Here is a 121896-nt window from a genome sequence, read left to right on the forward strand (position 1 = left end):
TTTTTTTACCTAGATACCTCTGGATAGGAATAGGATCCACAACTAGAAAATCTGTAAGAGTTAAAACCAGTTTTATTTGTAACCCATGCTTCCAGTCTTTTAGACAGAGGCCATAAACCATCTTGTGCTGTGGAAGTAAACAGGCTGGGTAAAAGCGACATACTGAGCGTTACTAGCTCTATGGACATAAGGACCTGAGTGAAACACCATGTCCAGACAACCATGCTAGAGGTTTAGCCTAAGGCAGAGATGGAAATCCAGAGTGAGAAATCTTTGCCTGCAAAGGCAATGGAGAACATAGCTGTGGATGAGATTGGGCATATTTTCTCTGCACAAAAATGCAAAGCTGTGTTCCTTCCAGAAAGAAAAGGTATCTGGGAAGCACTTTGTGTCTCGATAATGCTTAAGTGCAACTTAAGACACATTACCTGGCTTGCTTAAGCATTCACAGCAATTAGCAGCTTAATTTTAAAACACTTAATTTTAAAACACTTAAGATTAGAAAACACTTCAGCGTTTGTTCTGCATGGCCCCTAGTTAGCGTCTTATATACCTGTACAGGTTATATCCCTATGAGTTAGAAACTGTAGATAACCAGCTTGTTTTCCTTTTACTAGGTACCATGCAAGACTTTCCTTGCCTGTGACCTTGGCTTGGGAAATCCCTTATGTTTATACTTGGAGTTGGAACTCTACTCCTGAACTCTGTTCCTGAACTCACACTTCTCAACACTGTTCGTCGACCGTGTCTTCTTGCAAAGTGAAGAGCAGAGCTAATTTCCTTAATTTCTTAATTTCTTTACATATTACTCTTTGCAAAACCAAGACCCAAGGTGGCAGCCCAAATATTAACCCAATTAAACAGAGTTGTATAAAAAAGCAAACACAGAGAAACTAAAATATTCATTTGTATGTACTCGTTTTATAGCATGAGTAAGTGCTATTCATTGTCAGCTGAGCCAGCAATAAAACCCTCCACCTGATCATTATTTTATTCTCTGAATAATAACAAAGGGTGCTTTCATATGATAAAAAATTATGTCAGCCTTAAAAAAGTTGTAAAACAAGTACAGACAAAAAGATTCACTTCCAGAAAGATGAAACAGCATCTTAGAATGGGTAATTCCAAAAGAGTCCAAATTGTGCCTGCTTTTTGGGGGCAGAAATGTCTGGAAAAAGGAATTTGTCCCTACAGCACTAAACTGCAGTATCACCTTATTTTTATAACTGGTATTTTATACGAAAATGGCCCCATAATAAATTTAGTAAATAAAGATAAAGCAGTTCATTTTTCAAAATTAACTACGCTGGTAAATATTCTTTTCATTCTCTTATTCTCTCTGCAGTTTTATGTGCTGAAACCTTTTTTTATAGACTAGAATATATTTAAGAGTGAAGTAATCTCATTTAAAGGGAAGGTAACTTTCCATGGCTGTGATTATCGCCACTGAAAACCTCATCAGAGTCACATAGAGAGGGGCAGGCAAAAACAGCTGTTACATGTGCCCCTCTGGCTTACGGCCTTGCTTCTGGGAAGACTACAGGAACAACAACGCTTCTTTTTAGCAAACTGTAACATTAGCTTGGCCAACAGCATCGGTCCTTCTGTTCACAAGCAAGGTACTATAAAAAATGGCTCTCTGTGGCAGTGGATAACTGAAATAACCTCAAATCGATGCCCAAGCTGTTTGTAAGGTTTGAACCCCCCCTATGTTCCCCTTTGCCCAGAATGACAGCCTTTTCCAGAAACCCAGCAGTTGCCACACAGCATCAAGAAAGGCATGGTGACTTTTGTTCAACACCAAACTTGCATCTGGTGATTGCTGGTTTTGCACTGAGTGTTGCTTTGGCTTAGAGCGACAGCAGCCTTGTAAATTCATGAGTACCACTTGTGTCATGTCTTAGGCTTAAAAGGCATCCTGTTTTCACTAGTCTGTCTACAACTCCTGTTTATTTTCCAAATATTTTTTTTCTTTAACAAGCCACAACAGAACCCAGTGCATATTACCTGCCTCAGACAACTGCGGATGGAGAACATCTATATCCTAGAGAGACCCAAGGCCACCTGCCTTGGGCAGAAGATAATTTCTGACACGGATAACACGTTAACAGATTTAGTCTCCCATAAGCCCTGCCTATATCACTGCAGGTACCTACACTCAGGTAACTGCAGGTACCATCTGAACAGAGCAGTGGAGCAGGCTGCCCAGAGAGGTTGTGGAGTCTCCTTCTTTGGAGATATCCAAAACCCACTGGGATGCGATCCTGTGTAACATGCTCTAGGTGACCCTGCTTAAGCAGGGGGAGTTGGACTAGATGATCTCTGGAGGTCCCTTCCAGCCTCAACCATTCTGTGGTTCTGTGATACCACTCAGGTTAACAGCACAGCACAGAGCACTGGAGCTACTTCTCCAAAGCACTCCTGAGGCTTGACGTGTTGGCGTGCCCAGGTGAGGATGGCGTGAGCATGGCTGTGTGTGTTTGATGTCCAAATCTCCACCCCACGTTGTAGCATGGCTGTGTGTGTCTTCTTCCAAATCACCACCCCATGTTGTAGCATGGCTGTGTGTGTCTTCTTCCAAATCACCACACCATGTTGTAGCATGGCTGTGTCTATCCTCTTTCTAAATCACCACCCCATGTTGTAGCACGGCGGTGTCTTCCTTCCAGATCACCGCCTTATGCTGCACAGAGAGTGAGGAGCTCGCTATGCAGCCCCTGAACCCAACAGACTGATGCTTCATACTCTGTGGCAACAAGCAGTGCTTAAAAACATGAAACCGGAGTTTATTGACGAGGGGGTGTCACGCCCGCAAGGCTTCGCCCTCACGGGGCACACCGGGGGCCTCAGGACCCGGCCACCCAGGCTGGGCGCTCGGTGCGAGGCCTGCGGGGAGCGGGGCCGGGGCCTCAGCGGGTCATGGCGGGCCTGGGCCCGGCGCTGAGGGGCAGGAGGAGCCGGGGGGAGCCGAGCCCGGCTCCGGTTCCAGCTCCCCGCCTCCGGCCCTGCCTCGTCGGCAGCGGGACGGGGAAGGGGGGGGGGTTGGAAATCGCTCCCCGCCGTCTCTTATAAAAGCGGCCGCAATGGCTCTGTCGCCACAGCTTCGCGGGGAGGCGGCGATCGGGAGCATGGTGCCGGGCGGCGGGCAGGGCTTGGCCGCCCTGCTGCTGCCGCTCCTCCTCCGGCTGTGCGAGGCAAGTGCGGGGCTGCCGGCGGGGCTCGGGGAAGCGGCGGCGGCTGGGAGGGGGGAGCCGCCGCCGTGACCCGATTTCCATCCCCCCCCCCCCCGGGTTTTGTTCCCCGTTAGGTGAGCGGCCGGGAGGCGGCGTGTCCCCGGCCGTGCAGCGGGGGGTGCCCGGAGGAGCCTCCGCGCTGCGCCCCGGGGGTGCCGGCGGTGCTGGACGGCTGCTCCTGCTGCCCGGTGTGCGCCCGGCAGCGAGGCGAGAGCTGCTCCCCGCTGCTGCCCTGCGACGAGAGCGGCGGCCTCTACTGCGACCGCGGCCCCGACGACAGCGGGGACACCGGCATCTGCATGGGTAAGGTGGGCGGGGGGCCGCGGGCCGTGCCCCCAGCCTGCGGCTCCCCGCCTGAAAGGGGGGTTCCTGGGGGGAAAGAGAGACCCCCGGGGCCGGCGGTGGGGTGAGGGAGCCGGTTCCGTGCAGCGAGAGGGAAACCGCTGTGCGTTGGAGGGGTGGGGAGGGTGCTGAGCCTGCCGTCTCGGTGAAATTCATTCGTTTTCCTCGCCAGTGCTGGAAGGGGACAACTGCGTGTTCGACGGGATGATCTACCGCAACGGGGAGACCTTCCAGCCCAGCTGCAAGTACCAGTGCACCTGCCGGGACGGGCAGATCGGCTGCCTGCCCCGCTGCAACCTCGACCTGCTGCTCCCCGGCCCCGACTGCCCCTTCCCGAGGAAGGTCGAAGTGCCCGGAGAGTGCTGCGAGAAGTGGATCTGCGACCCAAAGGACGAAGTGATTTTGGGAGGTTTTGCTATGGCTGGTGAGGAAACTAAAGCTAATAAGCATAGTCTGAGGAGAAGGTGATATACTGGGAATATCCACGGGCTTGCAAAATCTAAGACACGTTGCTTTGTGCTCCTTCTTTTTTGTTTTTCCTCCTCTAGAGTGACCAGTAAGTATAACACAGGTTATGAATAAAGGCCATGAGTTTAAAGGTTATGAATGAATAGGTAAAAGAAAAGATACTCAGAGGATGAATGTGCACCACAGTTTTAAAATGTAGTTAACCTGAGTGAGTTTCCAGTTCTGGAATTTCTGTTTGTCTGCTACAGGGTAGTTCTATGAGTGGAATAAAATAGGGACAAACTCATAATCCTCCAAATATTATTTTGCCCCCGCAATCAAAAGTGCAGTCTTGCTGTTTGCCCTGCAAGAATATGTTACATCATAAATACCACTCTAACAGCTTAGTCTACAAAAGACTCCCCCCACCCCCCCCGAAATTCCCCAGCTATTACAAGTGGTCAGCCTGGTAGCTAAAATGCCAACAAATTCCTGTCTGTCTGTGCTAGAGCTCTCATCATTATTGTTGGCATTAAAAGCATTACAAAATACTTGGAGAAGCAGTAGTTATAAATACAGCAAGTGGATCTGAAAACAAAAAAATCCAAAACACAACTCAAAGTGCTTTTATAACCGAAAAAAAAATTAGACTACATAATATTTTTACCTGTTTTCTTACTGAATTATGTGTCCCTCCCCTTTAAATCAAACTATCAGTTCAACATGGATTTTCTCAAGCTACTTTTACTGAGAGTAGAGGGCTCTGCATTCTCTTCCAGTCACTGTTCTTTGTGGTGTTAAGCAGTTACTTATGCTGAAACTCAGTTAATCCATTTGAAAAACAGTTAAAGAATGGTCCAGGATGAAAAGCTGTAATAACTTTTTAGAATGCTCTGAAGTGTCAGATGTAAGACACATAAGATGTAAATGAAAAGCTTGCTGCCTTTCTACTATCTTTTCTTTGATTTTTTTTAAATTATTAATATTTTTTTGACAGTGACAGGCTAATCCTTAAAATACCTACAGATTGATTATCTGGATTCTTTCTAGCAGTGGCCATCTGTCTTGGAAAGCCACCTTTTTGTATCTTTATCTTTCAAAAGACAAAAATGTATTTCTAGAGAAGCTTAACAGCCAAAGCTGTAGGAGTGATGCAGGAGAATTCATGTGACTGGCTCAGTCATGTTGCCTCATTCTGTTTGCTCATATGATAACTGCTGAACCAAACTATACAGTTAGCAATATTTGCATAATACAGCTTAACACATCCGTGAGGGCAGAACGGGGATCAGGGTTGGTGGTGGCTTTGAGCAACTAAAAACAGCTGGAAATTCCTTCCTTCCTTCCTCCCCACCATCACCTGTCTATAATCTGTCAATAGTTGACAAGGTTGGGTGACTATCACTGTGGGAATAAAGCAGTTTACTTCCCTGCTGTTTATTAGTTTAGATGAATCATCCAACCTCTCTTAAGTCATATCTAATATAAATATTTTTTGTGACAGCTTTAGAACAGATTTGTAATATGTTCCCATTGGAAAGAATGACGATTAAAGACTAGTTGAAGCACTGTTCTGATGACATGCACCTTTCTATTGGCTTTTAGATGTAGGAAGTAGCCATCCAGGGCTCCTAAACAAGCAGATGTTAAAATTCCTAAAGCATGAATTTTGGACCTTTTTTTTGGTCTCTTGTTTCGTCCTACACGTGGTAGAGGTCAATTAGTTACTGGGCTTTCACATAAGTTTTACCTGTAACGAAGTTCTTTGGGGTTTTGTCTCCAGCATACAGACAGGAGGCCACACTTGGGATCGATGTGTCTGATTCAAGCGCCAATTGTATTGAACAGACAACAGAATGGAGCGCTTGTTCCAAAAGCTGTGGAATGGGCTTTTCCACCCGTGTCACCAACAGAAATCAACAGTGTGAGATGGTGAAGCAGACACGCCTTTGCATGATGAGACCTTGCGAAAATGAAGAGCTATCTGATAAGGTATGCTGCAAGCAGTGACAGGGAGCAGGATCTCTTCAGCTGGAATGTTACAGTTGCAATATTACAGTCTAGAATGCTCGAGGTACAAGTGTATGCAAATACACCTTTTAGCATATGCGCAGCAAACCCAGTATTTTTAAAAATCATTAGATTTGCCACATATGCTCAGCAGCTTTGTGCTGCACATCTTTTGAGCCATCCCAAACAGATCAGATTTCTAGTTCAGTGAGCATCTTAGAACTGCAGAGAAGTGTGTGAAATGGGTAAACTAAACCTTTTCTTAGTCCTTATGATACATTGCCAAAAGCGAACCCAACCCTGACACTTAAGGGGCAATAAATGTGTTTCTAAGGGAGCTGAGATTTTTGCTGCTACTACACCTTACGCAAGTGTTGGCTGTCAGAGCGAATAACATGTAGTTAGGGAAAAGACCATAAGTTTTGTAATGTTCTGGTGTTGGAAAGCATTGCTAAGGCCTTTGCTGAATACTCTATGCAGTTTTGAATGCTGTGTTTAAGAAGGACGTGAAACATTCAGAAAGAGTCAGGGAGATTAACAAGAATGGTCAGAGGTCTAGAAAGATTGATTAAACTGCACTTTTTCTGAAAACAAGGGAACAAACATGAGTTCCCATAACTGTGCTGACTCCGTGGTGGACATGACAAGAAGTGGTGAGCTTAGACTGCAAGAAAATTAAGGCAAGAGTGAAAACTTTCCTGGCAGTAAGAATAGTGAACCTGGATTGTACAGTGCAGTTGTGGCGTCTCTGTCACTGAAGACTTCCAAGGACAAGTTAGACAAGCATCTGTTAAGAATAACTTGGATAAAGTTGGTTCTGCCTTGGGTCACAAGACTGGGGCAAGTCTTTAGAGGTTTGTTTTAGCCTTCTTTTTTCTTCCTGAATCGAGTCCTGTAACTTGGTTGTTTGGCTTCCTCATTTTCTGATGGAACTACAGTTACCTGAGAATTTTTTTCCATTTTCATAATGAATGTTGGCTTGTCTTGTCTCAGATGACAACAGTGGGCTTTAATTATTTGTCATTTATTACTCTGCCAATCACGTACTGACATCAAGGTGAGAACTTGCAGGGATGAGAACCAGTAACTACTGAAATAACTGCAAAGTTCTACTGATGTAGAACTAGCAAAGACAACAAATTTCAGTTTTCAGAGTAGACCTATATCCTTGCATGTCAATTTTTAACTGCTTTCTGTTTTATGCAATATTATGTCTAATATCTTTTCATATTTCTCTTAGAAAGGGAAAAAATGTATCCGAACGAAGAAGTCCCTGAAAGCTGTTCGCTTTGAATACAAGAACTGCACTAGTGTGCAGATGTACAAACCTCGTTACTGTGGCCTCTGCAGTGATGGGCGATGCTGTACTCCACACAACACCAAAACGATTCAAGTTGAGTTCCGCTGTCCTCAGGGCAAATTCCTAAAAAAGCCGATGATGTTGATCAACACCTGTGTCTGTCATAGTAACTGTCCTCAGAGTAACAACGCTTTCTTCCAGCAGTTAGATTCCACATCTAGCGAAGCAAAAATATGAAATTATGAAATGCGTAATTTGGGTTGCCCAAAAGGTATGTAGTTTATACAAAACTTGACCCACGATCAGGTGAATGTAATAATTGCATATGTAAAATATCTAAGATTTTTTCAAAACTAAGTGCTTTCGTTTTTTCCTGTAGTTAATTAAATACCTCATTTGACATTTCCCCCTCTCCAAATGTCTTTTATTCACTTGAAGGAAACTGTACCTTGGACAGAGCCTTCTTTTTTTCTTAACAGTGGCATGGAGATTACAAAGAGAACAGCTAGTCTTTCCCCTTGAGTTTAGGGGATCATGCCACAAACTTTGGTAGGAATAAGACTGGGCTTTTTAATAATAAATGGATTCCTTGGGGAATTCATGATAGTATGCCATATAAGCTTCCGGGTTCTTAACTTCACTTTGCATAATGTGCATAAACATTTACACACTGTTCTTTCTTCCATTCTAATGAAATTATTTCTGATAACCATAAAAATATTTCTGACGAGAGTGTTGAATTCTTGTGGCTTATAATATATCTTCTTTCTGTACCTCTTGACTTTCTCTGAGGTTACTTTTGCACATATCCTCAGAAATGACATGGCTGAGATCTCTTATTCTGAAGCATAGGAGATTGATAGCTGACAGCAATTAAATTTCTCTTTGGTAGCTTCATTAGCAGCCTAATCCAAAACCCACTGAAGTCAGTGTCTTGAATGAACTTGGTTCTAAGCAATGTGTGTCTGTAGATAGAAGTATTTGGATGCAAAAATAAAATTGTTGTAAATTCCTCTAAAACACTAACTGTATCATACGGTGCTTCATTTATTAGAAAGGTGTATATGTAAATAGTAACTGTATATATTGTAATATAACTTTTCTCTACTAAGTAAATAAACTTTATGTGATCCAAAATATTTTTCTAAAGTTGTGTTGGTTTTTGTCTTCTTTTAACTAATGGTTAACTTCTTCTTTTTTAACTAATGGTTAACTTCTTTTAACTAATGGAATTATAATAGGTAAAGCCAATGGGAACATAAAGAGTCTGCAGACTCCTAAAATCAAAAGGCCCAGTCTTGTGAGTAAGTTAACCTGGGAGCCAGGATGATGTAAAAAATGTTTGGAAGCAACCTGCCCTGAAACATAGCGGTGGAGAGGAAGAAAAGTTATGCAGTTTGGAATTCGGGTTTGTGTCTGAAGTGCTGACGAAGTATTTAATTGCATCTTGCAGTATTTCTGCCTCACAAATCAGCCTATGACCCTGATTGTGCCATACATCGTATACCCAGGGAACATGGAGCCTGAGGGTGGCAGTTTCACGTATGTCAAATCACGTATTTAACAGGAGTGTGCAAACAGGTTCGAAGTACAATTAGGCAAACATTCAGCTGCTTAGACTGTGGGGTCAGGCTTAGCTTGGTGTGTCTCTCTGTTAGAGATAGCAGAGTAGTATTTATGCCATGACCATGGTCTTGGTTCTATAATTACATGGTAGGAAACAGCTTTCTTGGGGAAAAAAACAAACAAACAACAAGAACAAAAAAAACACTGAGTGTTCTTTGAAGGAGCTGGCAAGCTCCAGTTGGGATTCAAATTCCTGTGACACACAGTGGGATTCAGCTCCAAATTAAGACACCTGAATTTGGTGTCTACATGTAGACATTTAAATGCCCATTCTAGCCAGTGGAGCCCATGTAAAGTTAGCCATGAGCAAGCATCAACAGCTCAAGTATTTTTAGTAACATTTAAGTCATCCTTAAAAGGATGAGGCCCTAGTGTTAAAACCCATACTATTTCAGTTAAGGTTAGATATGTCTTTGGTACTTACCTGGACTCTTGCATGCTTCTCCTCTGTAACTGTACCAATGATAAACTTGTTTGTAGTCATTGCTATTGTTATCAAAACATCCCTGACTGCTTTATGTGGTTCAAACAGAACAAGATGAGTCTTGCCCCTCATTAGGAACACGTCACTGCATGCGCACTGTCCTTGCACTGGTTAATTCCTAATGCAGAGAATTTGTAAAGATCTTCCTAGTTTTGCACCCCAGTAACCTTATGTGCTAGGAAATGCTGAGTGCTGGAGGGCATGAGGCCAGGACTCCTCTAAGTGTCTAAGGAACAGGTTAGAATCTGGGAAAGGGAGAAAAAGTATTATATCAGCTACTTTCACCCCAGATCTCTGTCTGCCTCCCTGAGGTTCAGGCTGGTTTCTGCAACGCTTTTGATATAGCACAAGCTATCTAGTATTTCTCAGGATCATCTTATAAATTACGTGCATCTTACTTCGCAAGAGATATCAACTGCCATGCAATGCAGCATTTGACTGTCTGGCCAAATTTAAAGCATCTGGATGAATAAAACCCAGCTAATCCTGAGCCAGGAGTAATTAGAGAAGAACGTAGTCAACTACTGATTTCCTAAGAAGCAAAATGGCTCACTCAATCACTACTCTGACAGCTCCTCTAATCCCTTCACACCCAAGGTCATGTATGCTTGAGCACCAGTTTATCGTTGTTGCATTGCTTCTCCTTTATCCCTCTGCTTTCACTTTATCTTATCTTGATTTTCACATAATTCCTTATGTTTTCCTTCTATTGGATCTTACAAGCAAAGTGCAGGCACCAGAGAGAAGCTTTTCAATGGGCAGCTTTCTCTTTGCAGGCAAGTTGAAGAGCTCATCTGGGATATGAACCCATGACTCCTTGTACCTTGAGATCATCCACTCTTAAGTTTGCTTTTTTTTTTTCCCCCTTCCAAAGACAAAACATTAATTTCTGATATTTTAGAAGAAAAGTAAACCCTACTCTCTGCTGAGACACTTATTGTGAATCATCCATCACTTCCTTTGAAAAGGGGCTGTATGTGCGATGGTATGAGCCTAATTCTGGCTTGAGTAATTCCTTTTGCCAACAAAAATTTCCTCACCACTTTAAACTATGGTCTTCAATTCAGCACATCCAGTGCCAAAATACTCTCTAAAATGTACCTTAGTGCTTCTGTACATAATCTCCGGGTGTTCAACCCATTTTAGAAGGAAGGAGTTGCATTCTCCTACACTACATTCTCCTACACTGCATTCTCCTGCACTACAACCTTCACAACAGGAAAGTGCTACAGTGTTCATATTAGCTATCTTTATTAGCACCAGAACTCTTACAATCTGCTTGTCTTCTTACAATGCTGTAGCATTTCAGCAGGAAAATATCTTCTGGAAAGGAACACAAATGTTTCATCTAGAAAAAAAGGATCCAAAGATCTGACCTAGTTCTCTACAGTCTTTCAGACTATATTCATAATAACAATTCAGTGGCTATTTTTAGTTTGCCATAGTTGATACAGCTTTTCATCTGGTATCACTTTTGTTATACTCATTTAGCTTTGTTTTACTTTAATATGGACAGTTACTAGCTCAGACTGAGCGAATTTCAGCGTGTTCCTGCAAGAGGCCATGATGATAATTTAACTAAAACACAACAGTAATGTGTCAAACCTGAGACATTTTTATGAGTAAACACCAATAGTAAAATCCTGAACTTTTGTGTCTCGGGGCTATGATTTTCCCACACAAGCAAAGTTAAATTATTCAGGTTGATCAAAATTAAATTATTGAAATATCAAAAATATTTTTTCATAACTTCCCAAGTTCCCATCTCAGCATTTCAAAGAATATCACTGTCATGTTTTTGGCAGGGATAGAGTTAATTTTCATCATAGAGGTTTGTATGATGCTGTGCTTTGGATTTAGGATGAGAAAAATGCTGATAACACACTGATGTTTCGGTTGTTGCAGAGCAGCGCTCCCCCAGAGCCAAGGACTCCCCAGCTCCTCCTGCTGCCCTGCCAGCGAGGGGCTGGGGGTGCCCCAGGAGCTGGAGGGGACACAGCCAGGACAGCTGGCCCCGAATGACCAAAGGGACATCCCACACCACGGGGATGCTCAGCAATGGCAGCTGGGGGAAAAAAAGAGGCAGGGGGTGCTGGGAGCAGTATCGTTTGTCTTCCCAAGGCACCGCTACGTGGTGAGCCCTGCTGTCCTGGGGGTGGCTGGCACCTGCCTGCCGGTGGGACGGGGCGAAGGGATTCCTTGCTTTGCTTTGCTTTGCCTGTGCGTGTGGCTTTTGCTTTGCCTGTTAAACTGTCTTTGTCTCATCCCATGAGTCCTCGCACTTTTACCTCTCTGATTCTCTCTCCCATCCCACCTGGGGAGAGTGAGCAAGTGGCTGGGTGGCGCCCAGCTGCACGCCAGGTTAAAGCACAACAATCACCCAACATTCAGTGTATGGGTCTGTACAGTGGCATGTGCTGGCTGACCTCTTGATGAAACAAGCACAGAACACGCTGGTTGACCCATTCATCCCATACTCTCTGAACAAATGTAATACCTTTCCTTTGCCAGTACTAGTAAAGGATTATTCCAAACCATTTGTTTATTTATTTAATTTAATGGTTTTCAGTGTTAGCAAATGGTAGTGCAACTTCAATAAGTGATGTTGGTGTTAGACAACGATACATCCTACAGCACATATACCTAGCAGAGATGTTTGTATCTACTTTCAGGACTGTTTCAACTATAGGGCTTCATTCAAGCGACATGCTCCCTGCATTTAGTCTGATACAAATTTGTCTAATGTGGTAGCTAAACATCCAAAGACATTCTAAAGAGAGATGCTATTAAATTTGTTTTCACGCAATCACAGATTGGTTGAGGTTGGAAAGGACCTCTGGAGGCCATCTGATCCACCTCCCCTGCTGAAACGGGGCCACCTACAGTTGGTTTCCCAGGTCCATGTCCAGGTGGCAAAATCTTTGAAAAATCTCTAGAGAGCCAACAGCACCTCCCAATTTAGTTAGTGAATTTGCTGCGGATGCATTCCACTCCTGCATCCAGATAAAAATGGTTAAAATTGATATTATTGATAAAAATGTTGAACAGAATTGGCCCTAGAATTGAGCCCTGGGGAACACTGCTGGTGACTGTCCACCAGCCAGAGGTAGCCCCATTCACACTTTGAGCTCTATGGTTAAGCCAGTTCATCATCCTGTGTAGCATGAGCCTGTTCAGCTCACAGTTGGAAAAATTGTGCAGAAGGGTATTGTGAGGGCCTTACTTACAGCCAGAAAGACTGCATCCACCATTCTCTTCATCCACTAAGTGGGTGACCTTATCATAGAAAGAGATCAGATTATTAAGACAGGGTTCTGTGCTGTTCTGTTCTGTTCTATTCTATTCTATTCTTCCAAAAAGTCAGGATGTAATCTATATACCTGATTTGCAAGGGACACTTCAAAGCATGTATTTCCTGGCTAAAGTTCAAAATATAATTGCCTGCTTTGTCTTGGCTTCATAGCAGGAGTTTTTATAAGTGCAAATCTAAAGAAGAACAAATACACTAACAGCTTTTTGAGTTTTGTCAGTGAAACAGAGACATAATACCAGCTCTTTCCCATACTCTCCTAAATAATTTGTTTCTATTTTGGGTACATTTAGCTATATCTTTAGCTATAAAACCCACTATCCAGAATTCAAACCACTTTTTTTTTTTTTCCTGTGCTTATACGATCCTCAAAGAATAATGAAAAATAAATATAAGTATTGCAAATATCTTTTTTTTTTTTTTTTTCCCCACTCTGTAAGGAGACCAACTGTCAGCCTCCTTAACTAGATACACAAAATTAGAGTGAAAATCACAGAATCACAGAATCACAGAATCATCTAGGTTGGAGGAGACCTCCAAGATCACTGAGTCCAACCTCTGACCTAACACTGACAAGTCCTCCACTAAACCATATCGCTAAGCTCTACATCTAAACGTCATTTAAAGACCTCCAGGGATGGTGACTCAACCACTTCCCTGGGAAGCCCATTCCAATGCCTAACAACCCTTTCGGTAAAGAAGTTCTTCCTAACATCCAACCTAAACCTCCCCTGGCACAACTTTAGCCCAATCCCCCTCGTCGATTGTAGTAAAATCTACAATCAATTTCAGTAGAATCATGGTTTTACCCTTTCTGCTTTCCAATATGATTTCAAGAGTAGTAAAAAAATGCAGGAAATAATAAAATTACCCTGTTTTTTATTTCTAGTCCAAGTCATAGTTTATTTTCACTCTGTTTTTGTTAAATTTATAAGCATGTTGGGAGATGGACAGAGAAGGAATTCAGTTACTAGCCCTAATATTTTTATCTTATTACAAATCTGAACTTTATGAATTAGGATTGTATTTCTCTCCTCTGACAATTTATTACATTGGAATTTATATCCCTTCTTAATTTTTGAAGCAATGGTAGCATAATTCTTTGGTATGAAAGCCTTTTGTATTAACACTTGTTTCAAAAAGCCATGCTAGCTATTTCTACCATGCTAAATTTTGTAATATGACTCTTTAGTATAGGCATAACATTTAGTGGGACCTGCAGGAAAATTATGCCCTGTTTTTTCCATTACCAATCCCAGTTTATATATACCAATATGAACAACTATTCTCTGACCAGAAGATATTAAGCTGATATCAAAGAAACCTACCAAGCAGCTGTGAGAGGAACAGTTTATCTGCCAATATTTACTAAATACTCATTATATCAGTTTAAATCACTGGAGTTAACACTGTTATTCCTATAATTAAGCCAAGTTAGAGCTAGCAGCCGGTAGCTGTATGATTAAGCACATCTTTAAAATCTCATGTTCTCTTCGTGGACTGTAGAGGGAACCCAGAAGATTGACTGCCTGCCGGTGAGCTTGCTAAGATAATATAAAATTAAACTCATGCTAGGTCTCTCCACTCAGTGAAACGGTAGGAATAGCCATTGCTGATCAATTGATTTGATCAATTGATTTGCAGATGGTGTAACTGAAAAAAAATACCAATTTATATCCCAGGAAGTGTATTTGTCTGTCTTGGACATTTAAGAGGTCATGTTAAAATAATGAAAAACAATACCCCGCTGATATAAAATGCTTCAGTATTCATGAGTGTTATTTGTTGTTATTCTCAGAGGTATAGTTAAATATTGCAAAAATATGTACATTGTGTTTCAGTTCATAGAGGGAGACACATACGCCTGGTCTGTTACGTTGCCTCACCTCGTCTTCGGCCTCCCATTATTTCTGTATGTGTTGAGGCTGTTTCTCTCTTTCGTATTTTTTTCCATGCTTTCCTCGACAAAATGCTCTTTTTATCCCAATTCTCAAAGCCCATATTTATTATTCACTTCTACAGTGCCCTCAAGTGGCAAATTAAACATGGATACCCCATGACCAGAGGCCTTTTTTATGCACCCCATGCTTCTTGTCTTCTCCATTTTTCTGTGAGTCTTGCAGCCCTCAGGGTCTATGTTATGTCCTTTGTTTTTGCAAAAACATTGCTTGGAGCTACTCACAGCTTTTTCAGACAAATCCAAATTAAATTTTGCTGAAAGCAAACCATTTATAAAGCTACTCTAAAGAGAAAAAGATGTGTTCAGGGAAATTCGCTCTGCTACATCACTGGGCCTGGCTCATTAGAAACCCAGCTCAGCACCCCATCTCACCTCAGTCAGAGTAATCCAGAAAAAAAAAATAATGTGCATTAAGCAAGAGATTTGAGCTTCCACATAACCCAAGACTGTGCTCTAACAATCAGGACAGAAAAATATGCATGTTAGCCCCTGAGGGAGGATCGCTGGTTTGTTATTTTTTCCCCCCTGTTTTTAATTATATAATTACATTTCAATAGAAAGCTGGCGGTTTTATTTTGTGCAAATAAAAACAAATCCCAGAAATCCTTGCATGGATTGAGGCATAACTAAATCCTCTGAATTGCCTTTGTAAACAACAGCAATCATTGAATTGCTTGAAGATGCGTACCCTTGCCACTTTCCAGAATCTTCAGACCGTAACAGGCTGCTCGATTCAGAAACTAACTGCACATCTTTGGGGAGAAGAATTGGACTTGTTACATCTGTATATACCTTTAACATTCTGCAGGTTATGTGGTTTGTGACTTTCTTACTCTGTGAGATAATCGGTTTGTGACTGAGCATTAAAATTCTGCCATTCTTATACCAGGACTCCGGCCTGCCTCCAGCCCCCAGGACCGGGGAGGTGATTGCCGCCTCCACCACCACAGCAGGGCTTGGAGGGGGAATGAAGGAGCCCATAATATGGGGCCAGAATAGCGAGCCTCGTTTCATTTCAAATTTGCAATGAAATACTTATTTCAGTGAAATGGTCCAGTTCTTTTCCAAACCATGGAGAAGAGGGACACCTGGTGGCTACGGGCCATTTCACCTTGCAAATAGGCTTTGGGCCTGCTCCTGAAAGTTACAGTGCCTCTGGAAGGATGAGGCCAACAGATAGAACAACTGCCACTGTTCATGGGGACATTAACAACAAGGGAGGGCAGAAGCCTGTCCCATTTTTAGACGTCTTCAAATTATTATGAGAGTTACAGAAGTGCCTGCAGGCCTCTGCCACGCCAGGGGCCTGGTTTGGGTTGGAGTAGATAACACAGTGCAAAGGAAAAGTTTCTGATCCAGTTAAGTGAGAAAGACACAAAGGATGAGGGAAAGGAGAGGCCCTTTTCTCTGGTTAGCACACTAGGCACTAAAAGCTCAGAATACATGATCAGTGTCCTCCATACCACACACAATTTGTGGTAAAACCAGGAAATGAGCCCATTTCTCTTAAGTCACAATCTCCTGCCTTAACCACAGAGGCTGTCCTCCTCTTAGTGTTATCCTTTCAAGTCGACCCTGAACTTCAGAGGATCATGTTGCAGAGGAAATGAAGCAATATGATTTCTCTTTAGAGAACCAGAGGGGTCTCAGGCATTACTTAATATCTTTACAGACTAGAAGGACAATGAGATCAGAGAAATTTATGGTCCCTGGAATTGCGACTGTGTGCTCCATGGTGGAGAGGCTACATTTTGTGTACAATACACAAATACTTGTGACAATCTTGCTGCGATTGATTGCAAATTATTGCAATACCGCATTTCATTTTTTATTGCATTTCTGGTTGCATATTGCCTGGTGGATATGACTTTGCATCTCTCTTCATCAGGAAGCCTTTGGATGGAATGCTTATCTCTCACTTGCACTGACCATTAGCCAAAATGTTGAATTTTTCCCCTTTCAGGCTGTAGTGAACATTTTAGCTTCTGTACCAGTGCAGGGGAAAATAATAATAATAATAATAATAATAATAATAATAATAATAATAATAATAATAATAATTAATAATAATAACAACAACAACAACTAGAGATCAACCAAATATTTGCAGCCCATGTGTGGAAGCAGAACCATGACTCAAGTGAGCAATGAAGAACCCCATGAGACAGGAGGCTGCAGAGCAAGTCACTGCCCTGCTCTCAGGCATTTGGCATGAAGAAGGGAAAAGAGAAAAAGGTTCTGCTGTAACATTTGGGCCTGTCTGAAGCGGGAGAGGAGAGAAAAAGGCAAGAGCATAGTTTTGAGAGAGACAGAGTCTCAACCCAGCTGCAGTTGCAGATCAAGTTCTTTGTGGTATCTTCACTCTCATTTAAGCTTATTTGGAGTTTTTGTTCCTGGAAAGAACCGATATGTTCTTGACTTAATTCACATTTGTTCAGTGTTTGAAATTCTCCTTCTAAAAAGACTCAACTCAAATGCCAGGGCTGAGCTTTACCCAGTTTTTCAAGATTTCCAGATGTTTTCCATATTGACCACGAGGGGGAGGCAGTTGAAAAACTATTACACACACATTCTTAGAACTCTGTTTTTAGTGAAAAAAGGGATATCTGCAAAAAGAGTGTAGGCAATTTGTCTTCGAGCTTAGAGGAAATATTAATCTTTTCACAGTTGTTATCGACTCATATCCTTTTAAGTAAGATTTCTTGTTTAATGTTAATAATTGCAGTTAGAATGAAAGTCAACATTTTCCAGAGGAAGGAAATCTGCTAAATGAAACAATGCTCTTGCTTCTGTATAAGGAGTGAAATAACAAAAACAGTTCCTCCAAAATTTAAATCAACCAACAAACTTTTACTGCTTGCTTAACATGAAGTAGATCAAAAGAAAAATCTTTCTAAATTTCGGGTGTGCTTTGATGCACAGTGAACCCCAAAATACATACTTGTACTAAAAAACAAAACAAAACAAACAAACAAAAAAGCTATTCTTTGTAATAGAATATTCAACACACTACAGAACTTCTCCCAACACAATTTTTTTGTATGTCTGAAAGAATTTTTTAAAGGGCATGACTACCAAAACCTAAGAAAAGTGTCAGAGCAGTAACTAAGGTTGCCAAAAGCCTTCCATTGCCCACAGCACTGGCAAACAAGACAGGAAAAGGCCAGATGAGACAAAAGGGTCAACTGCCTTCCCCATGGTCATCAGCAGATCAGTGGCAGAGCCAAAAGTACAAGGTACTAGCGAGGTATCTCTTGGAAGAGTTCTTTTTTTTTTCTTTCTTTAAGTGATGAAAATAGAAGGAGATTTCTCTCTTAGCCTGCCTCTCCAGTGACTGTGCTTCAAGAAGCCCTGGAGCATTCAAAGTTCAAGGTCAATGTGGATGTGGAGCTATGAAAAGCAGCTAGGGAACCCTCGGGAACACTAATTATGAGCATATGAGAAACAGTCTTCTCCCCTCTGTGAGACACCAGTCTGTCAAAGATTGTCATTCAATAGCAAGCCTGCAGAATAGGCCACCTTTGAAAGCTATAATGAATAACCTCGAAAGAAACCTTTATAAAATCTTAAACATGCACAAGATACTAGCCAAGGGCTTAATAAAATACACAAGCCCCACACGCAAAAAAACAGACAAAACAAACAGAAACCTATGGCAACTCCAAACATAACAAGATGGACCTCATACGGAGGAATTAACAGTAAATCTCTCAATAACGTGTCTTTCGTGGCCAGAGGTCTGCTATCTCCCCAGGGTATGGAGCACAGAGAAACCAAATTAAACTGTGGTTATCTGATGTCTCTGGTGAGATTCACTTCGTCCCACGTCAGAGTTCAGTGGGTAGCTCCAGCCCAGGACCGGGAGTCAGAAAGTCTGCGTTCAGTTCCCAGTTCTGCCACAGGCTTGCTCTGTAGCACTGGTCGACTTACTCAGCCTTTGTTTGCCTCAGTTTCCATGGCTTAAAAAAAAAGTGAGGGATTGCAACAGGGCTGCAATGCAGGACGATGCTGCAGAGCCAAGAGCAGGGCTGCTTGCACACCCGCCAGGTCACGGGGGGTAACCACTGTCCAATGTGGTAGCTTCTAGATGTTCACCGTCACATATTTTTGAGTTCTTGGGATTCCTGGCAGGGAAGAATGGCTTACAGATCATCCGCACTCTACGGCTAGCAGATTAAGTGATCGCTGGAAGATGTGGCACTTCTTAATTGCAGGAGGTTCGCATGCCTGCGTGCTGAGCGGTGTGGTGAAGGGAGGCCACAGCACCCCGCCCCTGAAGCTCAGGGCTGCACTGCACAGCACGGTGCTAACAGTGTCGGGCAAATTGGGCTGTGCTCCCTCAGTACCCCGCAGAGCTGCCTGCCCGTGTTTTCCACCTATTAGCGACCCTGAGCTGCTCAAGCCGCAGCTGTAGTAGCAGCCTGCTGAGCCACAGGGAACCAGAACCATATCGTATGGCAGCTGGGAAGGGGAACAACTGTGCAACCTTTGTAACGTGCTACCACTGGAAAGGTATCTTCACCCCCGCAGTTATGTGACACCGCGTGCAGCAGAGCCAACACCAGACAATGTGCATTTTATGCCCCCTGCGATCCGTGCAGTTTACAGATGGTGTCTCGTGGCCTGGGGTAAACTCAATTTCATAGAAAAGAACTCTTGGAATAAATTCTTAGACCTTAGTGCAAGCCTATTAATGTCACTTGGCAGGGCCTCGTGCCATTAGGCACCGTAGCTTCCCGTATTTCCATGAAATGAAAATCCCTCGCCCAGCCGGATTTCTGATGGAGAGGTACATGTAACCACACGGAAAGGAATGTGCAGGAAGCCTGTGGGGAAGGGAGAGCTTCAGCCAAGGGCAGAGGGCATGCGCATGGCACGTAAGAACAAGGGACAACAGTGAGCTAGACCCTGGCACAATGCAGGGTCTTATCCTGATTGAACTTTACTTCAAAACACATTGTGGAAAGTCAGTAGAGCCTCTCTAATGCACAGGAGGTCAGGGAATCAGCCTGAAAAATTGACTGGCACAAAAGGAAACACCTATAGTAAAAATGAAATCCATTTTAAAAGACAAGTAACATTTCAAATTCAAGCCTCCCCAAACTAGGAATGGCACAGATAATGCTGTATGGGTGAGATGTGATCCTAACAGGCTCCCTCATCAGTCTCACTTCTTATTTGCTTTGAGCTGAATCTTAATGTTACAATCCCCATGGGAGAAAGCAACCAGGAACTTGCATCGTACCTGCAACCTGTGGTCAAAACAACTACTGTGAACCCCAAGAAACCCTCTTGGAGGATATTGGGTATACTGGGTATAACAGAGGTGATCCAAAATAGCAGCTGGAAGAGGCTCCATGGCAACAAGCCAAGATGACAGGGGCCAAGGCATTAGGAGTTGGTTTTCCCTTGCAGACAGACAGGGAAGCAAGCTGTATGAGCCAATCCATATTATCTCTGAAATAAAACCAGATCAGCCAGGCGGAAGATGGAATGGCTGTAGTGGAGATGTGCTTCTTGACTATAGACCAAATACAAGAGAGGTCAGTGCACACCACGGCCACTTTGAGTGACCATAGAAAAAGGTGGAGCAATGCTAACTCCCAGTTTTATAACTCCAAGGCCTTCACTTGCTACAAACCACCAGCAGAGTAGAGTTAAAGGAAATTAACAGCCAGCTCATTTACAAGGTTCTCCTTGTCATTCTCAACGCAGGACCCATACGTGGATCCTACCTCACATCAGGTCTGTCAGTTCAAAGCACCTCTAGTTTCTACAACTTCAGGACATGTATTCTCTTACAGAAGTATGAAGTAAGACTTGAATTTGTGCCTCTGGAAAAATGAATCACATAAAACAACCTCAGACAGTTTTACTGCATTTAGATAAAGAGTATTACTTGATATGATCGACAGTCATTAACATAGGCAGTGTATGGAGTGCAATCTGACAGCTTTTACTATGGGGAGTGCTTTCTTTTACTTGTAACTTCGGCCACATCTTAGCCCTTATGTTCCTGCATAGCCTCTTTTTACCTTCTTGCCTTTTTTTTCCTTTTTTCTTTTTTTGGCATGAGCTCTTCATGGGGCCTGCCTGGGGCCTCTACCTTTACACGGTCGTTTTAAGATGCCTCTGTGTTTTAGATGAAGATGTTTTCTATATTTCACTTCTAGGAATGGAATAGGACAAGAATAGGAGCCTGGGAAGCTAGAAGCAATGGAAATATGTTAATAAAATATCTGGGTCGTCACCCAGTAGACAGGATTCCAAGGACCGTAGAAATCTTCACAAACTGCCCTGTAAGCATCGAGGGGATGCTTCACATAAATTACTTTGGCAGCTGAGCCACAAGTGGCGAGGACCAGTCCTCCAGCCTTCAGGGCTCGCTCTGTTGTGTGTCATTTGCAGGTCTGTTTTCCACTGTGTGATTTCATGTTATTGAAGTTGTCTGATATTCGCATCCAGAAAATCACCACAAGAAATTGTATCAAGATGTGTTTTAATACACTGTTTTTCCAGGCGGCCCTTCTATCCACCTCCCAAGTCCCAGAATCATCCTGCATGCATAAATAAGAAATAGGGTTGTGAAATCACCTTCAACATCATGTAGCCGAGGTCCAGCATCTAAGGGCTGTGCCGTTCAGACTGACCTACATCAAAAAGCCATGCAAAACCTGATTCCCAATGCCCACGCAGTGCTGTGGGTAGTGAGCCAGCCTGCATGCAATGCTGTCACTTTGCGTTATGTTCTCGCTGCAGAGCAGTACTCTTTTCATCTGGTTTCTGTAGTTCTCAGGAAATCTCAATAAAAGCTAATTGCACAGGAAATAATTTCTTTTTCTCATAGAACAAGACTATTTTAATTTTAGTATATAAAAAAGCATGAAAAAGCACCAAAATTCTGAATTACCTTAAAATATAACTGTAAGATGTAGCTGAAAGATCCACAATATCACACAGAAATTGATGAAGTTGTCACCAAAAGAATATTGCACCAAACATGACCATTTTGTAGACTTTTCCAAACTTTGTACTATACTGACTTTGAGTTTTTCTGTTTCAGTTTTCAGTTTTAATGTTTCTGTTCTGAGTTTTACTCTTTTAGCCCTCTCTCTCAAGAATCAGTATCAGACAACACACACAAAGCTGGTTTCATCTTACCTGAAACGAAGGTTGTAAGAGTGATGGAAAACATTTTCTGAATAAAAGATGTATGAAAATCTCAGCATAAACTTTTTCCAGCTGTTTTTTCGAATATCTATATCACAGTATTGGCTTGGAATTTGGCTTGGAAATAAGCTTAATTATCTGTGCCTAGCAGGATGGTGTTTGTACTTCCAGCTCTGATGCAATGCAGGTCATGACAAATTACAACAACATTAGATCAAATGTGGAATTAACCTCCACACAAACACCTGGAGCTCCTATAACTGGGATAGCACTTGTGCCTAACCAACAGCTGAAACCACCAACAACAATATGACCTCTTGGTATTTGAAAGCTGCAAAGCCTTTTAGATCCGGTGAGAAAATCACTGCATTTTGGCCAACCCTTCATCTTCTTGGCTAACCAAAGAGCATTCTGGCTTGGGCCAAATTAAAGCAGGATGTCGGTCTGCACGGAGAGTCCATACGAAGTGATTTCATACTGCCTTGTTTTGCAATCCCAAAATACTAATATTTAATGTCACTTATTATCACGGCAAGGTTTAACAGCATAGGGAGGGTGCCAGCGAGCCCGGCTGATGGCTTGGAGGTAGCTGCCCCAATCTACCTGCAGGAAGAGCAACACAGGACCAAGGGAGACCTGAATGAACCTGGAGGATGGAGGAGCAGAAACCGGATGCAACTTTATGGTATATAATGCAAAGCTGGGCATTTCTTGAGTTCTTCTTGCGAACAAGAAGATTATTTGATAGAAAACAAAATAATGTGATTTGAGAATGTCAGAGTAGGAGAAAGACTGACATGTATCTTGGCTGCTGCCGCGAGGCAGCCAGGGATGTGTCACAGGATGTAGAAGGAGAGATATTTCTATGACTGCAGAATATATCTAATATTCCAGGATTAACCTGGAACAATGTAAAATTCAGCAAAGTTTTTGTTTCTTTTTTTGTTTTGTAAAGTGAAGATGAACTTGAGCTAGAGTAGCTATGAAGAAAACAGGGGAGTGGAAGGGTTGCTTTAGAAGAGACTATTAGAAGAATCTGAATTAACCTAAAACACCCATGGAGAAAAACTCTGATTACTCTCTATTAGCACAGAAAAGCAGACTTGTAACAGAAAATGAAAAGACCTAATAAACTGGATAAGCTTGTCCAAGGGTATACGGGCACAGATTGGCAATGAACAAATTTAGGCTGGAATTCTTTAAAAGGGCTCCATGATGATGAGATCAGCAACATATTCCAGGACTTATTTCTAGGGCCGTGCATGTTAAAATCATTTGAACCATCTGTTTTAGTGCAGTAGCAAGGGGCTTGAGTTTGAGGTTGGATTACTTTACAGACTGAGACACTGGGCAATCTTGGCTATGAGCAGTCTTACCAAAAGAAAATCAGCTGAGCACCTGATTGACATCTGAACTTGACTGGGATGCAGAAATTGGTATTTTACTCCTCCTAAACCCATTCAGAAGTTCAGCCCAAGGCGTCAGCTTTGCTCCAGGCCCACCAGCTAGCATTTTCAAACACACCCACATAATTGTGATTCTGCTTTCAGTGAGGAGACAATGGCAGGGCTGCCGCTCTCCCCTTGTTATATCCTAGCAGAAAAAACATTTGCCCAGGAAGCGGGATACTGGGACCTGGTGGGAACTCACGAACTCGTGTTCAGTGTGGGATGAGGACCACATGGCTCAGTGAGGCGGAGGAGGCAAGAGGGGGTCAAATGTCTGTGACCAGAAGGGAAATGTAGGTCTTATCCCTGCTCCCAGGAGTCTTTCTGTAATTTTACCAGACATTGGTTAAAGACACGAAAACAGCTCTGGGAGCAGAGATGAGAAGCCAGGCCACTTCCTTCCCAGCTAAATGCCCTGTGCCCTGAACTGAAAGGTCATGTTTGTGCTCTTCCTCTCCTCCAAGGCATCCTGAATCCCGGGCACGGGAGGGGAACTGGCCTTTCCTGGAGGTACAGCCTCAGGCTGCTCCGACTTGTTAGCTGGCAAATCTGTAAGGAGCTTGCTTTAAAAGCTGTAGGTCTCCATCCAGTTTATAAAGATCAAACAAACCTTTTGAACAAATGCTTTCCTTTGCCTAATCTTAAAAATCCACCCTAAATTGTGCTACTTTCCCTTTTAGAGAATTTCCCAGTTTTTAACCTAAGGAAGCAATAAAAGGATGAACAGAACTTCCCAAAGAAAATAGTGTTTATCTCCTTATTTACTCATCTCAGCTTAGCCTTCCCCAACGGGCTACAATGACTGTCTCTCAGAAGTCTCTCTGCTGCTTAGCTCTATCCCCACATCTGCCCAACTCCCTCCAAATCCAAATCCAAAATCCTCCCTCCAAAAATCCAGATCCAAATCCTCCCGTTCCCAAATGAAACTTTAACACCCCGTTTCCCTCCTGAAATACTGCAGGTTTTTTTGAGAAAATATTTCTGATACGTGACTACAGTAATACATATGAAATGACAAGCTTCATAAATCATAAACTGGGAAGAGCAGACCGCTAAGCAGTATTTGTCACTACCTCATGATATCTTTATTTTTAAAACTGACAAGCAGAGCAGGCAATTCAGCTCCTAACACATGGAAGGAAAGGGCATGCTGTAACATTTAACTTCAAACAACGTAACACAAATAGGCTGTCGGTCTACATGATTATCTAAGCCAGTGGTCTCCAAACTTTCGGGTAATGGGACCACCATTAATGCTAAGACCACCACGTACCCTATGTCATCAAACTTCTAATTGAAAACATGACTGAAAGCTCTTCAGCATGGCTCTGCAGGCCAGCTGTGGACCACTCGCCATAACCTCTTGGACCACCAGTGGTCTGAGGACCACAGTTTGGTAACCATTGGTCCAAAGGACTGAAGGCTAGAAACGTGCCAGAAAAAGCAGTGACGGAGTACTAATGTCATTACAAAGACAGCACACATAACTGTACGGATACCACCCGCAGCTTTCCATGTGGGAACACAGTTCCAGCTCCTGATTGTCTTCTTACTAATGCCTCCCATACAGTGTATTTTTGCAGCACATCCTGGGACTTGTTTATATGCATGAGCTTTGTGCCACAGCCAGTAGCTACAATTAAGGCATAATTATATGTGGTAGGGCCGGGAGGAAAACTTGGCTACCAGTAAATTTCACAACCAGTGGTTCGTCCCCATCTAATAAAATAGTTTAATTGGGCTCCTTCTTGTTTGCCTTATTTTTTAACTAGTTATGGGCCTGAGCTGCCTTTTCAAAGTCCCCGAGTCTTGTGGGTCTGTATTTTAAGGCCTGGTTCTCCTCCTCACACAGAGGAGGTGGAGCAGGGAAAACCAGAGATCTCTAGCCACAAATGACTACTTCAAGTCTTGCCCAAATACAGTTTTCTTATGTGTTTTGGGCATTCTTGAATTCTTGGTTTATGTTTTTAGGTTCATCCAAACTCTAAACACACATTGATCTTGGAATAGCAGATACTTGTTTAATCTGCTGCAATATACATGTATACACACATACATACACACACACAGAGGGTTTATCTACAGGACACAGTGGGGTGCTGTGCAGAAATGCCTTAACTATCTCTAAATGACCTTGCTGAGGACTGTACAGCTCTGCACAGAGCCATGCTCAGAAACCTGTAGGACCTTAAGGGCCAACCTTTTCACTTCTGGTGTCAGCATGTACGCCACAAGGCAGAGAAGCCCGAGTTGTCTCTAACCAAGCTTGCTCAAATACCACAAATAGTGTCGCCATGACCCCATGGAGCAGCGTAGGTAATATTGTGACTTATTCTCTACAGCTAATGCTTACAGGCTTCCTTGATGCCTTTGGAAAGAAAAACTTGCCTTCAGTCCTCACTCTGTCATGGAGAGGTAAATAACCGCTGAAGCATCAAAGTCCCTGGGCAGCAACAGGTTTGTAACAAAATGTGAAGTGCAAGGAAGCATGACAGGAGGATATCAAGCTGCCAGAAGGGGTGAGTGGGCCTCCTTGGATCTCCTAAGCTCCACCATTACTAAGGTGAAGGCTTGCAAATGCATTTAAAGGCTGAGAAGACATTTTATGTAAAATTCATCTTTGGCACTTTCTGATCTGGATTCGGTAAGTCTCTTTGGATAGTGTTTCCTGCCATTTGGGAAGCAAACGACAGGCTATCATTTGGATTCAGAAAGGTTCAGTCAGCTGCTCTAAATCGCACAGCAAATCACTGGCAGGGCCAAAGACCAAGCTGGGGAGTGCTGATTACATGTTCTGCGCTCCTGACCCCATGCCTGCATCCCAGTGCTGCAAAAGGCATCTTTCCCTTAGCCAGACGCAGAAGAGGGAGGAAGCAAGAGTAAAGTAAGATTAAAAAATCTGGAAAAAAGATTGCAGAGAGGAAGACATTGCATACCGTCCCTGAAAGGCTGTTTGTCACACAGAAACAGCAGCAGTTCTCCCAGGCCAAGCCTGCAGAGACAAATTTCTCTCTTGTGCAACATCAGTGAAGGAAAGAGGCAAAGTTACTTCAGGATTGGACTTGACCCAGTAAACCAACTCATCTTTGTTTGATTGTAACAGAAACTTGCCTTATTATTCTTTATCCCTGACCTTTTCTAGAAAAATAAAAAATAAAAATAAAGAGAATAATAATATTAAATTAAACAAAAAAAAAGTAGAATTGGGCAAAGCTCTGTTCTGGGGGAAAAAAAAAAAAGTCAGCAGCACATGGCTTCTCAAGATGGATGAGCTGTGGAGATTTTTTTTATGCAAAGATCATGTAGATGTACTCAGTTTATACAACCACAATGCTGATGCTAGTGCTTGCCATTGCCCATGGCACCCTGCTATGATGTGCTGTTCCAACACTACTTGGTCTTCTTGACAGAGAAATGAATATAACATCACATGAAACAATCCTAAGACCCTTTGGGGAAGACCAAAAAAAATAAAATTAGGGAGAGAGTTTGTTATCTTCTGCTTCCAGTGCTCAGAGCCTGTTGCAAGCCGTCCATGGGGCCATGGAGCTGTCTTAGCAGCCACCAGCTCCTGCACCACTGGCAGCACACCTCCATCTCCATGTGGTCCTGGGGCCACCACAGCTCTGTGTCCTTCTGCAGATCTGCAGCTCTCCAGGAGGAGACAGACAGCTCCTGTAGTAAGGATTATATGTGTGAACTAGCATTTATACATGTATTTGTTCATGTTTTTCAGAGTGTTTTTGGAAGTGCTCAGAGGCAATGGGTCTGAAAATAACATGAGGTCTGTTTTTCTCATGATACCTCAGATCCTGCTTGGAGGAAGTAGAGCAAGAAGACCAGACCTAATCTCATCTCATTCCATCCTGGATGCTCCTTGTGGAATTCAAAAAGCCTGTGGAAAGAAAAGAAAAAGAAAAAGAAAAAGAAAAAGAAAAAGAAAAAGAAAAAGAAAAAGAAAAAGAAAAAGAAAAAGAAAAAGAAAAAGAAAAAGAAAAAGAAAAAGAAAAAGAAAAAGAAAAAGAAAAAGAAAAAGAAAAAGAAAAAGAAAAAGAAAAAGAAAAAGAAAAAGAAAAAGAAAGAAAAGAAAAAAAAGAAAAGAAAAGAAAAGAAAAGAAAAGAAAAGAAAAGAAAAGAAAAGAAAAGAAAAGAAAAGAAAAGAAAAGAAAAGAAAAGAAAAGAAAAGAAAAGAAAAGAAAAGAAAAGAAAAGAAAAGAAAAGAAAAGAAAAGAAAAGAAAAGAAAAGAAAAGAAAAGAAAAGAAAAGAAAAGAAAAGAAAAGAAAAGAAAAGAAAAGAAAAGAAGAAAGAAAAAGAAAAAGAAAAAGAAAAAAAGAAAAAGAAAAAGAAAAAGAAAAAGAAAAAGAAAAAGAAAAAGAAAAAGAAAAAGAAAAAGAAAAAGAAAAAGAAAAAGAAAAAGAAAAAGAAAAAGAAAAAGAAAAAGAAAAAGAAAAAGAAAAAGAAAAAGAAAAAGAAAAAGAAAAAGAAAAAGAAAAAGAAAAAGAAAAAGAAAAAGAAAAAGAAAAAGAAAAAGAAAAAGAAAAAGAAAAGAAGAAAAAGAAAAGAAACCCACAGACAAAGAAATCCAGCTTTATTTGGGTTTCCCCTAAACACGTTTCTCAACTGCACAGTGCTGCTCACTGAGTTGATATTTCCTCAGATGTCTCATGACTCATAGAACAACATAAATGATGTTTGCTATTCGTTAGGGCACTAAGTGGTGCATATTTAGCTCGTCTCTATGCCTTGGCATTCTTCTCCCTATTTATTTTTCCCAACTGCCTGACCAGTAACTTCTTCCATCTCTGACTATGCCCGCTGTGACCTTTCAGGATAAGCAGACTTACAGACTAGGTTTTTGCTCTGTGAATTTATCTCCTAGTTTCAGAGCAATTTTTGGATGCAACTGTTTGCTCTGTTTTCCAAAAGGAAAGTTTGCCTAATTTTCCATTCCCTTATATTTCAAGTGACCGAAGTCAAATAACAGGTACTGGTATTGTTCTTGACAATGAAAAGCAAATGATACCACTGCTGTGTTCATTCTTCCACTAAGCTTGTTATCACTCTTCACTTTCTAATGCACACTTTTCATGTTCTAGTGCATTTAATGAGCTTATCTGAACCTGTGTTATTAGTGCATTAGAAAGCCATTTGCCCATAAGATAGCAGTGGCATCATCCATTAACATCACACCTGGAGGTTCGGCTGCTGAAAAAAGGACTATTTAGTCAGATTAAGAAGTGGTCTGCAAATGCAGATATTTTCACAGGAAAATATAAGCATTTTCCTCCTACTCATCAGCAGTGTCATCAGGCAGCTCTGGCAGCACCAGGAGCTGATGGAGTTGTTCAGTAGTGTCTCCCCACGCTCGCTCCTCCACAAACAGTGTTTCAGGAGCCTGCCTCAATTTTTCACAGCATTTTTCTTTTGAATTTGTTCTAAGAAACAAGCAAACAGAATCCTTCAATTTCAGAGGACAAAAGGGGAATTCCCTAGGTGCAGTTATTTTTCACTCCAATGGGGAGCTAACAAGGAACTCATCAGTTTCAGTTCCTCTGGAATCGATCTCCATCGGTGTAGACAGGGATCTTCAGATACACCTCCTGTCCCTAAAACCAGGATAATACCAAGGAGACTTTCATATGAGGGGCAGTATAACATCCCAAGGCCACATTTCTCTTTGCTTCGTGAGGCACAGGTAGGGAAATACCTATCCCCACTCCACAGGACAACTGAAAAGCAAAGGCTGTCTGTAAGACTTCTCATAGAGATCTCTCTTCTAGCCTGAGAGACTTCTGATCCTTAGGACCAAAATCCTAATTTGAGTAACTTCTTGAGCCAGCAGCTGTCCTGTTGGGTGAGGGAGCTGCCCAGGCCCTGCCTTATGGCTTCTCAGAGCTCTACTTGCTCAACACCAAGTCACCAAACTCCTACAAAAAGCCTGCTGGAGTCAGACCTCGGCCCGCATCAGGCCCAGCAGCGTGCTCTGCTTTTCAAGGACTGGCTCCAGGCTGCTCCTCACCCCACACATTGTCTGCATTGTGCTCTTGAGGTAGTTTGTTCTCTGCCTCTGCTGGCAAGGGAGCTTGAATACCCACCCACGTTTTCCTTGTCGGTCATGGACAAGTTGCCACGGCTCACTGTGACCTCAGTGGAAGTACCGAGGATTGCACATGAGCTCTGTGGAGAAGCAGGAAGCTGATGATAGGGTGCAACATGGTCTTCTTCATCACTTAACTGTCCTAATCCTCCTGAGCCATGCCAGAAGCCCTCACACCAACTGTCCTGTGAAATACGATGGCACCCAGATATACAAATGCCCGTAATTCAAGACAAAAGCAGAACATGCTATTGTATGGTACGATGTATGGGCTGGCTGTGATATAATATTTGGGCCAGGCACCTGGCTCAGATAAGAGAGGCATCATGAGTGTTCATTTAACTTGCTGGGAGCTGAGGGCAGTCTGTTGTTTGCAGGATCTGAACCAGTGACCTAAAAGTGAAAGGCTCTTTTTCCCATGCTAAAACTACTACTTTTCCCATCCATGAGTTTCATATTGGCTTCAAATCAACTGCTGCTTAAAAAAAAATAAAAAATAAAAAAAAAAGAGAGAGTTGAATATTTTGATGTTTTGATGTTTAGCTTTTGCTAAATGTGCTAAAAAATAAAAACCTAAAACAATTAATTGCTGAGAAATAGCATCACTCTTCAGCTGATTTTTTTTTCCTAACAAAAAAGGAAAGAATCATGAGGAGGATGGAATCAAAAGAACACATTACCATCTTGCCATTTCTGTTATGAAAGCAATTTATAGTAAATATGAAAAGACAGTCTGATATTACAATTAGAGAGAATTGGTGTAATCTGCAATGTATGGCCATGTAAAGACAAGAAGAAGAGTCTAGTGCAAGGAATATTTTGACATCTGGAAATCGGTTTTCCTTCCAAATTATTTCGAAAAATACCAATATTTACATGAAACAACATTTTTTAAAAGTCATTCTGGATCCATTAGAGATTTCTGTTGATTTATAATGGACTAGCACATTTTAAAAACCTGGTATTAACGTTAAAGCAGTATTTTTTAAACTAAAGAAGTGAAACATTCTCTTTCAACAAGGTCAAGAAATAACCCATTTCAAGTTTTAACTAAATGACTTAACTCATGCTTCCCCAAAGCATAATGTTTTCAAAACAGTCATATTCTTGGGGAACATTTTTGGTTTTGATATTTTTAAAAATGGAAGACTGGAAAAAAGTCTTTCACTGGAAAAGTTTCAACCCATTTACTGCTGATTTACATACGGCAAGCTGAGGCAGAGCACGAGAGCCAAACAGCCAAGCAAAACTACTGAGATCAAAACACCTCACTGCATGCACTGCAGAGGCTGTGCTTACCCTTACTCCCTCCTCTGTATTAAATCACACGTGTACCCATCAACCATGTGCCCAGGAGAGGCTCTGCAGCTGAACGACCTCCTCTTGGGAACTGACGTCCCCCAGGCTGTGCCCACCAAGCAAAGCCCCGGGGCAGGTGCACACTCCCCAGGGGGAAGCCCTGCTGCTCATCCCCATCACCTTGCATTTATCCTCATCTTGAGTCTCACCTGGGGTCTGTGGTTGACCAGCAGGAGCTGGAACCGCCCATCCTTCCGTGCCTTCTCCAGAAACAGCAGCGGTGGCCTGCCTCTCCCAGGCTGGGCAGAAGAGTCCAGCGGCTCCTGCTACTGCAAGGGTGGCTTGGTGGCCAGTCAGAGACTCAAAAGCCAAGATTCAGCCCCTGCAGCTGCTGTGGTTAAGCCATCTTCTTAATTACATAAGAAAATGTGCTAGAAACCACAATTTACATTGGTTCAGCTCACCCCTGCCTGAAACCAGAGTAAACTGCGCAAGAGGAAATCACAGCTAATAGCAGATTTTGCCTATCTGCACCCGCGTTATCAGTACCCAGGGACGCTGGTGACTGGAACTAAAGGCTTTGTCTGAAACTGAGGCAGTCATAACTGAGACCTTCCTTAAACCACACGATTTTGGGTGTTTTGTTTGTAGTTCCCTTTATCATGATTCATATTAACTGTTGCTTATTTAATCCAATCTCTAAGAAGCTACTGGTGTTTAGCAAGCACTGAAGGTTTCCCTAGCATATGCTGTAATGAGTATTTATATATTTTTACTTGTCATGGGCAGCCCTGTCCAGAAAACTGAAACCAGGAACAAGTTCTGAGACCGATCAACTTGCAACTATGACGACAGCTGCCCTTGCTGTGTAATGATGTTTAAACCATACAAATCCCTCTTCGCAAATGTAGGATAGATTGCTTCAGCAGCTGTGCTTTTAAAGACATTGTGGACTTCTTACTTCGAGCAGACTGAAAATTACTTTCATCATACGGTTAGGAAAAAAATAGCCAAACCTCAAGGATTACTAATGATGGGTAAATAAACCAAAGTTAGCATTCTGGGGACGGAGTAAACAGTAGCAGCGCTTGAGATCTGACGTGGTGACCCAGGCAATGATACTGATCAATGCCTTCCCGGAGGAGGAAAAATTAGAGAGTGTGGAATTAGAGACACCATTCAGTTTAAAATGAATAGAGCCTTAAGCAAAACAGAAGGGAACAACCTTATAATGTTGTAAAAGGGCTTTTTGTTTGCCCTGTACCATACCTCCTTTCATTGTGCAAGGCTGTTATCATCTTTCATTAGTGGCCCTTTTGGCATAGAGTTTTTCTCCCATGAAACACGCAGATTTTTATGGACCAAATCAAGGCCATTAAATTAAAATCCTGGATGTTTGGCAATGAAATATGGCTGAGGAAAGAAGTTTAAAAGCACGCGAGAAACAACTGAATCACTCTGCAAAAAGAATAAGCAAATAAATACTTTGTGGCTGGGTAAATGTTGTGTTGTGTGAGCCTTCAGAAGCATCCTGGGAAATAAGCCCTTGGTGGGCGCAGGAGACCCAGTTTAAATTCCCTCCTAACCCAGTGGCAACAGTATGTTGAATACCTAGACCTAGAATGGGGTCTCATCTTTTCTTTAAAAATAGAAATTTATTTTAGTGAACTATTCAGTGCAGCTGGAATTGAAGCAAGCAAAGCTGCTAAGGTGAGGAGTAGCTATCGCTTCCTCTTGCTCCAGGGATGCTGTAGGGCTACCTGCCGCGGGAGCCACCATCAGCAGATCCTGCTCTACTGTAGCAAAAGGCTGTGCAAAACTTTTACCAAAAGCAGCAAGACAGAAATTCACAATTCCACTTTCAACGTGGTAAGGCAAGGGGAAACATTAATTTGCATTTTCACAGGTCATCCACTCCTCTTTCTTACCACTTCTCCACCTGTTACCAGCAATGGAAAAACGATGGAAGAAGGGGTATTTCTTACCCACTTGATCTTGTTAAAGCGCATCAAGAAACACCTTCAGCTTGAAAAGGAAGCAGGGGGATTCCCAAGTGTAAGCAGGAGAACACGATGTGAAGGGCTAGAGACCACACAGCTCTGACATGTAATGGGCATGTAATGACACCTACAGACACTCTTATATAAAAAAAGTAGCAGCCAACTTGAGGTAACACTAGGATTAGACTTGTCTTGACAATTACAAAGGAAGGGATTGGAAGGACTGGTTTACATTAATTGCATGCAACCCAAATGAGATCCAAACCAGCAATTCTATACACTTAGTGCTTTCAGGACGTCCAATTACACAAAGCTGAAAACAATTATGAGCCAAATTGTTTCTGAGACAGAATTTAAACGGGGAAAATGTGAGTGATAATTGGGAACTATTTAAACACAATTTTCTAAATGCCCCAAAAGGCACATTCTCACATTGCACAAAAGAGGTCAAGTGGAGTTAAAAACAAAAGCAAAACAAAACAAAAGCACAAGCTGGCTTAGAGAGGAAATTAAATCAGCTTTTGTGAAAACCTCCACAAACAATCCCCCTCCACCATTCTCCCAGCAACAGAATATTAAACAAACCAAAAACACATATATCACAGTGAATAAGGAAGGAACTGCTGAAAACAACTGTGCATCACACACCAGCAAAGGTACATGACTAGGATGGGAAGCAACGGGACACAAAGGGGACTCTGTGGCCATTGGAATGACAGTGGGAAGTGACTTTTTTCCTAAGAATATGAGGGGAAAAAAGCCCCCTAAGAGTAGTAGTTATTCACAGTCAGATAGTAAAAGTAGAAGAACTACGAATCGTAATAGAAGATATTAGCAATGTTCCTCCCTCTCTTTTATTTTTATTATATTTTTGTGTGTGTGTGTCTGGAGGAAAACAGGAGTCTGAGTCCTGTACTGTGCTGACTGGGGTGCTGGTGAAATGCACTAATGAAAAATGTAGGAAAAGTAGACCTAAATATAGTGGCAGGCCCATATCATCTTCAATCAAGTGTCTCATCCAGGAGACAGGTTTTTAATAGTGAGTTCCAGTTTCTCAGAGCATTGATAAACATACAGAATTGTTAAAAACATTGAAGTCTGGCCAGTTTCCAGAAGGGGCGACCAGGACAACGTAAGGAATTACAGACTTACCTGCCTGGCACTGAGTGCAGGCGAAACAACACAATAGCCGTGATGGGACTGAGAAAGCAAAGAACTGGAAGTGAAGGGGTGGCAGGAAATGCAGTTAAATGCAGCAGATAGTTGAGAAATAGATCTTGTCAAACAAACACACATCATCTTTCTGTTGAAGTTACAAATGTTGTTGAGAAAGCTTGTAGCATTGTCACCGGGTACTCAAATCTCCATAAGGAGCTTTCAGGTTGGAACTGAAGAAGAGGGAAAAAGTAACAGAACAGCAGAAATTCAGTTTAGTGGGCAATAAATATGTTCAAAATGCCTACCAAGGTAGCACTGTTCTCTGCCTCTGCAGCAGGACCAGGGGACGGCACATGGCAGGAAAGGTATGAAGATGGACTTGTCCTGGCTACGTGCACAGCCCTGTCCCACCACATTTCCCAAGTTTGCCATACCCTGAGGCCTGGAGGGTGAAAGTTAGGAGAAAAAGACCACCTCGCTCAGCTGGGCAGGCTGACAGAGATGTTCTGCAGGAGGTCACTCTCCCAGGTTTGAGCACCTCACACTTTCCTGCAGAGCTGGGATGTTGTGCTGCAGTTTTGTCCACCTGTAGGCACCACGTCCGTAGCAGCACAGACTGTGCACTTGGTTACAGGTTGGTCTCTGAGGAGCCCAGAAGCAAGCTGTGTGGCCTACCCAAGGCTGACACTGGGCCCAGGTTTCCAAAATACATGCTGATAACTGGTCTCTGGAGCCAGCAGCAGTGACTGGGGTGGAGGTGGGCAGCTCATAGCGTCCGTCACCCTCCACGTCCAGCTCCCACAGTCTTCAACATGGCAGGGCCCGGGACCTTGCACAGACACACAACCTCTTGGGCTTTGTAGGCTTTCTGCCAGTTCATTTAGCCTCTAACACAGCCTGACACCCCAACCTTGAAAGATCATTGACGTCAGTGCTTGTTCTCGCTGGAAGCGCACTCGTCTGCCCCGAGAAGAGGCATCTCTAAAGTAACTGCAAAGCCCAGACTCCTATGCTAGCTTGATCCATGGCATTTACAATGACTTCCAAGAAGTCAGGCCATGAGAACAGTGGTTTTAAATTGCTGTGACAGATGGTATGCGTTTTGCTCACAGCTGGTTGTATGTTAATACGTTACGTTCTTCTGAAAGGACTTGGCCGAGCCACAGAGGAAATGCCACCAGCTTGCCTTGTCCTGGCCGCCGCGCTCTGGGTCAGGCGGAGTCGTCTGTGGGGAAGGGAGATGGCGTCTTCCCCAAAAATCCTGGGAAGGGGAGAAAAGTGTCAGAGGGGAGGATGCAGGGAGCAGAGGGAACGTCCCTCCTTTGGCCAAGGGGGAGCAGAAAGCTGGAGGAGATGCTCAGAGGGGAAGGGGATGCTGGCAGCTACTGGAGATGCTGCTTAGAGGTGGCTGGGCCAAGCTTTACAGACCTGTCTGTAAGGACACCATGAACAGGAGAGAGTTTGTTTACAAACCCTCTTAATTTAATCCCGAGTTTCCTTTAAACTTTCGTCTGGTAATTTCTCTTCCAGTAATGTCTGGCTCTGCAGTTGCAAGCTCCTCCCGTGTCTGGACCTGCTCGCTCTCAGGAAGAGGCACAGACCTCCCGGAGCTGGGTATCTCCTGCTCGTCTCACAGTCAACATCGACTGGAGCCAAGGCTCAAACCTGGACAAGAAACTCAGGGCTCTTAGTCCAATGCTGTGATTCCACCTCTCCAGACAGGCTTTGGCATTTAATGTTACTCAGAAGAGAAAAAGAAAAACCCCAAACCAAAAAACAAGTACTGCCCCCTTCCACGAGGCTTAACGGAAACCATAAAACAATATTTTTGTGGCCCATTCTCCCCAGGAACAAAAAAGAAAACGAAATAAAAGAAAAATAAAAGAGATGAACAACCAAAGGGGTATTCAGAAAAGGAAGAAATTCAACCACAGACAAGTTTCTGCCAAACAGGGCTTTGCTACCTGATTCTGCCACATTTAGAGGAGCTGCAGCTCCTGTCCTGCCTCTTGGTCACCAAAATGCCCTCGGGCAATCCCAGCTGGCAGCTGGGGATTTCAAACAAGTCAGGTTCAAGACCTCTTTTTTTTTTTTTTTGGTATATGAGATGGGATTCCCAAAGTGTGGTAGAATTACCCATCGAAATTAACTGCAAATATCTATGCGAGGAAAAGAAATAGAGAAAGTTCACCAAGCTTTTATTTGTAACCTCTGCGTTGCTTCAAGGAGCAATCCTGCTGGAAGGGACCACCACAGGGGCTTCCCTCATTTCTTGGGATTTTTTTTTCTCTATCTCAGGTTATTTGATGACCAGCCTCATCTGTGAGTGCTCTCATCTCACCCTCTTCCTTTGCTGATCTGACTGTAATGGCACTTCCCTGCAAAATGCAAGGAGATGGGGGAGCAAAATGGTTGGGGATCCCATTGGATACTCTGCAGACATGCTCCCAGATTTAAGTCCTATTGCAATTATCCCTCACTCTGGCAGCTATTTCAAGGAGCACTGCTCAATGCAAATTGAACACCTTAAATTATGTCTTGCATTGCTTAAGAAAATTTAAGATGGGAAACTTGCTTTATTAAGAGTTTTTTAAAAAAAAAAGTTTATGGATTTTGGTTCTGATTTCATCTTTTAACCCCAGAAAATATTGAACTTGATTTGAGCCTCCCTGCCAAGAAAAATAAAAATTAAAAATAAAAATAAAAAATAAAAAATAAAAAATAAAAATAAAAGAAAATAAAGAGCTGCTACTTGATTTTTCATGTTTTGACTTCATCTCTTCATCTTGTTCTTTTTAAACATTATCTTTACTGATGTGTTTGAACAGATTTAACACGAGTCAAAAAATAAAAAAAAGACTGTGCTTGTATGTGTAAAAAAAAAAGGTAAGGGATCTGTGAAGAGGTACTAGTGTGACATTGATATCTTTTGCCTGGATACTACTTGGCATTCTGCACGTTTAATTTTTTTCAGTCCTTCTGCCTGTTACACATGTATCTTACCCCTTATTTCACTGTAAGAAGTTATTTTAATTCAACATTTAAAGATCATTGACATCAATTGACATGTGTGTACTACATAAAAATACAAAGAAAAAAAAGCACTGAATTTGAAAGGAATTTGCATGTTAAGTGTTTGTTTTTAGGATAGTTAATCAGATACTTTATTAAGTCTTTAAGTTTGTAAGCTAAAACCAGCACCAGCACAAACAGTACAGAGTAGTCACCAGCTCATGTTAAGATAGTAGCCAAAATGTCAAAACCTACTTTCCCTTTTCTCTCTTCCTCCAAAACTTTCCAGAAACACATTTCTCAACTTCCCGGACAACCTCAGGCCAAGGAATTTTATCTAACCAAAATAAAAGGTATTTTTTACATTGTTTGATAATTTATAATACCAAATATCTCATAAGCAGACAGAGATTGCTTTGTTTGTTTTCTTACTGAAAGCTCACTACCTGGTAGGACGTGAAATACTAAGCCCTTATATAACGGCTTTTAATCACTGCTATTTTGCAGACAAACTTCGAGATATGGGATTGTTTTCTTTTATAAGCTTTTTTTTTTTTTTTTTTTGTAAACAATGAATATAAGAATTTACCACAGTTCATAATACTTAAAAACAAGAAAATAACAAACAAGAAACTCCCCAGACCATAAATTTTGGAATAAACTCAAGCTAATGGAGCAAACAATTACTATTCCAGCATGCAGAAGTAATACAGAAATGCAATGGACAAGTAAATTTATACATGTAATTTGCAGATGACACACATAATACTTTCTTATAAAGCTCAAGGTTGTTTGCAACCATACGTTACCATTTCTGGAAAATCAATCTGCATTATTTTTAGTACAGGTTAGGAACTAGGAGTAATGATTGAGTGATGTGCCAAGGACATGGTTAGACAGACATGGAAAACTGGAAACTGTGATTTCTTTCCAAAGGGAACATGTATCATAGTCACAGCTGGTGTCACTGCGTAGAAAAGTTCGATCCTGTAATTCATGGTGTAAGAGACCAAACGTGTTTTAACACAAAGCCCCCTGTTACCAAGATAACGACAATTACCCTTAAGTGGAGGTTCGTCAAATCTGGTATCAGCACTGGGACTGCACCAGGACACAGCATATTACACTTAGAAAGTGCAGTGTAACACTGTCTTATCCTCACAACACTAGCAAAAAAAAGTACGTGAGAGGATTACTCTGCTTTACAGAAGGGGAGGCAGACAAGCCAAAAGATATGAAAGGATTTGCAGTTCATAAATATTTTTTCCAACACCCCAATGCACTTCTCCCCCAGAGCAAAACCTGTCGTAGAAAAACACTTTACATGCTCAAGTGCCCTCAAAAATTAAACCAATTTAAGTATATGACTGTGATATGAGCACACACTGATGTATCCTGATGGATTACACCCTGACGTAGATTTGATGTGGCTGATCAAACCCACAGTCCAATAACAGGCATGTTTTGAAAGCCATGACATTCTCATGGTAACACCTATCCACTGTACCCAGGTACAATTGCTCAGTATTTCACCCAGGAGTTGTGCTGCAAAGGGGTAAGTGTCTCTACAAAAGAGGTAGAAAAGAGTGGAGACACTGAGAAGAGTTTTCTTCTTTGCTGGCATCCTACTTTATCTAGAAAAACACAGCTTTTTAATTTTCATTTGACTTGAGCTACCCTGAGGCCATGTTTCCTGCAGTGCCTCTTCTTTTTCCAGCTGGGGAGTTTGTCTGGGCAGCTTCCACACCAAAGACATGGTCGCTGCTCCGAGCCCTGGCTTTGAGATGCTCTGCATCTAGCTGTGGTCCCAGGAGACAGCAGATGTGCTGTGCTCATCCATGCATCTGCTCTGGGACCCTGGGATGGCCAGGGGTGCTGTGCCGGCGGCTCTGGCACGCTCAGAACAGATGGGACTCCCAGAAATTGAATTATTTTGGGTGCACCATTGGCAGTGTTTCCCATTGTACCACCCCTCCCAAACCCCTCACTAAGTTGTAGAAGACTTCCCCGGAAATAAGCAGTATCAGAGGAGCAACAATACCAGTTCTCCTTTTCTTAGCCAGCCTTCGAGACTCCAGGGTGTTGGATAACAAGCCAGGCCAAAGAGAAGTAACTGTTATTTAATGTAATTCAATTTACTTTGCTGTAACAGTTCGTATTCATCTATTCTAGCAATAAAATATGTTGTGCAGGACGAAACATTCGTCTTTCCTAGAAAGGTCTGGCACACTGAAATTCCTCTTGGTTGGGAAGGAACTTCTTGGAACTGTTTTACACCTATAAATTTACTAATTTGTGCAGATTGGGTAACCAGGAGAATCCCAGGTTTTGACCACATATAGGACACAATGTAAAACTAATCCTCTTGCTCCCTCAATAAATGTGGTTAGTCAATGGCTTGGCAGTGCTCCACCTGGTCAGGGAGGACGAAAAATAATTCACAGCGTAGAGTTGGGATCTGAAGATAATTCAGTATAAAGCCAGGGCGAGAGACTGGAAGATATTAAGCACCTTTCAGAGGGAAATGCTGCTTTCCATATAGCAAATAGAGGGTATCAAAGGAAGCACGGATGAATCTCATAATAATAGGAGTTTTTTCATTCAAATGTTAAGCACAGCTTGCAGAAGAAGATCCTACATACACTGATGCTTGCAGTGAGGTACTGCAGAAACTATTCCTCTTGTTCTTGCAGCCCTGCAAAAATGCTGAATACTGAAAGGTAAGACAGTCAACAGAGAGAAATAACTAAAATGGGCTTGGGACAGTGCAGCGAGAGGCTCTTCAGCTGGAAACAAGCTGTGAAACGGTGAGGATAACGGTGCAGGAAAAAATCCCACAAGGAGCCCTGTGGGGAAGAGGAACAGACTGCCAGTGAGTGGTTAAACACCAGCCCTGGGATTGCTCAAAGTGCAGCAAGAACACACTGCAGGGAACATTTGTGCAGGCAAGAATAAGGTGCTGTAATAGGGATTTTCCATGAATGCTGTCTGGTACAGTGGAACTGGCTGAAACTTCATCTCGTCAGCCCCACCTCTCCCCATGGGTGGTGGCTTCCCTTCAGAACAGTGGTACGTACAGGACACACGAGCATGTAGAAGCCAAAACATACCCACAGCGTTTGCATCTCCTGGCAAATAGGTCAGTGATCCACCAGTTTATGCATGCCAATTTGCAGCGATCCTCTCCTCAAGGAGATCTCTGGGTGGCCTGTCTCTCATATTTATAACACTTGTTGAACCCTGATTTTTCAGGCCTTCACCCAGCAGTAATATTGGTTGAAATAGGGCTACAGACACAAAGGCTGTGGAAGGGAGGAGCTCACACAAACGGCCTGATCTCGTTACCAGGCCAGAAATACCTTGGCACTCTGAAAAGGAATATGTTTTTCACTCACAGAGCATTCCCAGCAGCTGCTTCAAACACTGACACGTACCTGGACCTAGACAGTTCCTGAAATGCTTTGCTGGACAGGGAGCTCAACAAAGCCAGAGCCCTATTTCCAGGGCTTGTGAACAAGGAGTGAATCCCCCTGGAGTCAATGGAAACTGCCAGCAACATTAGAAGTCAAGTAGTGTGTCCACTTGAGCAAACAGGTAGTAGGGCAACTACCTTAAAACTCTGCCAGATAATGACTTCTCAAAAGTCCTCATGCTTTCACCTGAAACTCTCGAAGGACAGTGTTCGAAGAAAGAATAGCAAGAAAAAGTGGGAACTGCTCAACTCTGCCCCACTGCAGCTGAGGAGATGGTTTGATATCTGGATATACTCTACAGACATACTCATTTTCACTTGTCATGAACGGCAACAGAAGTTTACTTCGTTAGCAGGTGACAGCCCTCATGGTTGAGCCCCCAGTTACTGCTTTTGGGAGCAGCCCCAGTACGAAGTGCCAGGAGATGGGCTGAGCTGAGAGCTTGCAGAAGACAATGTCTGTCCCCAGCCTCCTCAGTGAGATGCACCACACCAGCCCTCTGAACTGGCAAGAAGATCACTTAGTCTAAAGCAAACTTAATTTTCATCATGTTTAATGATCTGGATTGAGCAAGGCTCAATAAAATGAGGACTGGAACCAGCACAAGGCCACTGGAAGATGAGGTGGAACAGCCACAAAACCTTTGGGTAGTAATGACTTGTTTTGCAGGCTCAGCTGCCTCATAGTGCTGCAGAACAAGCCCACATCAACATGGGTAACCGGATTAGTTTGACCCATTAGTAAAGGTGATTTAAAATAATCAGGCTGCTTTGTGTTGGAAACAGACAAGGGCTGTGAAGGAATAAGGAATTTCTCCTATTTCCAGTTGTTCAAGATGAAAGTATCTATAGTCCCTCAGCCCCTCCATCGCTAATTACCGCTCTTTTTGATTATCTAACTAGGCATTTTCTGTGTTGCTTCATAACCTATTTCCAAGTAAAACGAGTCCCATGAACAGGTCTCTCTCCAGTTTTTAAACTGCTCAGTGAAATCATCTGTAACTCCAACTGGAGTGGGTTAGTGGGAAGCAATTCTGCAGGCACGGAGGAAAGACTAACCCTTGCAGGGAGAGGAGGCAGTGATTTCTTCACCCAACTCAGTGCAGCTGAAAGAGTCCATGTCCAGAGCCCAGGAACATCACACAGTCCACTTCTGCAATGCCAGGAAATTTAACCTTCTGCTGGAGGTGGTGACTTGTTAAGCCGTTCCATAAAGTCCCACAGGAATATACCCTCAGGCAAATAACAGCACTAAGTTATGTGGGGATGGACTAAGTGGCTGCTGGAGAAGGATTATTTGTGCAAGCTTTATTTACTGGTGTACATTTAATTAAGAGAAAGGAAATATAATCTTTTCTATGACTAAAACTAGAATTAAGCAAAGGTACCCAAGGCATAAAATACAGGCATGTGACCTCATAAATCCAAATCCATAAAATAAATACAAAAATTAAACAAGCCTCATTTCCAGGAATCAATTGCAACATTTTCATGTTTTATTCAGAAGAGGTGTGCTTGCAGCTTAAAAAAACACATTTTGGTAGGGAGTGGGCGGGTTATTTAAATACCAGAAAGGAAGGAGAGCTTGTTAAGATAAGAATGATGTTGACACAAAAGGGATAAGAAGATAAAATCTGATCATGAACACATTTAGGCTTGTCATTTTTTATTTTTTATCATTACTGTTCTGGATCTAGCTTCTAGTTGAGGGCAATGAAGTCAACAGCTTAACACCACTGGAGCTCCAGCTTGTTGCAGTTCTTACTAGCAGTTTCCTAGACCAGTTGCCTTCAATGTTGAGTTGGAGTGCAGTGGTCTGAAAGAGCCTTACCTCTAGAAGTACCTGTGCACCCTTTGGGGTGAAATTCAGAAGTGCAGACTAAGGCTGTTGAGTTTCGGATACTTCTTTCTTTATCAGATAACGCTTATGGTACAAACAAAGCTCCAAACTCCACCCTGTCCTAGGCTAGCCTTGCAAAACCTACTCAGGTCCTACTTGGTGCTGAAATTTTGAGTGAGATTTTTCATTCTCCCCAATACCGTCAAATGCTGTAACTGTACTACAGGCTAGAAGCTTCAAACCTTCATGGTAGGTGCTGTAATATAACATTACAAATGACAATCCTTGAAGTATTTACTCATAAATACCCATCTGCCTTTCACTGTTACAGGGCAGGGAGAGTACTGGGAAGAGATGAGGTTCTAGGCCTTTCTCTGCAAGTCGCTCTGTGTAGTGACTCCAGCATCTCCATGGGACCATCCTAGGATCTAGGATGCAGAGCACAAACAGCCGTGATGTTGTGGGTGTCAGCCCACCTGTATAGCTGTTACCCTCTTTGGCTATACATCAGGGAAGAACATACAGCATCAGAGCTGCTAAAGGGAAAATCAAAGGGGCTATTGCTCCTCTCTCCCTTCCCCACTATCACCTCACCTTTTCCTCCTCCCTTGTAAACCTGCTCCAGGTAGCTGACACTTTTGCTTATCTTGTACTATGAAACACTTTTTAAAAACATGCAATTTCCCATGAAGGAAAACTCTTCCCGGGGGACTGGACAAAAACAACAAAATAATTCCCCAAGGAATCACAGAACATTTTCTCCAACTTCAGAGCAACATGAAAACTAAGCACACCAAAGCTTTCTGAATCACATACATTTCCAATTTGGAAGACAATGAGACAATAAGCATGGAATATACGTCAACTACATTATTCAGTGCACAACTGGAACATCGTCAGACAGATTTTTGATGAGAAGCTGGCTAGATGTCCTATGCAGGACAGCATACGGGGGGGGGGGGGGAGAAGCATGTAGGGAAGAAAGACAAAATAACAGGCAATCTCCCAGTCTTGGGAAAAAGATGCAGACAGCGTCAAATAAGGACCAAGAGGAGTGAGGTGTAACAAGGTCATCTCCAAAGAACCAGGAAACCATCCAGACTTCTATTTTTTCAACTGATTGAATCTTTTCTCAATGATTACTCCAAGAATTAAGTTTAAAACTGGATTAAGAACTACATCAGATTTGGGGTAACCACCAGAATAGCTCATGATTTTGACCACCGGGGGGCTCCCAGGTTTCATGAATGCATATGGAAACCTTCTGAGAAAAGCTAGAAATAAGATCATGAAGCATGGAAGAGGAAAGCCATGGAGTTGCATCCTTAGTTCAGACTGGATGCCTGCTAGGCCAGCTGAGCATGCTACACATAATGGTTTTCTTCTTCAACAAAATAAATGAACAAAAGGAACTATTTTTCTACAGACTTCTTTATTGCCATAAAAGAAACACTAAAAAAATGTCAGGCCTTATATCTCTAAGGCAGCAAAAATTTCTTCTGGTGTTACCATTAAGGAGAAACTTTGAAATCAAAGGTTTTATGCTAGTGGACAATCTCTGGAAAAGAGAAAGGGGAAAGTGGGAAAGGACTAACATCTGACCAGCCTGCAGCCCACGCAGATTAGATACAGCATGCCAGAAGACAGAACACCATCTGTGACCTGTTTCATAAAATTATTTACATAGGAAAAGATTCTTAAGATAATCACGTCCAACCATCAGCCTGACACTACCAAATCCACCACTAAACCACGTTGCTAACCATCACAACCCCATGTCTTTTATATGCTTCCAGGGACAGTGACTCCACCACTTTCCAGGGCAGCCTGTTCCAGCACCTAGCCACCCTTTCCACGAAGTTGTTCTTCCTGATACCCAACCTAAACCTCTTTTGGTGCAACGTGAGGCCATTTCCTCGTGTCCCCATTTATGCTCTCCTTTTCTCTAGATCTTTCAAGTGCAGCCAGAGAGTGCACTACAGACCATGAATTCACCCGGAGATCCTTGGACGTGGGGAGTCATTCGTGGTCAAGGCAGTGGAGCATCTGATAAAGTGAGAGGGGCAGTGGAGCATCTGACAAAGTGAGAGGGGCAGGAAGAACTGTTCGTGTGGTTGCATGATAGAGGAGAAGAGAACAGTGCAGTTGCTGTTGACTCTGAAATTCCCCACAACACCACACCCACGCACCCCAAAACACATCCCAACAGCCAGCTATCAATACAGAAAGGACCAAAAGCACAAATGACAATATGTATCAGGAAGAGGGCATGTGAAACTACAGCCATCACACCATCCTAGGGAATTTGTCAGACGAAAAGGGGTGGATGAGTGGAGGAGATGGTCTGACAATTCCCACTGAAGTCAATGCTGAGACAGTTCCCAGCCTCTGACTTAGCTGGACTGAACTCAAAATTCACATTCCCAGAGGAGAAAATATTTACATTATTCATAGAAAATCAGTCTTTTCTCAGTTGTTAGTAACTGACTAGTTGGTTAAGGCCTGTGTGGAGAACTTCTGGTTGATGTCCTACCCTCAATGACATTAAATGCCTCTTTGCAAAGCTACATACACAGGCAGAAGTCACTTCCAAAAACACTCTGAAGAGGGTTTTCACCTGCAAAAGCTGGTCCTGTGGGTTTAATTGTACTATAGGAGAAACTGGAGATATATCCACATCATTTCCTCTTGCAGGAGTGTGCAAGACCTGACAGAATTAGAAGCTACAAGATGGCAACAACCCCATTCAGCAGAGAGATGCATATGCACAGAAATTGCACTGGCTAGGCTAATACCAGAGCTGTTTGGAGACAGTGAACAGATCAAAACTGGAAGAAAACAGGAAGGCCAGGAAAAAAAAATAGTAGTGATAAATAAAGAGATAAGATAGGAAGTTGCACACTTCAGGAGACAGAAGATGCAGAACATTTTGAAGGTCCAGGAGATGCTGAAGGGAACAGGGACTGGAGAAGATTTATTTGGCAGATCTATAAAACCTTTGTTCCCCCTGCATCTTCTCATAGATCAATTCTTCACATACAACAGATGAAATAGTCCCCTACTTTCGGCAGAGGAAACAGAAAACTTCTCAGGAAAACATCCCCTGCAAAGGATTTCCTCCTCTTCTATTGAGGGTTTATGATAACAAATAATCCCACCTCTTTTCTAGTAAATTCCAGTTTTAGGGTCAATCAGTTACAGCTGTGCTAATCCACGATTACTGACTTCTTTGCCTGTTGATCTCCTCTCCATGGTGAAACCTGCAGATGAAACCAGGGTGACCTCCGCCTGCCTTTCCCTACTGCATTTATTAAACAGTGGGACAAAGTAAGGCTCCAGAACAACAATGCACATTCTGTAGATGCTAGTAGCAGGGTAGAGATCTTAATTTGTGAAGGCCGGTCTGAGGAGGTTACATCCCAAACTTTTGATTTGTAAAAGCAAAAGAAAGCTGTGGTTTCATTTACTGCAGTTGACTGCAGCAATGCTGCTTTTTGTGTCAACATACATTTTAGTAAATGTTAGTTTGTACTCTGTAGTGATGGGCTGTTTGCGGTAACCTTGGGAATAGTGCTCTTATCTTATATTTACACAACAAGTGTAAAGAAACGAGATTAGGTATTTTTCCACAATGTTTAAAGTGTCTTTTTTTTTTTTCTCCTGTCTTGAACAAGGGATGAACTTTAAACATTTCAGACGCGTATGGCCCCACTTGGAAGATGTACAGTTAACTTGGTACTAATCATTTGCTGGCAGGTCTGTCCTGACCAGAGAATACTCTTATTAGCATTGAATGTACTGTGTGGCTCGGGTCAAGTGCAACGGCTGTGTGGGACTGCAGCAAGGGACGTGGAAACTAGAGTCACAAAAAGGACTTTTCTCATGCTGCTTAACACCATGAGCAGTGTCTCCTCCATCTCCCCCACAGAGCAGCTGAGCTAAGCAGAACTGCCCTGCAATGCAAATGTAAAGTTAAAGACATTTGGGGTGGATGTGAGACTTAAATGAAGGATCACTGCAACATCAGCTTCAGCTGCTACAAATTTGTGTCTTTTAGGCCAGATCTTGCACTCTGTCCTCACTGCATAGGCCCCAACCCTGCCAGAATTCACGTGCTGCTCCTGCAACCAGCGACAACTTCAGAGGGGAACTCCTTCAACTTTCCTGAAAAGCTTTCTGTTTTCTGGCTCTGTGCAGAAAAAGTAGGGAACTATTTCATCTGTTGTACATGAAGAACTGGTCTATCAGAAGAGGCTGGATGCAGAGGGAAGGAACAGGGACTTTGGAGACCTTCCAAATAAATCTTCTCCAGCCCCCATTCCCTTCTGCCAGCATCTCCTGGACCTTCTGCATCTTCTGTCTCCTGAAATGGGCAACTTCCTATCTTTAGGAAGATCTCTATCGCTGCTGATGTTTTTCTGGCCTTCCTTCATTTGTTAAAATCTTCACTACCTGCAGTGGACCAACTGTTTGCACATAAAGCACTGAGAAGCTGGGAACAGGCTTGCTTTGTAGCAGCCCCCAGGGACACAGTGACACTGGCCAATTAAACACGGGTGTTTAACTTTACTCGTACAATATCCCTGTGAATACTGGCAAATCTTCACAAGATGACACAGACCTAATAGTTTTATTTTTACATTTTTCTCATTCCTTGAGCTGAAAGTGCTTTATAACGTTGTACAAACAGATCTTCCATTACCAAAACTGTCAACATCCAAGCGAGTGCAGAAATGGTTTAACGCTGCACCTAACACCACAAAAGGACTAAAGGCTGGGAATGAAGAACAGAGAAGTAGCAGTAACCAATGAGTATATACCTAATCAAACTGTTAGCTGACCAGGACAGAATAATAATTAATAATCATCAGTGGTAATTATGTCAGCTCTGCGAGTACAGGATAGTGTCCTTTCCTACAGTTTTGCCATCTTAACCATACCTTACCTTTGGTCAGGTTACTTGACCTGCTTTCAGTGCTTATCTACTATTGATTTTAATTCCGTTCTGGTATGTGATTGTGAAAAAGGGGTTAAAAAAAGTAACAGTTTCCCTTAGCAGGGATATTCCAGTTGCATAACTACCTCCGGAGGATTTTTCCCAGAGCAAAAGAACTTTGTTAGGTGTGCAGAACACCTACGGCTTTTGTTGCCTTGACAATTGCTCAACTGAACTGCCTCTAACTCATTAAACAAGCCCCACATTTACATCACCAATTGCAAACAGTAATTACCCAAACCCTCAAAACTGGTGTTTGCCTGACAGACAAATTCAGTGCTTGTTCTCCTCAGCGGACCTCTTCCAGAAACCAAAGTAATATCAAGAAAGGAAATATGCAACAGAAGCAAACACTATTTCAGATTTTCAGAATGCTCAAACATGAACGGAAAGCAGAGGGGTTCCTTCCTACACGCTGCCCTCAGCTAACATTCGCCCCGATGAATACGAAAGGGAAATTACAAGTTTGCTTTAAAAAGTCTGTTGTTCCTACAGAGCCTGTATTGCTTAGGGGGATTTACAAGGCCTTAGCTTTGCACTGGAGCTTTTTTGTTGATAAGACATCTTTCAACAAGAAAAAAAGAACATGCAATTCACAGAGGTCACCACAAACATACCCCAGAACAGCTACTTCTGCCAGCATGGTAAAAGAAAACAGCAATACCATACAGCAGCATGGGGCCAAGGGCTGAAGAGAAGTAAGTAGAGCAGAAATTCCCAGTATTTATTCTCACAGCAAGCAACTGAGAAAAAAAAAAAATCACACTTGCCTACACACTAATCATTCTTTAGTGAAACTAAGATAAAGTTAAACCATCTCCCCCAACAAACATCAGTAACTGTATTTCAAAAGCAAATTTGTCTAAACACATGAAGAAAATATCTTTCAGAGCTTAAATGTTCTGTTGATATAAATATCATCTTATTCTGAGAGAAAATAAAGGAACTACTCCTTGAAACTGTACTAAGAAAAACAAATTAAAAAAAAAGCAACTGATGAATGTCAAAGCAACACAGTAGTGGTGGTCTTGGGTTTAGTTTATGAACAATCGCATTGCTAAAGTCAGTGTTGGAGAAGTTAAGACTTAACTGAAGACTTTTAAATCCAGAGGAAATACCCTTTGTAGCAGATGTAAGAATGTAAAGTTTATCATGGCAGGAAGCCCTGCCAAAAGCTTACAGAAAAATATTTCTGTGCTACCAGACAACCACAAGAGACAATTTTTAAGTTGCAAGAATAGGATGTTTCCCAAAGCTCTGCGTAGTTTTCAGAATTTCCATCCTAACATTTTGGGGGGATTTTAAAGCACTCGTATTTTGTGCTCTTCTAATTTAAACAGAATTTGGCACCTAGAATAATAAGACTTCATCCTACTGGTCAGAAGAACTAAAATATTGTGATGATAAATCATCTGTGTTAACATGACTAATTCTGGTTTACTACTTTCTATTAGATGGATGCAACAAGGATATAAATTGCTAAAATTGTGACAGATTAATTTTACTTAAGAGACCTGACTACTCATTTGTGTACATGACTGAGATGTTTTCCACCCCTTCACACTTTCCTCCTACATTTGCAGCCAGCCCTCAAAGAGAAAACAGATTCAAACCACTTTGGGATAGAGAGATAACTCTGCAAACCCAAATGATGGCTTTGTAATAAAGTCACCAGTTGGTTCAGCCTTCATTGTTTTTCCAAATTCCTCAACAAGCATTCTAAACAATAATTTACCTTTTACATCTTCTAACTACACAACCATACACATACCATACGCTTTGTATAAAAACTGTCCAAGCCCAATCAGGCCTTATCTAAAATATCAGTAAAAAACAGCACCTTTTCCATTAGCTTGGGATTGTGCCATCAGTGACGTGTTATGGGCTTGCCATGATTATGAGACTGCATCTGCACAGAAGTAACCAACAAAGACTTGGCCTGCTTGACCAGTAGATGGATGTAAATCACATGCACTGTATAGGGGACACATTACCAGAAGTTACATGTGTGCAATCAGGCCAAGAAGGTTCCTTTGGGAATGGGGGTTGGCAGTAGGACTTGGAATCAGTCTCAGATTAGGGGAAAACTCTGCACATTCTGACCATTAGAATTAGACACAGAAAATCAGACTTTCTTCTCCTAGTTAACAGCCCATTGCTGGGCTTTTGGCAACGTCACCTCCTTCCACACTGAACTTATCTCAGCTTCCTTTGAAGCAAAAACAGCGAACTACAGAGAAGGGATTCCCAGGAACCAGCCCCAGCCAGCAGTGGGGGAGGAGGGATGTGACACAGCCCGATGGATAACAGCGGATGGATGTTGTTAGCTCATGCCCTCCCCACAGCCCCAGAGCACGGCCAAGTGGCCCCAAGTGTGGGGTACTCCTGGTGAGCTTGTGACACCAACCTACCTCCTCTTCCAGCTCTGCCCCTACAGCAAAACCTAACCAGTAATTACTACTGCAGATGTCTGCTTTATGTTCTCACTGCTGACTACTGGGGCAGGGCACCTGGGCTCCTGTCATTACTCTTACCAGAAAACCTAAGCTCTTGAGAAGGGTGAATGTGAAAGATCTGGCAGCACTCAGCTGTTAACAAGTCCCTCTGAATGTCCCTGTGAAAGGAAATCAAAAGACATTAAAAAAACTGAATGTGTGGTTTTATTATATTTAAGATGCTATTTGTCTATAGGGTTTAAATATGTCTGACACATAGTCAACAGTAAATGAATGTAATTTTACATGTTCAGTATTTTGATACAAAGTACAGGACTACAAGTGTGGTAAAGGAGCATGGGAAATTAATATTTCCTTGATTCACGTATCAAATTCTGCAGCACCACTTAAAAGCTTGGAGTAAGGACTTAAGCTGCAGTATTACAAGCGCTACTAAATAAACCAAGAGACATACCTATATTAAACATTAGAGAAACAAAACAAATGACACAAGGGTTTAATATTTAAGATTTGATACAGGATTAAAATACTAATATTTTTAATGTCCTGGTTTCAAATTAATAAATATAAAAACAATATAAAAATATACACCAGTTGATAAAAGGATGCACTGAGTAAGGTTAGAAAGCTAAATTTCACTTTCAAACGTATGCAGGTATGTCTTTAGGGAGAGGATTTCTGTGTAGCTGCGACTGGTCTTTCGGAAGAAGTCCAAACTTGTGAGCTGCTCGATGTCACGCACACGTGCAGTGTGCATCTTAAGAAGATCTTCAACCCACTTTGATTCATCCTCCATGCTCTGAGATGGAAAAAAAAAAAAAAAAAAAAGAGTTTATAACATGCTATGTCACAAATCAACTCTGAAAGGAAAGGTAAATTTTCTAAACATCAGGTCCATTTGAACAATCTCTGCAACCTATTCAAGAACAACTCAGGTAAATGAGTTCAAAGAAAACATTTGAAACTTCACATGAAAGATGAAGTTTTATTCTGGGAACCATTTAGGACAGAGGGAGACAAGGACCACAGTAATCTGGGAAAAGCTGCTCCCGTGTTGCAGGTGTTTCAGAAGAACAGCCGTATTCTTTAAGAAAGTCGCCCCATAATTTTTTATATCACAGAAGGAGCTCCATATCGATCAGTTGTTCTGCATCACCAAAGCCCAAACTCTAGGCTGCTTACCTTTGAACCCTCCCCCTAAATATATTCTCATCTGACCATCATCTAACGCAGTACTATTTTAATCCTTCCACCTTACTGTTAGTACACCTTTATGATTTATTACATAGTTAGGACTTTGGCTTACGTTGGAAGCTGTAAATTCCTGTTATTAAAACATACATATTATTCATGATAGGAAAAAACAAACAAACAAAAACTTTCACTAATCATTTCCCAATATGAAAAACAATCAGGAAGGTATTGCTGCCAGAGTGACGGGGTTGGGTTGCGTGGGTGTAATCTCCCTTAGGGAACTGCTCCAAGAGACGCAGGGAGCCACCGCACCAGCTCCCTACTGCACACCTTGTGCCAGCTCCAGCATGTGTTGGAGCCATCCACAACCTAATTTAGCTCACTAAAAAAAAAAAAAAAAAAAAAAATCAGAAAAACCAGCCCTGCAAAACCCTGCAGTTATAGGCTGTTTGAGTTGAACCAGCTCCGTGACATGTCCCAGCCAACCCTGGGGACTGCTTGGTGGTGAGCAGACATGGGAAAAGCACTGAGCAAACAGGACTTTTCCCCCTCTGGCCTCGCAGGCTGGTGCGTCTGTACCACAGCTGGGGACACACACTAGAAATGGAGAGGTTGTACCATGGGGTATTTGGACCCTGTGTACCTGGAAATCTTGCTGATAAAATTCTTCTTTCTGGGCTTGTTCCTGAAATAAGTCTCTGACTGTCTCAGAGGAGGTTCTCCTTCAAAACAATCCTCCCGCCAATAAAGACTAAGCCAGTCATGCCAGAACCTACCCAAAGCAGTAGATGTACCACAGACCAGGCTGTGGGTCACTCTGTAAAGGCCAGGCGGGTAAGCCTGATCATTTGCACAGAGAGAACATGAAGTACCAGTTAAGTCACAACCAGCTGCTCTTAAGCAAACATCCATGACCCAGTCAACACTCGTCTATTTTGAAGCTTTTCAGCTCCAAAACCACTTTCCTCTACATGCTGGTAGCAATCTGAGGCCCCAAACCATGTCTGGAGCATGAAAACAGAGATGCAGATTAAAAGGGAAAGAAGGGAACATTCTCCACAGCCTGTGACACCATGCTCCAGGAACACTGTGTGGCATCATGTGGCCACAGGAAATCCCCAGTTAAACCGATCACATTGCTGGTCTGTAAATTGGCCTCAGCGAAGTCAAATGCAATCACTGTGACGTTTCTCTTGTCATCAAACCTTCCTCCTGCACAGGAAACCTGCATTTGACAGAGCTCAGAGGAAAATCCCATTGCGTCAAAGGTCAGTCTTTCATATATGAGGACAAGTCCTAAGAGTTCACAAAAGAAATGCAATATGAATAAATCACAGGATTGTGAGAATGGTTTTAAACCAAGTCCAGGAACACAGCATTTGCATGAGCTTAGAAGATCAGTCAACTGGTCTGATTTTATGTCAAAAACTGGTCAATTTTTATTTCTTGCATTTCATAACTGGCCCATGAAATGACAGGTCCAACAGCAAGGATTCTAAGCACAGTGATCAGCTAACATGGTATTGTATTACTGTAGAACAACAAATGAAGTGTGCACATTGAAAAGGATACAGTTTTCTCCACCTGTGCTTGTTAGTCTCACCTCAGTACTACAGTAGGTCTTAGAAGGAAAAAAAAACTATTAAGAACATGGAGATAAGTAGAGACATACAATAAAATATAAAGCTAACCTGAAATCCATTTGAAAAGATGCCAGATGTTCTAGATAAAAGAACTGCTGTGATATGCATCTCTCTGAATATCAAGTTGTTAGCTGGAAAGCTAAAGATGCCCAGAGTGTGGACAGGTGGTTGAGGAACTTGCTCATTGAAAGAGGAATTTAAAGGTTCTGCTGAAAAGGAAATAGGGGCCTGTAGGAAGCTTCCAGCAGTTCCTCCAGCTTTGATCTTGGAAGATTTTATTTAATATTTTCATACAGGTTTTTTGTGCCAAGATCATTAGCGTGCTACTAAAAAACAATTGGAAGCTCTTGTCAATGCAGAGGAAGACTGGAATGCCATACTGCAGGATGCAGATGGGGGAATGCCTGGTATGGTGTGAAACTGGGTTATCCACATTGGTGGCAAGAATTTCTGTTACCCCGGGAGTTTTTCATGTGAAACAACAGATAGAAGAATTGGTTCTGGATGTGCTGGTTTATTACAGGATATTGTGAACCATCATCATAATACATCTATGGAAAAATAAAATCTTAGATAGTATCAGAGGAGTTGTGCAAAGTAGAAAGAAAAACATTTCCATTTCGAGATCTCAGCTGGAATACTTTATCTCATTCATGTTCCAAAAAAAAAAATCAGACTGGAACATATACACAGGAAGGCTACTGAAATGATCATTCTCTCTTACAAGAAGAGCAAAAAAGATCCTGAGTCACCCATGAATAGAGAAGAGTATATGCCTTGAGAATCGTCATAAATCATCAGCAGGGGTAAATCCCAAAGAAGACCAGTGAAGGGCTATTTAAGCCATAGAAAAATGTTGACACAAGAAGAAATGGGTATAACCTCACCATGAATAAACATAGTTTGGAGATGGAACAAATTCTAATGAGAGGAGTAGTGGTGTTCTCCAACGGCCATGTGAAGAAAGTGTGTGCAACAAGAGCAGAGCAGGGGAAAGCTAATATTTCTTCACATCTTAAGAGAAAGCTGTGGAGAGGTTAAGGGAAAATTCTTATATTATCCCATGCACTTCATCCATGAACTACGTGAGGTTTTACACAGTGACTTCTTTGAATAAATCAGATGGAATACCATGTGCAAAAGTAAGACTGAAACTCTATTAGAATGACAAAATTTTGCCTAACCAAATTTTCACTCAAGAGCTAAATTTAAATATTTTTGGAGTGCTTCTTTACTATGTCAAGCACAGAGCAATATCCGCTAATGACCTTTTAGAAGCGCTGCCATTGCACCCAGAACAGTAAATACAAATACAATAGGTAGCATGACCTATGGAGAAAAGAAGCCTGAGTTGGAATACAGGAAATCAAAGAGTAAAAAAGGCCATTATTCTACGCATTTCATAAAAAAAAAAAAAAAAAAAAAAGATTCTAGCAGCTTAAAAGCACAATGACACACAATATAGGGAAGAAAAAATATCACATATGGGCATAAATACAAGGACTGATAACTGCCAGACAGTAACTTCTAGATCACCAACTAGACCTTGATTCAGATGAAGGCAATCCAGAAAAAAAAAAAAAAAAAAAAAGGCACAATGAAATATATGTAGGACTTTCTGAGCCTTCTGGTAGAAGACATCTCTGCCCAAAGCAGCTAAGAGTCTAAACAGAAGGAAGCCAGAACTGCTCAAGAGAGAGGGGTACTGCTCCAAAAGCGTGGTTTTGAAAAGAGTGACCTGAAAGCAGGCGATGTTTGATGAATGAGAAAGAAACAGTGTTCCAGGTGAATTGTGTACAGAGTTGGAATGACTATTTCTGCTTGTAGCTGGAATAGGAGTCTTAACTTTTTGTGCCAATACAAAATTCATAACATTAATGCGTTCATTCAGGAAACAGACTCCTGGCAGCCTATAGTGAGGCGTCTGTGTGCAGGAATCCGCACAGCTGTGTAATGGGAGAACAAGTTCAGGCGGAAGGACAAGTCTAAATACAGCTGCCTGGGAGCACTGCTGTCCTTGCAGAGCGCCGGAGCCCGTGGGGACCCAACTGGCTCTCCTGCTACACAATCAGCTACAGAGCATTTGTGTTGCTTTCTGCAGCTCTGACCAAACTGAAGCCTTTGTACCTCACCAAGATTTCTACACTGTAAGATTTTTCATCATAAAAGATGATAGGAAAGGAACAAGGAGGGTGTCTAGTCACCTCTGTTCTCTGGTAAAGAGAAGCCAAACTTTTCCCTGGAATCAGGACATGGGCTAGAAACAACAAGAGCCGCTGGCACTCCACCTTCAGCAGGTTTTAGTGTATAGTTTTAACACTGTGTGGGTTGGATGTAATCATGCTGTCTGATGCACCCAGACTGCCACAGTAGACAGATTATATTGTACCTGCGTATGGAAATAGACCTCCATAAAAACATCAGGCTGGCTGCCAGGACAATACATCTACGCACACAGCCCTTCCCAACCTGCTCTGAGGTTACTCTGAGAGTGTCTGCCAAAATACAGAAGCCCACAGGTTGTTTACTGCCAACCTACTGTATGTCAGTTCTTCCAGACAATTTTAGGTTCAGTAGTAGTTCCACGTTTTCTCTGATACCTCTATTTGTCATGGAGGAGTGCTCTTGTCTAGTGAGTTGAACATGACACTTAACTGAGTCACTACCCCGTGCTTTCATTTAAGACGTCAGTGAGCACTAGCATCTAACAAGAATGGGGTTTCATATTTCCCAGGGACTACTCACTGTTGGGCTATAGCAAGGCAGCAGAACTTACATTGCAGCTCTCATCATTGTCAGGCCGGTGGGGAAGAATGTACGAGAGAACGGAGAGTGGTCCATCACACTTGTCAGCTGGCTGAGTGAAATCTAAGCAGCTGGTTATGATGGCATAGTAATGAGTAGGAACAGGGATGGCACTGCCTTCCACAAACCTGGGGAAGTAAAGCAAACATTTATACACAAAGGACTAATCTGTTTGGAAGGATTACACAAACAGTGTGGTCTTTCCTTCCCTATGTGTGAGGAAACATGTACTTTGTTGACATGTGTGTGATTCCTGAGCTCTATGTGAAAACGAGCATTTCAGTTAGCTCATGTTTTGATAGTGTGCCACAGAAAGACCACATGGCAATTCTGAAAGGCTTCTTCAGTTCAGGGAAATAGAGAGAAAGCTTTACTGAATTAACAAAAGACTTAAGTATCTAACTCAATAACACTATGGTATGCTCTGGTACCCAGCTGCCAACTCTTAAGTTCTAGAGAATTTTAGAGAAAACAGATTAGGAACATAAATCTTCTTAATCTCAACGATGAATAAACACTTCATTCCAAAGTCAAGGTGAAGAGCAACGTGCTGAATTGCCGTTTCCTTGTTTTTATCCCTGTCCTACCTACAAGGGCACTCAGTCTTAATGAGCAATCGTTTTTAGAAAGAGCCAGGAATTTACATCTCCTCCCCAAAAATCAAGCAATGTGGAAAGAATGAATTGTTTAAAATGAAGTCATAAGTAAGAGAAAAAACTGCAAACCACTTTAAATGTAAACTCTTACTGTTTGATTTTGTCAGGTGTGTCATGTAGACCGTCATAGTCATAGTCAAAGATTGGTCCACTTATAACATTGACTCCGTTCCGTTCAGTGGCGTATCTCTTCACCAAAACCCTTTGGAAATAGTTCCATACCTCTGTGGGGGGAACAAAAAACAGAAACACACCTCTAACATTTGGATAAGCCAAAACATGCCAAGATTTTAAACACATATATTTTTTAAAATAAAAATCCATTGGATGACATCACACAATGGTAGGGGAAATCAAAGACTAAGCTTTACAGATTTACTGCAGCTTCATTCAGTTTTGGTCAATAAAGCCTATTCAGATGTATTTGTTCTCTGTTGATTTTTTCCCCAGCTAGTGATAAAGGAAATGCACAGTACCATTCTAAGGCTGGCATCGCCCTAGACATTGCACAGAGAGCTTGCTGTTCCTTCACCAGTAGTAGAAACAGCTATTCACACACTTTTGATGTCCCTGTAAACATTTCCTTTGTCTTTTTTTTTTTTTTTTTTTTTTTTAAAGTTCTGAAAAGGAAATAGCACCGTGATTAAAAGCAAAAACCAAACACTTTAAATGACAGGGAAATACAAAGGTCATATTATTTCTGTTAAATTCTCCTCGGATACAAAAAGTCTAACTTCAAAATTAGGTGCAGGCTAGGATGACCAAATTATGGCATTTCATTAAATCAGAGGCTTGCCTAGCAGGGAATTTTCACCACAACTTTTGGGAAGAATGTGACACTTTCTCCCACCACAACCTTCTCAACCTTAACAAGGTAAGATGTTTACAGAGATAGGACACACACTGGGATCTCCAGTTACATCATTGTTTTCCTTCTTTTTTTTTTTTTCTTTTTATTTTAACACTAACAGAAGCGTGTGCAAACAAAGCATCTCAAACTTGTATAAGGTTAACCTTTGCCTTGCCAGGCAAGCCTTTTAAGTCCATGGTTCCCCAGAACTGACAGCAGCACCGGCCTCAGGAAAATCCAGCACGCTTTGGCCTGAGACTATTCAGTGCCACACGAGCTCCCTGCTCAGGCTGGTGCAGAGGCACCCACAAGCAACGGTCTAACAGGAACCTCAGCTGCGGTAGCCACTTGGCTGTCCCACTCCTCCAGCTGCTCGCTCCTCCGCTGCCTCAGCCCTAACCATCAAAATAGCCCCAAAAGAAAGCTTTTTCTCTGAGTTTTCCAGCTGAATCAGTTCCCTGGTTGGTTTCCCACTGCAGCCACATAGACAACAACGCCAGTGGAATGGGGGGACAGCCCAAGGGCATGATCCTGCAGCTCCAGCAAAGTGGGAACTGCTTAAGCCAGACTCACTACAGAAAAGATGGATACAGTATTATTGCCCCTGCTGGGGGGAAACACAGAATTAAAAAAAAAAAAAAAAAAAACACAGAGAAGAGGGACTCTGCAGCCAGCACTGCCACCAAAACCAGCACAGAATAAAACTGCCACCCCATATTCCCTCTGTTGTGAAAAAGCTCTATATAAAGAGTGGTCTGAGCTCCCTGCCCTGCAACCTGCACACAGGTATTATTAACACACAATTCCCCAGGAATTATATAAGTTACCGCATTTGTTCTCAGGGGATCCTTCACCTGCTTTTGGAGGCCACTAGATAAAATGAGCTGCTGGTGGTAGGTTCTCCTGTGATTAGCATCTCACATAATTTGCTTAGACTAACATTAGCATAAAAAGCATTTTTATGAAGTGATTTGAGAGTGGGAAATCCCCAATAATTTTGCACTCTGTAATCAGTTAAGTGCCTTTGCTCAGATTTCCAGCAAACATTACCACTTGTTCCTACTCAGAGGTTTTTCAGTTAAAAGCACTCTTCTTTGGTTAAAAATAAAAAGCCTCCCATAGGCTTTGATGTTTATCCAAACCTCCCTGGCCTAAAATCTGCATTGGAAATCTCGCAAGAACAGGCTCTTGAGATTCTTCCAAGGCTTCCCAATTCCTGCCAAGCCAAAAATGCCACCAGAATAGCCTGATGGTTTTCTACCTCTTGGCAACACTAGAGAGAAAAGAGATGTGCAGACAAAAGGAACGTTAATACTCTATCCTTGCAGGGCTGAAAATTTCAGCTGGTTTTAAATCATTCCTCATTTTCCATAAATTGGTTTCCTCTTCCTTTTTCTTTAAAGGTAGTAAACATTCTTGGTCTACCTCTAAGGGTAGGGATAGAAAAATCAAAAGTGATCCAGATGCCACTTGTCCCTTAACTACAACATGCTAAGTGTACGCTCCCAGACTGCCCCAATTGAGAAGTGAAAACACGTTGTCTGAGTACATTCTGCATTAACTGGGGCTACAAGTAAGAAAATCTGAATGGTTTTGTACAAACTGAGTTACTTGGGCACTTCAGCAAAATTGCTGAACTACAGAAATCCCCATGTCTGTGCTATTATCTCAGCCCAGCACCAAAGAAAATAAACCTTTCTTAAACCATAAGCATTTCTTGTGGTAGTTGGTCTGCCTAAACGTAGAACTATACAGCTTCCCACATGTATTATCTGTTGGCTGCAGGTAACTGGATTTATGTTTTAAACTTCTCCCATCAAATCATTCCATAGTGCAGACTTTTTTTTTTTTTTTTTAACTATTACAATCTTGGGAAAAAAAAAAAGAAGTAAAGCTGTGGAAATTTCACTTACTTTTGAAGGCAGGATACATTGGAATGATATTTGTTATTAGAAAAGCATCATATTTTGCTTCTGCAGAGGAACTTAATTCTGAAAACAGAAAAATACTAATGAGATGAAATGTCAGAATTCAAAGAATATAAAAACATTTTCAAAAGTGGTTTCAGAGAGTAATCAAAAGGAATACTGTCACTGAAACAGAAGTCAGAACGGCTCTGCGTGCTTTCACAAAACAGACACACAATTCGTAGATAGAGGACTGTGGGATTATCTTCTAGGTCTGAGCAAGCCTCCTGCACCAGTAATTCCACATCAGTAATCCATTCTTAAATATTTTAGCCACTGAATGAGGAAGGCAGAGCAATGAAATTCACAACTGTGAGACTGTAAAGTTGTGTCCCACAAACATTTCCTAAATTCGAAAGGCTGTTTATCTGAGACTGAACAAATGTAACTGCACCAGGAGAATTCAGGACACACTTTCACACAGCTTTTCTACTAGCACTGTTTCTGTGGGATGGTAGATTTTAATTATTTATTTATTTTACAGTATGCAGCAGTCTAATATGGATTTATAAATTAAATAAATTTATCCTTCTGTTGTTTGAAGTCAAAATTACAAACTAACTAGATTCCCAGCTCATATAAGTCAGTATATGTCCACTGACATTAAAGGGCCAACTTTTAAAGACTGTGCTCCTACTCTGTAATTCTTCCTTCACCTTTATTTTTATTAACCAAAGTGGAACATTTCATTGTTTTTGTGCATGAAGCTGAGCACCAGTTTGGAGTATCTCTCCAGCCTCATGAAGGTGAGAAGCCACAGCCATGATGGCAACTTGTGGCACTGAGCCCTTGGTCCTGAAGACGCACAGCAAGAATAATATATCCATCCCATGTGTGATACTGGTGCAAATCAGGTAGTTTGAGGAAAAGGCATCATGGAGGAAGGAATCACCCCGGGAAGCAGGGAAAGCAGACCAACTCCTACCTATGTGCTTTCCCGACAATCTCAAAAATAAAACAAACAGAAAAACCCTAGTCCCTTCACATCTGGAGGTGTTTTATTCATACCTAAGGTTTTCTCTAACAAAACAGAAAATTACAAAATCTCTAGGTTTAAATAAATAAATAAATAAATAAACAGTGATGCATAAAAGTGACCTTTGAGTGCTTAAATTCTGTAGACGTGCTATTTGAACTTACGAGGAGGGAAGAGGAAGCCGTAGGAGAGCTGTTTGTCACCTCTGTAGGCCAGGCAGCTCTGGCTGTTTCCTGGAGAAATGCGGAGGTCGGGCCTCACGCAGCTGGCCAGGTGCTCCGGGACACCAGATACCTCCGCCTGCATTGAAAATCGCATGCAGAAGTGACAAGAAAGGTAACTCCAGGACTTATAGCTAAAAGAAAATGATTTCTTATAGTCTACAGATGAGATTGAAGGCATTGTGTGGAGAACAATGATGCGCCCTGGCCATAAAACCAAGCCTTGTTCCTCTATTAGGAGGGCAGTTCCTCCCTTCAGGTAACAGAAATCACCATGAGAAGTAATCCAAATGAAGTAGCTGATTAAAATAAGTTGGGAAAACAAATCCCCATTGAGAAAAAAAAAACTTAGAAAATGAAATCAAGAAAAGCAATATTCAAACATTCTGCTTTACAACTCTTTTGTCATAAAGGAAGATATAAAAGGAACGAGGAGATAGAAAGACAGAAAAGGAAAAGGAACATTATTTTCAGTGGTATTTGGAATAATTTCTAGTGGGAAAATCTACTTGAGGAAGGATTATTTTATAATTTCAAGAATACAGATAACAAACAGACTTCCAAAGAATATTTTAAACAAGTTGCAAGAGCAAAGAGAGCACAGACCTGTTTAGAAATTGTGTAGGATGTCCAGAGAGGCATCAGGAATGTTTCACTGTAGCCACTTTCGAAGTCATGGTGGTGCAAGATATTGTACTTTGTGCGGTACAGCACTGCTGGGCGCCCGTACAGGAGATGTTTCTCTATAGATCAGAAGAATTTGCATTTCAATTTATCTATCAAAACCATGAAGATAGAATTCTATAATGGTTTTGGTTGAAAGGGACCTTAAAGATCACCCAGTTCCAGCCCCCCTGCCATGGGCAGGGACACCTCCCACCAGACCAGGTTGCCCAAGGCCCCATCCAGCCTGGCCTTGAACACCTCCAGGGATGGGGCATCCACAGCTTCTCTGGGCAACTTGTGCCAGTGCCTCACCACCCTGAGAGTAAAGGAGAAGAGAAAAAAAAAAAAGGGTTGAGGACCACAACAGTTGGCTTTCCAACACATGGTGATTTTACAACAGTCCTCAACAGGATACTGACCCTGAAAAACTGCTAAGGAAAACCCGTAACAGAGAGAGCAGTTGTTCTTCAATAGTTTTGGTTGGGATCCCCCTTCCAGGCTCAAAACCCACATTGTTTACAAGTCTTTTCTGCACTTGAAAACTTGTTGGGAACATAGCATGGAAAAAAAAGATGCTTTTCCGAACTAAGGACACTCCACAAGGATGTTTATGCCCACATCTCAATCACACAAGGCAAAAGCACTTTGTTTCTTTAAATCGGCCCCTATGCTATCACTCTCTGCCTCTCTTTTCCTGACTTTCTGTCCTCCCTGTGTTTTCTGTAAAACACAATGTCCCTGACAAAAGGAAGACAAAGGTGTCCACTCACTAAAAGAGTATTTTTTTCCACTTTATTAATACAAATGATATTCTGAAGAGGAATGTGCTATTTTCTGTCAGTAATATCAAAGAAAAACAAACAAACAAAAACCCAAAACTTTTCCTAACTCTGGCTAAAAAAAGACACCTCCAACTCCGCAAGATTTGCTTTTCTTCTGTTGTGGTGCTATGTTATGGTTAAATGTCACTAGATGCCCCGATAAGTTTTGCTTACAAAAAGACAAAAACATCATTAAACGAGATAAAAGAAAAATAAATTTCCTGGCTAATCTTGCACTGTGCTGCATGATTCACTGATTTTGATAACCATTTGGCAAACACGTTTGGCTTGCTTTTGGAAATCAAAACATAAAAACAAGGTAAACAGCCTAACCACTGTTCATAGATAGGCATTTAACCTGAAAGAAAAGGACATGTTTTATTAGTCTTTGAGTCCAAATAGAGGATATTTTTATAGGACACAACAAAAAAAAAAAAAAAAGAGAAGTAGGAAAAGCGTTGTCTAAGGACAAAGATGATTAACTTCCTTTATTCAAGAGAACCTGGAAGGAATCTCTTCCTGCTGCATGTGCATAACAACAGCTAGATATGCTTGATTCCCAGTGCAAAAGAAGGGAATTACCAATTAAACACAGGAAGATCCATGAACATATATGCTAAAGCCTGTCATAAAATGTAAGAAAATAACTTGCACGAAATAGAACTGTTTGCTGTTTTTGTAAAGGGAACCTAATTCCACTTACCAGACAACTTATGAACAAGCAAACAAGAAACTGAAATTTATTTATATGCTTAATTCTTAAAATAAAAGTACTATTTTTATAATACTGAAGTGAAGAAGCATCTGAACCTAAAGCAAAATAGAGATGTTGAGATATCTAGGAGTACAACATTTTATTTTTTTTTCTGATGCCAGAAATAGCTAGAGTGGGGAGTAACTCATTGCTAATTGGAAAAATCAGTTTAACAAGATGAAAGCTGGAAAAAGGCAATTTACTCACAAAAGGAATAATTTAACCTGTAGAAACTAAGGGACAGGCTGCATTGTCTGTTCACAGAAGTAAAATTGAATAAGTAGCTTTGTTAGGATTTTTTTAAATATTCTTATTCATCTGAGAAGCCTGATTTGAAGTACCTCAGTTCTAAACTTCAATATAAATGCAAAGTTTCAGAATTCTCTCAGTTGGACAAGAAGAAATATAGATTGTTATGATAAGGAAAATGCTGTAAATTGTTATTGCCACATGTTAACTTGGATCACAGCCCTGACATGGCTGAGAGTGCAGATGAATGAACTTCAGTGCTGGCATACATCATCAAGAGCACAGGAGCCAGCGTCCAGAAGAGCAGAGGATGCTTTCTCCCAGGAGAAACCTGAACACTGGTGAGGGACAAAATTGCATGGAGTATCCCTGAACCAGAGCATTTGTGCACTTGTTTGCCAATAGTTCAGTGGATAACCTACACCCTAAAAACCAAGCATTACAGAACCAGTCAGGGATTGTCAAAGCAGCTTTACCAATGACCTGGTGAAACCTAAGTCTGATGAACACTGGTAAACCAGAGTGTGCAGATTTGGTCTATGCTTTTTATCCCATCTATTGCTTGTGGTTGAATGGAGCATTGCCTCATGCTCCCTCTCCTTTCTTCATTTCTCTGCTTCCACAGCAGACATTAAATCTCCTAATGGTGATGGAAAAAAGAACTAAAATTCATCTCACTTCAAGGAATTCTTTAGTTCCAGGTGCAGAAACAGCACGCACTTCTTCATGTGATCTTAATTTTGTCCATGTCTGTATGCTCTTTTGACAGTTTTTTGGAAAGTTAGTTTACTACACGTTAACTAAAACAAAACAGGAGTTTTTCTGGTATCAGTGATGCAAACTAGCTTGCAAAAGAAAACAAAAATAGCTTTTATTAACTGAGGCACCAGGTTCTTACCTTCAGTTCCCTTGACATGAAAGCGCTTATTGAGTTCATCCAACTTGTTCTTCTCAAGAAGAGAAAAAAGGAAAAAGATTAAGGTCACTGGAGCATTCTGACATCTTGTTTTACTAGGCATCTAGCAAAACAAAACTAGCACTATAAAACACAGACAACTTTCTTGTTTCCTGTTTTCCAAGAAGCAATAATTGTTCCAAAAGGGCACAGAAGGTTTCACAGGAAGGATCTGGGGAATTTTTGCAGCTCGAACTCTCTTGAAACAGCTGTAATGGCTATAAACTTTACTAGACATTTATGGCTAATAGTGGGAGTATCAGCAGATCCTAAACACCTACCTTATCATCACATGTACATCCTATATCAAAGTCTGATGCAGAAGGTAGAGCTACAGGGTAAAGTGGTTTAGCAACTTCATCTGGCACAGTGGGTTTGTAAACATTGGCTCTCAGCAGGTGATTTAAACTTCCATGGGTGCCGTTGTTAGGAGCAGGCTTTAATCCAAGCAGATCTATGAAAATACCCACAGCAAATTAATGATGGTTAGATTGCAAACATGTATTCAGCAGTATCTCTACTTATAGCTAAGACATTTTTTTTCAATACTGTTTACATCCATAATGTGCTAATGAATTCTTTTAATGTAATAAAAATGCTAATCTTTTGTGTAAATCATAAAATTGTAAATCCTGCCCGAATAGTATGGTAGCCTTTATGACAAGAAGGTTAATTTGTATGAAGACACTGGAAAAGAGTTTTATTATATAACTACTCCTGCAGTTTCCAAAACAAGCCTACAGTCAATGTGGTGACCTTACATCAACCACCTGGAACACTGTTATTAGTCACCTGCTTTATAGGTAAGGAAAAACTACCTTTTTGTTATTTCATGCTTGGGGAAAAAAATAATTATACCTTCAGCTAGGAGGTCTTACTCCCTTGGAAAATCATTATTAAAGAAAAGGTTATACTGAATGTCTGTATACAGCATCAGATTCTACTTCATGTCTACAGTAAGAGTTTAAGAAACAATCATACCAGGAGGTGTCACAGAAAGCTAAGTGATCCCCCTTGAGCTGCTCCATGAGACATGCAGGTGCAGAAGCCTCCTTCCTAGACTAACGAAGTGTGGACACCACACACAGTAGTGGTGCATATTTGATCTCTGCTGAGCTGTGTGCAGCAAATCTGTGTTAATACCCTTTATCGACCAGCTGCTAGAGCAGAGCAAACCAAGGCCCCTGAGAAATGCCTTCAGCCCCCCCAGGCCAAAAGAGAAGCATTTGGGAAGGGACTCTCGGAGGGTGTAAGGGCACGAGCTCACGAGTGCCTAAATAAGCCCCCTTGGGTAAAGCAGCATGTTTCTCTTATAACTCCTCAAGCAGGTATCTTACCACACATGACATTGTAAAGTTCAATGTTTTCAAAAGGAGGTACTTTGGTCTTGTATTTGAATGTAGGTCCGTAACCAATGAAAACAGTCTTTAAAAAAGAGAGAGAGAAAAGAGAAAAAAGCATTAAAGGCAGGGTGTTTTTTTTCAGTGAATATTTACATTTTAAAAAACTCAGATTTCTTCTGCCTTAATGACCCCCCTGTAAAGGTTACTGCATTGCCCTTACCTGCATGCTGTTTATCTTATTGTCATAGCCATGGTCTCCATGGAAGAAACATTTTCCTGTTGGTTTCTTGTAAACATCCACAGCTTTCCTAAATTGAAAAAATATTAGCAATTTTCTCAAAGGTGGAGGTACTTTGGCTGACTGGACAACGTACTTTGGGGACAGGTGGGATAAGTTTTCAAGGCATTGCTCATCTTTCCTGTATTGCAGTCCTGGGTACTGCAGGTTCATCTGACAAGCCCATGGATTCTCCCACTGCTCCCACTATACAAACCTAAGAGCCAAATCTTATTCACTGATAATTAAATGGCTGGTAAGGCAATTGTTTTTGCAAAACTTCCTCATATCACACCTTCTCCTACAGTCTGGAAGTATTTCAGATCGTGTTCCCCCAGTTTGCAAAAAGCCAATAGAGCACTTTTGAGACCATGACAATGATGCAAACGTCATACAAAACTGTAACCATTCACCTTCAACCCAATACAAAAAAGCTGGAGGGAAAAGAAGGGAAAGATTGTAATGAAGAAAAATATATAGGAAAATAAGTGCTATATCGTAGGAATGGTAATTATTGGCCTGTTGCCGAGTCCTATTTTACAAAATATGTGGGAAAAAAAATAAGTGTTGTATCATAGGAATTATAATTATCAGCTTGTTCCCAAATACTTTTTTGCATTCAGTTTTATGAAGGCCATGTATATGCAATCCATGGAGTGGACCAGGTTACCCTACAAGTTAATTTCTTCATCAGTATAGAAAAGATGCTCTGCCAAAGTTTGATTTTGGCCTTGGAAATTACTAGAATTATGGCAAGCGGGTCAATAACAACCATTTTCCTGCCTGTGAATATACAATGAATTATATTTACATTAACAAATGGTTTATTGGTGAACAAGATGTCAAAACATCTAATGAATAAATATGCAAAATAATAAGTCTGGGGTGATTAATAAGAATAAATGCAAATCAGCCTGGACCCTCCACTTCCATTACATCAGTTCCAGTAAAAAAAAAAAAATATAAAAAAAAAAAAACACTAAGAAATGTTATAGGCCTAAAACAGTCTACTTCTTTGAAATGTACATGAACCCTAGCCACAGAAACTGTACAAGGCAAACGGCCAACTAGCTAGTGGAGTTATGCAAGAAAGCAATTGGGATTTCTCATTCACTGCTTCAGCAGAGTGATCCTTGCATAATTCACAGGAAGATAAGCACAGATGTCAAAAGGCACTTACAACACACCGTATGTTTGCCTGGCAGCTATACAGGCAAAGAAAAGTACCATAATTTAAAGCTCATAACAGAATACCGTAAGCCAAAATCTGTGTCATCTTCCAAGAACCACTGAGTCAGCTTCATGCATTAAGGCTCAGCCATTCCTATACTGTAATACACATGTCAAAGGATGAAAGTAAGAAAAATATATATTAACACAGAAAGGGGTGTGCAATTTGTATATAAAGGCTGTTCCTCTACTCTTCACTCCATACATATAAGTGCCAACTTGTTTTTCTCAAACAGTTTTTAACTAAGAATATTAAAAATTGCCTATGTTTTATAACTGTAAATTCAGAGGCATATCATGAAGACCAGGCCAAAATAGGGCTTGCTCTGAGCTAAAGCATCGTGGTTTGCTGTAGATTTGTTTCAAAACACAATATGCTACAGGCATTTCAGCGCCAGTCCTGTAATACCCTTTCACGTGTTCTCAGGCTTTCATCCACTCTGCCAATGTCTCTATTTTCTTTCCAGTTACCCAGTTCATCCCCTCGACCCCTTGCTCCCTGACCTCCCCTGGTCACATAATGCCTTCCGCTTCCTCTCATATTCTCCACTTCCTGGTTTTAATAAGTTTTTACCTTACAAAAAAAAAACAACTATTAGCTCCTATATGTGAGCTAATTGGTCAAAAACCACACTGTTGCTTGCATAAACTAATCTGGGTTTCTCTCTTTTATCAAACTACATATTTTCCCAAACTTGAAAACAATTTTGCGTTCTGCGACCCTACACCTAATATGTCTGAACCTCACCAGGAGTTCAAAACTCCTCTTGTTGCCAGGTGGCAGGAGCAGGATGCTGACAGACAGAGCAGTCCCAGGTGGCTTGCTTCCTCAGAAAGAAAGGCTGAAAAATCAGGCTGAAAGCAAAGTCTACCTTGCCACATGCCACTTGCGATCCACCAGTAAATGGACATCCTCAATTCGTCGGTTGTAAGCGTAGTGCAAGCGTTTAGGAAGGTGATGTTTCAAGTACGGCTTAAAGTGCTGGTCTGGCTTTCTGCACTGAAAAAGAAATGGTTACAGACAACACTACTGTCAGTTAGCTCAGAGGCACACGAAACCTTGAACTACAGAAACCAAGCTGTTAAGCACATTATTGATGATGTCTTGAAAACAATGTGTACATCTAGAGTACACAGCCCAGCCCCTTCTGTGCAATATTTACGTAAGACCAGGGCACAGGGGGTCATTCAAAGATTTTGGAAAACTTCATTCTCATGACAGTCTTTTTGAAAGCATCATGCAAAACAAAACGTCATGCTTACTTAACTCGTAGATGAAGAATTTTATTCTAATTGGACCAAAGATTAAATTTTAGAGGAAAGCTGAATGCTGAAAATACATCTAGTCTGCAGATATATTCAAAGCAGCCTGGTTAGTAAATTTGATTTATTTATTTTTTTAAATCAGCTTTCATTTTAAATACTTTTTTTTCCATTAAGAGCAGGGTTATGGTTGAAGGCTATCAAATGAACTTTTTCAGCATCTTCAAAGTGCTAGTAAAATATTTACCCTAAAAGATTACTTTCCATTTCTGAAGGAACGAATAAATAGACTCAATTCAGAGAGTCAAGACGGTCAGGGAGATTCTGGCTCAGCACTGCCCAAAAAGGTTATAAAAGCGACTTCAGCAACAAACAGTGGAATTTATGACAAACATTAATCTGTACTCATGAAGGGCACCATTTTAAACTCTTTATTCATGTTAATGGTTGGTTTTCCTGCCTGAAGAGTGAGGAGGTAATGCTGAATAATGCCTCGAATTAAGATATGAAGTGAGCAGTGCTAAATACTTACTGTAAGGTTGGCAACAATCACTTTAGGGTCATCTGTTAAGCAAAAACAAACAAACAAAAAGAAAAATATATAAAACCAAGTAATTTGCAGAAGAAATCACAAGGTAAGAACGTATTTTTACAGAAGGATTCCTCATGAATATTTGTTGATCTTTACTAAAAAAGTACACTGTATACATAGGATGGGATATCCTGAACAAAAACTAAGTTTAACCTGTTCTCCTTTACTTAATGGTATTTTGGTTGCTCAGGTAATGTTGCTCACTGCTTTATGAGTTGGGCCTTAGTTGAACATTTATTCTATTTTCTGAAAACATCATTTCAAGTCTTATGATCACTTTACTTTAAAATACAAAATCATCCTCAAAGACTTTCCCTGAAAGATTTTGAAGGCACAACTGAATGCAACAATATGCTCCCTTAAAAACAATAAGATATATATGTTGTAGATTTTGTCTCTTAGCATTTCACACAGTTCATAGTCTACTACAGAATAAGTGAAAGCCACAGTAAAATATATAGAATACATCTTTGGACTGTGAAAGGGACACACAAAATGCAGAAAGCTCCAAACTAGCCCAAATTAACTCTGTCTTCTTCCAGAGTGACAAAAACTCATTTTTTCAGTCCTCAGAGAAAAAAACAGGCAAGGAGAATATCTTAGTAAGAGAAAAATCTTTTGCTTAACTCTTATTGTTTTGGTTGCTGAAGGCATGATGTTGCTGAGTTTGAAATGAGTTCTGCTGAATCCTAAAATACAAGTTACACACTTGTCCATTGCAGAGGTGTATCTGCAGGTCTTGACACAATATTATGGAATAAAATGGAAAAAATAAAAAAGATGGTGATTTGCCAATTAACAGGGGTAAACCTCAGATCTAAAATTAAAAAATACGCTTCTTTCTTCTATGTTCAAACAGTTTATTTGATTCAGCTGGGAAGCTGTGGAAAGGAGCCAAAAGAGGAAAATGGTTTTGCAGGAAAACCTAAGTATGAACTGGAGGTCACTCAGACTAACTGATCTTTTTGGAACATATGGCCATTTATCCTCCAAAGAAAGCTAATTTTGCCCAGCAATTTGGGAATTCAAGGATTGAAAGATCTTCAAAAAATCTTCTTAGAGGAACTGAAATATAAGTTTTTAGCACACTGAAGAACAGGAATTCAGTCTTTATGCTAGTCTAGTAGGTTGTATCAATATACACACTATTTTCAACAGATCTTTATACACTCATCCCCTATTCTTAGAGCATAAATACACAGAAAAAAATAGCTACTAGTAAAATAAATAAATCGCTATCTTAAAGTTTTACCACATTCTTATGATTTCTGCTACCATTCTAGAAATCTTTAATCTTCAAAGGCCAATTTTTTTGTGAAATCTGTCCTCAGCCTAGGTATATCTGAATTGCTGTGAGGGGTCAGTTGGTTGTCCCAGCTATCTGATCTTCCCCTCTACCAAAAGTTACCACCCTTGTAGCATACTTTGCAACAACATACGCAATTATGTTTAGTTTATGAATTTCACTGTTTGATCAGTAGTTAAACTGTTGACAAAACCAGGATTGTGTCAGTACACTGAACCAGAGTGGTTGTGAGAGAGCCCTGTCCTGGGACTGCTGCCCTGGAGGTGGTGGTCCTCAGAAGAGCCATGGTGGGCAGCTGGATCAGCATTGCCTTAAATCACAGAGCTAAGCTTCACTCCTGTCTGAGTCCTGAACACTCTCATGGAATATCAGCTAATCTCAAACATCAAGGCAGGGTTTGTTTCTAACAGCATTCACAAAAAACAGACAGCTTTCCGATTGCTATAGGATCTGAATGCATGCTCTACAGTTCCCCTTATATTCTTCAACATCCCCAGTCTGTTGCTATTTAGTAACCTGCTCTGTTCTTCATCTATGCCAAAAGCATGAAGAAGCTACTGAATTCAAAATTAACAATTCACTTTTTTCCATCAGCTCAGAAAAGGTATCAGACACTGTTCTTATTTCCAATCCATGTGGTACTAAGCTCCCTCCAGTCCCATTTTTATTGTCAGAGGAGAAGTGCATAAACTTCTAAAGACATGTAGGCTGCTGTCTGAAACTGGCTTCAAGATGTCCCCTTCTCCTTACCAAAACAAGTGATTTCTAACCCAGAACATTTCAGCCATCCACTTGACACAGCTCTAACACTGTGGGATGTGTGAACAAGACGGTCCTCAGTGAGCTTCCCTTTGAATGTCCTGCCAACACACTGCAAATTTACAACCTTCGGAAAACATCATCCCAAGGAAGGGATGGAGTCTAGTTCTCAGGACATAAAAAGTACAATTAAATTAACTTACACTTTAGGTTATTGCTAGACCTAGGGCGAATTCGCCCTAAAGATCCTGGCAGCAAAATGATATCTTCCACGTTGGTCAGATAGTTGCTTAAAAATTCAGTTCTTTCACAAGTAGTGTCTTCCATCCCTGCAGAAGGAAAATGCAAATTTAATCCAGCTTGAAAATAAACATGTTTTCCAAAACAGCACAGAAAGAAACACCAAACAGACCGTGTATTCTTTTCTTTTGGGTGACAAATCCTATTCTTGTTCTTTCCAGTCATCTAATTCCAACATCAGACACTGGTAGGAGCCAAACTAGGGGTGCTTTTAGCACTTGCTTACACAAGAGAAATACCAGACTCAACATTGTAGTAACAAGCACCACATACACCATGTGTGCACTGACACATCTCCAAACTAAGCTCATGGAAAAATCAAAGTCTGTTTCTGGTTTAGTGTACTACTTTGGGGTTGTTGATTTTTTTAAACAAAGGATTTTAAGAGAAGTTGCACACAAAAGGTATTGTCTGTTGGTGGTCTGTTCTAAGGCAGACACAGATAAACAATTCTCTCCTACAGTTGTTTGTGGTGGGGAGGAATGTGTTGCCAGTCACAGTCAGTTCTCAGCACAGAACCACCTCCCCTGGAAATTCTTCCTGTCCTTATCCCTCTCCCCCCACAGCCAGAAAGGAGGCGTAGTCCCTTTTATTGCTAATTTAGATGTTCTTGTGAGACTTCCATAAACAAAGTCCTGAACAGAACAGTACTCCTTACTCCTTATGATTAGTTTGTGACTTCTAGTAGCATTGCTGAAATGTTACGCAAAAGCAGGTTTATCTCAAACATGGTCACAATTTTCCTTAATAAAACATTATCTTTGCTAATATTTACTATTTCTTCTCATTACAAAGCTTCTTCCAATTTCCAAATAATGAGACCTAACAATAATGTATCTGCTTTTTGGTGACTCTCCATCTGACCCTGAAATATCTTTTAGCTGTTTTTCCTCCTTCCTTCATTGTTTTGATGACATTTTCCATCCAAGCTGGATACAGCCCCTTACAGATATTACAGTCTTCTCCTAGTAGGATAACTTGTCCCACTAATTGCCATGGAAAGGTCTTGCTGTAAAGTTCTAATTCTCTCCTCATGAAAAAGAGAACAGTGCTACCAAATTCTTTTTTTCTATAAAAACTGGCAAAAAGACTATTCTAGGAACAGTATGGCCTTCCAATACATGCAAGGAGAGCTATGCTTGGATATGATATTAGAAATGCCAGGTTATTAAAAATTCTAGAGATATAAATACTCAGATCCCTGATATGAAAGAGAATTGTCCTCCAATGACAATTAACAGGAGAGTGGAGTTGTCTGTCAACACTGGCTGTGTTTTGGTACTTAAACTGCTAGAAAAAAAAAAAAGGCACAAAAATATCTTAAACGGAACTTTCTTTTAAACCCCTATAATATATACAGCTATATTGCTCAAGCATTTGTATAATGAAACAGAACATTTTTTATTTTACCATGATCACCAACAAATATGACATTAACACATCGATGTAGTTTCAGCTGTTTCAGTCCATCCATTAACTGTCCTACTGTCTTGTCAATCTCTCTCAGGGGATTTACCATCATCTGTACAAATATGCAGAAATGAAAACAAAAACGTTAATTGTCATTGCAATGCTCCCCCCTTCTACTACAAGTAAAGGTCCTTTGGCAAAACTCTGATGGGACAACATCCAGGTCAAGAGGCAAAGCCTTGGCTGAGCTGTTTCACCTACAGTTATTGTACCATTTCCATTCTTATATCCTTACCATGATTTCATCATGAGAAAGTGCTGCTGAGATGCTGTCACAAGACAGCAGAAGATCTTTATGGCTGATCTTAGTGCTCCCATGGACATATGTACGTTTGGTAAAACAATACAAAATGATTTTTCTAGATATTAGAGGAATATATGTGAGACTGGGGTTCAGTTTGTTTCTTGGAGACAAACAACTCCTTGTAAATGGCTATTTTATGTGAATGGTTTAGTCAGGACATGAACATGAAATGACGTTTTGGACTTGGGATTCATATCCCAAATTACTTAATGAAATTCACTTCAAAAGACATCTGATACTAGGATGACGACATGCAAGTCACTTGAGTAGCACATGGGGCTCTGAGGGAGCAATCTTCAGCTTCAAAGTCAACAGTTTCCAAAATCTCAAATGACAGTTTTGGCACAATTGCCAGAAGGCCTCAGAAGACACAGATACAGTACTGTGATTTCTTCATTTAAGCTTCTTTTACATTAAAACAAGAAAAAAGAAAGAAAGAAAGAAAGAAGTAAACACCAAGACACACTCACAGGATTGAGGTTTTAGCTTTAAGAAAATGAGACATTTTTACCATACAGTACAGGGAAGGGAGATGCTTTAACATAAGATTTTAGGCAGAGGACTCAGACTTTGTTCTGGTTTTGAGATGAAAACACTTCTCACTGAGTTCCTCCTCACTTGTCTGTTTGATTTAGCTGGTCCAAGTATGAAGAGCAAAATATCCTCCCAGTGAAAAACAGAATGCTAACAGCTTTTGCATCAGAAAAAAATAGATTTTGGCAGGTTTTTCAGAGAAGAAAAGATATGACCCAGAAAGAGATGGTTCAGAAATTCTCTCTCTGCCTGAATCATTAAGGGATTGATGTCAGATGAATCTGATAGTATATGAGACAGAAAATGTCATCTCCCACATGGCACTATAAATACACAGAGAAGCAGCTCATGGGAGATAGGGTCATGGTAGGAACAGGGGGAACAGTTACTATAAACCGTAAGATGTTCAAACAAGGGGTACGATTTTGAAGTATTTTAGTTTATGAAAGTCTAAGTTAGTTTTGTTAGAACGATGAAACATTTCAAGTTTAGGGAGAAAAAAAAGAAAAAATGGCTACAAGAAAATTGCCTCTTTCAGCATTTTCTCACTCTCAACTAAGGAGAAATTCCTGGGGTGCACCAAGAATGACATTGCTAGCCAGTCAAGGGAAGGGACTGTCCCGCTCAACTCTGCACTGGTGTGGCCTCACCTTGAGTACTGTGTGCAGTCTTGGGTGCATCAGTGTAAGAAAGATATTAAGCTGTTAGAGAGTGTCCAAAGGAGAGCAAAGATGGTAAATGATCTAGAGGGGAAGATGTATGAGGAGCGGCTGAAGTCACTTGGATTGTTCAGCCTGGAGAAGAGACTGAGGGGAGGCCTCATGGCGGCCTGCAGCTCCCTCACGAGGGGAGCGGAGGGGAAGGCGCTGAGCTCTGCTCTCTGGGGACAGCGACAGGACCCGAGGGAACGGCGTGGAGCTGGGACAGGGGAGGGTCAGGCTGGGGGTTAGGGAAAGGTTCTGCACCCAGAGGTGGTCGGGCACTGGGACAGGCTCCCCAGGGCAGTGGTCACGGCACCGAGCCTGCCAGAGTTCAAGATGCATTTGGACAACCCTCTCAGACACATGGTCTGATTTATTTTTTTTTTTGGTTGGTCCTTTGGGGACCCAGTAGTTGGACTCTATAATCCTTGCTGGGTCCCTTCCAACTTGGATATTCTATGATTTTTCAGTGACTGGGAACTACATTTTTATGGGACTCTATTTGTACAACATCAATCATATAAGGAAATACAACTTTTACTCAGAACCAATGCTAATTTAGGGAAACTGGAAATCCAGGTGGATTTCCCATCAATGTTTACTTTTGTCAGGAGACTTGCAAAGATTTCAAGGATTGGTGATAATTTTGTTCAGCTACCCCTTTCCCAATTTCATGTCTAAGTCAGAAGAGACATTTCTGAAACTATAAGAAGTCAATATAATTGAAAAAATCTGTTCTTAAAAGAAACAAGACTTGCACAGAAAAACACAAAAAACCCTCTTCCCACTCTGCCATTTTTACTACCTTGACTGTGTTCAAAGCAGCTCAGAGAATGGCCCTCACCAGTATTTCTTCATCCCATTGCATTCTCTCTTCACTTTTGAAGTTCAGTTATCTCTGTACATCTCTATATGTCTGTTCAGTTATCTCTATACTCTATACAACACTCAACTTGTTCCTCAACTGATCTTTGCAACCTAAGGCTGGCAGTAAGTGGCATATCCAGGCAAGGATTTTTTTATGTTGATGTGCTGTTCTTACAGCTCATGTTTTTTCTCGGAGGCAACTTCCAGAGAGTTGTTGGTGAAAAAACAAAACTCTTGCATATACCTATCTTCACCCAATATGTTGATATCAGGACTCCGGAAAGCCGTAGAAAAGCATTTTACCTTTCAAGATATATGAATATCTAAGATGTTCCTAGAATAAAGAGTTGGTATTATCGTGAAAGGTATGATGGCAGGTATGATGGCAATTATCATGTAAAACTAGGATGCTTTTTTCTAAAATAATACTGATAAATTCAAAGTCAACTCATCAAGAAGATTTCTTTAGGGACAAAAAGGTTGTATGAATTTTTCATTTAGAGAAAAGAAAGAGATGGAGGGAAGTAGGAGAGTTGCTTATGCTCACATCAGCAGGAATGTTACAGGTTATCTATAATATTTTATGCCAGATGGCTATAACTTGGAAAGGTAAATTAATGAGTAATAGAAATATCATCCACAGCAGTTATAAGTTCTCTCTGGTAAATCTGTGCTAAATGTTCTTGAAGCTGTGTGTCCCTGTCTGCCCCTTCACAAGTTAAAAAATACCCCACAAAATGGGTATTGAGAAGAGGTATTGTTTTTTAGGATACAGTGGAGTGTGCCAAGGCTTCTGTTTGAAGCCTAAAGGAGGAATACCTAGGTTCTTTAAGTTTTAGAATTATTTAGTTAAATTTCTAAAATTAAAAAAAAAAAAAAATACTGAAGTGGTCTCTAACCCCTAACAGTGGGTTACTTAGTGCCAAGGTGGAGAAAGACAATATACTGAAGAATACCCTTTTTCCTCTTTTTTTTTTTTTCCTAACAAAGTGATTCCTAATTGACTTTTGTCTCGTTAAAACAGACTTATGTACCAATTCTATTGCAGTCTGGCATTCCGAAATCATGTAATCAAGTATCACTCACCCTCCAAAGTCACAAACTGCCTTTAAAATAATTATTTCTGAAACAGCTTTTACAAGTTCTTTCCCTTTTAGATTTTATGAGTCACATTTTCAGGATGTCTCCGCAGTCAGGATGACTAGACAGAGTCTCAAATAATCACCAAGCTCTCAGGTGTTGGGAAGTTATGGAGGCTACCACGTATTGCAGAATTTGTACTAGCTCACAAGGGCTGACAACACTGGTAGTGTCTTCCCAGGGATTTATCTGGCGTTGTCTCCAGCTGATGGCTGGATTTTAAAGAGGTTTTAAGATGACTTTCCCTAAAGCAAACAGTCTGAAACAAGAAAAACATAGCTCCCAGAAGACTTGGTCTGCTTTGGCTGCTCTCCTTTGTGTCCATCAGTACATTTATAGAAGTTTTGTCCAAAGTCCCAACCTCAAACATGGAGTGAATTCTTGAGTTGAAAAAAGTAAAGCTAGAGAAGTGCCTAAAAAGTAGCACTTCCATCATAAAATTTTGGAACACACGTAAACTTACTTTCTTCCGACGAGCTTCCGCAGAATATTGATCCACTCTATGTACCTTCCTTCTTCTTTTCTTTGGAGCTGCAACTGGTCTTTCCTGTCTCCTCTTAGGAGGAAGCTTTCTCTTAGGTCTCTTAGGCGTAGTAAGAGGGGAGCCATAACTACTCTCCTGTACTGACAGGGAGAGATGTCTGGACTCAGAAAAAAAGCCTGTCTCGACTCACATCAGATAGTAAAGCTACCTCTGCAAGCTAATCCTGAAGCATAAATAGAGGCCTTTTCAAAAATTTGGGCATTTGAACAATTTAGTATCTGTCTCTCTTTAGGGAGGAATCTACCAAATTGTACTGAAAGCAGAACAGCAGTTACAAGAGCATACAGCATAAAAGCAAATGAAAATGGTGTTTCAGAAAATAGGTGGGGCTTCTGGTCTTGGAAATAAATAGTTATGGGTATTTTTTTTAATTGATCTACTGTTAATCCATTAATAATAACAAAATTTAAGTAAATTAAATGTAAGTAAAATTAATTGCATAAAATTTAGCAATTGCCTGGGGCAGAGGGCAGGTTGACATGCAACATCTCACTTTGTTGATGGTTCAGGTATGAATACTACTGCCTGTCCAGACCAAATGGCTTTCTGCAAGGTTTCCCATGCGCACTTTTTGGCTGAATCAGTGACACTAGGTATCAGCAGGTGCCACCATTGTGTGCCAGGCCATGCACCCCACTGAAATCACCAGAGCCCCACTAGCCAGTGTTTGGGGACTGCAGATCTGCAGGACAAAGCTATATAGATGAGACTCAGCATGGAGCTTGCATCCTTCAAATCAGCTAGGCAGGGCATATTTATTAGTGGCAGAGCATCTGAAAGCTGCACTGCTACCTGCCTTATTAGCAACTTTGTGGGCAACCTGAGAATTTAATTTTCCTAGCACTTTCAGTACAACATCTCACGTGGGTAATTGTGCATAAATAACTGGATAGACTTACAGCAGGGGAAATCCTTTTAAGACATAACTGGAAAAACTTGCTATCCCATTAATCAACTCACTCGCAATTTTAGACTGTACCACTCTCACTGACTTTACATGAGTCACAGGCTTTTGGCACTGCTGAGGATTGCAGGCAGTGACAGATAATGCCTACCAGGGGATATTTACTACGGTATGCTGTGTATAATGGAGCACGCTGAGTGGGCTTGAGATGAGTCGGTGATTTATGATGATATTTTACTTCTATGTGTTTAGGCAGCTTCTCACAGTTGTTCAGTTACAGAGCAATGTAAACAGGGAAGGGAAGGAAGGGGATGTTACCATCTGCCATGCTGTTTCATTGCTTCCAAGGCAAGCAGCTGGAAAGGAGATTCTAGTCCAGTCTCATTCGTCTCTCTCCAGTAAGGCATTTTAATAAAGCAGCACCAGAGTTTTCTGTTTTTAAAACGCTTCAAGCTTTGTGCAGTCCTGATGAGAGGAGCGGCAGGAAAAGGAAGGATTCTCGTTTTACTGTCTCTGAATCGGCTCAGACAGAGCTTCACAATGCCAGAAACACGCGAGCGCAGGAAACCCAGGTCTGAACACTGAAAATGGCCGTCTCAAGACAGCATGTTAGAGGAGCAGCAGGAACGGCTTAGCAATGCCAGATTTCAATCTGTTTTAGAGCTCTTACGGTAGTATATTTCTAGAGTGTTTTATTTTCAAAAACAAAAGTTAGCTAGGAAAAAAAAAAAAAGCCAAGTTCTTATTAACCAGCCAAATCTTAGTCTTGCTTGAAAAGAGTCAGAACAGAGTTATGGAGGAGGGAAACAAATCCCTCCCCGCTTACAGAGGGGAACTGTAACATCACAAGGGTAACTAGCCAGCCAAAGCTCTGCTTCTTGACCCGGATGGACCAACCTAACAGAGTTCAACTGCAAAAGCACAGAGGGAAAGAAAAAAAAAATTGCAGAAGTAAATCAAGAGCAAGCATATATTTGATAACTCCCATAACTACTCCTGGAAATACAGTGGACTGTATTTCCCACTATTGTACTTCTTAAGAAGTTCATTCATGTCCCACAACAAATAAATAAATAAATAAAATAACACCACCCTAACTAGACAACCAATTCCATTTACAATGAAATTCATGATGTTAGAGGACATGCAAAAGTAGCATAGTGGACACTGGCCATAATCTGTATTCCATTTATATCGAGAATGCTGGCAATTTGCCCATAAAGCTTATGGCAATTCCCTTTAATCCTAGCTTTTAACTCTGTACATAGGCTGTTGTGCACATTCTGTGAAGCTTTAAGTGCCATCAGCTGGAGTCTGGAAGCTGAAGAATTTCAGCCGTGGATGCCATTAGACCTTTAAGATTATACATCTCAAATACATTTAGAACATTATTGGTATGAGAAGCTCTAGTAAACACCCGCTTTACTCTAATGGACATTTGTAGGATTTGGAGGATTTCAAGGTGTGAAGCTACTCCTCAATCTACTAAATGTAGCAAGAAATGATAATCATGAAATATTCACTCTTCAAAACAAAAGTAAAAAACCTTAAATATAGCAGATAATTGTTACAAGCTTCTTTTCAAACATTATTGTTTGACCGATCTTTTTTTCTTTGCATGAAGAAAAATGAAGTGGTCAGGACTACTCCAACTGTCTAACTGCTGCCAGCTGTATAAAAAAAAAATCATGGGGAGGTCATGCTGTCAGTATCCCTTTGAGGACTCCTTCCTATCTGATTTATGTAAATTTTGTAGCTCCTAAAAATTGAAAACAAAGTGTCAAGAGAAACAATATAAAATACTTCCTAGTTTCTCTATCCTGAAACCAGGCCCTTCACAAATCTCAGCATCTGTATACTTACACAGCTGTATTCATTTACTTAAATTTCCACTCACAAAGTTATGGCAACTGTTTGAACTGCAAGCCCATACATGCTCATATGCTAAATAGTCTGTTCTCAATTTGCTAAAAATCAGTTTCATGCTCCGTATGTTTAACGCAAATGACATAAATCAATTTATTTGTAAAACTTTCACAAGCTATTAATTCACACTTAAGAACCTAAGCTGAATTGGATGTTAGCCTTCAGATAATGATCCAGAAGAACCCCAAACAATAAAACCTTTGTGGGTTTTTGCTTTTATAACATTTTTTTCTGAAACTAGATTACTCAGCATCAAGCGCTAACCTAGTTTGTTAAAGGCTAGAACTTAAAAAACAAATTCAATGTCATCTTCTTCATATTCTCCTTTAAGTCCATGGGAAGAGCCCCACAACTCTGTTCAGAAGAAGTGGTTGTCTACAGACAAATAAAATTGCAGTTGTCAGTCACAAGTCACATATACTTGTAATACTTCAAAAAGAGGAGCTATAAAGCATCATTGAGTGATGTATCCTGGAACTGCATCCGACCAGACAGCTCCCATTGCCCATATCTTGCTCGACCCATTCACACATCTTTCCTGCTCTGAGCCAAATGATGACATGAAAACATATCAATGCCTGTCAATTTAGCAGGAGTGTTGGTAGATTTTAACCACCAGATATCCAGAAAGGGGATTTCTTCTTCCTGCCCAGTACGCCGTTTCAATGCTGGTTTGGAATATTTCCTCACACCCACTGCTCTGGGACCATGGCTCAAAACGCTCCAGCAGGGGTGCTACCCACAGCAAATCCATAATCACTGTAAACTTGTTTAAGCAGCCCACATAACTCAGGCATATTAAAAAGGCTTACTGCTGCTTCTCTTTACTCTCTTCTCCAGTAGAGGAAGCTATCAGATGCACAGCAAAGAAGTAAGAAACTGCTGGGTACATGGTTGCTCAGGGAGATTTGTATTGCCTTCCAAAGAGTAGGTAACTGATACATTCCTCAGTTTTCAAAGGTTTGCAAACATTTGTTTACCCTTTAAAAAACACGTATGAAATCTCCTGAAGCCTTGTGACTATGATCTACAGGCATATGTTTTCACTGAGACTAGGGTTGCTCTGCCAGATGGTCAGCCCCCAACCACCTGAAGCAATAAGATATTTGGGTGCAGAACTTACTTTCCCTCCCCACAAATCCCAGACAACTGCACAGTCTGAGTTCTTGTAGCCTGGACCATGTTGGCAGGGACGCAGTACTCATTAGTCCTAGTTGGCTACCCAAAGCCCAAACAAGGGGTTAAACTACTGTAGTGTTTTACACATCATTTTTCATTAAAATACCTTACGGTGCTTCAAAACTTTTTCCAAACTCAACAGTCCAGCCCTGAGGGAGTGGTATTGGCAAAACTTTCTGAACCCCTCCAGGGTCTATATGAAACTGGAAATAGCAGCTTTTTACAGCTCATGACAGACTGGAATTATTACTTTGGCTACTGCAAACTGTCAGCTTTCAAGAAACTTCTCTCTTCTCTGCATTTTTCCTCAATATTTTCTGCATTATAGTTCTATTACTTTTAAGAAGGATAAATTGTAGGAGGGACGTTAAATTCTGCTGTTGAACCCAATTATATGCTCATCTTTGCCACAGAGATCTTTCCACGTGCATTTTCATATCACACAGAGACACAGACTACCGAAAGACATGTGCCGTTCCTTCTCAGAACTGAATCTCACAGGATAAGTCCTTAAACAATAACTTTGCTTTCTCTGGCAGAGGGGATGCATACTACAGAAATGAGTGAAAAAACTTGCTAAAAATATTACTCCTGAGCAGCAGCAATTATTCCAAAAATGCGTTCAAGACGTGTGCTTTTTCTACAGAAGAAAATCTGTACTAACCTCTGAGTTGAAAGGACCATATCTGTGGCCAGCAGCATCTGGTTGCTCAGAGTAGAAAGCATAAACATAAGGCCTGAAAGAAAGAAAGGCCTTGTTCAGGACAGCTTTCCTTCAACAACAAAAAGCCCCAGACCTGCCAGGTCAAGTCAAATCAAGCCGACCTTGCAAGGAGAGTTGGCTCTATGGAAAAACAACTGTTTCTCAGTCATATGTTTCCATGGTATGATTAAGCAATTAGCTGTTCTACAACTTTATTAAATCCCAGAACACACGCAGGGAGGCACCCGGGGTACCATCCGAGGACACACACTCTTTCTTAGTCTTGTAAGAGGGATCACAACAGCAGCTCGCCTGAGCTTTGCCGCCAGCAGCGTGTGCAAACTTGCGTATGAAAAAATAGTCATAATTAAAATCTTAAAGTTTTCCCAGTCCTCAGGGTCCAGTACTGCAACTGCCATTGCCTATAATAAGGTTGTTAAACCATATTAGACTCAGTAGGATAAAATCAATCCATGTTAATCCATGTAACTAAATGCTTCAAGATCGCAAAGAAATTCATATCATACATTTATTGTGAAGAATCAAAACACTGATGGTTAAAAACTGGGATCAAAACAATAAAAACAAACAAAAAGCAACAGCAACAACAAGAAACAAAACTTTTAACTCAATGATAGTGTAACAAAGCTAAATTTCCCCTTGCTCTTCCAGCTACTTTTAGAAGAGCACAAGCTAGCAGTTATCCAACAACAGGTTGAATTACCTTTCATTATCCGGAAGGGTCAGCCACTGCAGTATTGTTAATATTCTGCGCTCGTGGGGGATGACACTAGACCACAAAATGTAAATATATGCCTTGTTATCATAGAATACAAAAAAGCATCAAAACAGCCTTGCTAAGAACTGGTTCTAACATGATTAAAATCAATCATAACGATGTCATTTCCTTTTAGTATGTTGTATCTTTTTCTTCTTGTTTGGTACTGATTCTTATTTTGCAAACAATCACTTCAGGCCTCCTGGATGTCCACATATTCCAAAAGAAAGGAGGATTGAAAGTACATACCTGAAGCCAGAACCCAAGGCAGAAAATCTAAGCACTCTAAATAACAGTGAATATACACCATTACGGTAGCTTTAACCCAGATGAATTGCTTTTATGCACAATGGTGCAGCCATTGGATAGCTGGCATGAGTAAAAACCAAGAAATTGCTCACATCAGTACAAGACTAAATGCTAGTCTTGAAGACATTGGAAAAGTTCCCATTGACTTAATAATAACCAAATTTAGGATTAAGATGGTGCAAATCAAACCAGAGCCATCTGAAACATCAGGCAATCAGCACGGTGACTCACACTTTTACAACTTCTCACTCTGCAGAACAGATTCATCCCATTTCACTGTTTGTATCCCGAGACTTTTAACTTGGCTGCTAAGGCCAAATTCATGCAATGAGAATGACTAAACTTATAAACAGCTGTTACATTTCAAAATACCTCATCTTAAGAAAGCTCTGCAAATCAGTGACCATGCAATTATTATGATACGATAGCATTTGTTGGTCCAGATTCTTTTAGATCGGTTGCACAATCCCAAGACAGGAATCATTTACAACCATCTTAGATTCGCCATATTGAATCAAATTCATCATTTACTGTTAGCATGTTTTATGGAGAAATATAGATGCCAACAGCCGTATTGAAACAAGTTACTTTCTAATGCCTTATACAGCAACAGTGGCCATCAGTCTCCAGCGACACAGAAAAATTTCAGTTGTAAAACAACTATGCAAACTAGGCAATATCATAAGGCAGAATAATAATGTTAGGTATTGCCCAGTTTTGAAACTTATTAGTTGCACAAATTGAAAAAAAAATCCATTATTTCAATTAATTCATTTGAGACCAGGATGTTTTTAAACACTACTATATTCCTTAAAATGTTTATCTGAAAGTTTTCCCTCAAAACATTCCATGTCCCAAATTAAATAATATAGTTTTAAGAAGGATATATTTCATTCATACATAAAGTGGCTGAATCACTCTCTAATTATTGACATACATATGATATAACCTTTGTTACCTTCCCTACCATTTTATATCCCCAAGCTTGCATCAGCCCAGGTGTTTATGATGATTCTGTAGTTATAAGCGCTTAGGAATTGCAAGAATTTCTGCGTTTTGTAGAGCACCAGACTGAAGCTCTGTCAGGTAACTGTCTTGCAAGCCTAAACCTAAGCATTGTACATGGTAAATTTTATTATTCCCTCCATATATTATATGATATTTAGAGTAGCAAAGAGCATTACTCTTAATGGAATTAAAAATAATAATAAACCCCATCAGTACTTGTAATCTTGACAGTTTGCTCATTTTCTTCACTTCTGAAATTCTGTCACTAAAATAAAATACAAAGATTGATCCACCCGAATTCCTCAGAACTGATAAAAACGTTCATTTTTAGTTAGGAAGATATGTCTTAGTTGGGACAAGGGAAACTAATTCAGAACCATTAAACAGCAGAATAAATAGCAAAGATCCCCAAGGCTGTCTCTTAAGAAATGGGAACTGGATATCTTATTCAAAGACCAGGCTGGATTGTAAAATGAGTGAGTCAATTAGGCTGTTGATGTGAAATGACATGAGGACAATTTGTCTCCCAAAAATACTCAGAAGTCTAGAAGACTGTGCCAGCAATACTAAAAGGCAAAATAACCCACAGTCAAATGAAGGAAAGAAATTTCTGACAGTCACACTTTTGTTCAAACAACTGCTAAAAATCAGTGTATAAACTTAAAGTAGCAAACCATAGCATTAGCTTTAGTTATTAGAAACATTGCACGAATGAAACAAGGGAGGCTTACAGGTACAGTTTCCAACTGGGCAGCTACCAAATGCTTAGTGGAAGGAAAACAATTAATAAACATTTGCATTGAATTATTTCTGATTTATTAGTTACAAATCTCCAGAAAATAGAGAGCACTTACACAGACCAGAAGAATGTGCCAGCTTTCACCCCTTGCTTGGCTGCAGTAATCCAAATCTAATGAGGAAAATATAAGAGGATTAGAATATGTTCAGATCTTTAATGACTCTCTGAAATCAAAATAAAATGTTTTCAAGTCACATTCTTCTACCCTGAGCCTAGAAATAAAAATTGCAGGCTCCAGCCTCCATCCCTAATTCAAACGCATGGAGTGACAAACCTATGCAGATTCTGTAGCGTTGGATCAGCTGCTGCATTGCAGACCATTTCATCCCTAAATCTTTGATACTTTTCATGCAGAGAATTAAGATACATAGACAGAAATTTCTTAGGCGCCCCACCCCATTTCATTTTCATGAAGCGGACCACATCTCACCTGAGCCCTTTAGTGTTCAAGTTTTGGAGGATTCTGTTAGGAAAGAACACAGCTCAACACTCATCAGGGTCTATATAAAGATCCTTTATATAAAGATCCCTCTTTCCCTATCCACCTTCCTCCACAGGAGTTTAAGAACTATTTGAGCTCACACAATGTGGAAATGAGAGAAACAATCTCCATGAGCTTCTCAATTTTATTTTTTTTAACCCATCTATTTTTATGGCTATGAAACAGTTTGTAGCAGCAAGTTCTACAGTGTAATCACACCCAGTGAGTATATTTTTCTTTTGTTTGGTTTAAACCTGCCAATCTCACAGGGGTTACAGTACTATTCCCATTCCTTAATTATTTCTCTTCCTTCTTCTATAAAACATTCATCATTTTCATCTAAACCTCACCTATAATCCCCCTCTATTCTTTTTCAAGCAAGAATAGCATTCATTTGTTTGATCTTTCTTTAATGAAAACCACACCATACCTCTGGTTATCCTCATCACCCTCTCTTTTTTTTTTTTTCTTTTTTTCTATTAAGTATACCTATACAAGGCAAGGGAATGAGAATGTCTAATTATGGACCTTCCTGACATTTCATTTGTAGCCTGCCAGGACCGAACTGCTTTTGCAAGGAAAGAACCAAATTATTTTAAAACCTATTTCAAAAGTGGCAAAGACTTAAAGGCCAACATTACACATACAACTAGAAAATTGTTTTCCCATGTTTTTATTTACGCATACTACAATTTATACATTTTGTGACCATTTAAGCCAAATCATAGTTCCCTTCCTTGATAACTGCAAAATCTTTCATTTATTTTAAATCAACTCTTCAAAAGTACATTCAAGGGCACTCTACCTTGCTCAAACAGGCACTTATAAACTGTCATCTGGGCATGCATTATCCAAATGTCATGCCTAAATTATTCATGCATTAGTCTTAATTGAAATAAATTTGTGGAGTCTAATGAAAGATCATTTTTTGCACTGAGGCTATAGTTAATTGCAACTAAATACGGATATTGTTATGCTCATAATTAATGGAAAATTGATCATCTGTTCCTTTCCAGTGCCATGCATACCCCTCTTAACTTATCTCTGCATCTTTTACTCTTCCAAATCTTACTGGACTCAATCCAGTTAATTTAAAACCACAGCTACAGAAGAACGTGTTTTCATTACATTCTAACTTTCTGGTAATGTACCCTCTTTTTCAGGGAAGAATACGTCCATGGTAACTCTATAGAAATGGTTGTTTGATAAATAAATGCAGCAATAACCAGAGCAGAATGACCATGGGTTTGAAATTATGTTGGAATTTGGTTTTGAATTGTTGAACAACAGGAAGATCATTTTCAATGCTGACAGACTAGCACTGACAGGATGGGACATAAAAATGCAGGTGAATGTGAAGAGAGACAAGCAAGGGTGCCTTCAAGCTGGAAGCCTTGTGTTGTAGTCAGAGGCGTGACGGTAGTGCAAGGATACATCCACAAGCTCGTTTGTGTCATCTACGTCAGCACAGGGTATATAACCTCAGCCCAAACCCAATGTCTAACTAAGACAGGAGCTACTCCATATTCATTAGTGGTTCTTGGGCTTTCCACGTGAAAAAGAGCCAACATTTAAAGCAAATACATCTTCCATTGCACCGTAGATTTATTCCTAGAGGAGAACCCTGCCATGGCAGACAAGAGAGGTCAAATATAAATTTAGTAGGAGTGTCAGCTCCACTGCTGTTATGCTCTTTGGTCTTGCTGTACTTGGAAAACCATTGTCCCTCCAGAGCTGCAGTGGATTTATTTTTCTTTGAAAGTGTTTGTGTTCTGCAAAGTTTAAATAATTTTGCAGATATCTTTGGGAAGGTACCAACAAACTAAGTCCAGGGAATTCAGTATTTGGATTTACCATCTGTTAACTCTAGTTTGGCTTTCTAGTGCTTTGGTCTGCAAAGGTCCAGGTGGTCCTGTCTGCCTCTTGTTGACTAAATGAGACCTGCCAGGTCCCACCCTCAGCAGCTGAAGCTGTCCCGTGCTGCTCCTGACTGTTAGTGTGCTAAAATCAACCACAACGCTGTCTGTTTTAGACAGTGATTTTAAACATGTGCCATAAGACACCCTTTCTCTGGCCAAGTGAGTAAAACAGTAGTAATCTTGACAGATGAATAATTAGGTCCAGTGTACATTGCCAAGATGCCCTGCTTGCCTGCAAGAAGTCAGTAGCTATTTTTTATTCCAGTGGAGCATACAGCATGCTTCATGTGTCCCACATGAAAACAGCATGAACACCATCTAGGCCAGGGAGCAATGCAAGTAGTCATCCACTGCCCGCTTGCACACAGGGGCCGGAGACACACAGGGCTTTACCAAAGGACTCTTGCAAGACTCTCTGATTCTAGGAAGTTTCTGCAAAGCTCTTACCAAAGAAGTACAGAGAAGCAAACACTTCTCTTAACTCTCATCCAAGTTCGGGACAGCAGGAGAGACAAGCCTGCAGAGTGAATACTGCTATATTTTAAACCAGCTTTCAAAAGGGCAGAAAAAGTGGTAATACTGCCACAGTCCTTGAAGAGCTTCTCCTGTATCAGGCTGCAGGGTCTGACGATCTCTCCCAGGCAATCTGAGCAGAGATCACCCCTAGTTGTGCACTCCTACATGAGCAGTAAGTGGAGAACAGCACTGTCCCTTCCAAAGGCACCAAGACAGGCTTAGACAGGGAAAAACTGCACCCTCCCTGCTCCCAAGTATTTCAATTCGGGAATGCAGCAATTTACATTGGCATTAACTATTTGGATGAGGAAAGGTGTCTGCTGCACTTAAAATAAGCTCAACAGCTAAGACAGTGATCCGTTAAAGTCCAAGACCAACAAGTCAAATAAGTCCGTATCTGACGCAACATCTGAGAAGTGAGTCTGAATTGACTCCATCGTGACTTTGCTAGGCAGAGCCTGGTTCAACCCAAGGTTGCAATGCGTACTACTGGACACTTCCTCCCGTTTTTTAACAAGAAAAAATAAATAAAAGCTTTTGGTTTATTTAAAAATAATAAAACTCAGTATGATTCAATATCACACCTAAAGCCACTACACCGTAACAAAATATTTGCCGAGACATCTCATAGCAATTAGAGAAGCAGCAGCAGTCATCCAGGTAGAAGAGTTTCCATCCACATTATCCAAGCTTTAAAGCAAAGTTTTACTGCGTTTTAGAGCTGCGACAGTTATCACTGGTGAACATAGTGATAGCAGTCCCTACCTCTATACCAGAAGTGCCCATCGTAGCCAGCCCCTTTACTAGTTAACTAAAATTAAACAACAGACTGTCAGCTGGAACAGCTGATGGGAGCACACAAGTTTACTTCTTACCCTCAGCTATAGGATATTAACTCCAGCAGAAAAGCAGGGCAAACCTTATTGCTCTCTACAACTACCTGAAAGGAAGGTGTGGGGAGCTGGGGGTCAGCCTCTTCTTGAAGATAACTAGCGATAGGACTAGAGGGAATGGCCTCAAGTTGAGCCAGGGGAGGTTCAGGTTGGAAATGGGGAGACATTTCTTCTCAGAAAGAGCAGTCAGGCACTAGGACAGGTTGCCCAGGGAGGTGGTGGCGTCACCGTCCCTGGGGGTGTTCAAGGAAAGGTTGGACGTGGTGCTTAGGGACATGGTTTAGTGGGTGACATTGGTGGTAGGGGGGTGGTTGGAGCAGGTGATCTTGGAGGGCTTTTCCAGCCTTAATGATTCTAAACCATTAGCAATGAACCTCATCACCAAAGAACATCTCTGTGTCATTAAATTAAATTCACTGACTTTCAAGACAGAGTGCAAGTTGTGCTTCTCCCAGGCTAACATGAAGCCTACGCTGTCAATCTATGTAGGACAGAAAAGAAAAATTTAGCTGATGCCCTCTCAACCTTTTCCATCCAGAACAATCAAAATTAAGAATGGAATAGCAATTATTGTTTCATTTCCTCTTTGTTGGTTAGAGCCACAGTCCTAAAGTTAATTAATCCTAGATGTTCCAGTACTGAGCATGTAAATGCAATGTGTTATATATACTCTGTGGCTGGTCACATCTGTTCAGGTCACTTATCATAAAGTTTGCCATGTTAAGCATTGCAAGGTCAGTACCATTTGTGAGCTTATGTAATTTATTTGCCATATGTAAATACTTTGGTTTTAACTGTTAATATATTAGAATTTTATAGTCAGCAGTTTGACTACATCTGATGCGCACCCCAGGTTTTCATGTGGGATATGACCTTATAGCACTGCAAGCTGTACAAAGACCATATTTCTGAATTAAATTGTTCAAGCAGAGAAGAGGGCAATATAAAAAAAAAAAAAAAAAAGATTAACCAGTCTGTTTTCATATTATGTCAAGGAGTTAGAGGATACCTAACTTTTTCAACACAGAAAGACCTCTCAAATTATGGAACCATAGATTCAACTGATAAATGTCCCATAATGTAATATACATGATTATCTAGATGTATACCAAACATCTCCAGTAAGCTAAATTGCTATAAATTTTATATCTTCCTTGTTGAAAGACTACAATTCTTCTCCTTTATTTATAGCCAAAAAAAAATAGAGAGGCTGAGCAACATTTCAGTTTGCTGTGCCATATGCAACACGTAATTACCAGGTTCTCCCTTTTTTTGATTACTAGACACATGTTCACACAAACAATGCAAACAAAGTTATTCAAGATGCTGCAATTCAAGAACTGCCATTGAAAACCTGCACAAAAAATGCAGCACCTCCCTACTTTGAATCTTCCAGGAATAAACAAGTGCCCCTAACTTTGCAAAGGCTGCCCAGTACTTGTTGCATCACCAAAGAATCAGCAGCGGCACACCTCAGGTCAGGGCCGACGGGAGGGACAGCTCTGAGGCCTGGCCCTCGGGGACAATTGTGCAAACACGCTCGCCGGTCAGGGAAGGAAATTCATGTTGGGAGCAGAGGTTGCACAGACACCCACTGTGGCTGAGAGGGCAATTCGTGAATGGGAAATCCCTTCCATGCTTAGCCAGAGTTGGGGAGGGGTCATTACAGTGTTTCCCAACAAACGTGTACAAGATTGGTGCAGGCATGCAGAATTAATTTAGCATGATGGAGCCAAATGTTACACTCCTGCACCATTTGCACTTTGTCTGCCAACAAGGTAAAAGGTGGAGTCATGACTTCCACATGCCTTACTCTTAATAGGACACAAACAAATTAAGTCTTGACAACTAAGCATTGTCTCCTGCCCATACAGAATATTTTGGTTCAAGAGGCCTATCAAATAATTAGATAGAATCACAGAGGCCTGTGGGTTTCTGAAAATAGACTTATCTCCTCTAGGAAACCTGCTTTAGCATGGGGATTGGACCCAATGATCTCCTGAGGTCCCTTCCAGCCCCTACAATTCTGTGACTCTGTGATCTTTGGATGCAAACTCAGGTAACAGATGGGCAACCTTCTCAAGGTGACTCTCTGTCCCTCATGAACTACAGTCCTCATAAAAATATGGTTTTATACCTGTCATCTTCTGATCTTGGGGAAGCCAAAAGATCATGACAGAACATTAAGAAAAGTATTGCCTGTAGTGTAAGCTTAAGCTTGCTATATCAAATGAAGACATGGAAAACTACTGCTAAAAGAAGCCAGAGGCAGCTGGGGGCTTAATTTAAGCACTTGACTTCAATGGTTGAAGTTACTTGGATAAAAGTCTCAGTGTCATGAAATACGAGCAGTGAAGTTTGTTTCTCCTTTGAGAGCATGGGCCCTGATGCTCACCATTTCTGTGAGATGCCACAGCAATACAACAAGGAGTAGTTATGCGGCTGTTTCCTGTCAAACACTTTTGTCTTAAAAACAAGGTGTTTTTAAGCTTGTGCAGTAAATCAAGGTTTAGTACTAAATCAGAAAGACAGGTTTCAGGAAGCCTCATCATCAGTTAGAGGATCTCAAAACACTTCCAAAGCTACCTTCTCCCTCCTTCTCCTTTTCCTAATGCTCTTAAAATTAATTTCTCGTAATTCCTTGCGTGGAAACATTCAGCTACTCATCTGTCAAACCCCATGAAATCACATGTTAATTTGGTTGCTTCCCAACAAAACACTCACTATAAGAACAATTAAAAAAAAAAGGCAACAACAACACACGCCACACATTTTAACAAAGCTACATATAATATGTCAGTTTCCAGGAGCAAGAAAGTATTTCAGGAATGATCAACTTCCGATGACATTGTCTTTAAGGCTGTTTTAGCTATAACATGAGGCTGGGGATCCCGGAAATTTTTTCTACCTTCCTGGGGAAAATGAGTGGTTTTGGATAATAATTCCCAGTTCTGTGCCTCTCTGAAGTTGAGTACTCTAGTTTGAGACCCAAGACCTAAAAGGAATAAAAATTTGTGATATGCAGAAAAGATTCCCCTCCATCTCCCTTAATTTTACTGTCTTGTCTTTGACTAACCAGCTATTTTTGGCAGTCTTTATCAATGTGATACTTAGATTAAGTTATAAAAAGGATTTAGAAAGGGACTGTATCTTATCTACATACAGATGAGAGATTTTTTTTCTATCATCAAGATCTATGCCCTCTGAATTTAAGTAGCTTATCTTCACACTTCATTTTGCTAATAAAGATATGCAAAACATGCATTTCCTCCATGTCAGAGATGAGATCATTTATGTCATAACATTCCTGCAAGAGATCACCTGTCTTACCCTGGCACTATGGTCACTCTATCTGGTTTGCCTAACTTACAGGTTCTCCTCATATTAAGTGTGTGGGGATTCAGTTATAGTCCTCCTCTATGCATGTGTTTCCAATTCTCCAAGGATATTTCCAGCTCATTACATGATTCCTGTGTTTTTGCATTCTAACACTTCTTTGGATCAGCAGTTTTATTTTATCATCCTTGCTTGTGTATGCAACACTCCCCTCTATCCTCTGAGAATTTTTTTTTCCAGCGTATGGTCATCCACAGTTGTGTAACTTCCTCAAGCTCTTCTCAGCTGACATTGTTCATGACCCTTGTTTACAATCCAGAGTGACTGTTATTCTCTGCAACAGCAGAGGTGTTTCTAATGGGTGGGAGTTGGAATTACCTAATACCCCCCACTCAACACCACAGGTGATGCAATATACATAGACTTGTATTGAAATATAAAAGTATGGCAGTTTAGAGACAGAGACATTTGCACTGTCCCCAAAAGTTAGTTTCCCAATAATTCCTACTTTAATTTGGCCAAGGTAAGGCATACAATTAAACTTGCAATGCACAATTAAATTGCAGCTGCTTAACAAGTGGTAAAGCAGGTGTTGAGCCCCAATATTGTCTATGAGCTCAATGTCTGACTGAAGCAAAGGTGGCTGCCATTAGGTGTGCAACTGGCTGTAGCTATGATGGAGAAGAGGCTACCTCCTGTCCCCCCTTTCACTGCTCCTAGTTTTGATCCTGCTTCTTTGCTCACATCTAGGAAGATAACAGCCAGGTACATTTCTCATCCTCTCTTCTCCACACAACCCATGCTAAAAGCTAACCCAGGTCATAGCTGTGCGAGGGAGCGACCATGCTCTGTTACTGCTGACTAATTTAACAAGAGCACAAATACCTCATTCTGGCTCAGCTACAGCCAGAGACAGCTGCCTGTCACACATCTGCCTGCAGCTCTAAATTGTCTTGTCTTGCATTTGTTGTGGACTAAAACCACATGCAGACAAATAACACATGCTTGCTAAGCCTAAAACCATCTGAGTAACTTCCTGTAGTCTCCTGGGATATTAATGTCTTAGTGATTAGGGAGATGACACTGATCAATTGAGCAAACATCAATGACACATTATGGCGTTCCCAATCTCCTTCCAATTTCTACCTCCCTTATCCCACTCTTTTTCTGTTTTAACTGGTCAGGAAGTTTTTAAACTACGGTTCTCCAAGCAATCAGTGCAGTGATATGTTCATGCACTCTGGCTGCTTGCAAGTAAAACTTAGTATTTTAACATAAACCCATTTTCGGTGGCAGCTTAAAGGAAGCCACCACAGCATGCGCTACTAACGGAGGAAAGCCCAGCAGAAGCAAAGGGACCTTTTCTTTGAAACCTTAGAAAGAGGCTATTTCCTTGCCCAAAATAAGGATTCAGAGCTGGAGAAAACCGATTGCAACAGTAACCTAAGAGAGAGAGCCCCATTCAGCCACCATTGCTGTGTTCAAGGCAGAAATTAATTCACAAACTTCTGTGACCTCTGCAGCAAGTCAGGCAACAGCGTTCACTTGTGGACTTAACAAATAATAATTATGAAGTTGTGCCATATTGCTCTGACAGAACATTAATACTAAAACTGCCACAAGAACATTACTAGGACAAAAACCTGAGAAACCCATAATGAAAAGGAAACATTATGCCACGGTGATGAAAATATAGTAATTCGTGTTAAACTACTGCCTAAAGTGAGGGTTTTTCCTAGCCACATCTAATTTATACTTATCAACACAAGCACCCCTCCATAATCAATGGCTTTATTATTCTGAAAAGCAAAAGCCAACTCAAAATGTTACATTAAATTGATAGACACAGGGCCAGCCATGGGGAGATTAGGTACAAATTGTTCACAGATGTATTTTTTTAATTATTATTATTGGCCACGTTCCACAGCACAGGGGGAGGGGAGGGAGGAAGGAGAGAGGAGGAGGGAATCTGAAACTTACTGGTTGACCTCCCCACCATCTGTGATTGAATTTCTCTCGCCCTCGAAGACTGAAGCTGGCATCAAACACTGGGTCATACATCGAATTGCCAACGATTCCGTGTGATTCAGGATAGAGTCCCTTTGTGCAGAAGTAGATTAATTAGTAAAACCCTAATGCACACAGATCCAGTTCCCCATAGCTATCTGCAAATACTGCTAAATTATTTTAAAATAGGTGTCTTTGCAAATGCACACCAGAAAAGGTTTTAACTTCAAGATAAGCACATATAAAACTGACTGTAGCAACAAAAACAGCAGGAGATGACTGAATTGTGCTAAAAAAAAAAAAGGCACAAAAACTTGTGTTACTGGATACTTTAAAGTATTTTCACACTGGTTAAAAGTTAGTTTGAGGTCATCAAAAGTAAGCAAAAAAAAAAAGATTGATTTGAACTTTCAGTTCCTCTTGAATTTCTCATGAATTCCCTTTCTAGAAACAGTAATTCATTTTCTGGTAGCAAGAGTAACACTTTGCATTTGCATTTGATAATGTTTTATCTCCACCAGTTCCTCTGTGAGATAAGAGTTATTTCTAAGAAGAAACCAAAGCAAGTCACCAAAATTGTGATATAACCTAGACGCTTTGTATCACAATTTCTTCATCAGTAAAGGCGATTTAGGAGGTTTCTGTTCTTCTCCCTTTCTCTCCACCCTCTCCCATCCCCTTATCTCTTTTGAGTTAAGATTTGTGCAGAGGCTGCAGGAAGAAAAAGAAGGGAAAAAACGTGGCTGCTGCTTCGGGAGCACTGTCATAAGGAGCGTGTGCATCCCAGGGTGGGGACAGCCCGGCCACCAGCCGTGCCACCAGAGCACAGAAGTGATGGCTCCTTTTCTGCAGAGCCAATGCAGCATCCAGACACACTCAGCAGCTGTAAATTTTAAGGCGGCTGCTAAGACAGCCCTACTGACTTCAGCTACTCCGATGAAGGAACAACTGCTGGTTGTATTCTGGGTAGGATTTCAGGGTTGTTTGTTTTCCCCCCCCCTCTAGAAAAACCATGACCTGTAATTACACAGCAGTACAAATAACTGCAAAAACAGGCATAAGAAAGAGCAGGAAAGTTGTAATGCTGTGCATAATAGTGAGAAACAATTTATCTCAGAACTTCAAAATACTGAGAAAAAAAAAAAAACATAACTGAAGGCAGAAAAGGATAGACAGCAAAGCAGTTTTATTTAAAAAAAATATTGTTTCCCACAACCCACATTTCCAATGAAGTGCAACATTTTATCAAGAAAAACTCCTTCCCAGGGACTTACAGTAGCAAGGGTGTACAAGTTGGGGAAGGTTTTTGTAGGGTAGACAGGCCTCATGTAAGGAGAATGTGTTCCACAAGATCCTGAAAAATCAATGGGGAATGCAAACATTAGCAAGTGAAGCTCTGAGACATGAAAAAAAGAAAATACAGGGAATCATTTGTTTTAACTCAAAATGCTGCAGAAACTGGTTAAATTTTAACCAATTTAAATGAACATTCTGCTGCTTAACATTGGCAAGTCTTCCCGCAGGACAGTGGTAAATCTACTCACACACTTTGCGCTTCACAATAAACAAGTGAAACAGTGCAGCCAGCACTACAGAACCAGCTAGATTTCCATGGACTGTTTTCCTTTCTAAGCTAGCCTCCTTTCAGTGTCCATAGCCATTGGAAGTGTCTTGCTGTTAAGTAAAACGATTTGAGAAATCACAGGCTAATTTTAAGTGACAAATATACTAAGGCTGGAGTTTCACAATAGGCTTTGGCCACAGCTCCACAGATGGCTACACAAACACAAGAGCCAGCAAACACACACACGCAAACAAAAAAACCACCACGCTTTTCAAGGGTATGGGCACACACACAAACTACCACGCTATACTGAGAAGCTCAAATATACAGTGTCTCCAGTACACCACAAAAACCAGGACCCATGTCTTTAACATTTGTGACTCAAGTGGAACATTTTGCGGGTACCTCCCAACTAGCCTGTAAGAGGGCATGATACATATCACATACTGAAGAATCATTTCTTTGCTGACAAAACCAAATTAACACCACCGATTCTGATCTGCAGTCCCCAAAGCAGCTCTCCCTCCACTCTTTGATTTTTGCATGCTGCTTTAGTCAGGGTGCTTCAAGCCACTAGGTGATATCATCTAAACCAAATGGGACTTCTGCCATTTTGCTTTCGGGGGGCCAACACAAAAACCAAACTAAAAAAAACTTTATTAGACCCTTGAATCAGAAGAGCCCTGCATTTAGCACAGCCCTTCTACCCACCAGCACCATGCTGACTTTTGTTGCTCAATACACAATGAAAACAACTGAACTGCAAAAAGATTGTCTTTCATGTATTGTAGTAAAACAGATGTACTCACTCAATTTTTCAATATTGGGCATGACCTTGTTCCCTTTCTTCATATATGATGCACGGAAACCATCAACAGAGAAGATGATCAAAGGAGGACGAACAAAGCTGAAGAATAGAAGCAGCATGAACGTAAGTCAGCATTTCTAAATTATTTATTTCCACTTGCTCACTGAGGCTCCAGAGAACTTCAAGTATAGTTACTACATGTGCTGTATGTCTATAATATTTTGCTTACTTAACAGATCAGCACAAACTGATGATCTTCATGCTTACTAACATCCAGAGTTTGGTTGTGTGGTCACAGTTAGTTAAAGGGCTGAGTTCCAACATAAAAGACATTTTCCCTGAGCAGCCAAAAGCATACAGCCCAAAAAGGCAAATGTTTACAGACAGAGATGGAGAAGAGGAAAAAAAAATAGTATGCATGAGTACCCACCCTATCACACAATCTGTAATTAAAAACCACGTTTTATGACAGCTGGTCTTCTCTCTTTACAAACAAAAGTCCATGTGGCATTTTGTGTGAGCTCCGTGAGGCAGAAAACACTCTCATATACTAAAGATGATGGTATTTCATGCTATTTTATTGTACTTCTGTTTGCTACTTCTACTTGGATTTGAACCCAAGCAGGCACAGATGTGTCCTGGACAGACACGCCTGGGTCACCTGCTGCAGGGTTAAGAAGCTGCCATTATCACCAGGAGAAGGAGAGGCTCCAATCTCCTCCAAACTATCCTGATAGCACAGACTGAGCTGCAAACCAACATGGCACCTAAGCAGATGCTTACCTTTAAGCATAATAGTGAGCCAAAGGGTTTCAGAATTTCTCACGTTTTCAGTGCTATTCCTGTGCTTGTTATTCTAAGTCAAGGTATATCCCCATTGTAATTCTGAAATCCTTTCACTAAGGAAGACAGTATTAATAATCCAAAATTCAGTTTTTAAAAATGACCTGAGCTGTATTCATATGTGGCTCAGTCTGAATTTTGGTGAAAGCAGGAAAAGATCTCCATAGTCTTCAAGAGTTTGGTTACAGGTGATCAAACGACAAGAGTGCAGGCCCTCACACAACACTACTCATCCAACAACTCAAAGACAAACAAGCTACAATATTATCAGCCCAATTGTATAAATGGTGAAGCGCAGGAAAGCAACCAACTCATAACCATTCAGCAAAGGCATTACAGGGCCAGTGCAGAAGCACGATGTTCAGAGTGCTGGACCACTGGCCTTCTTGCACTTGGCTTTGGGGTTGCAAGCAAAACACTTACCCTGCTGGACATTCAGGAGTTTTTATTTCTTCACAGTCATCATCCACCCAGTGGGTTTCTCCTACCAGGAAAGTAAAATCAGAGTTTAAAACATATACATATATATATATGTGGACACAGCCACAGGTTTCAGAGAAAATTTCAAAAAAAATAAAGTCTAGCTCTTGCTAATGATGACCAAATAACGACCAGGTATCTTCCACAAAGCTGAACAAATGATCTGGTTATATTCTACTCAATAAGAATATCCAAACTACCACTGCTAGAATCACCTCTTAAGACTGGAGTTAAAAGTATCCTTTTGCCTGAGGGAAACAGTGGTAAAAGCTTTAGGCACAGTGGTCACATTTTGTTTTGTTGTTGTTTTACTTATTATTTTCAATCTGACAAAAAAAGGGTAGTGCTGCTTCAGGCTGAGAATTCATACCCTCCTTCCCACCAGCTCTGATGTCTTGGTGAGCTGCTTCAGCTGGCTAAAGACACAAAACAAAACACATTCTGTGGAAGAAAAACAACCCTAAATGGTTTCCAGCTGGTTTACAGAGTTGATCAGCTCATGGATCAGGTGAGACTCAGGCACAGCTAAAAAAAAGCACTAATGCTCTTTCAGAGCTAGCTTAGTTAAAATTACTTTATGTGATCAACTATTTTCTTAAGGTTTTCACTACTGAATGCTGACTATAGACTGGCTTATGACTTGCATTTTCACAGGTCAATTGAAAAACAAAGTATTAGCTAATGAGCTTCACTTCCTGAACCTGGCACTATTAAGGGAACTGCAGCTCAATTAAAAGAACAAAATAAAAAGCACCATAGAAAAGATCTGCAGGAAATGTGTCCTGCAGCAATTCCAATTGACCATGACAGGAGGTGGAGGGACGATTTCCAAGAAAAAAAGAAAAAAAACACTATCCTCAGATCGGCACAAGCACGAATAAAGAGGAAACACTGTTCTCACATAACACTTATTCCTGTCAGGATGCCAGGGTCATTGAGATCATTTGTTATTAACCAATTAAACAAAGATTATGTACATTAAAGCAGGAGACATGTAAATTCCTCTGTCTTGACCCTTGTAAGAGGGAGCTCAAAAAAAAAAAAGGCAGAAACTGAGAACCATACCAGTATTTAAGCAATATCAGCCTTGGATCTCATTGGGAAGGGGAAGAATGTACTCTCCAGGGACTTGCTGGAAGATGCATTATTTCACCTGGATTCCCAAAAGCAAAACTCAAGTAAAGAAAATCCCATTTTCAGTGTATGGACCTGGACTATTACAAGTTTCTGAAGCTATGCAGTTGGCCGAAAAAGTGTGGAAGAAAAAAATTTCAAACCTTAAACTCTCCACCGTTAGAATAAACCAAGAAAAGACAAAGAGTTAGCTGAGATACAATGCTAATTACCAAGCAGCAGAAGACCTGCTCAGAATGGGTGTCACAGTATGCAAGGCAGGACATGCTCCAAACCATCAGGGTACAGGGTGAGACTTAAGCCTTCTCAGCCCATCAATCCACCAGCCAGAGCAGGTTGTATTGCAGACATTGTGTGCCTAGAGGTGATATGGTCACCTGGAGCCCATGCCACCCATCTGAAAATTACAGCTGTCATATTCTTGCAACCTCTGTCCCACAAGAATCAAAGCCTACAGGTGTTGGCCCAAGTAGTTTGAGCAGGAGCTTTTGTAGTAGGGGTAGGAGAGGTTTTAGAGACAGAGATAACGTACCTAGGAATGTTAAATTCCTTCTGAAACCATCAGATATCCCTGGCTTTCCCTGTGATGCAGACAAATGCACCCAAACACTTCTGTATTTTAAACTCGTCTAACCTTTGCCTCTTCTTATTCTACCAGTATCTCTACAGGCAAAGACAACCTCTTTCTACTGTCAACAAATGAGAAGCATTCACCTCCACTAGTGTCCAAAATAAATCATAGAGTCATAGAATTGGAAGGGACCTTAAATATCATCTAATTCCAACCCCCCTGCCATGGGTAGGGACACCTCCCACCAGACCAGGTTGCCCAAAGCCCCATCCAGCCTGGTCTTGAACACCTCCAGGGATAGAGCATCCACAACTTCTCTGGGCAAGCTGTTCCAGTGCCTCATCACCCTCAGAGTAAAGAATTTATTCCTTATATCTAATCTAAATCTATTGTCTTTTAGTTTAAAACCACTACTCCTCGTCCTATCACTGCACACCTTGATAAAGAGTCCCTCCACAGCTTTCCTGTAGGCAAAAATCACAAATGTAAATCCCTGTTTTTCGTCCCTCCTCCCCAAAATCAGAGCAAAACAAGGAGAGGTTTCCTTCTTTAGAAGAAAATTCTTTACCCACAGGGCTGCCTTCTATCAGATTCGGAAAGATAAGAGGCAGAATGACCAAAGACGTACCTTTGCAAACGACTTGGTAGTTAGTACAACAATCTCCTCTACTTAAGCAGTCTTCAGAGCAGTGACAAGCATTGTCATCATTCCTGGTTTCTCCACAGCGATCTTTTGTACATTCCCAGCCCCGAGCTAAAATATTCACGAAGTAAGCAAGAATGAGAGATTATAATCAAAACAAAAAGCACTCACTCAAGCCATAGTGATTACATCCAACCTCAATGAGTAGAGTGTTAAATTTATAGCCCCATTTTAGTGGTTTCAAGACCTCTGAAGTAAGCATGTCAACCAGAAACAAAAAGGACCCTTGTGTCCTGCAGGTGCAGGAGGACTCCTCCAACCACACACAAGTGCTTCTGCTACCCTCGGGTGTTGTACTCCAGGCTTTGTACAACCTGAATGCCAGAAAAGATGTGGAAAGGAAAAGTCAAGAAAGGCTCTTGAAAGATAAATGGAGGGCCTGGAACACAAAGTAGGAATGCTGCTTTTTGTTGAGTAATTCATTCTTTTTCACCCAATTCTGTTCAAGTCCCCAATTCAATCAGTGGGAAATGAGAGAAAGATGAAAAGAGACTATGTGGATACAAATTGATGTTATACTCCCGTCGGTTCTTCACAGAGACAGAAGGAACTTTCTAATACCTCAGCGGGTGAGATTCAGCACCAGCTGCAAAGTTTGAAGCACTTCAAGGAGAAGCATGGCGCAGCAGCTGTAAAACACTCCTGCTCTTCTCATCTTGCAAATGAAGTTAGGATCTAAGGGCCTGTCTAAATTATGGCGTTCTCTCCAGGTCAGCACATTGCTACGCTTTAGAATAGGGCCTGAGGATATAAGCATATGGTTTCCCACATGTGTCCTGTCCCAGCCAATAGGAAACTGAAAAGATCACTTCAGTTAACATGCACCCAGTTAAAAATAAAATTAAAAAAACACACACGCACGAGCAATTTCTTTCATTCCCCATTTCTCCTTAATTTGGGGCTTTTTTCCTATAAATATGTAGTATTTACAGATTGTACATGTGATAATTGTCTTCATAAATGCTCGTGGGATTATAAGAAAATTTACACCACGGTTCTAAGGGCTATGCAGCTAACCATACATGTAAATGGATATTATACTCTCTGGACAGGAGACTGAGGAACTGAGAGTCTGTTCTTTGGGAGCAAACATCTTGCAATGTGCTGAAAGTCTTCAGAACCTCACATTCTACAGTCATTTACACTGGGACAAAACAGCATCAGCTTAAAATTCAGAACTTCTTGGCCTGGAACCAAACCATTTCTTTTATATTAGATTACAGAATCACAGTACTGAGATTTGGTACCATGCTATTCAAACAATATCCTTATAAACAGAAATGAGGAAGTTCTCTCAAACTCTCAAACATTGCCCATCCATGAACAATGATATTTTCAGTCATTAGATTTCTCTTCTGGCTGGTTAGTAAGTGTAATTCCTTGATAAAGCAAGGAAAGGTTTAACAGCAGAATTAGAAGGCACCTGTGTCAACTCTGCCCACTAAGCAAACATTCAAGGAGATAGGTACAACTAATAATTTAAGTGCACTATTAAGAAATAAAACATAACTCATGGACCTCTTTGAAGTTTCCCTTGCCTATGAGTCATGAAAAACGGAAAGTGAACAAGTGGTGTATTTCCTTTCCCCAGGGTCTAATGAACTGAAGGTAAACGTTTTTACCAGTGTGTTATATGCATCCTGACATCTGGAAATCAGAGTCTGGAGCAATGGTAACAAACCCAGCCTGTCACCTCTGAAGGGACCTGCACCACTTCAACACTCCCAGTTTCAGAGGTGCTTTCACAATGCACAATCCACAAGAGAGTGTGAATTGCTCTAATATTATCACCTGGGAGAAAAAAAGGATGGATAACACTGAGAGACCAGCCTCCAGTCTGTACCATGGCTCTCTTCATTGTAACCTGGAGGGACAACTGGTGCCTGAATGCTGATTATTGTTTGTAAATGAGTATCAGATCTCCTTTCCAGGTAGTACAAATAGTACCCTGTCTTTTTCTGCCCTAGAAACCATGGCAGAAGCCCAGCAGTGAGGAGCAATAGGTGCATGTCCCTACTGCTCCTTGTAAGGACACGTGGGCTGCGTTATGGGCTAAGCCAAGCCTAGCCAGCAAGGCAAGTCAAGGTAAGGAGGAGACACGGGTTACAGCAGGGAGCACTGTATTATAGCAGCCAGTCCCAACTGCTCGCATAAGCCAGGCATCATCAGCACCTGCCAGTGCAGGGCAGGAGACCCATCGTACCTGTCTTTAAGCACAGCTCATCAAAGTCGAAGCAGCAGCTGTTGTAGCTCTTGCACAGGTTGTCACAGCGGCAGCCAGGAGGCTCTGCCTCTTGAAGTTCAAAGCATCTGTTTTTGCAGGAGCCAGAGGTACTGATCCAGGGGGAATCTGACAGGACTGTGTGGAACAAGAAACAGGGCAACATCTGTCAGACCAGCAGCGGTGGGACAGGTGGCTCAGCCCCGAGCCACTTGGATGAGTGAAACCTCAGCTGCCTGCTTAGGGAGAGGAAGGGAGCAGGGAGAGGGGAAAGGTTGCCTGCAGAAGCCAAAAAATATATATACATATAAAAGTTTAAAAATCCAAAAAGTCAGCTCTTTTTGGTGGGGAAAGAATGAGGAAGCAGCATGCTGTGATAATATCCTGCAAAGAAATGGACCTGGCTTTACCTCTGTAACAATCAAGAGATTACTAGCAGAAATGTATTGAAGTCTCCAAGGCCAATTCCAGGAGCTGCAGCTATTCCTCAGAAGCAGGCCTTTGTTTTCAGAAACCAAGTGACATTTTCATGGCTGGCTGGGCAGTTCGCATAGTAAAGGACTGCAATTAATCTACATGCAGTCAGCAGGACTTGGTTTGCTCTACTCGAAGGTGCCAAATCACTGTCAAGCGTGAACGAAAACTGTAAGATGCTCTATAAGTTAATGGAGAAGTAAAGCACAACTTTTTGGTGGACTTCTGCAGAGCATTAAATTATAAAATTAAACAAAGTACAGAAGTATATAAGTATAAAAGAAGACAATGTATCTGATGTGTATAACTAAATGGAGGACTGCCAGTCTGAAAACCATGAATAATGCATTAGACTTCAATAACCAATTAGTAAGGGCCCTTATTGCCAGAGCTGGTGTGTACTTCCCTGCTATTTTCTCAAAACTTAGTATCTTATACATTTTTCCTATCAAAGAGTCCTACACAGCAGCTTAGGTAAAGCAGGAAGGTTGTGTGCTACTCTCTAGGGGTAATGGCATTTTATGAAATAAACTGAGATGAATTCATGTTATTCTTTAAAAGCAGAGGTCTTCCAAGGAATATTTCACAATGACATTTGTTCTTTGAGAGACCTATTAAAATTAAGTCTTTGAAATTGTCTTAGAGTTTGTTTTCTTTTAGACCACGTTTTGGTTTTGGCAAACCTCACCATGATTAGCTGTATGATTTTAAGAGAACTGATGCAATGACACTTTTGGGAAACAGTTGCTCTGATCTTTCTTTCATGTATTTTTTTCCCTACTCTTTTACATAGCTGAAAGTTCAGTCTCCACATAAACCGAGGAAAAATCTCTTTCCAAACATGATGACCTTATCCCAACACTGTAAAAATGGCTGGGAAAGAAGATGGAGAGGAAGTCTGGAGGTGGCATAGCTTGTATCCTACCACTTCCCATCCCCAGCACTACTGATCCATCGTTTCCCTTGGAGTGGTACTGGCACCAGCAGCACCAGCATAAAACACTTCAAGGAGCAAACTGGGCAGTAAATCAACCCTACAACAATATCATGGGGAGGGAGCAAACCTATAATGGCTGCAGCCATGGATCGTGATAGTAGCAAGGCATATTCATATGACTTCTGGAAAAGGTAATGGTGGGCACCTGTGTCTCTCTGCTTTTGTTTGACTTTCAGTCAGGTGAGCATTGCTAAAAGCAAGTACCAGCATAGTCACAGTGCAGTTTCACTCTGTGGGTACATACTTTGCAAGGATGCTTTTAAAGAGCCATCAATATTTTGGCCATCGGGAGCTCCTAGGGGCTAAAGGTGGCTTATCTATGCTGGCAGCACACAGACCAGTATTTTTTTCGGTCACATAAACAGGCCACAAATCTACATTAGAAATTAATCACATGAGAATTGTTTCAATGTTAATGCTCACATTTTCAGAGAGATGTAGTCTTGCTCCTTATTCTTAAGGACAGCTGCTTTGTGCCAAATGCTCCTGAAAATCTGTTACTAAAGAACATTTCTGTTATTTAGCCTCTTTTGCTACTTTCCCTTTGGAAGCTAGGTAACATATAATCACAGATCTAGTAAGCTGCAAATTTGAACTCAAATGGATTACATACAACCACAGACTATATATTCCTTACACTGGCATTGCCCTCTTCATTTCAAAGGAATGAGAGGGAGACCATTTCAGAAGGTCAAGAAACACACAGCAGCATGTGTTTAGGAAAAAAAGGTGTAAACCTGAGTGCAGATTACAGAATAACAGTGTCAACTGTATTTCAAGGAATGTCCACCTGTTGTAAAGTACAAATCATTTATCAGGAAACCACTGGAACAAATTGCCTACAGAGGCTGTGCAATCTCTGATCTTGGACATTTGAAGAACAAGTTATACACCAAGATCTGTCAGGAGCACTTCAGAAATAAATGCCCATGTATTGGGATATAGACAATGTCTACATAGCTGGTCAAGCATCCCCTCTAGCTCCACCTTCTATGACTGCAAGTAGGGTTCCCATTTCACATAAGAATGGTTTAGTCCAGCTCCCTTATTTGCTATTTTTTTCCACATCTTCTGGCATTCTTTTTATTAGCGATGTGACAAATTACCCCAAATTCCTTAGCAAATTCAAGTTATACCTCCTAAGTCAATGCAGGACACCTTCCACATAGCAACACAAAAGAGGATGTGGTTTAACTCCCCTGATCTCTGAATATATTAAGATCAATCCTTTGTTTACCATGACTGACCTTGCCTTTGCAGCCAGACCGTGATTTTCAGGTCGTGCACAATGCCATGGCATGGGTACTGGTGCATGTAGAAGAGTTGGAAAATATATCATCAGGAGCTCCATTCATGGTGAGCATTTTCAAATTCACTGAAGACTTTGTACAGAACAAACTTACACAGTTTCAAAATACTTTTCAAAATTCCTGCATCCCTCCACAGCTCTTGCAATCGGACCTGCCTCCATGCAACATGCACAGGGGCCTCCCCATGAAGATCCTCCCCTCCTTTTTTTAATAGGTAGAGCTTTTCATATCCTTTTCCATGTCTTTTTTTTTTTTTTTGCCACTAGGCTCAAAGTAACCATCTAAGTATTATCTCTCACATCATATATTAGAGAAAAAAGTTATATAGGGCAATACTGCCTTCCTGATTCAATCCATGAAGGTTATTACAATTCCATTGTAAATGTGTTATATTCACCTGGGAATGCACCATATCAAACTACTTGCTCTGATTCAATCTAATTACATCATTAAAAAATAATTATCAATTCTATGTACTTCCAGTAGTATTTCAATTATAGAGCTACAAAATACAGACCTGTTTACACAGCCATTATAGTAAGGAGGCTACCTGGTAAGAGTATGCCATTTGGGATCCTATATGGAACCTGTGTGGATCACCTAAATACCTGCATAAAACATCTAAAGCACCAGTTTTGCTATGTAATATTCAAATTATGAATTTGCATTTCACTTTTCCATTATGTCATTGCAGTTAATAAAATTTCAATGAAAAGTCACTTAAGGAAAACAAAATAATTCTAGCTGTTCCAAGACAATAAATTCTGGGTTTAGTGCCATGCTTAAAAATGCAGTGAGAAGGAACAGAAAAACATCAAAGCTTCTCCTTCCAAGATTGAAGCTATCATCCTACCATGACTAAGGAATATGCTTCAAGAGACTGCTAAAGTCATTTTCCTTGGAAGTACTTACCAAGAAGTCTGGAAGGTTCGTACAGTAAGTAACTTACAAAAGCAAAGTTATGAAGAACAGCAGCCTTGGTACTCTTAATTTCTTTTTTTTAAAGACTTGAAGTCAAAAAATTGTTTGTTGGATACAAATATCAAACATCTATACGCTATCAAAAGAGATCAAGAGAACTTTTTAGGCATGATGGTACTTCTTTGACATGCATGTATAATGAACTATGGAAAACAAAACAAAATAAAACACTGGTTTGACTCGTAGAGGAGTTCTATACTAGATAAAAACTGAAGTTTGCCTACAATCATGGCATACCCCTGTAAAAGTAACAAACTGGAAATATACAGCAATGGTTAGTAAAGAGACAGAGTTTTGCCAGCACAAAATAATTAGTTCTAGACACTAAGAAACTTGGAAATAAGCCAAGGCAGAGTGAAGTTGAAAAAGAACATACAGCAGTCTTTCATTCTGGATAGTTCACAGCACTAGGCTTCTGATGAAGTACAACTGAAAGTCATGCAACTACACGAACCTAATGCCTAAAAAAATTCTTTGATCACAGTGCTTTAATTTTATTTAAAAAGACACCTTTCTAGCCTAACAGTTTACTTTCTTCTTCAGACAGATGTAGCAATAATAATTTATTTTTTGCTTTCACATCCAATTTTTTTTTTACTGCAATAAAAGTAACCAGGCTTCCCAAATGCACAAGGAAACAAAGAGTAACAGAGGGTTTTGTCCTCATTGTTGCCCCTTAGAGTGGACTACATCAATGGCAGGTTCTGGTTCAATCTCAGCCATATGCACCTTTTCAATAGACTGCCCCAAAATAACCCACATCTCCTGCCTTTTGGGGAGATATCCTGTATTTCTTACTATTCTCCTGGGATGGTGATCTACTGGAAACAGCACACAGCTACTGCTCCCAGCCCTGGTGGCACTGAACGGTGCTGGTGGGCTCAGCAGAGTTGGCAATGTCGAGCTGCAGTGGGTCCCAAGTATCGGACCTTTGGGACTTTGGTACAAAGCAGCCCTGCCCTAAAGCCTGCACAGTCACCATCAAAAGCAAAGCAATCGACAGCCAGGTGTTGAAGACATGAAATGCAAATCCTTCATGTCACTACTACACACATTACCCAACCACTCTAGAGTTTACGTACTAGAAGATAAAATTAGTAATACATTTGATTTACGAGCAAATTTGTTTTGCTGTTGTATAAATACCAAAAGCAACCACCACTATCTCTTCAGTTACCTAAAATGCCTCTGCTCAGCGATCAGCAACCCCAACTGTGGCTGTGACTAGACACTAATTCTCATGAAAGACAAGGAAGGGGAGGACACACATTTGTTACCAGGCACACAACAACCTCAGGACACCATAAAAAAGTTCACAATGAAAATTCACAGGCTATCATTACAGATGGGTATTGCATCCTTTTCACTTCGGTTAAATTAACCAGCTCTAAGTCAATGACCACAGGTTCCCTTTCTCCTGCCAAGGGAAGGAATAGAGACACAAGTCAAGCCTACATTCATTTTATTTTTTAAGAAAAAAGACTAGTATTCCATTTTATATATTTTTCCACTCGGACTATGCCTGAGCTCACAAAACCCTACACTGCCCCAGAACACGAACAACAGTCCCTTCTGTGGCATGTTCTTGCTTTCCTCCAAAGGCAAACAGCCGACCCCTGACAGCACATCTGCTGGCGAGGGACGCGAACACCTGCTCGGCCCTCGCCGCCGTCAGATGTCTGCCGTCTACTGTTCACAAACCAGCATGACCTCAGGAGACGCAGAAATGCCAAAAGCTTTTCTCACCAGCGCGTTCTTGAAAGCATTACTCAAGATTAGAGAAACCGCTTCAATAGCTACCAAAATGCAACCGGCACCCTTAAAGCAATCGGGATGTTTCTGTTAGTTCTAGAGGGAAACCGCACGCAGCACAAAACTTCGCAAGCACAATGAAGCAGCTATGGAGACCGATCTCTGCAATACTGGCGGCGCTCAATCCGAAAATAAGCTAGATTTTCCATAGTCACATGCACACAGAGCAAAAGTTTAAGTAAATAGGAGACCTATAGGTGAGTCCCAAAGGTCAACTGACTCAGGCTCAGTGAGTTATTTCTTCTCTATATCCTAGAGGTAAAAGGAACAAGCAAACTACTGTTTCGGCGTAGGAGTGGTTTCTAACCGCCGTATATAACATAAGGGTATTGCGATGTACAATTTATGTCCGTTACTGTACCTGAGACTGGGCCCTCATCCCATTCTTCAGATCTCCTAAAGCGATTTGTTGTAAATCCCATGCAGACATTTACTCCAAAGGCAAAAGCAAATAAAGATATAACCTGCAAAAGCAAAACAGCAGAGTGATCAAACTGTGCAAAAGCCAGGACTTCCAAGCTACGAGCGTTATGATTAAAAGGGCAGAGACGGTCCCTGTACATTCGAGCTCCCCAGCACTGCAGTTCCCATCACTGGAGCAGCAGCTGACAGTCACCGTTTCAGAGGAGCACAAACCAGAAGGGGGTTATGAATAAAACATCTCTTTCTGAAGCTGAAACGCTCCTTTTTGTAGGACCTTATTCAGGAGAGACGGGCTACTCCTCCTCTAAAAGCAAACACGCTCCTTTCCTCCCCTACCTGGTGTAAGTGGAAGCAGCCCTTCTTAGCCATACTAGAGGATTCTTGAAAAGCCCGTGCAGTACCGTCCCTTTTGCTTTATAGTGAGCACAGAGCTCTGTTTGCTCTGGGAGTTCGGGCTATTAGCTACAAGTAATCCCACCTGGTGAGGTTGACAGGCTCGTGTGATTTGTCCAGGGGGTGATTTCATCATGTTTCACTCACAAATCGCAGCTCCGAGTGCAAGAAGCTCCAGGCATCATCCCTCGCTGCGCCCTCCCCCCAAACACACACACGCACGCTTTTATGTGGTTTCCTCTGGCAAAGCAGGGCTTTCTTCTGTTGCTGCGGCCAATAGCTGTTCCTGCTCATTTTATTCTTCTCGCAGAAGTAACATGGGTAAAAGAGAAACCAAATGTGTCTCCATCTGGCTCAGAGAAGAAGAAGGGGAGGGGGGAAAGCTCGCCCAGGCTGTGAAACGAAAATAGCCCCAACGCCATCCTCGAGTGGCACAAAACGTCGCAGGCATTTCTGTGCGGTGGGACGAGCACAGGGCAGCAACCTGGGCACTGTTCTCATGCTGCACGGTCGCTGCTCAAGTTCCTGGCTGGGTTGCGGAGCCGAGTGCCCCAAGCTGGGGACGTGCTGGGAGCACGGGGGTATTTTTACAGCTCTAGCCTCCTGCAAGGCACAGAGCGATGGAAACGCACGGTTTTATCGGAAGAGCTGGAAACCGCAGCTTTGCAGAAAGGAAAGGAAGCGGCACGTTCCCTCTGTCCCACATTTTCCCATTTTCATCAACGACAGCAGAAAGCTCAGCTGTTCGGATAAGTACTTCTATTTACAAAGCAGATGATAATGCTGAACACAATTATGGTTGAAATCGGCGGCTTAAATATTGTTTGCCAAGGCAAATTATTTACCAGTGTAGTTCGCCGCTTTTTTGTCTGATGAAAGCTCCTTTCATCAAAGTATTTACTAACAATGACATTTAAAGGGACAGAGTCAGGGTTGGTAAGCCTATGGATGGGCTTTTCGCTTCCCCTGGGGCTTTGTCATGTTGATACTGGCATGAAGGAACATGTTATAATTTTCTTTAAACCATCGTGCAATATCAAGCACATACAATTCGGAGCTTTGTTGAGAAGTACCTTTTACCTGCTGCAATATCTGTCCCTCCCTACTAAGTAGCTTTGCAGGGCAGAGGCTCCTCTTTCTACCCACATCTCATCTGCCTGCCACCCTTGGCTAGGAGCTGATCCTTTTTTATGCAATTTCTTAACCAAAGTGGCTCCATTGTGGAGCTGCATCTTTGCACTGCAAGCCTCAGGGAAATGCAATTAGTCTGGGAAGACCTCAATCTTAGCTATAGCAGGACAGCGTATTCCTCTCCTTGCACAGAGCAGGGGTGTGAAGTCAAGACCCATCTTCTGATGTTCACTTCATCACTAGCTCAGTGGAAAATGAAATAAGCAGCTGAAGTATAGGTTGCATTGTGTGCTGAAGGCAGTTTTTTCTAGGAAAAACAAAAAATCAAAAAAAAAAAACCACAAAACTGCATACTGTGCACAGAGGTCTAGAGAAAAGTAATGACCACAATTTTTACGAGATGTTCCTATAACATTATTCACTCTTAGCATCTGGTATATCCTGTGATTAAACACCTTCACCCACAAGCACTAGATAAGTACACTAAGTAAGTGCATGACAGCAGCAGAAGGGAAACCAAAGGTGTCACACACAAAATTACACAATGGTGTTACATATCTCAGCTGATGAAGTTCACAGTTTGACGGGCAAAGCATGAGAATCAGCAGACTGAGCTCTCCTCCAGCCTGGGACTCTTAGGTCACCAAGTGATCCAGGCAAAACACAACTGAGTTTTCAAATCTAGTTACCAATATTGAGTGACCAAGCCAATATATCCAACCTCAGTTTCAGAGATGCTGAGCCCTTACAGCTCCTGCATATCTTCCTATCATGCAGGTGCTCAGTTCTTTCAAAAGAAAGTTCCTACAGAAGTTTAAAATGACCACCCAGAAAAATGAAGCAAGAAACAAAACCAAAACATACAGCAACATAGACTTCTACTGAATTTAAAATACACATTTCATTCTTTTTCATTCATATAACATCTCTGGAGCTTGTAAACTGCACGATCTCATGTTAACAGAGCTCATTTTAAGTGTTCTGGTCTACACTACAAGTATCTTGTATTATTTAACCTCCTCCATAACATCCTTTGCGAACTATAGACGACAATGACTCTGAAACTGCTAATATTTTTCTTATGTGTTATGTAAGACACAATTTCCAGTAGCTCTGAACTGACCACATACTCAGATGCACAATCATCTTTTTGTAACAAGGATTCTGCCCGAAGCCACCCCACAGATGCACAAGGAACTTATTAGCATAAACAAGGTTTAATGATTTAGTTCAGGGAAAATTTCACTGCTGGGATCACTGGCAATTAACTTTTTAGCAATTAATTGCCATTTTACTCATCAGAAGAAGAAAGAATAAAGTAGAAATAATGTGTTCCTGACCCTTTGGTCATGCAGTGGTTCAGTACAAGTTTTAGGGCTTGAATTAAACACTTTAAAAAGGAATTTTAACGAGATCAACAGAAGATGAAATGTGTCTTTCTCAATTATTGTGCATAAGGATTGGCCTTTATGGCTGTTAAATATATATGATGGTACCGATTATTATTTAACTTAGAATGCAAAACTTCCATCCAGCCACTAGGTGACACTTTAAATGAGAAGTTCATGCTGTGACATTTACAGAGTTACAAGAATTCCTGTTCTACTTTTCCAGAGTTAATAAAAGAAGGGCAATATTTGTAGTCTTGTATAAAATCAAATTTTCTTAATTTTTTTAAATGGGAAATGAGAATGCAGAGAAATCAAGTATATTGGCTGAGTCACAGGCTGGGGATGGAGTAGGCTCTAACAAAATGAGCCTTTCTAGCTCCTTATCTCCACATTGCATTGCTGGGTGCAGCACATCAGCCACATAAGGTGACCAGGGTGAAAGTTTGCAGTATCCTTGATAGCAACATAAACTGCAGGAAGGTGAAGGACTTTGCCAAAATGTCTCAAAGCTCTCTCCCCATGTACACACCTTCCACATATAGTTGTGGCCAAGAAAAAAAGGCTTGTCAGGTAGATGAAATGTCAACTTCACAGAACAAAACCTTTTGATGAACTAGGAATTCAGTTGCAAAACTCAAGCAGTATCCATGCTGAGTGCCCTCAGACACAAGTACTGTGAAAGCAAATAAGCCTCCCTAGGCTTATTTGCTGAAGCAACCCTGGGAAGATGTGGGCACTCACTGAAAGCACCCCAAGACTTTTGGGAGGGAGGGTGATGGCCTGTGATGAGCAGCCCCTCAGCAGAGACCAGCCTGGGATGCAGGAGCCCGAAACTTGACTGCACAATCCCACAAGTGATAGATTTCAAATGTCTGGCAAGTTGGCTTGGAAAACAAAAACATAGAATGTGATCATAAAGAGTAGGTGAGGACACAGATGTTTGTACGGATACGTAAAGGGGGAAACAGGGTGTAGAGGAAAATAAAATATTAGCAGACACAAGGGTCAGACTGTCCCTTGCTTGGGCTGTTGACATGTGAGGGTTACAGAAGCTTCTGCAAGGATCTTTTTTTCTTATACACACAGAAAAGCTGCATTTTGCCAAGGTGGTGACCTCTGTGGTGGAGGGCACAGGATCAACAGGTGAGGGGCCACACCAGTCTGCTGCTACCCCATAAGACCGGGAAGACCCGCAGCCCAGGCTGTGCTCATGAAAGTACCTGTTTATGAAGTGCCTCAGAACACCACCCGCCAGTGCCTGACAGCTTAACGAATACCTCTGCAATTATCTGTCTGATTATCTGTCTGCTCATCACCGCCTGAGGAGAAAGGTATGCAAACCATATTCTCAAGTGCACCCAAGGAGCGGGCTGAGAAAAACTTTCTAGGCCAGAAAGATCCATAAAGGGGTGCCAGACCTTCAGGGAGGATCACGGACAAATTAAAGTCTTCAGAACTGCAGCTTGCTGCAGCCCAGCCCCTGAGGCCCAAGGTGCCTTAGGCACCTACAGGCCCATCAACATTTCTGAGCACCCCTGCAGGGTTCACGGGGCTGGGAGCTGAGGGCCTGAACCCGTACAGAACCTCACTGAGAACAACCAGCAGAGCACATCGTGTCCTCCTCACGTTGCCCTGCTGGGATAGCCACCAAACGTCAACCATAGGTGTGTTGGGTTGGGTGCCTGTCCCAAACTGAGCCTACACATGCTGCCTACCCTGAGACTGAAGAAGAATCACTGGCCAAAGGGGGGATCCTCATCCCAGCTCTGCTTTACTCGTGTAAAACTCTCACATGCTCACTGGGATGAGGACTGAAACACCAGTGGTGGCCTGGTGAAAGAGGGAGGGCATAATGCCATACAGGAATAAATTCTCCCACACCTCACATCCTCCGTGACAGCTTCAGTGGCTGTGGGCCTGGTGAGAGCACTGCAGCTCCTCAAGCTGCCCGGGATGCCCATGAAGGGATTTACCTCAAGTGTTACACAGGCGCAAAGCAAGGTTTATATCAGAACCACATCTTCTATTGTAGCAGCTAGATTAGATGAAAACCAGACAAGTTTTCAATGACCTGTAGAAAGCTGTGTGTGCTGAGAGCCTGGCTCTCCTTCCAGCAGTACCGCAGCTAACAGACCGCCTGGTCCACCACAGGGCGTTACACCTCGCCCTGAGAACCACACGTACAACTGCAATAGCATTAACACTACCCCAACACGCATACTTTCATCATCTTCGAAGAAGCTAACATTTTCTGAATTCAATTTCTGGACAAAATGATTATTACGAAGCAGCACAAGCACTCTACTAAAATGCACTGGGAGTTCGTAACTACATTTCTTAAGATAATCAGATATAAAAATTCTAGCATGCAGCAGAATGAAAACTGTTCTGCGATGAAAAATTGCTTCTTTATAGAGGGTAAGAGTGAGTGAAACAGGCAGCCGAAGAGCCCACATGTGTTTTCAATGCAGCCTGTGCAAGGCAAAGTATATCTCCAGGTTTTCATCCCTGCTTTTTGCTGTTTGAGATGGTGGCCTGGTATCACAGGTGTCCACCAACAGCTTCACATCTGTCTTTTGAAAAGAGCTGTAGGCTTGGATGGTGTAAAAATCACCCACCATCACAGCCAATATCCTGGATGTCTTGAAGGCCTTACTGGGTACCATACATGTGCCACACAATCACTATTCACTTATTTGAGCTTTTCAAGTGATACAAATTATTCCATTCTATGACAACCATAGGCCTTTAGAAACAACGACTTAAAGCTAAAAAGGAAAAAAGAAACAAAAAAGGAGCAAAGCTGGTAGTTTTTTAAAGACGCAAGCAAGCAGGTTTTCTAGACTTCAAATCATGTTCCTACTTTCTTTACGTAACTTGTATGAACATCCTTTACCATGTTTGAACTTTTTTCAGTGGAATATAAGCTTTGAACTTCCTGGGTATATAAAACTTCTTGTGAGGACTTCTACGATAATCCTGTAACATCTCTCTCCTACTTAATCATATTTATCCTCAGCCCAAACTCCATTTTGGCACACTTTTCAAGCTCAAGGCTTGGTTATGATTAAAAAATTTCCAAGTGCTAATCTCTTCCCTACAAGTAAAATGTGGATATAATTAATACTGCTCTGTTTACTTTCAGTTGTTTTCTTTGCCAAACAAGAGTTTCTATTGGTTTGTTTTAAATCTCTTTTTTTTTTTAAATGTTTTTGGCACTTGGATCAAGAAAGAAGTATTTTAATTGATATTTTTCTTCTCGTTAATCTAAAAAACCACTGGTATTTTCTAAATGGCAAAATCTTATTTGATTTCAGTTTAAAGAGATATGTCACTATGAATAACTTTCTCAACTTGCCCTGTAGTTGGAGCTTTGGACATCCATGCTCTCCAGCATCAATACTTGTTCTGGGGAAGAAGCAAAGTGAGATCAGGCTGGAAACAGGATCCCTCCACAGCAAACAGGGACATGCCCTGCTTGGGCATTTGGACATATTTTTCTTTCGTTTCTATAGTTGCACAAGGAGGCATTTCAAGACTGAAGAACTGGCTGCTCTTACGGTGACCTGTAAGTGTCTGTACCTATGAAAGCTTTTTTGGCATGGTGAAGGGATGCGTGAACACGACTGCAACGCTGCAGGCCAGTGACAGGCTGTGACAGTGTTGCTGTAAAACAAAAAAGGCTACGGGCCATCTGAGGTTTGAACCTGCTTCAGACAAACCCAAGACTTATTCAAGCTCAGAGCTAGTTCACTTGCTAAGAGCCATAGGACCTTTATAAAAGAGCAGGAACTCTGCTAAAAACAAATCCTGAAGAAATCAGGACAGCCTGAAGAAGAGACGGCTGCGGGCAGGGGGGTGTTAGAAATAAAAAATGAAAAAGAGAAGGAAAGAAAAAATAATTATTAAAAGTTGGCCAAACACCCTGATCTGATTCACTGCATGGCCTCACGAACATTCATGCAGGAGGATACAATAGCAGCTGAACAAGGTTCTGCTTAAAGAAAAACGTATAAAATGAGGACACAGCTAACACCGTCACAGACTTAGATCCATCTGCAAGCTCATTCTGGGGGGACTGTTTGAGATAAAACTGTTGAAATACACACCTTTATACCACAAGCTTAAGCTATCCCCAGCCACTGGAAGAAGTGAGGTGTTTGAATAACTTGGAAATAACTGGATTTTCTGCTCTTCTCCTTTAGAAAAGAAATGAAACCAGCAGGTATAGTCCAGATAAAAGCATCTACCAGCAGTCCTAGCAGACTGGCTGGTCCTTGCCATCACTCCCATCCCTCTAACTCCAAAAAACCACTCCTAGGAACACACGATGAGTTTAAAAAAAAAAAGTTAAAAGAAACTCCCGTTCACAGGTTTTTGCAGTTGGATGAGTTCAGTGCTCCGATCCTCAGCCCTGGAAGCAGCGTGTCTGTGAGATACACGGAGCTGTAAGCTGCTACTGCTTCTGAATCCCAACCTGGGTAATGTCAGCGAGCAGCATCCCTTGGCCGGGGGACAGCACGGAGCAGCGCTTCTCTTCCCTCCCACGTGCTGCCAGGGAGCAGCAGCATTACCGCTGCACACGCTCAGCTCTCTGCCTTTCTGACCGGGCATCTGCCGCTGCCTGTTTTAATGGCAAAGCACAAAAGCTTTAAACAATTGCATATTACTTTTTAGGTCATTTCGGACAGATGGGCCATTTTCCAAGCATCACAAATTTTCCGAAGTTCAACTGTGTCAGCACCGCTTCAGTTGCACGCCAGCTTTTTTTCCTGATTACGGCCGAGTGCAAAGATGACAAATGTAAGCACAAAGGGGAAAACATCCTGTTGGAACAGTACTCCCTGTTTTCTCAGGGTGAGAAAAGTATAAGCAAGATTTCAACAACAAAACAATGAGATCCATTGCTAGATTTTTTTTTTTTAAACCCATATCATAATGTGGAACTGAATACATTTCAAGCTCTGCAGGAGTGCAATATGAAAAAGAAAAAGACATGAAGGAAAGTGCTAGAAAGCAAAAATTTTCTAGCATGGGTTTGCATAAGGATTACCAGTGTTTTTTTTGGTTGTTATTGTGAATTCTTTTTTCATCTATTTAGCATAAAACTTTGGAAAAGAATAGAGTCATTTTTTATGGATTAAACAAGTTGACTACAGCAAAACCAGCCACTTAAATATGAATAGATTTCTTCAGTATTTTAAGGCAGATAATCTTACTAAGCTTTGTTTCTCTAATTCATTTTTTCATCTAACTATACATGACTTTCAGAAATAATCTGTTCCTCAGTTTAATGATTGCTGACTACTGTATAATAAAAGAAGCTCTGCTTCACTCAGCCTTCACAGAAAACATATATTTCTCCTCCCCACCCCAGTAAATCCCTTTTCCATAACAGACAACACTGAAGTCAGCTTGAAATTATATTTGTTGAAGCTTTTCAAAGCAGAGACAGATGTTCCTGGGCACTCACAGAGAGCCTGCAGAACAGCTGGGGCTATTTAATTTAGTGTCCTTTCACTGTCTGTTGCTGCCCCTTCTCTAAGATGCTGCAGCCAAACACCTTTGAGAGCACTGTCCATTCAAATGCAATGTAAAATGGACACAAGTAAAATACAAATCTGGGGAAGAGACTGGAGACACCTCCTTTTCCAACTTTTTTTTTTCCAGCTTTACCAGCTGAAGGAAAGGTCTCCTCCCTCTGCCTGCTGTCCTCACTCAAGTCTATAAGCTCAATCATCCATTTGGGTGATAAATTGCCCACCGCAGCTGCCTCTCTCCATCTCCTCTGCACCAGACAACACCAACTGCAGGAGCTTCACTGCTCAGCTTATCTACTTGGTGCTCCAGAATCCTATGATTAAATCACCTTTTTTATTTAAAAAAAAAGGGAAAAAACAGACCTTGGGTAAAGGAGAAGGGATAGGGGATGGGCAGTTGAAGCAGGGAGCAGCAATATCTTCAGGCGGCACAGCTGAAGTCAGAAGAGGAGCATCCCTATCCCTCACGCAAACCAGGTTCACTTTGCACTGAGACAAGAGCAGGAGCACGTACATGGTTCCCCTATAGTAGCTTAAGCTACAACAGCTGTTTGGCAAATGAGTATCAGACCAAAACCTCATGTTCATACCCCTGCTTGTAAGTAACCTGAGCCTGCTAAAACATCTGCTTCATTCTGTTGATAATTCAGCATGTTTTGGGAAGGTATCAGACTAAAAAATGAAATTAGGAAAGCTTCTGCTTTCATTGCTTGTTACTCTGATGCATTATAAATAAATAAACTAACCTCAATGCCCCATTCTATAAGGCCAGGTGGAAGTGCAGCCAGACCCCAGGACCGTGTTAAGGAGCTGGGACAGAGGGCGCAGGGCAGAGGCATGGGAAGCTTTTGGAGGCAGAAGCTTCAGCAAATGAACCAGGCTTGACACCACCAGCAAAAACTGCCAGGCACCCAATGTCCCATTACAATCAGAGCTATATCCTGAAGTCCACAGGGAAAAGCTGGGCTGGCTGGGCAGAGCAATGGAAAAGCAGGAAAAGTCATTTTGGATTTGGGGGTGAAAGAAGAGACAATATTTTAGGAGAGGTGAGCTCCAAAAGAGGGAATATCTCATTCTTGTTTTATCTTCTGGGGGGCCAGAGGGGAGAAAACCATGCCTGATCTCTATTGTATTGCTCTCTTTCAGTTCTGCACTAGTGCACAAGTCCAATATAAGTGAAGGGACATTAAAAAATTGAAGCCTATTTAGGTGCATTGAATTTATGTGGTCAAGCACAAATGACCTGAGTAATAAATCCTTTTGGGCTTGGCAGCCAGATGAGATTTGGACCCTTTAAGTTGTTTCCTTTAAGAGGGGACTTAGATTGTGGCATCAAGAAATTCTTTGGTACAATCATGTCGTTTACAAAGAATGTACAAAAAATGCTGTTTCCCTGAGCACAGAAAGGAATCCTATTGTTCTGGATATCCAAAAGGCACTTAAGGGCTTCTTACATTTATGCTGAATGAAGGGGCCATCAGCTCCAAGGGAATTTCAGCTGACCTCATAGCAGTGATCCCTTCCCTCTGTCCCACCCCAGGCACAACCTTGTCTCTTGTTTGCCTGTCCTCTTCACTGCCACTTCAGCTGTGTTGGCTGCAGTACAGAAAGAAGGGAAAGCAAAAACCTACAGATGATGCAAGCTTAATTATTAATAAATTGTACTTTCATCAGGGCACTTTCTCCATACCCCAGAAAATATTTTCAAACTGTCACATTCATCAGTGCTACCAGGCACACACAGTCAATACAACTGAAAATGTTCTTCTCCAAGGAGAAATACACAGCAATAAGGGGGTAAATATTCTATAGATAGTAATTTCTCCCTTAAATTTCAATTTATTCTCTTTGCCCTTTTTACTGCTAGTTGTCAGTAGTGTTGGTGTTTGCTGCGGCACCAAAATCTCGTCCTACTTCACCAAAATCTTGTCCTGCCTCAAGGACTCTCACTTAAATAAGGCAGTTTAGAGCAATCCTGCAAAACTGAGCTGTTCAAGTCAAGTCAATGAATACGCAGGGGTGGGATGGGGTATCTGTAGGCTGTATTCCTCCCCTTCACTTTGTTATGCTGCTTGCAAAGTGCAGAGGGAAGTGTTCAAGTCCTGTACCAGGTTTGCACCAGGCTCTCTGGAAAACATGGAGCGATTCCCTAGGAAGAGCCTTTGGAGATGTCCTGCCTGCGCACTCAGCAGTACGTGTGTTTTCCCTTGAAAAAATAAATAATAATAATAAATAGTGACCTGGTGGTTAGCTTGTGAATAAACAGAAGCACATGGACCTGTCCTGGAACACCTCCCTGTGGGCTGGCCCTGGCCAAGTGCAAGGAGCGTGGCCCAGCGGTGTAGGAAGCATGCCCTGGCCTTTTCCCTATATCTGTTTGTGTTTTGACGGGTGCCAATACAAAGCCAGAAGCTTGAAATTTGGCATTAGGTAAAAAAGCCTGCATGAACAAAATGTTTTTATCCAATATGGTTAATATAAACCAAGTTCTTTGAGTGGTACAGAGATGAGAGGAAGGACCTCAGCTGAAGGTACTGTTTAACAGCGAACAGCAAGAAATAAAGAATAAAAAAGGAAATTGTAGTAATGGGGATGGCACGTAGCTGCTGTGGGGGAGAGGGTTTCAGCAGAAAAATGGCAGGAATAGCTCTGGCCATGTTCTGCAAATAATGTGCAGATTGCTACACCAGATGACATGGGAAAACAAAATAAGGTTGTATTCAAAGATGAGCTTCCAAGAACACTCTCTCACATAAAAAAAAAAAAAAAAGCCAGAGAAGAGTTGGACAGCAAAGCCAAAGATGGCTTACAACACCAGAAAACTTCCAAGTTAAAATCTTTAAATAGACAAAAATATACATGAAAACCAAAGATCAGGTGGTAGAAGGCCAGAAACATGTAAAACTGTGCATTATGCATGCATAATGATACAAAGTCAAGATTTTAGGCTTCTGTATTGGGTGTCTGTGTTGGGGTTTTGGCAGCGGGGCCTGGAGGGGCCTCCATGAGGGGAGGCCGGCCCCATGCCGGACACAGCTGGTTCTGGCTGGCTCCAGCAGACACCTCAGGCCACGGCTGAGCCCAGCAGCCAAGCTGGTGGTGCCTCAGTGAAAACTGATTTCAGAAAGGGCAAAAAAACACTGCACAGGCAGTAAGAATAGAGAAAAATGTGTGAGAAACTGCCCTGTTGTTCAGTGCAGGAAAGAATGAGTGGAGGTGCAGAAATTCCCCTGCAGCCCGTGGAGAGGACCATGGTGGCACAGGTTGTTCCCTTGCAGACCATGGAATAAACCACACAGGAACAGGTTTATAGCCTCCCTGTCCTTACCTCAGCCCACGAGCTTTTCCACCTGATGGTACGAAATCAGATAAACAAAGGAGAAGGTGTGAAGACGAAACTTTTGAGGTACTTCATAATAGAAAGTGTGGAAGGAAGGCATAAAGTTTCCTACAGAAGTGGAGGGTGGCTGGGCAGGAATTGTATTTAGAAGTGGAAGCATCTGGAGACAATTTCTCTGCTAGTCACACAAGTAAGGAAAATCCATTCTATGCTATTTGGCTCAAACGGGACTACAACACTGGAGCTGAGCATACCTGCTAGTATTATATAGTTTTAATCGCTTTTCTTCCAATTATTCATGTATAGCACCAACAACTGTAACTTTTAAGCATTTCTTAATTTCTGGAGGCAAAATGAATAGTTTAACATATGAAGGCTGCTAGGACAGGAGATCATTTACCATGGATCTTTCTCATGGAATTTAAACAGTACACAACAGCAAACTATTTCTCCAATGCCAGTAGGGCCTTTATGTGTTTATCTATCTATTTACATTTCTTTGACAGTTACCCTGTTCTCCATTAGTCTAAATGAGTGGAGCACACTCATTTACACACACAGTTTCATGGGTTTTGAGACAACGAAAGCCTGTGAGGTCGTTTGGTCTGACACCCTGCAAACCTTGGTCGCCTTTTCACCAGGTGATGAGCCCAAGCTGGGTCTGCGCTGGGAGCTTCGAATGCCCCCATTCAGCGAGGTGCAGAAGAGGTCGAGGATGCCTTCAGCTTCACAAGCACATGAAAAATAGTTTGTGTTACTGGTGTACCAGCAATAACAGGTGTGGCTCCTTTTCCATAAGTAACCTGTTGATTTGGTGAAGCACCATGAATAAACGCTTGAAATACCATATGCGGAAATTCAGACAAAAAACACTTAAAATACCACATACGGAAATTCAGACAAGTTGGTGCTGGCCTCAGGACTGCCAGGAGCAGTCTCATGCCACCACCTTTCAGTGATCTCCCAGAACTAGTTGATACCTCTGCTTCTAGTTCAACTGATGTCAAAAGGATCACATTTGGCATCCCCGGGTAAAGCCTGATATGTGAGAACACTGTTAGGAACAGCTACAGCTTTCAAGAATGATGCTAACATATATTTAGCGATCTGGTATTCAAACGTAGCTAGCATCCTTTGTAAATAATTGGGAAAATAATTGGGAACCTGTCTGCTCAATGACTTTAAACTCATAGTTCAATCATATTACATCCTCTGAAGCGAGGCAAGGTTTTGTAAAATACAAAATAGAGTATTGTTTTGCTTTCTTAACATCCTATACAGGCCAGCTTGTTAAGAGAAAACATTTCTACAGCCTTGGACTTCAAGAGAAGCTCTTTCTTAATCTAAAAATGCCCATACTCATCTCTAAACAGTTCAGCAGGTCAATTGTGGGCAGCCCCTGTAAGGGGCAGAGTCAGCCTCTTTCTTTTATTTTCTTTTAGGTACACAAAGCTCCAGCTGCCCCCGACTAACCTCTCGCTACCCAGCACATTCTGTACTGATGGGTGCTGAAAGGAAGATGCAGAGATCAGTAGTAATTAGAACAATTACAATTAAAATCTAAGCAAATTAGAAGCAAAAGAGACTCAAAAGAGGGACCCAATGATTATTACTTCAGAATCAGACTAATCAAAAACATCACAATTCCAACCATACAAAGAACTGCAAGGCATGCACTCTTTTATTTACTCCTTATTAACTTGTGCCTCTAATCAGCACTTTACACCTGTAGCATAGGGAGTTAGGGAAAAAAAATGCAGATCTTGGAGTTGTTATTGCCTGGATTAAAGAAATGCATACATTTTGTTCAGAAAAAAAAAAAAAAAAAAGGCTTAGGCAGAGGTGCCTGTAATGGGAACCCTATTGAGACAGATTGCCTTTAAGCCCAACATTTCACTAGTGAAGCTCCAGACAGTGAAGATTTTAATGTAAATCAAAAGCCAGGTGGTGCGGGAGCTAAACTCATAAGTAGTTGTTTGCATAATATTAATATTGCAGGAGGTAAATACAAACAAAACAAGTTGCTTTGCTTGTGTATGTACTGGATGCCAATTTTAACATTGCTATAAGGTAACAAGATACCAATGGCAGTTTATATTTAAAAGATGAAGAGAGAAGGCTATCTTCATAAGGTAAAACAAGCTCTAAGAGGTCTACTATGATTTTTCAAATAGACTTACTTCTCTGTGCATTAAACAATGCTTTCTATTTTAATTATGAATCAGAGCACTTCCAACATCATCCCTAAACGTACATCAAACCGACGCTCAACTTGCCAAATCCCAATCCAAGCTACACTTGGCAAAAATACACTCACACTACTTCATAGCCTGCCTTTGCTTGTAATTATATTTACTTCAGACTACTCCAACAAGCCAGAAAAACACGGGGGGGCGGGAAAGGAGGGAAGATGCGCCTACCGTACCAGTACCAGCGGGTCTTTTCTCTCCATGGCTGAGGTTTGACGTGGAAACTCCGCTTTGCCCTGGCCCCTGCAGTGGCTGCCCTGGCCCTGGTCCGGCTGGCAGGAGGCTGCCCGGCCGCCTTGGGCTTGGGAGCTGAAGTCAGGGTGCCAGCTGCCCCGGCAGGACAATGGCTCCATTGGGAGATAGCTTGGGGACAAAGGCGCTGCTTTCAGGATTGATTTTATATGCACACATGTGACCTTTGCCTGAAATGACTCTATGGAAAGCATCCCTGTCCTGAAGATCCGCTTTCAAATGCGGCGGACTGATGCGCTTACTTAATCCGTCCCCCTTTTTTTTGTTTTTTTGGCCACAGATGCCTCAGGAGAGGTCATGTGCATATAACAAGGTGGTGCTGAGCTCTTTCTAATCATTTAGTAGTGCTGTTCAGTAACTGATAGGGTTATTTTCTTCACTTTCAAAGCTAGCTGGAGTATTTTTATCTGCTTTTAGATATTTAGCTACAAACTCAAAGAGTCCTAACTTCCAACCCTGAGCCATCCTACAAG

At 41.3% G+C, this 121896-nt stretch overlaps 2 protein-coding genes across 2 annotated transcripts; one reads left to right on the forward strand and one right to left on the reverse strand.

Annotated features, from left to right (window-relative positions):
- The first annotated feature begins 3038 nt into the window (after positions 1-3038).
- CCN3 (cellular communication network factor 3) lies at positions 3039-8469 on the forward strand. Its single transcript, XM_066990693.1, has 5 exons — positions 3039-3194; positions 3308-3536; positions 3748-3999; positions 5806-6014; positions 7273-8469. Exons 1-5 carry the CDS (start codon positions 3084-3086, stop codon positions 7567-7569), a joined length of 1098 nt encoding a protein of 365 aa, XP_066846794.1. The 5' UTR covers positions 3039-3083; the 3' UTR covers positions 7570-8469.
- A 41378-nt stretch (positions 8470-49847) lies between these two features.
- Positions 49848-121597, reverse strand: ENPP2 (ectonucleotide pyrophosphatase/phosphodiesterase 2). Its single transcript, XM_048071290.2, is given in 28 exon segments — positions 49848-50460; positions 55275-55431; positions 56051-56183; positions 58723-58800; positions 59917-60052; positions 60580-60716; positions 63362-63413; positions 63700-63872; positions 64756-64843; positions 64982-65069; positions 67141-67268; positions 68064-68095; positions 70392-70517; positions 71899-72010; positions 75968-76123; positions 80722-80794; positions 81485-81550; positions 83710-83765; positions 92780-92899; positions 94081-94160; positions 95180-95277; positions 96445-96505; positions 98835-98960; positions 101113-101268; positions 107066-107168; positions 121343-121471; positions 121474-121506; positions 121508-121597. Coding segments are annotated over 28 exon segments (2943 nt in total). The 5' UTR covers positions 121583-121597; the 3' UTR covers positions 49848-50289.
- Between the last annotated feature and the right edge of the window lie 299 nt (positions 121598-121896).

This window comes from Anser cygnoides, chromosome 2 (genome assembly GCF_040182565.1).
Source record: "Anser cygnoides isolate HZ-2024a breed goose chromosome 2, Taihu_goose_T2T_genome, whole genome shotgun sequence".
In the NCBI taxonomy this organism is placed as follows: domain Eukaryota; kingdom Metazoa; phylum Chordata; class Aves; order Anseriformes; family Anatidae; genus Anser; species Anser cygnoides.

What these genes read in the sequence shown, in the direction of transcription:
- CCN3 (XM_066990693.1), top strand. Translation starts at nt 3,084, where the DNA reads ATGGCTCTGTCGCCACAGCTTCGCGGGGAGGCGGCGATCGGGAGCATG. An exon ending in TCCTCCTCCGGCTGTGCGAG is followed by an intron (nt 3,195 to 3,307) that starts GCAAGTGCGGGG and finishes GTTCCCCGTTAG; the next exon opens with GTGAGCGGCCGGGAGGCGGC. An exon ending in ATGAAGAGCTATCTGATAAG is followed by an intron (nt 6,015 to 7,272) that starts GTATGCTGCAAG and finishes TATTTCTCTTAG; the next exon opens with AAAGGGAAAAAATGTATCCG.